This window comes from Budorcas taxicolor, chromosome 5 (assembly GCF_023091745.1).
Source record: "Budorcas taxicolor isolate Tak-1 chromosome 5, Takin1.1, whole genome shotgun sequence".
Classification (NCBI taxonomy): domain Eukaryota; kingdom Metazoa; phylum Chordata; class Mammalia; order Artiodactyla; family Bovidae; genus Budorcas; species Budorcas taxicolor.
In genome coordinates, this window is record NC_068914.1 from 107,902,001 (window position 1) to 108,046,179 (window position 144,179).

At 36.3% G+C, this 144,179-nt stretch overlaps 2 protein-coding genes across 2 annotated transcripts; one reads left to right on the top strand and one right to left on the bottom strand.

Moving 5' to 3' along the window:
• Positions 1–28,365: 28,365 nt before the first annotated feature.
• Positions 28,366–111,399, bottom strand: BLTP3B (bridge-like lipid transfer protein family member 3B). The gene is made up of 22 exons (XM_052640591.1): positions 111,074–111,399; positions 99,217–99,267; positions 76,811–76,973; positions 75,685–75,723; positions 74,267–74,358; positions 70,245–70,434; positions 69,276–69,416; positions 68,023–68,193; positions 63,198–63,378; positions 58,689–58,772; positions 56,882–57,064; positions 56,235–56,353; positions 53,564–53,705; positions 49,837–50,030; positions 46,645–48,146; positions 46,128–46,303; positions 41,509–41,651; positions 40,666–40,816; positions 35,690–35,943; positions 35,266–35,374; positions 30,197–30,390; positions 28,366–28,500 (listed from the first exon to the last, which is right to left on the bottom strand). Exons 1-22 carry the CDS (start codon positions 111,397–111,399, stop codon positions 28,366–28,368), a joined length of 4,740 nt encoding a protein of 1,579 aa, XP_052496551.1.
• Positions 111,400–117,605: 6,206 nt separating this feature from the next.
• On the top strand, positions 117,606–137,133 carry ACTR6 (actin related protein 6). Its single transcript, XM_052640702.1, has 11 exons — positions 117,606–117,703; positions 122,467–122,584; positions 123,414–123,482; positions 124,343–124,466; positions 125,595–125,730; positions 125,823–125,879; positions 127,008–127,106; positions 127,202–127,280; positions 132,575–132,746; positions 134,238–134,376; positions 136,578–137,133. Exons 1-11 carry the CDS (start codon positions 117,636–117,638, stop codon positions 136,705–136,707), a joined length of 1,191 nt encoding a protein of 396 aa, XP_052496662.1. The 5' UTR covers positions 117,606–117,635; the 3' UTR covers positions 136,708–137,133.
• The last annotated feature ends 7,046 nt before the right edge of the window (positions 137,134–144,179 follow it).

Genomic DNA, 144,179 nt, shown 5'->3' on the forward strand with positions numbered 1-144,179 from the left:
TGAGTCCGTCCGGGGGAGGGGGGCGCGGGGGGCGGGGGGACGAGGTGGGGGCGGGGCGCCGGGACGAGATTCTCTTGGTTTTCGTGGGCGGGGACCCTCCCTCCTCCAGTCTCCTTGGGAGAGGTTTAACCGTGTGAGGACTGGAGCTCTCCGGGCCTCTGCGTCTCCTCAGCCCGGCGGCCGCCGGCGCCACGCCTCGGGTCAGTCACGACGCGTGAGGAAAATCCTCCATGACCGGGATGCGAGGCCGGTGATGCTAGGGAGAAGCCGTCCTGCCACCGCTTGTGTCGGTGTTCAGGCTATTGCACCGGCTTTTCGTCCGTCCGTTTACCTGCCTGAGACCTACCCTTGTTTTAGTTTAGTTTCAGTGGCCCTGGCCACTGAATGGTTTGTGACTGTTGCAGTTTTTCTAGGGTCTTTCATCAGCCCTCTGTTTCAGTTGGGCTTTGAGGATCTGCTGACTTGTGGAAATACCAGGAAAAAGGCTCTCATTGAAAATTCCTCCACATTCACACTGGGAAAAAATATAAATAAGCACGGATTAGAGACCCACTTTAATTTGCATATTAATCAGCAATTCATTGTGTATGGTTGGCTTGATTTTGTTAGCTGCACTCCTTGCCCAGGATGAGAGCACGCATTTCTTTGGAAACTTCTGTAACATCCTGTGCTTTGCCTTGCCCTTGGAATAAACATAAATTTTAACTTGTTGATAACCAGTTGGGAGGAAAGAGACATAACTCATAACTCAGTGAACCGGATATTACTACCATATATCCATTTTGGTAATGAGGAAATATTGGCTCAAAGCGTTAATTGATGCTGCACAGTAAGTGGCTGAAAGAATTGGACCACAGAACTGATTCACTGACTCCCAATGCACCTTACTGCCCCCATGAAAAAATTAAATGGACAGACAATAATGATCAAAGACATTTCATGAGCAGTTTCTAGGGGCCAGGTACTATTCTGTTTTTCATCTGTTGTCTTAACCTTGTAACAATCCCATGAGATGGATACTGCTTTTATCTTTAAAGATGAGGTCAAAATCATGGGGCTAGAAAGTGAGCCAAGACTCAAATACAGGACTGCCTGCTACAGGCAGAAATTTTAAGTAAATAATTGGGAAAAACTTAAAAGACATTCAGGGATAAGCAACGAGTGTAGTTTTAAATTTTTTATGAAATTTAGTATTCTGAGATTTTATTTGAATGGCTCAAAGTATTAGATATATTATGGCTAAAGGAAGTCGATTTTGAGCTAGATTTTTGTTTTTTAATCTGTTTTAATAGTAAGATGATATTATATGTGATAATAACATGATCTCTGACATACTAAGACTAGCAGACCAGTTAAAGAAACAAGAGGTAAGGAGCCATTAATTTCATTTTGAAAATGGCATGGAGAAATCCTTATTCCACTTTCCTAATGTTGCCACCTAAGCAAAACACATCCTTCCCAGAATAGACTGTAAGTATTCAGATGGTCAGAGCTGAAAGTAACCCGTAGTTTTGAAAGCAACAACAGTTAATCATGACTGAGTTAGTTATCAAGAAGGTTAACCCCCAATGGGAAAACCATTAGTAATGATTTACTAAAAGTCAGTTCTGCTGTTTCATATACTCTAGTGGTATGATACTCAAAGCCAGTTTTCAACTCCAAACTCTTTGTAGTTACATCATTGTTTCTTGTTGAAGAGGACAAAGGCTTGACTGCATGGGAACTAACATGCAAACAAAAAGTAAAAACATTCTTCCAAAAATCTGAAGGAGCCATGGACTTCCTAGGTAGATTAAGAATCTACCTGGCAATGCAGGGGACACTCCCTGCAGGGTTCAATCCCTGGTCCCAGAAGATTCCACATGCCCTGGGGCAACTAAGCCAGGGCGCTTCAAATACTGAGCCCTCAAACCTAGAGCCCACAGTGAGGAAGAGGAAAAGATAATGTCCCATAGCATCACGTTAGCAACTGAGCTAAGATAGGATAACTCTGTGATTTAGGGAGTAGATTTGGAAAATATCTGCTTTATCTCCACCTTGAGCTCTATAGTTACTCTGTGTAACTGGGACTATGATAGGCTGTGGGACAGAAGTTAGCAGCTCCAGGCTACAAAATACTATGAAGATATTAGACATCTGAATAGAACACCAAGTTCTAAGTTTCTCCATTCTATGTAAATTTGTCTCCTCATGCCTATATGGCACAAATTCTGCCCTTCATTATCTTCCTGAGGAGACCCAGACATCAAGCATGTTAGCAGTCTTTCTAAATTTATGGTTATGAGTATTGAAGGCCATGGAATGTCAATCACCCATCTTCTCCAAGTTCTAACCAACTGAGAGTAGACATAAGGAACCAAATGAGCATCATCTATCAGAAGTTTTTTCCTCTCTAGGGAAATTTGATATGGAAAAATAAGAGCGCCTCCAAGATCATCACGGGCTTCCCTGGTGGCTCAGCAGTAAAGAATCTGCCTGCAATGCAGAAGATGCAGGTGTGATCCCTGGGTCAGGAAGACCCCCTGAAGAAGAAAACGGCTACTCACTCTATAGTATTCTTGACTGAGAAATCCCATGGACAGAGGAGCCTGGTGGGCTACAGTCCATGGGATTGCAAAAGAGCTGGACATGACTTGGTGACTTAACAACAAGACCATCATGTCACATAACATTCCACCACTATCCTGCTGATTCTATCATTAGCTTCCTCCTCTCTCAGAGCCCCCCTGCCTGTGTGCTCCTACCTTTGAAAACCTGTATTCGCTACAGGTGACCCAGTACACAGCCCACTGAAAAAGGTAGTCTTGTCTCGAAACTATTTTTCCTCACAGAAAGAAACCCCTGAAATTCCAAAAATAATTTCTCACTGTCTCTTTTTATTTCCCAGTGAGGAAAAGGGCTAGCATCCCAATAAACCTATTATGCAATCTCTCAGGGGTGTCTAAGAAGACACAAAGAACACAGTATCCATTTTGGAATCTCATCTCTCTCAAGGGCTAATCTCAACCTACCTCATTCTTATACCCCATCCTCTATTTCTATCTCTCTCCTACACATGGGTCACAGACTTTTTTGGTAAAGGAGCAGAGACTAAATATCTTCAGGTTTATGGGCACTATCGCACTACACTCAGCTAACCATTGTAGCATGAAAGTTCATGTGTATGTGCTAAATTGCTTCAGTCATGTCGACTCTTTGCGACCCTATGGAATGTAGCCCGTGAGACTCCTTTGTCCATTGGATTCTCCAGGCAAGAGTACTGGAGTAGGTTGCCAAACCCTTCTCCAGGGGATCTTCCCAACCCAGGGATTGATCATGCATCTCCTATGTCTCCTGCATTGGCAGGCAGATTCTTTACCACTAGTACCACCTGGGAAGCCCTGTAGTCATAGGCAATATTCAAAACAAATGAGTGTGGCTGTGAACCAATAAAACTTTCTTTCTGGATACCGAAATGTGAATTGTGTATACTTTCCATGTGTCATAAAATATTCTTTTGACTCTTTTTCAACCATTTTAAAATGCAGAAACCAGTTTACTGGCCATATAGGCTATGGGTAGGATTTGGTCCATGAGCCATAAGCCTACAGATTTAGGCTTAAAGCAGCAAATCCTCTCTAATTCTCTTCTATCTCAAGGAAGATCCTTTCTTGAAGTGAAGACTTGTCACCAGAGGAGACATTTAAACTGAGGCTTGAGAAATACATGGCAAAGGGAAGCAGGAAGTGAAGAAAGAGTGTTCCATGCAGAAAGCTGTTTGGGAATCAGTAGGTAGAATTACTCTCAGAACTAAATCCCTATGTCACTTCCTGCCATCTTTTTCTTTACCTCTGTTTCTACCTTGTTTTATTCATTCATATCTCCCAATCATTCTTGCATTGTTTATGAAAATTAAGTTTGTTATTGTTGTTGAATGTTCTTAATTTCAAAATTAAAGTATTTACAAACACTTTTTCTAAAAATAAAGTTGCTTTTTCACTTGTATATGGTCTCTGATTCCTTTCTAACTGATGATATTTGCCCACTTCAAAGGACCTTCCCTCTTTCTTTACATGAAAAACACTAAAATAAATAAACCATGGCTTGTTCATTTTTAAATATCTATGTATACATTATGGATCAATGAATAGGGATGGGAGTTAGTTGCATGGAACAACTTAAAAACAAAGCTAAGCTGAATATGAAAAAAATGAATGGTTAATTCTAACTATAATTGTCCAGCATACATATGCTTTTTAATTCTCTTACACTAACAAAGAAACATGTGCAACCAATTCTCTATTTATTTGCCACAATCCAAAGTCCTCCCACCTTCCATATTCATGGACCAGCTTCTTTCTATTACCCAGCTGAGGTCCAAGCCTGCCAACTAGGGGACCAAGCTGGGCTGGATTTGCAGCCAAGAACAGAAGGGGAGTAATTATGAAATTTTCCTGGACTTAGTAGCTAACATTATCTGACTAAATGTGTCGTCTTCTACATTGGTACCTAAATGCTTTCCAAAGCACTTTTTCCACAAATTACAGTTTTATAATTTAAATACACACAAACATACAATAGAACTATGGTCAGAAGACCTGGGTTTTGATCGTAGTGTGACCTCTTCTGAGATTAGAAGCCTTCTAGAGCCATCAGTCCACAGAGAATAATAATACATATCTTTACAAGTATGTCAGTTTGTTACCCTGCTACAACAAAGTACCACAGACTGGGTGGCTTAAACACAAGAAATTCATTTCCTCACAATTCTGGAGACTAGGGTCTGAGATCAAGTTGAAGGCAGTGTTGGCTTCCTTTGAGGGGTCCTTCTTTGGCTTATAATAGCAGTCTTCTTCCTATGCTTCACATAGTCCTCTATGTGCGTATGTCCTAATATCTTCTTGTAAAGGCGAAAGTCATGTTTGGTTATGGCCATTCTAATAATCTCACTTCAACTTTACTTCTTTAAAGACCCCCATCTCCACATACAGCCACATTCTGATGTACTGGGCCTTAGGACCTCAATATATGAATTTGGAGAGAATACAATACAGTCAATAAGACAGTTGATGAATGTTTTGAGAATCAGATTGAATGAGATCAAAAAAGTGAAGGTATTTGGCTCTTAGTAGATATTTTATAAGTGCCAATTAAATCTAAACAAGTAATTTTTAAAGTATCCATTTTATATCATTATTTACTACAATTTTATAGTATCTATATCTAATGTAAAATTTTCCAGAAACATCTGATGTTGATAATAGATTTTAAATAAGAAATCTATACTTCTTATAGGGATGCACAACTGCAATCCTATAATAAAGTAATTCAAACTCTTGAGTTAATTCCTTTGCTGCCTTTGAGGTTCAGCAGTAACCATGGAGAAATTACTTCCCTTCAGTATCCATGTGATCATACTGCTCATAAAAATCATAAAAATTTTCTCTTTGGGGGAGTTCTGAGTATTTTAAAGAAAGTGAAAGTGAAGCCGCTCAGTGGAGTCTGACTCTTTGCGACCCCATGTACTGTAGCCTATCAGGCTCCTCCCTCCATGGGATTGTCCAGGCATGAGTACTGGAGTGGGTTGCCATTTCCTTCTCCAGGGGATCTTCCCGACCCAGGGATCAAACCCCGGTCTCCCACATTCCAGACAGATGCTTTCCCCTCTGAGCTAATTGGAGTTAATTTTCTTCAAGGCCCTGTATCTAAAGAGTCAAAATTTTAAGTTTGATAGTTTGACTCATATCCAAGATGTGTGTAAATGTGTATATATGTGTTTCCTATGCATGTAGGAAAACTGTAAAAATAGAAAAATCCTGCATAATACTAATAAATACTTTAATATCAATAAATACCATATCAATAAATGCATTATTACTGTAATTCATACATAAAAAATAGATGAAACTCTTAATACTTTTGAAGGGACTAGTCTGGGCAGGGGCTTCCCAGTGACTCAGCAGTAAAGAATCCGCCTGCAATGCAGGAGACCAGGTAGGAAATGGCAACCCACTCCGGCATTCTTGCCTGGGAAATCCCATGGACAGAGGAACCTGGCAGGCTACAGTCCAAAGGGTCACAAAGAGTTGAACATGACTTAGGGACTAAACAACAACAGTCTAGGCAGGAAAGAGAAAAGAGAAGGACCTCTCCAATACTTTCATCACTGAATTACTTTTCTTAAAAACTATCAGCTCCAGTTTTATGATGATTTTTAGTAGCTATGAAGTGTTCATTTAATAAACATATCACATATACTAATAGAAAAATACAGATATCACTTGAATCAAGTAAGTTTGCTCTATGATTCTTAGTGAAGGAGAACAAAGAAATCAATTACAGAACCTGCAACCTGAAACAAGCATTTCACTTGTATGTTGGAATATGTTGTTTCAGGTGAAGGAAACTACGTGCAAAGTAGATGGCTGGAGCCCAACTTGATAAGAAAAACATTGTAAACACCTAGAGTCTAGAAAAAAGAGAAAAAATACAGAGGCAGCATGGAGAAAATTTCAGAGAGTCCAGGGAATTTGGGAAAGATAGGAAATACTGAGCAATTCAAACTGCTAGAGTAGGTAGGGATTCAGTGAACTACTTCTCTTAAAGTGAAATAAAGATCAGCACATTAAAAACACCCCCCACATAAAACTTTTAAAACTCATTTTTTGTATACTGTCTTCTCTCGATATACATCACTTATACTTGTAAGAATGTGACAAGATTAAAAAACAGAAAATCCACTCCCATTCCCTTTCCATTTGGTCTTCACCTTCAGCAACCCATGCCCCATCAGAAAAAAAAAAAAAAAAAAATCAAGTATTTCATTTGTCGGGCTTCCCAGGTCGCACGGTGGTAAAGAATCGACTTGCCAATGCAGGAGATGCAAGAGATCTAGGTTCAGTCCCTAGGTATGGAAGATCCCCTGGAGTAGGAAATGCAACCCATTCATTCTTGCCTGGAAACTTTCATGGACAGAGGAGCCTGGTGGGCTACAGTCCATAGGGTCACAAAGAGTCAGAAATGACTAAGCAACTAAGCACACACATTTCATTTGTCAAAGGAGGTACCTGGTAAATAACCTTAAAATCCTGGGCCCTTAAGAGAAGGATGAGGCATTTCAATTCTGGAATTGAGGCTAATAGGGTTCCTCATCTCACTTCCTATCCTGGGATAGAAAATTGAGACCATTCACACTCATAGCTTAACTACTGGCACTGAGAACTGAGGTCACCTGTGTCAAAATGAAAAATTTACTCCAGGCAATTCTTTTCTAGGAAGACAATTCTATGAAATAGTAAATAATTTCACCATTTCCTTCAGGAACTTCTTAAAATGAGGTATAATACTTCATCTTCTCATTTTCCCATATTCTTCCTAATTTTTTAAGCTTGCTTTATATTTTGAACTAAGAGGCAAATGATTATTTTCAAGATAATTGTCATAAAATAAATGGCATTTTGAAGATAAGATTTAACTTCAAGTCATTTTATGTTATATTTAGCTAAGAGGAAAATTTTCTCTCCCCATCCCGCAATATTTTTTTTAATATACAGCCCTGGAATTTTTTATTTTAAATGTTAAGTGACTGTTATACATCTACTTAAATTACTTTTAATACAATTCACAAGCTATTATTCCTGAAAACCATATCTGAAATGCATTGACAGTTGGCAATGTGTTCATTTCTTTGTTAACAGAAATGCCATTATTTTGGACTGCTCCTAAAGTCATATAATTAGAAATTTTGGTCCAGAACAAGAAATAAATAAAAAGTGTATTCATCTAATAGTAGATGATAATAGGTAGAGGTGACAAAGATGATGATAAGTAATAAACAACTAGATATAGACATTCATTTTACATTTTTATTCCATGTGTAAATTATTCTATTAATTTTAGCAAATAATACACTATGTTTTTCAGTGACTTAACAAACACGTCTCTTAAAAATGTCTATAACTTTAATGTATAGACATTATGATCTCAAAATGAGCTGTACAAAATATATTTTTATTATTTATACATTCCTGAATGTGTTATATGTGATTAAGAGAAAACTTCAAATAAATGAATTTTACTGTAAAGTTTACTATTAAATTCATAATCCCACAATTCATAGTCTGTTACTCAAATCATGATAAATATCAAATTATTTATAGTATAAGATTTTAAAATATTAAAACTAGACTGCACAAAGATAATTATGTTTTGTAGAAAATGGATTGGTAGGCATTTTATTTTTTTTAGGCATTTTAAATTGATGCTTATCAGCAACAAATTTTTTGCTGAATAACAATTATTTTTGTTAAAAAAACTCCCTTGAGGCTTAATGTATATACTTTTAAGATCATTTTGAAGCATATTTATATAACATAAAATTCACCCATTTTAAGTGTAAAGTAGTATGGTTTTAGTAAGTATATAGAGCTGTGCAACTACTACAGGAGTAAGCTTTGGAACACTTTACTCACCCTCCCAAAATCCCTCATTCCCCTTTGTGATCAAGCTGTTCCTCACCCCCCAGCCTCAAGGCAAGCACTGGTCTGTCTTCTGCTGTTGTATTTTGCTTTTTCCAGGACTTCACATTCATATTTCCTATGTCTTTTGTGTCATTTAGTTTTTTACTTGTCATTATATTTGTAAGATATTTCTACATTGTTCTGTGTGTCAATCGTTTATTTTGCTTTATTTGCAGTTGTATTCTGTTGAATGCATATGCCACATTTGTTCACACATGGACCAGCTGATAGGTATTTGAGTGTTCCTATTGTTTGGTTACTATGAATAATGCTGCTATGAACATTTGTGTACAAATCTTTGTGTGGACATATATTTTCATGTTACTAAGGTAAAACCGTAGGAGTAGAATCACTGCGTCATGTAGTAGGTGCATGTTTCAATTGTTAAGACACGGAGAAAACTGTTTCCAGTAGCTGAACCACTTTTCACTTTCACTAGCAGTGTATGAGAGTTTTGGTTGTACCATATCTTCACCAACACTTGACGTTTCAGTCTTTTTGAGAAATTCTACTGTGAGTACAGTAGTATCTTACTGTGGTTTAAATTTGCATGTCCTTAATGACCAATCAAGTTGGACATCTTTTTGTGAAGTACCTGTACAGATCTTTTCCATTTCTTAAAATTGATCATTGAGTTGTAAAAGTTCTAAATTAGATCTGGACACAAGTCCCTTGTCAGATATATGCTTTACACATATTTTTTCCCCAAGCTGTAGCTTGCCTTTTCATTTTCTTAATGATAGCAATAAGCAAAAAATTTTAATTTTTTAAAGTCTATTTATCAGTTTTTAAATTTATGGTTCATGCTTTTTGTGTGTTATCTCAAGGTCACAAAGTTTTTCTCCTACACTTTGTTCTACTCGATGTATGTGGTTTTGCTGTTACATTTAGGCCGGTGATCTATTTTGAATTAATATTGGTATATGGAGTGAAGAGAGATTAAAGTTCATTTGTTTTCCATGTGGGTATATAGTTATTCCAGAAACATTTCTTGAAACGCCTATTCTCTTCCAATTGACATTCTTTGATACCTTTACTGAAAATCAACTGACCACATAAGTGTAGGCCCATATCTGGATGCTCAGTTCTGTTCCATTGATCTATATGTCTATCCTTAATCCTGCGAAACAGGATAATGTTTAGAGAAAACTAATCATGTTCAATACCTTTCATTGAAACATACAATTTCTCTAAATTTAAATATAATAATAGGCAAACAAGGATGATTAATCTTTCTTTACAATGTATCCTTTACTGCTGTCTGAAACAAAAGTGATAATTATTAGATCATTTTGGATATTTTTACTGGATGTGGAAAAAATAAAAGGAAAAACCTATTGTCTGCAGTAGTAAACTCTTATTAACTACTGTGAAGGGTAAATTCATTAAGAAGAATAATTTCCAAATTTAAGAGGGTTAAATAAATATGATTATGAGAAAACTAAAGCATAGTAAGAATACACATAGTTCTATTAAACTGGTTAAAGTCTTTAACCACAGATGAATTACAACCATGGGTATAAAACATAATATTAGGTGATGTAATGACAGAATCATTGTCAGTAATTTTGAGAAATGGAAACCACAAGACATGATAGAAGACTGAAGATCCACAGATGTTTTCATTTTCAAAACATAAAAAAATAGATTCTAGAAACTGAAGGCTAATAAGCATAATATCTAAAGCTGATAAAATTAAAGAAGAGATAAAGATATATTTAATCAACAATTTTTTCAAATGATCATTGGGAGATAAAATAATTTTTCACCAAACTAAATCCCTTAAATTACACACCTGAAAATGACTATCACAGATCCTGAATTACTGTGACTAGTAAATGTCTTTTCTTTTTTTTTAAGTAAAGCAATCTCTTTCATGGGAAAGGAGGGTTTACTGTTTTCTGATAATCACAGGAAAATACATTTATCCAGCTCTAAGATTTCAGGAAGATGCCTTCACATGCATCTTGCTATATACCTTTTAAGTATATACCTTACAGATGTTGGAACTAAAGACTAAGAGTTTTGTAAAATATAGATTGTATGACCAGTAAATAATGCAATGGACTCTCAACTTGAGTCAGGTTCTGACTTTGATGTATATACTCTTCCCATATGTTACAATTTCTTTGGTTAATCCAAAGACAAAGTAAAGCAAACTCAAACCTTTCTCTGAGAAATCATACAATGGAAAGAAAGAAAATAAATGAGGTGAACAAACAATGGTATCCAAACAAAATTATTTTTAAAATATTGTGTACAATTCTAGATTTAAAAAACAGAAAAACTTGGGACTTCCCTGGTGGTCCAGTGGCTAATACTCTGCGCTCCCAATGCAGGGGGCTGGGTTTCAAGCCCTGATCAAGGAACTAGATTCCACATGCCTCAACTAAGAGAGTTCACAAGCCTCAACTAAGACATGGTTCAGCCAAATAAATAAATAAATAAACATATAAAAATAAATATTAAAAAAGTAGAAAAACTTGCTGAATGGTACTGTTCTCAAATTATCAAAATTGATGCCTCCTTCTCTGTGCATGGTAAGCCTAGAGACATCAAGCATGCATGTTCATGCTCAGTTGCTCAGTCGTATCTGACTCTTTGTGACTCCATGGGCTGTAGCCCACCAAACTCTTCTGTTCATGGAATTTTCCAGGCAAGAATACTGCAGCAGATTCCATTTCCTCTTCCATGGGATCTTGTCAGCCCAGGGACTGAACTCACATCTCCTGCATCTCCTGCACTGGCAGGCGAATTCTTTACCACTGAGCCACCTGGGAAAGGGACACCAAGTATAGACTAAGAAATACCCAGAAGTGGAATATATGAATTTTGAAGTTCAGGGAAGAGTTAAGGCTAGTAATATGAACCTGGACCAGTCAGTCATTTGTGATATTTAAATCCATGAGACTGAAGAGATCACTAGGAAGTGAGTACAGACAGAGAAGACCAACAAGTGGGTCTTGGGACATTTGGGAACATAAGGGAGATTCATTAAGCAAGACTGATTGGAGGCAGCCAGGGAAGTGAAGAGAAACACACAGAAGGACTGGGTCCTGAAAACTAAATGAAGTGTTTCAACAGGTGGAAATGGTCCACTGTGTTAAATGCTTCTGAGAGAGCCGATCAGATAAGACCGAGACTTGAAGCAAAGTGGAGATGGGACAAGAACAGTTTCAGAGGAAAGAGAGGGACAGAACCTAACTGGAGCTGGTTCAGGATAAAATGAGAAGGGACAAAACAGAGACAGACAGTACTTTTAAGAGTCTTTCTATAGTGAGCAGCAGAAAAAAAAAAAATCAGAAGTTGAAGGGCAATATATGATCAATGGGCAAATTGTTTGTTTTTTTAGGTTGAGAAATTTTACAACATGTTTCTAAGTTGGTAAAAAAAAAAATAATCCTATAGAAAAAGAAAAATTGATGATGTAAAAGAGAGGGGAAAACATTTTAGCAGAAAAAGCCTGGAGTGGTTTAGAAATAATAGTATTTGGTGCACAAATGGAGGATTTGGTGTGAGTTGGCAGTCCATCCATTTCACTCAAGCAAGGCGGTGTATACAGGTACAGATGTTGTTTGACCAATAGATTTAAGGAGGGTTTCAGGAAGCAGACATTGAGAAAAGTGAGGAACCTAAAATGATTATTGGGGAGTGACTTCTATGAAAGGAAAAGACATGGGTTGGGGGGAGCCATCAGACCACTATGTAAATAAATTTTTAAAACAACTACTAAGCTATCATTTTTTTAAAGACATATTCTCAGACATAAAAATACTTAGAAAAAATATACTACACATACAACTGTCCAGAAATTTTTTCTTGAAAATATGACAAATGATTGAGCAAATAATCAAAACAACTCTCAGAGGGGAAATCGTGTTATGAAATGGCTTGTAATCAAGTAAAACAAAATTAAGTCTAATTACTTGTCTTTAATAAATAGCTCTGCAACTTATATTAAAAACAAAAGGCTTAGATAACATTTAAGCTGGATCTGAAAACAATATTTAGACAGATGAAGAACTGGGAGAAGAGCATTACAGACAGAAGGAACAACATGGGAGCATTTCCTTAAGCCTGGAATGGAGATAAGCACAAATTAGATGTGACAGGAATCAGATCGTGCTGTCTTGCAAGCCATGTTAAAGATTTGGAGATTTCAGTATACTGAACATTGGTCATATATTTTAAGTAGAGGACTGACATATCTGCACTCTATTTTAAGCACATCATTCTGGTTGCTCTTTAAAAAGGCAGGTGGGAGGCTGCGCAAGGATGAAAACTGAGTGGCTACTGAAGGTAAGAAATCATGCTGCTTGGACCGGGAAGGAATGTAGAGAAGTAAGAAGTGGTAAGCAATTGATAAATTGGAACTCTGTATAGAGAGGCTCAATAGGACAAGCTGATGGACTGCATGTACATGAGGAAAAGCTGAGGGAGACTGTAGAAACAAAGATGCAGAATTTTGACTGGGAGGGTGCTAGGGCTGTTTACTAAAATGAGAAACAAAAGATTATCATGGTGGATGTTAGCATGGGGAAGAGAAACGGGGACCAAGAGCTCTACTTTGAACATTTTAAGTATGAGATGCTTTGGAAACATCCAAACGAAGATGTTAAGAAGTTCAGGATAGTGGTCTGAGTAGAAGATACATTTTTGGAAGTCTTGGCATATAGAAGATACTTACAACTACAGTAAATGAATATTACCTACAAAATGAAAAATGAAATCCTAGCATATAAAGGTTAGATAGAAAAGAAGAAAATAAAGGATATGTAAAAGAAACAAACCATGACTTCAGAGGAAATCCAAGGGAGTGTTAGAATCATAAGAGTCAAGAGCAAGAAGGAAGTATTCAGTTGTGTAAAAACTACAAAAAGTCTCATAAATATGAAGACATGCACATTTTTGTCAGATGTTGCAACATAAAGGCTAATGATAACAAAAACAGTTTCAGTTGACTTGCGTTGGCAGGGGTGAAACTTCAGGTTGTGGTGGAATTGAGAAAAAAGAGAATGTGAGGAAGTGGAGACAGCTTGTTTCAAGTAACTCTTCTGAGAAATGTGGCCCTGCAGAAAACTGGAACAATATCTTGGAGAAAGACTGGAGAGAGACAAAAGCTCCAGAGAAGTTTGTTGTGTTTTGATTTTCACTTTAAGGATGGGAGGTACAAGTATACATTTGAATACTGATACATAATCTGATAGGAAGTAGTTGAAGATATGAGGAAGATAGGGTTTAACTGAAGGAGTGAAATGTCTTCAGAAGGCTTTAAACCCACCAGTAGACTGAGAGAATGTAATCTTGTTTTCACCAGTCAATAGTTTTTGAGTGCTATATGCAAAGCTCACTACTAGGCACCAGTGCTGTAAAAGTGAAGAAGTGAAGTGAAGTGAAATGAAGTGAAGTCGCTCAGTCGTGTCCGACTCTTTGCGACCCCATAGACTGTAGCCTACCAGGCTCCTCTGTCCATGGGATTCTCCAGGCAATAGTACTGGAGTGGATTGCCATGTCCTTCTCCGGGGATCTTCCCAACCCAGGGATCGAACCCAGGTCTCCCGCATTGTAGACAAACGCTTAACCATCTGAGCCACCAGGGAAGTAAAAGTGAAGAAGATAGCCAATAAGCCTGCCCTCAAAGACTGTAATTTTTAATGTGGAAGAAAAAAAACATGTAAACAAGTAAATGAATATATAAGATTATTTTGAATATTAATAATTGCTATAAAGCAGTCAAGAGAGTCCAAGTACTAGAGCCAGACCATGCTCTGCATGCCTCCGTGTGTTAGCCAAAAACCAAAATCAAATAGGAGCTTCCAAATCTTGTGACCCAGGCAAAACTCCACTTCTCTTTCCTTTAAAACTCATAGCCTCACAAGCCATTCATCACAAGCCATGGTCTCCGTACACATCCCTCACTATCCAGCCATTAATCCCTATACTGATTTGTACATCACATTTCCTGAGTCAATCTTCCATCCCTCTCCAGTGCACAAAATCTTTCCACCCTGAGTCCTTCTGGAACACAAGTCATCAACCAAATCATATTTCCTTAATGTCTTCTTTAAAATATTCCTTCTACTAAATTTATTTACTGAACCCTGTCTCTTCGCTACAGCCCCTGCTTCAAGCAGTGGTAGTTTTCCCTCCCTGTCTTCATATCACAGATCCTGACGGTGCAGTGGGTATTTAGTGCTTTATTAATGCTTCCAGAACATTTTCCTTCCCTCTCCCCTCATCTTTGAATCTTGTACTGTCAGACTACTGCACCCATTACCACTCTTGTTGAAGTTACCTTCCAACCCCACAGTTTACTCCTCCCTTGATCCTTGAACATTTTAGCTTCTGGACCACTTCACTCTAAGATTCCTCCTATTCTTACTCTTGGGGATTTTCAGATTCTCACTGACAATCCATCCAATACCTTGGCCTCTCAGTTCTTTAGTCTCCTCTCCTCCAATGACATTGTCTTTTACTCTGTTACTCACCCTAAAATCATTCTAGATTTTTCATTACCATTAATTAATCTCTATATAATCTCAATTTCCCTGGTGGCTCAGACAGTAAAGCGTCTGCCTGCAATGTGGGAGACCCAGGTTCAATCCCTGGGTCAGGAAGATCCCCTGGAGAAAGAAATGGCCACCCACTCCAGCACTCATGCCTGGAAAATTCCATGGACAGAGGAGCCTTGTAGGCTACAGTCCATGGGGTTGCAAAGAGTTGGACACGACTGAGCGACTTCACTTCTATCTCAATTTCAAACATTCCATCTTCTAATCTCTACCTTATTTCTAGAATCTCAATTCCAGACACCCTTCAATACCATTGGGATCTACAACCCATTGATCCTACCACTATCTCATTGTCTCTTACCCTTTCGCTCATCTCCTTATTTCTTTCTCTCTCTCTCCTTGGTATTATGGGTTGAACTGTGACCCCTCTAAAAATATGCTGAAGTCCTAGTACGTGTACCTAGTAGTCCCCAGCAGCTGTGAATGTGATCTTATTTTAATATAGGGGCTTTGCAGATGTAATCAATTGAGGTCATTAGGATAGTCCTTAATCCAATATGACTAGTGTCCTTAACAGAAAGAGGAAAATTTGAACACCAACACTCAGAGGGAAGACAACCACGGGAAGACAGAGGTGAGATCTGAACTATACAAGCACAAGCCAAGGAACACCCGGAGCTATCGGAAGCGGGAAGAGGAACACGGCCCTGCCAACACCTTGACTGCACATTTCTCACCTCCAGAACTCTGAGACAACACACTTCTGTTATTTTAAAGTACTAACTTTACAGTACTCTGTTACAGAAGTCCTGTTAAACTAATACACCAGGTTAAACTATATATGGTCAGATAATGACATTATGATAAAAGGTATTAAATGGCCAAATGATAAAATCATTCCCATGCATACACTCTGAATTAATTCCCTTGTCTCTCACTTTATTGTACTTGACTAAACAATAAACACTGATAAAATTCCATTTTCATCTTTCTTCATGACTACACTTGCACAGTAAAGCCTGGTTTAAGAAAAATACACAACCATATTGATTGATCTTACTTAAAATACATGGTTATTGAATGCAATTGGACTCGAATGGTGCTTGGCAATTATACTGTATTTCTCTACTCCACTCATTCCTCCTTTCTCCTATGAAACTATTTCATCTCTCTCTTAAAAATCTCCAAAAACTCCTCCCTAATCCTTACTCAGAGTAAATGTCCTATTTCGATAAACTTTCTAAAAAAATTTCCACAAGCTTCCAGGATATCATCTTATCTACATGTCCTCATGTTATCTACAGGTCCTCATGTTCTTTGCCTTCCATCTGTGTTCTTAGCCCTTCCCTTTAGACAATACATTATCCCCTTCTCTACTCAAAGAAATTGCTCTAAAAATGTCCTTTCCTTCCTCTACCATAAAACTTTCCTTCCCTACCAGATCATTTCTACTAGCTATTATTTCTCCCTTCTTAAAAACAACAACAACAACAAATCAAATCAACTTTTCCTCCCACTTCACTTTCAGCCATAGCCCTCTCTTCTTTTCTCCATAAAATAACATCTACTTCAGTTTACCATGACAGTTGTAGTTTACATTTTATTATTAAATACTGGTTTAATTATTAATAGTGCCCTTTTCAAATGCATTCCAGTTTGGATTGTAAATTACATAGCTAGCTTACCTCTTGGTGTAAAACTCCCTAAAACTGTTGTCTGTCTTCATTCTCTCCAATGTTTCACCTTTTATTTTCTCTTGTGCCCCACGACAACCAGATCTTGCCCCCACAATCATCTTTTTGACCTCTGAGCAGCATTTAACAGTCAGCCATTCCCTCCTTCATAAACAATGTCTTCATTAGGCTAAATTTTAGGGCACCACTGTCTGATTTTCCTTCCATCACCACTTCATGGTCTCCTGTCCTGGTTTTTCACCACCTTTCTGGCCTCTGAACACTGGATTGGCAAAGAGCTCATTCTTTAAACTTCTGCTTTTTATCTATATTCATTCTCTCCTTACTATTCTCCCAAGCTATTTAGGGATGGAACTAAAATCCATCATACCTCCCCAACAACACACACTCAGAGTAAAGAGATGCTAAAATAACAATAGATGGTTCTTAATTTTGTCTAAGGAAGAGACTTATCTTCAAGGATTTTGCTTTGCTGAAGATGGGTGTGTACATCACAGCTGAGTGTTTCAGATGCGAAGGCTGAACATTCTACTAGGCATTTAAATAAGATGCTCACATTAGAAACCATGGATCAACCCTAGACTCTTAGCTTTCATATACCATGTCCAATCCAACAGCAAATTCCCTACAGCTGCACCTCCAAAATGTATCTAGGCTCCAACCACTTCTCACCACTTCTGTTCCTTTAACACCTTTGATCCTATACCTTTCAGTTGCTAATGTCACACAAAATTAACATCATTATACATTGTGTCCAAAAACAAAAACTAATAATTTTTAATGCATTGTCCTCAAAGTATACAGAAAATAAAATCTGGAGTTACAAACCAAAGTTACAATAATACTAGCCATTGAACTAATATATTTTTTTAATGTATTAGTCTCTTAAATCTTGTATAAAAGAGTGGAGTCACACACCATTGTTACAATAATACTAGATGTTATAATTGTCTATATATTTACTTTTACTGAAACTTTTATTCCTTCATATGACTTCAAGTTACTGTCTAATTTCCTTTCATTTCAAACTTTGTATGCCTGATTTTTAATGATGACAGTCACTACCGGTAAGAGTGCTCCTGAGGACACTAACTTTGTTCAAGCCTTTTGGAAAGTAGTTTCTATCTTGGAAAATTCATGGTCTTCGATGCAGTTATTCCACTTTTGGAAATCTATCCTAAGAAAATAATCCCAAAATATAGGCAATCTTTTCGAACAAAAATGTTTGTTAGAGTTACTTACATTAGTGAAACACTGGGCAAGACCCAGATGATTAATAATAGAGCAACTGTTACATAAACTTAGTATATATACTCAATAAGTCTTATATAATAATAAAATTATATCTATAAAGCATTCAAAGTGCTATGGGGAAATGGTTCATAGTATATTAAGAAGAAAAACTATTCCATGATTCAGTTCAGTTCAGTCGCTCAGTTGTGTCCAACTCTTTGCAACCCCATGAACTGCAGCACGCCAGGCCTCCCTGTCCATCACCAACTCCCGGAGTTCACTCAAACTCATGTCCATTGAGCCGATGATGCCATCTAGCCATCTCATCCTCTGTCATCCCTTCTCCTCCTACCCCCAATCCCTCCCAGCATCAGGGTCTTTTCCAATGAGTTAACTCTTCGCATGAGGTGGCCAAAGTACTGGAGTTTCAGCTTTAGCATCATTCCTTCCAAAGAACACCTAGGACTGATCTCCTTTAGAATGGACTGGTTGGCTCTCCTTGCAGTCCAAGGGACTCTCAAGAGTCTTCTCCAACACCACAGTTCAAAAGCATCAATTTTTCGGTGCTCAGCATTCTTCACAGTCCACAAACGTAAATGCCAGGCAATTTGTGTAATTATAAAATAAAATGAGATGTAACATTGATGAAAACATACTTAGTATACTCATATTATTAAGATACTTTAAAAGTGGACAATCCTAGCAATTATGCTAAAAAAAAAAAATACAATGAGGTTGTGATAGGTAGAATAATGCCCCCCCGCAATTCACCTCCCTAGAACTTTTTGTTGTTTTATGTTATTTGTTTTATTGCAAATTTAATTTAGACTTTCAAACATGGAGATTATTCTGGATTATCCAAGTAGCTCAGATCTAATCATAGGAGTCCTTAAAAGCTATGAATGTTCTCCAGGGATGGGGGAGCCTGGTGGGAGCACAGAGTCGGACACGACTGAAGAGACTTAGCAGCAACAGCAGAAACAGAAGAGATGAGACAGAATGGGAAGGTCAGAGAGATGTGAAGTGTGAAAAGGACTCAACCTACTGTTGCTCACTTCGAAGATGGCAGAAGGAAGTCTCAAGCTAAAGGATATGGGTGGACTTTGGATGCCAAGAACAATTCCAAGTTGGGAATGACAACCAGCAAAGAAATGGAACCTCAGCCAAACCCGCAAGGAACTGATGTTGGCCAACTGAATGACTTCAAAGCAGATTCACCCCAGAGCCTCCAGAAAGGAATGCAACCGGACTAACACCTTGATTCAGATTCTCGTGACTCTCAGAAGTGTTCCCAACTGAACCATACTGTACCTACTGAACTGTGAAATAGTAACTTGTAGTTTCTTATGGCAACAGTAGGAAACTAATGCAGACGGTGAAACATAGGAGGTCAGCTTAATAACAAATGACATAAGCACACTATAAAGAGGAAAGGAATACATACCTTTCACTTTTTTTTTTTTTTTTTTTTTGCTGTGCTACACAGTATACGGGATCTTAAGTTCCTGGACCAGGGATCCAACCTGTGCCCCCTGCAGTGAAACGCAGTCTTAACCCCTGAACCACCAGAGAAGTCCCACCTTTCACATATTTTTGATCATGGAGACAACATGCATACTATAAAAGGAAGCTTAATAGTATTCCTGGATGGACTGAGAGAGTATTGTGCTTAATAAAATACAATAAACAAATACTTTGTTATTGCTAATATGTGGAATCTAAAAAATAAAACAAATGAACGTATTTTCTATAACAAACAGAAACAGACTCACAGATACAGAGCACAAACTAGTGGTTATCAGTTGGGAGAGGGAACGGGGTATGGAAAAGACAGGATATATTACAGGATACATTGTACAGCACAGCCATTATTCTGTAGTAACTTTAAATGGAGTAAAATCTATAAAAATATTTAATCATTATACTGTATCCTTAAAATAGTATTAAGAGGCTATCACCAAAAAGGGTTAGAAGGAGAAAAAACAAGGTTGTCATGGGTGTCAAACCACTCTAATACAATGATTTGATAATGAAAAGATCAAACGGTCTGGTCATTCAAGGCAGTTTGGGAACTTGGGTGCAATTAAGAAAGGTAACTAAGCAGTGGATTGTTAAATACAAATGTTGAACCAACCTGTGAGCTTGGGTATCTGGAAGTAAATGTGCTGACTCTGATCAAGTCATATGGTTAATGAAATCATTTAATTATACTTGATCTTAGCCAAAAGGCCAAGAAGAGGTATTAAAACCATTTAATTATAGATCCACATTGTGTCACTCTTTTCTCAGGTCAGCACCTCTAGATGAAGACTGACTGCGAAGACATGAAACTCATTTTCCTGGTGCTGTGTGCAAGGTCCTTGGGACGAGAATAATACAGGTAGTCTAGGTTTAGATAGGAACTGGCAGGCTATGGCCAACTGCCTATTTTTGTGAAGTTTTACTGGAACATCGCCATATCCATTCCTTTTCATATTGTCTGCAGCTGTTTTCACTCTGCGATGGCAGAACTGAGTAGCTGTAACAGATACCACATTGTCCACAAGATACCATTTGGCCCTTTACAGAAAAAAAAAGAAAAAACCCACCTGCTGACTCCTGGACTAATGAATACAAGGCTTAAATGAAATGAGGTAAATGGAAAAATGTACACTGAGGTTTAAAAAAATAAATTACAAATATAAAGGACAGGAGAGACCTGACTCAGCAATAACACATATGAATGAAAAAGTCTTAATGGTTACCAACCAGTACATATTTTGTATGGACGGGAAAAAGTCCTTAAAAACCAAGTAGACATACTCTTGTGCTGTGCTAAGTCACTTCAGTCATGTCCAACTCTTTGTGACCTTATAGACTATAGCCCGCCAGGCTCCTCTGTCCATGGGATTCTCCAGGCAGGAATACTGGAGTGGGATGCCGTGCCCTCCTCCAGGGAATCTTCCCAACCCAGTGATTGAACCCATGTCTTCTCTGCCTCCTGCATTGCAGGTGGATTCTTTACCCACTGAGCCACTTGGGAAGCCCCAAATGTACCCTTAGATTACCCTAAAAGAATCAGTATCTAGACCAGTAGTTGCAATTCTTCTGGCATTAACCATGCTCCAATACATACTCTTCTCTCCAACCTGTTCTCTGCCTAGAACCTTATCATTCTGGTTAATGAACACATCTTTCAGACTTTAGCTTAGATATCATCTCCTCTGCAAAGCCTTTGATTCCCCAACTGTAGGTTACATGTACTTACCTATCGTGGCATTTAACTCATCATATTAAAATTGAAATTTACTTGTCTAGTTCCCTGTGTGGGAGATTTAATCCATGTGGGCAAGGACAGGTAGCTGGTATCCTAATACCAGACTCAATGCCTGCCATGTAATAGTTTTAAACATGTTTTGGGTTAATGAATCCCATTATAGTTCTCATCAGTCAGACCACATGGTATTAAGTATTCAGTTGAGCAAACTGCTGGTTCCCCACTCAAATCTATCACTTCCCTGCAGGCAGAGCCCTAATTTTAACCAGTGGTGGTTTTGGCAGGAATGTGATATACTTCAGTAAGAGACATGACGGCACATCTGATGAGGAATTTCTGAAAAGGAATTTTACTTTTAAAAATAAAGAAAGTCACCAGTGTACATTTTTATATTATTTGTGCTTCAACTTCTAAAATGTTCACACAAATGGCCTCTGGGCATATTAAAGAACTGCACAAAAAGTGGATCAAAACAAAAATCAAAGTGGAAGCTGACTCAGCAAAATATATTAACAAGACACTGAATTCTGAAGGCAAAAAGTGGGGTAGAGGACTTAATAAGCATGTAAGAATTGTGAAGTATTAACTGGACCCCCACTAAAATTATAGGAAAGGCTTACACATATGATTACAGTTACTCTTAAACATCTGTGCTAATGCAGCAATTATCTACCACTTTTAAAAGATATACTTGGCATTGGCATGTTTTTATACTGAGAATATGGCAATGCCTAAATGGCACCCCACTCCAGTATTCTTGCCTGGAAAATCCCATGGACGGAGGAGCCTGGTAGGCTGCAGTCCATGGGGTCGTCAAAAGTCAGACATGACTGAGCGACTTCACTTTCACTTTTCACGTTCATGCACTGGAGAAGGAAATGGCAACCCACTCCAGTGTTCTTGCCTGGAGAATCCCAGGGACGGGGGAGCCTGGTGGGCTGCCATCTTTGGGGTCGCACAGAGTCGGACACGACTGAAGCGACTTAGCAGTAGTAGCAGCAAAGTTCTGTAAAGTTACAGAAAAAGGAAACTAAAAAGTTGCTTAGCTTGCTCATTCTGTTTCCCTCTTCAGAACCTTTTGCCTTGCCTTCATAGTTCTAATGCATCATACAGAAAACCTCTTGTTCAACAGCAAGGAACAGAGAAAGTGAAAATAAACCAGAGTGAAGAAAGCACCAAATGATTATCACAATGTTACATACACTATTAAAAGCAAATGTATTTAAGACAAATGGTAAGATGCCACAATATTATTGCTATGCCAATAAAATTTCTCCAATAGCAACAAGCTATTGGAAAAGTCCTGACTCACTTTTCTGTAGAAATTGGAATCTTAAGATCCCCACAGATATACGTTTGTGGGCAAATCATTTACAGAACTGAACTTCTGTACGTATGTGCCAATCTTTGCACACTGACTTGAAGACTGTCCGTTTCCATTTTGTTCTTTAGACTTCAGTTCTTATGACACACCAAGTGAATTTCTTCTCATAGATCTCGCTCTTAGTGACTGGAATTCTGTTCAACATTATTTCCTTACACTGGATTTGCTCCCTATGGTTACTTTTAAAAACTTCTGCCCTGATAATACTATGTATATTTTAATTGGAGTTATTTTAAGTATTGTGAAAAGAAATTTGATCAGATCCCTAATGCATATACTTCACCTATATCCTTCAGGGGTAATTTTGATCTCTACTTATTCTTTAGTCATATGCGTTCTTATTTTTACAATTCTTAAGGTATCTTGAGTTTTTCGTTACATCAATAAAACAGTTCTCCTAAGTGGCTGAAAGAAGGTTGATCACTTCACTGTATAATCCTAACCTCCAAAATGCTCAAGTATATTCCTTCACCTAAACCATCAAATATGTCTTCACATAAAAGTGAAGAATTAAAGTCAAGAATGAGAAATCTTATTTACCATTCAATAAAATGAAAATAAAAGCTAATGTATAAGTTACTTAGTATCATCTTTTTATTTAAATGGTTTCAAAATCTTTTAAAACCTATTACTCCTCTTGCTGATTCAATGATACTTTTTCTTCTATGACCAAAAAACTATCATACAAATGGAAAAAAAAGACATTTAGTTGATTTCATATCAATATTTCTTAACATTATTCTCCTAAAAGAGTTTCAAATTCTCAGACCGACCAAAACTACACACGAGTGTTGGCAACACTTACGCCGAATTTTAATACTGTAACATTAACATGAATTTCCCTCCACTGTACAATGATCCATTGGATAATACCTAATGGTTTCTAAAATCACCACACATACATTTTTGCTTCATATTACCTTAATTTTTGTACTTCTCAAAAAGGCAGCAAAATTTTTTTAAATGTCAAGTATCATAATTTAATGAAATTGGTGTTTTGAAAACACTACTGCTTTAGTATTTCTATATATCCTGTATGATTCCAACTTTTCATATTTTATCCTAAAAGGAAATTGAAATATAGCTCAAAATTTACTCTCTTCAGCATCCCTGGGTGCAAGGTCAAATGAGACTGTTCATACCTTAAGAAATAAGGCACAACTAATCTTAGGTAACAATTTCTAAAAACTGAAAACTATTTCAGCCACTACTCTCTTGGCCTTACTTCCATTCTGTTTAGTGAACAGGACTGGCAGATCTCAACAGCCACAACACCATATGCTACAATCAAAGCCAGATGACATTCTGGCACTAGCAGTTGTAATGAAGTGGTGCTAATTTTCAGTTCTGTGATGATTTGCAATAAATTAAATAGAATTTCAGATTCTCAAAACTCAGAAGAGTGTAACAGAGCAAATTTCTCCATTCTCCATCTTTTTTCTTGACGCTTACTCCTTGGAAGAAAAGTTATGACCAAGCTAGATAGCATATTCAAAAGCAGAGACATTACTTTGCCGACTAAGGTCCGTCTAGTCAAGGCTATGGTTTTTCCTGTGGTCATGTATGGATGTGAGAGTTGGACTATGAAGAAGGCTGAGCGCCGAAGAATTGATGCTTTTGAACTGTAGTGTTGAAGAAGACTCTTGAGGGTCCCTTGGACTGCAAGGAGATCCAACTAGTCCATTCTGAAGGAGATCAACTCTGGGATTTCTTTGGAAGGAATGATGCTAAAGCTGAAGCTCCAGTACTTTGGCCACCTCATGCAAAGAGTTGACTCATTGAAAAAGACTCTGATGCTGGGAGGGATTGGGGGCAGGAGGAGAAGGGGACGACAGAGGATGAGATGGCTGGATGGCATCACTGACTCAACGGCCGTAAGTCTGAGTGAACTCCGGGAGTTGGTGATGGACAGGGAGGCCTGGCGTGCTGCGATTCATGGGGTCGCGAAGAGTCGGACACAACTGAGCGACTGAACTGAACTGAACTGATGGACACAAGCAGTCTGCCACTTTTAATAACTACCACCTCCTACTCTTATGCCTAATGTTTCATCTCCCTTCAATTCCAACTGAGAGGAAAAACTCAATACCTGAAAAACATCCTTGATATCTCATCCATTATTTTATTATTTCAACAAATTTATTGGGAACCTACTACGTGCCAGGCACTGTATGAGGCACAAAGAATACAAAGTTGAACAATGACACAAAAACATAATTCCTGTCCTCATGGAGTTTACAATCTAGAGGCTCTACATTAATCAAACAAATATATATAAAATTACAAAGGTGTTCAACATTAAATAGAGGTCATGTGATAACGTAATTTTTTTCTTACTCTGAAAAAAATTAGGGAATGCTTCCCTGAGGAAGTGATGAATGAGCTGAGATCTGAAAGACAAATAGGAGTTAACTAAATGATGAAGGTATTTCAAGCAAAAGAATAGCATGAACAAGGGTTCCTTTGGTGGAAGAAGCACTTTAATTCTCACTAGTTTCAGATATTTAAAGTGCAATAAGAGTCAAATACAAAGTAAATTAAACAAGGAGCACAATGAAACTAAGAAGTAGTAAAACTAACTTCTCCTAAATGCTTTTAAGGTGATGTGCCAGTCACTGCTTTAATGTTTTGAGGTATTAACTCTTTCAATGTTCAGAATTATAAATAGCAGCCCTAATAATTGATATCATAGGTAACATAAAATATTTTTGTTTCCATCTAGGGTTAGGTGAGTTACCTTGATTAAAACTGCACTTAAAAAAAAAAAGAGTGAAATCTGCCTACAGTATAAAAATGAATCAGAAAGGTCAGAGTAGCTTAGGAAGACCAACTAGGAGGCTACAGAAGTAACTGCAGGCAAAAAGTGCTAATGTTAGTGTAGACCAGAAAAGTGGTAAATGAAGAGAAGTAGACAAATTTACTAGGTAAAATGAAAGGATGTGGTAATGAACTGATTGGGGAGGGGGTGGTTAGAGAGAGGAAGTTCTAGGTTACTAACTTGGGAACCACTGACCACTGTGATGGTGGAATGTTAGATTGGATACATTAATAAAAACTTAAAGAGGAATATTTAAGCCTTGTATTGACAAGTACTGAATAAAAATAACTACAATAAAAACCCAAAAGAAGTTTCTGATTACTTTTGTCACATATATTTGCCTGCAATCATATAAAGCTATTCTTACATGGCTTAAATAATAATGTTCCATTACACCTAGTGTCACATGGTGATCTTTGAACTCTACATTGAGAAAAGATAAAAATACAATACCAAGAATATGTTTTTCACATACATGAACTTTAAAAGAAAAACACTAATATAATTTTCTTCCCCTGATTACTAACATCTCTGCTAGGGATTTAGCAAAGACAAGGCAATTTTAATTTTAATTTGTGGTCATTTAAAAACTCTGATAAGTTTATTACAGGTTGATTCTTATATTTCTCATACAGCAAAAAAGATTGAGACTAACTTAAAATTCTCCCCTTATTTTTCTAGTAGTTTGTTTCTATATACACACATCTTTTAAAAGCATTATATTCATCTTAAAAGAAAAAGATAAAAGACCAATAAATGATTCCTTTCCCTACCTCTGGAAAAATATATGAAATAAGGAATAAGGTTAAATAAAAACATATAATTGGGATTCCAGTGAAAAGAGCAGGTTATTAATTGTGATTTCAGTCAAGTCATTTGTTCTTTCTGAGCCATAAGGTCTTTATTAAACTTTTAAAATGTAAATAACACCTACCTCACAGGCTTGTTGTGGGAATTATACAATGTTTTTGGAAATGATTTATGAATTTTAAATCTCTATAAAAATAGTAATCACTATAAATTTTTAAAAATCTAACAAAGCATATAGAATATTCAGCTTCATATTAATTATTATCTCTACTGTTTATATGACTTTCTTGAGATGGCCAAATAAATTGAAAATAAGAAAAACATTCAGGATCTATAACAGTAAGTAATTATAATATATCATAAATTTAAAGTTCATATGGAACAAATATGTCAAATCTGAAAAACTCTGCAAGTTCTAGAGAAGTTCATGTACCATCAATCCTGCTTTTCTATAATAGAGACTGCTTTTGTCGAATATATACCTATAGATCAAAAGTACTCTACTAAGGATATAAGCTATACATTCAAAATATTTAATTAGACCTTTGCTTTTAATCTAAAACTATACAACAGTCTTAGATTAAAACGGTTTAACATGATTTCTAAAATACTCTGAGGTAAAATAATAACAATTTAACTTGTTCTTTGCTATATCCTTAGCTCCCAAAACACGGCCTGTATTTTTAAATAATGTTAATGAAAATGCACATTAAAGACAAAAAAAAGAAGGCCAGTACCATTTTCAATAAAATCTAAAATCACTCTAACACTTAATGTAAAATGAAACATATTTCCTTCCAAGTATTTAGATATAGGAATGGCTATATAAGTCATGCCAAACAAGCAAAGCACCATAAAGTATCCTAATGTGGTTGAAAATTTGAAATTTTTCAAGTAACTTAAAGAGCAGTCCAGCTGTTTCAGTTCTACCTTGAATATATTTATGTTTAAGAATGTGAATTTTAAAATAGACCCCACTTAGTTTAATTCTACCAGAAATATATTTTAAATTGTTAAAAGCCTCTGTTTCTTAAATACTCATAAACTTTTATTTCATAATGCATGATTGAGACTCTCTCTCATGTTGGTTTCAACCTTAACAATCCCTAGAAAATAGAATTCAAAATTTACCAGTTATTCTTATTTCAATATATAAGTCACATAGAACTTTAATCAAAACTAGCATTATAAATTCAACATGTGCAAACAACCACCTGTTAAGATACTGTAGGAATGGTATGAAATCATTTTATGTATGTGAAAAGAAAATTCTCTGAAAACATTCCCCTCCTTAAATAGAGGAAAGGCAAAGATAAAGAAATAATATAAATAGTATTAATTAAAATTCTTATAGTTACAAACGCTGCCAAATTTAGCAGGATAGTTAAATTACTCTTTGATGTCTAACAATACATGTTTAAAGGAATGTACAAGTAATGCTTTTTAAATCAGTTGGCCATATACTCTAATGCTTTGCTTTTTTACAGTTTGTGCTTTTTATTTTAACATTTGTACCATCTTCTTTCTTGAAAACTATAGCTTCAACTTATACAGCATACCCATCACTTAAAATGATTCTTTTTCACATTTTCAAGTTACCTCCTACGTTCTGTAGGGTGATGATTTTCCAGAGTTTTCAAACCCAGCAATTAGATAATTTATTAATTTGATTGGGCTTTTTTTTAAGTAATAGTTATAGATTTAAGTACATAATTTTAGTAACACTTAAAATGTAAGCCTCCTTTTATTTTACGTTAGCCATAAAAGCATCTGAATCTCTGTAAATAGCAAATTATTAACAAAGTGATAAATAAATTCAGCAATCTGTGAGAACACAATAGATTTTCATTTTTCTTTTTAAAAAATGTCTATAATGTAATATCAAAATTAGGAAATGACATCTCCTATTCAGGAGGCATAGAATTCACCTTACAGTATGCACTGACTTCCCCTATATCACACCAGTTTAAAAGAGGGTTAAACCCTAAAACTCAAAACAACCAAAAGATTGTAATGCCCGTACCCAGTATTTTCTAAACTGGTTTTGGAATAGTCACCACTTCATTACATTCTGTTTCATTTTATTGTCTTTTCATGAAAAGGAAAGTTTCCCATTAATTGGTAACATCACATTATAAATATAACCTCCACAATCCAAAGCTATAACTTGAATTTCTGGCTGCCACTCCTGATATTCAACTGATGGAGAAGAGCATCTTTTTCTAAGTGAGCCTCTGCAAGAGCCGTTTTAGCTTTAGCCAATTCTTGTTTAAGTGATTCATTCTCTTCCATGAGCTGAAATGATAAATTTGGAAAATAAGAAAATGTAACCATTTTCAGGAAATATAGACTATTTATACAGTATCTAAAGGTATGACCCACAAGTCAGCAACATTACCCAATGCTGGTGAGGGTGCACTTAAGCTGAAAATTGCTCTGAGAAGTTATTTGGAAACACATACCAAGCACTTACAAATGTCTGTTAAGTTCTGACCCAGCAATTTAAAACACGAATTAACTCCTAAGTTCCAAATCTAATAGTGATTTTGTTTAATTTCAATTTGCCTTAAGACGCTGCTGACCTCCTTCTTGCTAAGCCTCTCTCCTCTTTCATCTTTCATGTCACAGATATTTCTTGTTTACCCCACTCTACCTATGGACTTTTCATCTTTCCCTCTGATGTTTAAGAACTCTTAAGTTTTCTGCATTCTATTAAAGTCCATAATTGGTGGTCTTCTCTTATCACGTGAGTCACTCTCTTAGATGTTCTCTTCTACTCCTGTGGCTCCAACAATTATATAGTCTGATATAGGGCAAGCCTCTCTTGAGCTCCAGACCCACATTCTGAAGATCTCACTGGACATTTTCATCTAAATGTCAACAGGTCTTCTCTCATTAAGACTCAGTTCAATCCTCTTGGAACCATTCTCTAATCTCTAATGAAGAAAATGTGATAAAACCTTCTCCACAGGAAAAAGTATTTACACAGATACTTTAAAATATATGCATTCAACTTCAAAGAGTTCTCAGATTTCTTTTAGGTGCAGCTTAAGAATGCCTGTGTCACAGACCAAATTGGGTATTTTACCATACTTTCCTAAACTCTAGTACGTATAACACATGTACGCTGTGGCTACTGTTTACATACTTCTACTTTCCCATTCAATTCTGAGTTTCTCAATAGATAGGGAGTGGTATTCTCTTCCAATTCTATATCCTTAGCTTAGAGCTGACATCTAACAAATTCTGCTAAATAGATGAATAAACTCATTCTGTAGTTTCATCAAAGAGAATTAAAATCCTGCTGGATAGAATTCTATAATAGCAAAAAAAAAAAAAGCAACTCAAATATTGACAAATGTTAAGAGTAACCTTTAGAAATGATAATATATCCATACCCATATTAATGTGCCATTAACAATAAATATGAAGCATTGACTATACTTCAATAAATATAAAATAAAATAGATGAAGCATATGCAGCAATATGGAAAACATTTGTTAAACAACGTTAAGCAAAAAGTGCAGATTCTCTACCGCCTGAGTCACCAGGGAAGCCCCACAGCATATACACTAGGATAGCAATTGTTTAGAAAAATTATGGAAAGAGACTGAGAGGAAAAATTAAAAAAATACTTATAGCACTATGGGAGGTTACAATATGTCAGAGATGTTTTAAAACATTTTTCCAAAGTTCTGAAATATTATGATACTTTTGTAACTTAAAAATAAGACATCAAAATGAATATATCCTCCAATTAGCCTTCACAGATACCAGAAATGGCACTCTCCCACATTTCCTCCTTCATCTTCTTTTAGACTACAACTCCTGTGAAGGCTGGGAATGGCCATATTTTGCTCAACACTGTATCAACTAACTGCCTAGTACATAACAAGCACTCAACAAACGTGATTTAAATAAGTAATAAATAATGCCTAATAACTATGTTAATTGCTGAACTGAATGAGTATGAACTAGGTTTCCCATTACCTGTTCCCTAGTAAAGTCAAAAGAGCACTCAGGAAGGTTGGCTGACTGCGAAGGCCAAGGAACTTCTGGGCTCGTCTGAGTGGCTTGAGTGACACTGTGTTGTTTCTTCAGATCACACTTTCCACTGGTATGCAGCACTGAATCACTTTTGACATTTTCTTCCAAATCATTTCTAGTGTTAAGCATCTGAGAATCTAATCAGACAAATAAAATATTCAGATAAAATTTCTAAATACTTGATAAATCTTAAGTTCTCTTGTGAAAACCTATTTAAAATGAGTATGTCATAGTATGAAGACATTATTATGAAACAAAAAACAATAAAGTCAAAGAAAAAGCTCATTCATTGGAAAGATTAACAAACTCAAAATCAAAAGCTCATCTGCTGAAAAGAAGAATAAAATTGAAAAAACCTTAGATATATAGACCAAAAAATAAAAGATAAAAAGAAAAAAATTACTAGAATCAGAAATGAAAGAAGGGACATTACTATTGTCCCTTTAACAGAAATAAAAATAACTATATAGGAATACTGTGAAGAATTGTATACCAATAAATTAGATAACTTAGATGAGGTAGAAAAACTTCTACAAAGACACAAACTACCGAAACAGACTCAATAAGAAACAGACTAAATCAGTAACCAAAAACAAAACAAAAATATATTCAGAGAAAAGCCCAGGCCCAGATATGGCTTCAACAGTGAATTCTACCAAACATTAAAAGAATTAATACCAAATCTTTACAAACTCTTCCAAAAAATAGAAGAGGAGGAGCATTTTTTAACTTACTCTATAAAACCCTGATTGCAAAACCAAAGAAATCATAAAAAAGTAAACTAAAATCAATATACTTAATATAAATGAATACAAAAACCCTCAATAAACATTAGCAAACTGAACTCAACAATATAATAAAAATAATTATAGGCCATGGCCAAATGAGATTTACCCCAGGAGTGCAAGATTGATTTAACATTCAAAAAATAAATTAACATCACATCAACAAAACAGAATAAAACAAAAGCCACATGGTCATCTCAACAAATGCAGAAAAAAGATATTTGACAAAACCTAGTACTTTCTCATGATAAAAACAGCAAACCAGGAATAGAAGTTCCTCAATCTATTAAAGGAAATTTTCAAAAATTCCACAGCTAATATCACACTTAATGGTAAAAGACTGGATGTCCCCCCTAATATTGGGAATAAGACAAGGACGTTTTCTCTCAATACTTTTACTCAACACTGTCCCAGAGGTCCCAGGCAAGGTAATTAGGCAAGAAAAGGAAATAAAAGGCATCCAGATTAGCAAGGAAGAAGTAAAACTATCTCCACTCACAGATGACATGACCTTGTACATAGGGAAAAAAAATACAGAATCCACTAAAAACTCGTAGAGCTAATGAACAAGCTTAGCAAGTCTGCAGGATATATGATTAATATACAAAAATTAATTGTTTTTCTAAGCACTTGCAATGAATAACTCAAAATTAAATTAAGAAAACAGTTCCATTTAAAATGTTATCCAAAAGACAGGAAATAATTTTACAAATCAACATTTTTTCTAACTTTTTGAATCACAGAGAGTCAGAGCATATAGGTTGCAAGTGAACAGAAGCCCAAGTCAAACTTGTTTTTAAACAAGGAAATGTATTTGTTTCCATAACAGTAGAGTCAAAGTGATGGTGCTTCAGGTATGGACAGATATTGGAATTCGTATGATGTCCTCAGGAGTGTCATTCTGGGAACCTGACTCTATCTACTTTTCAGGTCCACTTCTCTCTTCTTCTGTGTTAGTCCAGTCATATGATGGCAAAGGTAACCTCTGGTGACCAAACAAGTAAGTTTTACAGCCTGTGACCCCTTTGCTCTCAGTGTCATTTTCAATTCACACACACAAGACTCAGAATGCTTGGTTCACAGTCCATTCATGTTATCATTCAGTGTCCCAAGGGCTGAAATCTTTTGACTGGTCCACCTGGGTCCCTTTCCCACTTTAGTGATAGGGTCATATGATTGTCAGGTTTAACCAAAACCACACTTAACTGTCGTGACAGAGAGGTAGTTTATCAAACCAAATTATATTAAGAAGACAGAAGAGTAATATCTGTTCAACATAATTTTTCCCCTTAAAAATATTCCCAGAAGGTGTCAGCTAGGTCAAAGAACAAAAATACTTTTTAAAGCTTTTGTTCATATTGTCAAATTACCCTTCATAATGATTTTAATAATTTTACCCCAATTTTTTATGTATCAAAATAGTTTTATGTACATGGGTAAATGTCACTGAATTGAGTTTTGGTCTGTTCTTGAATTCATATTACAGAAGTCTCAAATCAGAAACTACTTTTTACAATATTGTCCTGTACTGATTATGTTTTTAGTAATATTAGTTAGAAAAAATACACAAGAACTGTTGTACTGGGTCAGACTAGCATACCATTCAGCTTGGTAGGGACTGTAAGGGAAATCCTAAAGCACTACACCATGGAAAAGTCAAATCCTCTACTCTTTCAAACTCAAGAAACTAGTAACACCCCTAAAATCTGACTTGATTATGAATTTATCATATACTTTTGTCTTTCAAACTTAGAAGAGCAAAACCCTTCTTTTAAATGAAATCTGATATAGAATGCTAATATAAAGTAAAAACAAAAAAAAAAAAACAGCTGTTACATAGGCTGTAGTGAGGAAAACAGGGTCCAAAGCCCATTCTATTTAGCCTATATATCTCACCACTCACGGGATCCTAAGAATAATGAAAAACCACTGACCAAAACAACTCTTGAAATCCATTTTATTTCAAACATTGGGAAATGAAACGAGGAGAGAAAACGGGAGCAGAAAGAAAGAAGAGAAGAGGAAGAAATATGGAAAGAGGAAAAGAAATGAGATGGAGAAAAAGGGAGGAGAGATTTAGAGAGTGGAGAAGAAAGAATGAGCATGGGAAAAAAAGGAGAGAGAGGCAGATGTAACTGGAGACAAAAAGGGAGAGTTAACTGTGAATCTGTTTCTGTTCTGCACATCCACTCACTTGTAGTACCATTTAGATTCCACATGTAAGTTAAATCAGATAGTATTTCTTTTTCTCTGACTTACTTCACTAAGCTTAATATTCTCCAAGTCCATCCATGTTGCTGCAGATAGCAAAATTCATTCATGGGTATCTGAAATTACCTGTTTGCTAAATTCAGATTTATATTTACATATATATGTGTGTGTATATAGATACTGGGTTGGCTAAAAAGTTCATTTGGGTTTTTCCATAACATCTTATACGCACAGAGAGAGAGAGAGGCATGTTAAAGTTTCTCTATGACAGTAGTATCTCAATATGCTATGATTCCATTTCTCTTTATTTCAAACAGCTTTCTTTTATACATTTTCAGTTATGCTGTTACATGGATACATACATTTCTTATGACTAAGCTACATTTTAGGAGATCTTTTATCAATATAAAATTTCTCTCTGAGGCCAATGACTTTAACAGGCACCTCACAAAAGAAAATAAACAGATGGCAAATCAGCATATGAAAAGATGCTGTACATAATATGTCATCAGGGAAATGCAAATTAAAACAACAGCATACCATGACACACCTATTTAGAATGGCCAAAATACAGAACATTGACAACACCAAATGTAAACACAGACACAGAGCAACAAGAATTCTCATTTACTGCTGGTGAGAAGGTAAAACGGTACAGTCACTTTCTTCCAAAACTAAACATACTCTTGACCATAAGACCCAGCAATCACACTCCTTTGCATTTATCCATAAGGCGCTGAAAACTTATGTCCACACAATTCTTTACAGCAATTTTATTCTGATTGCCAAAATAAGGAAGCAACCAACATGTCCTACAGCAGGTGAAATAAATTGTGTCACATCAGACAACGGAATATTATTCAGCAGGAAGAGGAAACGAGCTAGTAAGCCTCAAAAAGGCATGAAGAAACCTTAAATCATACTACTTAGTAAAAGAAGCCAATCTGAGAAGGTGACATACTGTATGACTCAGATCTGACTCTGGGTATCTCTTGAAGGTAGAGCGGATAAGATTTTAGGTGACCTATTATTTTTCACTTCAAAGATGAGGTTTTTAATTTTTACCGATTTCTAAGTAGTTATTCTCCATAAAAGCTTGGTCCTGTTTGAGTTCAAAATCCTATCATCTCTCTGAGGATATTAATTATATTTCTTTAAAAGTCTCAGCTTTTCTTCAGTACTCTGAAATACTAGAACACTCTGTTCTGCTTTCTTACAAGGTAAGACTTGAAGTTTGGAGATGTTAAAGTATCTGGGAGCGACAGCCATACAGCAAGCCTATCTTCTCACACTGAAGCTATCTTCGCCTGAGCTTTTATCAGTAATGAAGCTGCCATTTTGATCTGTTTCAGTCTGACTTCTGTTTGCTGTAGCTGTTCCCCAAATTGAGAGGAAAACTCTTCAATCAAGAGTTCCCCACAAACTGATTCCACCTCAGCAATAGTTCTCTCATGGTTTCTGGCTACAGAGTTTTCTAGTTTGCCTCTTATCAGTCCCTCACATTTCACCCTCAATTGATAAAGTGAAACTTAGAATACCTAAGTCTACCAACTCAAGCTCTTTCCACACTACCTTATAAGACATAGTCCTTACATTAGAGACCTTAAAACCTATTAGAATGGAGATACAAAAGTTAAGCAGAACTAAATGCACAGTAATATACTATAAAGTAACTAATGTATGGCAAATAAGTACTCAAGAACTTTAAGAAGTCACATTAGGTTATGTGGAAGGGTTCACTGAAAAATAGAAGCATGAATGAACCCTGGAAAGATTTCATTCAAAACACATTTGTAGAATAGATACTAAATCAATTGTAGATGAGTTATTTCTGAGGTAGAGTTTCATACATGGATGATATTTTATCACAAGGTACTAAGTGTCCCTCAATCATCTACTACTACATATGTACATAAATATAAAATAGTATATAAAAGTATAAGTCAACAAAAATAATCAGCATGTAAATAATTTCAAATTTCAGTAGGTGTTCACTTAAACTGCTTTCATATATACCTCTGATATGAAAAGAGCCATCATCATTTCTCTCTACCACAAGATGATCAATATGAACAGTCACAGGAGCTGGTTGAAGGGATATCGTACTACTACGAGGACTGTCATCCTACGGGAAAGAAAATAGTATTGGCATGTTGCTATTGAAGTAAAAGATAAAATCAATCATTTTCAATTAGTCATTTTCTTAAACACTACTTCTGCCAAAAATATTTTTAATGAGCTAGAAATATATCTTTAATATGCTTTAGTTGATACAGTGAGAAAACTGCCCATTTTATTTTGATATTTTCTAATTTCTAAGAAGAATCTCTACACTGTCACCACAAGGACCAACAAGTTCATATTGTTAGGCATGAATCAAAGTCCAGTAGGCTAAATGAACATTTATAAAATGAAAATATAAAAATATTTGTTAACATACTTTTAAATTTATTTTTGTGTTAGAAACTTGTATTTTCATTGGCATCACTGTTGCAACTGTTTCATCTTCCAAAAAATGTTGAATATTCATAAGAGAAGACACAAGAAACTCAGTGCTGAAGTTTTCTATATGGCATTGCAGAAATCCATTCTTTTCTGCAAGCAAAGAGTGTATTACAGCACCAGGCCCACTTTCAAATCTCAGAGTAATCTCAGGAGAGGACTTAGAATGAATTACAGCTTTATGATCCGAACCTATGAAAAAAGAACAAATAAAAATTGTAACTTTGTATTACAACTCAAAAATGTCACTCTCAATTATTTGTCATTAAGAGGTCACTGTCACTTTGAATAGTATTAAAGCAATAATAGATTACAATTTTAATATGTATTCTTAATTTAAATGATTACAGTTCATATATAACACATGGCTTCCCAGGTCGCTGAGTGCTAAAGACTCCGCCTGTCAATGCAGGAGCCGCGGGAGATGAGAGTGAGATCCCTGGAAGGGATCAGGTAGATCCCCTGGAGGAGAACATGGCAACTCCTACCAACATTCTTGCTGGGATAATTTCATGAACAGAGGAGTCTGGCGGGTTACAGTCCATTTGGGTTGCAAAGACTGGGATAAAACTGAGTAATATATTCAACCCTAATTTCCCTAATTTCCATTTTTACAGACAATCTTCTACTGCAATAATGCTGTCTCTATTTTTTATTTGTTTGTAACATGCAAAAACATGCCACAATATAAATCTGACATTCATAACTCAGGTATTTTGAGTGTGTCTGAGTGTGTACATATCTATACATTTATAACAGAAAATTGCAATGAAGAAATAGTCATGGCATTTAAAGTGACTCAAGCCACTTCTCAAGAAATGACAAAAGCCTGAATATTTGTTTGTTCTTTATTAAAATCGAGCCCTTAAATAACTGGAAAGGAAAACAGAGAAGACCTCATTAAAATGTTACTACTGAATTACAATCTTAAAATTACATTTATACCAAAGGAAATACAGATATGTTTATGTTTATATTTATATTTACTTATGCCTTGGCCTTCTTCTCAAAAAGAATTTGAGGTGGATTACAGAGCTATAAGGACTCAAGTTCAAAAAATGTTGTTTAATTTCAATAAAGAACCCATAGAATAGCTTTAAAAATAAGAGTTCCTAGCGGAATTACTTAAGTGAACCAGCCCTCATGGTAAATAAATATTTTTCTTTATTTTACATTATTTAGCTCCAAAAAGAATAAGAGGCCACACGTATATCGCACGATCAGAATTAAAAAATAAGCAGGGAATGGAAAAGTAAAACAGGTAGCAAGATTATTAACTACATTATTTAAATTTCTGTGCCAAAGGTAGACCAAAAATAGCTTTCTAATAGCAAAGGGAAAATACAATCAGTTTCATAATCCATAGAACCCATGACATAAAAACAAACTGTTCTGGAAAGGTGAAGCTATTTCATTTATTGAGGTTCCAAGTTATCTGTCCCATGGGCCCTTATAAGAAGACCCCACTAATCAAATTCATGATGAAAAGATGTTTATTTTCCCTCAGTATGTATGTGAATACTTTAGTCTTACAGAAGTCAAATGTATACATATCTATGAACGGGAAAAGGGTACAAGAAATTAAAGATATGTATATTTATGCACCAAGGATAGATCTCCTTACACAACACAAAGTGGAGAGTTGTTTTAAAACTTTTATTTCAGATAAAAAATGACATTTAATTAATGCCAGCTCTACTTGCTAAGATTCAAAATAAATAGTATAGATATCAGAAGAGTTCAAAAAGACTCCCAGGGAATTCTCCTGGTAGTCCACTGGGTAACACTTGCCAGAGGCCAGGTTCCATCCCAGATCAGAGAATACAAACCACATGGTGTGGACAAACAGAAAAGAAAACAAAAACTCTCAAAGAATTCTTCAAAAAAATTAAGAACTCATGTATTTTTAATTTTTTAAAATAGAAGGTAAAAGAAATGGCCACAAATTCATAATGGTTAATGTTCTTTCCTGTATCAAGAAAACCAAGAGTTAACTAACTTGTCTATTTAACAGTAAGAACAATTCAAAACAAACAACTTGGTAAATGTGATTTTATTTTGCCTTTTACCTGTCTATAACTACACACGTCTGTCTAAACACACACACACACACACACACATACACACACACACACACACACACACACACACACAGATATACTCACTCCAGGGACCTGAGAGCCATAAATCATTTCTAACAAAAAGAGTATTTAGAGCAGAGATAAAACAAAATCACTCCTCCCTACTACCTCTTATGCCATGAAACTTTAAAAAGGCTTCCCATTAAAGGGATCCAAACTCTACACATTATTATAGAAAAACTAAAACAAAACCAAAAACAACTTTAAAACTTAACTGTTCATGTCAGAGTGACAGTGTATATAAACTGTAAACCAAATTACAATCTTTGTTCATATGGCTTATTAATGTCTTAAATGTTCACTAAACTATTTTTTTCTCCTTTTCCCTTTATTCTCTTCCCCTTTCCTTTCTTTTTTGTTATTTTGTTTATTTTTAAACCAAGACAGCTGTAAATAATAATAATAAGGTATCAGACAGCACTGCCTGTACAACCCATACATACAAGGCATTTCAAAATAATTTCTACAGTTAGAAACAGGTGAAACAAAGCAATAGGACATGGTAATAAGTGGGATATAAAGCAAAAAGCTGTGCAAAAAGTGTTTGGTTGGGTACAGAATAAGGTTTAGCTTTTGAAATTTAACATTCCATCTTTTTTTGCTGTTTTTTCATCTACTATAAAATCTTTCCAGCTATATACATTGAATACTTAGCTTCTTTCATTTTGTATGCTATTGGGATTGACATTTCCTAATATGAAATTCATAAACTGCAAGGCCTACACATAGAAAAAATCAGGAGGTAATTTTCTTCTATGATTCTGGTTTATTGACAAATGGCACATTTACCTGCAATTCCCAGGATGTGAGGTGATAGCATGTTTGTTTGATATGCAGGATTGCAAGTATTTCAACATGTGTTATATCAGATATAGCATTCTGTATATGTAGCAAAGAAAAATATTACAGCTCAGTGACTTTTCAAAAGATTTAAAAAACTGAACACTGTCATTTAAATTTCTCAGTATAATTATTTTAATAAATTCATGTCTTTAAATGACTGAAAACTATGAGTGATAATTCCACATAAAGCTTGAAAAAGGAATGATTTAATGTGGTATACCTCGTTATACACTGCACGTTTTATTGCTTATATCCCTCTGTATCTAAGAGAATGTGTTGATCTTAGAATGAAAATCCACAAGAACAGGATACATGATTTTATCAAATATCAAGTACCACACCAGACTCAGGAAATACTTGCATATAAGCAAGATAATGGAAAATAAAGCAAGATAATTCAAAAGTCAAAAAACTAAGATCATGGCATCTGGTCCCATCATTTCATGGCAAACAGATGGGGAAACAATGGAAACAGTGACAGACTTTATTTTCTTGGTGAGAGAGTCATTTCCTAGGCAAGTTGATAAGAAGTCTAGGGGTCCCCAAGGAGAGAGGGGTCTGGAATTCTCAAGGAGGAAGAAAGGACAAACTTTTTTTTTTTCCCCTCTACATTCCTTAGGATTATGTATCCTGCCTGAGGACAGTCTCTGGATTAAACCTTCTGGCTAATCCTGTTATCTTAAAATGTAAATTATGGGAGTAGGTCTAGTGAGGTCTTTACAACCTCCAGACATTCTTTTGATTCATTGGAGAGTATATAACTCCATTGCTAACACTAGCAAGGGGGTATTCTTTCTGCCCCCTTCTGATGCCTATGTCAGAAGCTTTCTCTATCTCCTTTATACTTTAATAAAACTTTATTACACAAAAGCTCTGAGCAATCAAGCCTCGTCTCTGGCCCCGGATTAAATTCTTCTCCTCTGGAGGCCAAGAATCCTGGCATCTTTTCGAGGTTCAGCAACAACCTTTCATTGGGTTCCAAAATCACTATGGATGGTGACTGCAGCCATGAAATTAAAAGACACTTGCTCCTTGGAAGAAAACCTATGACAAACATAGACAGTGCATTGAAAAGCAGACACATTACTTGGCCAACAAAGGTCCATCTAGTCAAAGCTATGGTTTTTCCAGTAGTCAGGTATGAATGTGAGAGTTGGACCACAAAGAAGGCTGAGCACCGAAGAACTGATGCTTCTGAACTGTGGTGTTGGAGAAGACTCTTGAGAGTCCCTTGGACTGCAAGGAGATCCAACCAGTCAATCCTAAAGGAAATCAATCCTGACTATTCATTGGAAGGACTGATGATGAAGCTGAAACTCCAATATGTTGGCTGCTTGATGTGAAGAGCCGACTCATTAGAAAAGACCCTGTGATGCTGGGAATGACTGAAGGCAGGAGGAGAATGGGACAACAGAGGCTAAGATGGTTGGGTGGCATCACCAACTCAATGGACATGAGTTTGAGCAAGCTCCAGGAGATGGTGAAGGACAGGGAAGCCTGGCTTTCTGTAGTGCACGGGGTCACAAGGAGTCAGATGTAACCAAGTGATATAACAACAAGACAATGGAATACAAAAATTGACACTTATTCTAGTGTGGAACTAACTTTGACCTTTCGGGATTACTTTATCACTCTTGTCATGTAGAAAAAATCTTAGTTTTCTCAAACCTATCATTTCAAAGAATGGAAAGACTCAAAAAATTAAAGATGGAACTTAGCAGAAACAAAAAGAAATTAGAGAGTACCTCTTCAATAGATTGTGTTTCTAATAACTTAAAGTACTTTATGGAAATATGATCATCTAAAAAAACAAATCTTTTGCATTATTATAAATAAACATCATTTTCCTTTATTTACATCAAAGGTAGAACTGCTGATGAGTCATATATATTAAAAAAGAAAACAAGCTTAACTCATATTAAAGTCTTACCTACTGGACGATGACTAAGGTAATGCCGTAGACTGATATTGCCTAACTGATCTGGTATCACTTGGTGCACTTGAAGACAGACTTCCGTATCTTCACCTCGGATGTCAATTTCCCCATTAACACCAGTAATTTTAAATACCACAACTGACATCTAATAAGGATTGCATAAATATTATTAGTATACCAAATAATTCAAAACAAAATTTAGGAGAAAAACAGGAAACTACTATAACCTCTAAAAATACAACTGTGACTTAATAAAATAAAAATATATTTGTGACCAACAGAAAGCAGTTATTATATTACAGTGATAAACTTCCACTTCCTTTCTTTCTGCTCAGTCAAGAGAATTGCTTTAGGTCACAAAGATTAAATATATGATGGCTTTGTTATATATTTTTCATTAGCTTTTCATTAAAAGCTGATCACATTTTCTAAGGCATCCATAAGAATACTTCATTAGGTAAAGAGGGCTTAAAATAAACCAGTAACATATTTCTTTTGTAGACAGCCCCTCATAAGGACTGACTACCATCCTTACTATCAAACTTTTTCACAGAAGATTTAATCAAATTAAAATAAAGGTCAAAACATAAAGAATGGAAAAAGGATAGAACCCTTCCTCTTCAACACAATTTTTAAAAAAAATTTAGAAAAATGAAAATCAGAGAATAACAATTCAGTAAGAGTGAAGGAAAAATTTCAAGAATAGGAAGAGCAAAGTAAATTACCCACAATCTCAGTCAATTATTTTTACATATCAATTCCCATAAATGGGTACATATTGAATATGAGATAAAGTTGATGGCATTTCTCTTCATAGAATGTGTCTGAAAAGATTACCAGGTCATCATGACTTTCTTGAGCACCCTCTGAATTTGTACTGATAGCGTCTGGAGAGGTTTCACCATAATTCTGTAGGTTTGCACTGGCATTTGTCTGATCGGCTGGGCTCTGGTAATTTGTAGTTGAGTTCTTTTTAATACCTGAAATAAGATAAAAATTAACTAATAAATTAAAATCAGTTTATACATGATCCAATAATGTTACATTTATCTAACCAAAACGGACTGTTCCTTCAACTCTTTCTCAAGTATAGTCTTATTTAAGAAGAAAAGAAGCAAAGAAAAATTAAATTGCAGTTAGTCAGCAAAAAGTAAGAAATAACTTTCCACAATAAGGTGTTAGAGATATTAAACCCTAAACTTAGTAAAAAAAGGTCTGCCGTAGCCAACCACAGTCTGTGTTCTTCCTATTGCAGGTGTGGTGCTGGCAGTACCTAGTCAGCCAGCTTTGCCTCCTCTGTTCTATCCAACATTCAGTGATCCCAGTCTGACCATTTCATTTCCCTTTTCCGTATCCTACAGTTCTCCTACATGAAATTAATACTACTATTGTCAATGTGATTATTTTCCATCCTTACCAACCTGCCTTAATTGCTCAATGTGCTCTTTTTCAATATTTCTCAAACTCCCTGTGATAAAAGATAATTTTTTAAAATTTGTGTTCATAACAAATCAACACTTTTTAGAAATACCATAAAAAAGAACTATTGAAATGAAAATGAATCTAGAAAAATGAGAAGAGCCAAAGACACAAAACAAAGCCTCATTTTTTTTTCACTTCAATCATGCCTGGATTCTGACTTTATATTAAAAAAAAAGAAAAGTTAATAATTCTAAAAATGATTTCAAGGATTAATTCACTGAACGACAAAACAATCAAGTTAGTCATTCTCTAAACCCTTTTGCTTACATGATAACATTTTACAAAGCTTTACTTTGTTGTTGTTATAAACATCTTGATCATAAGTCTTCACAACACTTCACTAAATGCATTATAGAATGAGTATCATTTTCATTCACTGAAAGAACATTCTGCTGAATGTAACTTGCAAGCAGCTTGTTAAAAATTTTTTTTTTGAGATGTACTTTATAATTTGACATCTGTGTACACTACAAAGTGTACCATCAAAAGACTAGTTCACCATCCATAATGATAAAACTGATCTCCTTCATCCATTTTGACCATTTCCCCATCCCCTTGCCCTCTGGTAACAACTAACCTGTTTTCGTATCTATAAACTTGTTTTGGCTTTGTTTTCATGTTGGTTTTTAAAAAATATAACCCACAATATGTTTGAAATCATATAATATTTATCTTTCTTTGTAATAATTTTTATTATTATATTTACTACCATATATAATCAGGTTCTAACTCAGTGCCTGACAAAGCAAGTAGGTGTTCAATAAATTACCTATTGAATGGATAAATAAAATGATTTTTAGGTCAGAGAAATGCATATTAATAAAACTGTAGTATGAATAAATTCCCACATTTCTCAGGGAGTTCCTAACACTGCCAGAGGTTAAGAAAATTTCACTAATAAAATAATATTTAGGATAAAGTAAAAAGAAAGAAAAAAAGACTATTTTAGAAAGACTGAGGAAATTTGTCATAGTGAAGAGGATGACAGACTGATATATACTGTATAGTAAATATTACAGTACAACTTCAGTGTAGTAAGCACATGGGAAAACAGCAGAAATGTAAGCTGGGGCCAGGTCACACAGAACATTGTCAGTAACATTAAGTTTCTTTTTAAATTAACAGCCTTATAGCAGTTAAAACTTATCAGGACTAAAATGGAAATTGACATGATAATATACATATTTTAAAAGAATATTCTGCCTATGAAATGAAAAAAAACTGGGGAGACTAGTTTGAAATTTGTGGCGGGCTGGCAGTACAGCTATGGGTTTGTTCATTTATAAATATGTATATATATTCAAAAATACAAATTCACAATATATGTGTGTATGTAAATGTGTGTGTGTGTGTATATATATGTTAGTATTCATATGTGGAAACATACATGAAAGTGAAATGAAAGTGTCAGTCACTCAGTCATGTCCGACTTTTTGTGACGCCATGGACTGTTGCTTGCCAGGTTCCTCCGTCCACAGAATTTTCTAGGCAAGAGTACTGGAGTAGTTAGCCATTCCCTTCTCCAGGGATCTTCCCAACCCAAGGATCAAACCTGGGTCTCCTACCCTCAGGCAGATTCATTATCATCTGAGCCATCAGGAAGCCATGTACACATACAAACATGTATATAAAAACACAAAGAAAAATGTCTGGAATTATATATACCAAAAGTCAGTGGTGGCTATTTCCAGAATGGGGAACGGTATCAAGGGCAGAGTAACGGTGGTATTACAGTGATACCTTAAATTTTTACTCTAGGTATTTCCATGACATCTAATGTTTTCTTAAATGAGAAAGAACTCACATATTTCTTGTAAAATTAAAACAAAACACAGAAAAAGTAAGTCTTTTCCTAATGAAAATAATTTTAATGGAAAGAAAATTATTACAGTTAAAGAGAACTATGAATACACAGTCATACATCATTTAAGCGTTACACATAAAATCAAATGCCTTAGTATTTTTCAAGATCCTAAGAACAGTCTACAGCTAGAATCTATTCTAAGACAGTTATTAGAAATGAAGATAAAAATTTATGAACAATGATACTAATTATAGCATCTTATAGCTGTGAAAAAAAATAAAAACAATCTAAATATCCAGTATCAGGGAAACAATTAAAAAGTCAGGGTCCATTCTTATGAAAATTTAATAATTTAATACTGGTAAAAAAAAGGGCTGAAAACCATATATATGGTGTGATACTATATATACATGTATGGAAATATATATATATACATTTACAAGATAAATTACAATTGGTATCTCTAGATTTGTGGGACTTTTGGGTTACTCTCCAAATTGTAGTTTATATTTTCCAAATTTTCCACATTGAGTGGTAGTCACTTTTATTATTTAATTTTCAGAAATAAGAAAATCACTGATACTTTCTGAGAATAAATGGAGATGTTTTCTATAGGAACACTGTAGAAGCATCATTTGATCACAAAATAGAAATCTTCTATTAAAGTACAATCTTAAGCCATAAAGGGGGCAAGGGAACTAGGAAATAGAGCTATCTGAATCGAGAATATATTTCTATGACCCCTATCAGTACCTCATCTATATTTAACTGGTAAAGTATGCCGGGAAGATTACTGTGAATGGGCTACAAAAGGGCTTTTTGTTTACATATAGTAATCATTTCCCAAGTCTGGGTTGCTGGCATAGCATACTGGTTGGTTGAAAGCTTAGGTTCCTGAGTCAGACCAATTGAGATTCAAATCTGCTTCTATTACTTATCTGGACATTAATTTCTCCAAGCTTCAGTTTCTAAAGCTATGAGCTTTTCTAACCTAAGCTGTTTTAAACTATATCAATAGGCTTTTACTCTTCATATGCAAAGTAATTCATATTTGCCTCTCTTAAACTTTACGGTCTGTACAGGCAACTATTTTCTGGCTATGGTCCACGGTTTTATTCCTGTTCACAAAGTCCCCAATGTCTTAGTGATGGGGATGTGTCTAATACTAAGTCATTCCTAATGGTCTGTACTGGGGCATTCATTGCTTCTGAATAAAATAGGGGAATCATGTAGTTCCATCATACACTATCATGTATGAAGGAGAATTCTGGTTATGGGACTCAAAAATCCATTCTGGAAAAATTACAGTCATAGAACCACAGTCACAGAACCACATAGATCCATTTGGGAAAAATTACAATCATAGAACACATAGACTGGAAAAATTACAGTCATAGTTCAGAATCCATCATGCAAATTAAGCCCATCTAAGGCTACAGTTTTTCCAGTGGTCATGTATGGATGTGAGAGTTGGACTGGGAAGAAGGCTGAGCACCAAAGAAAGAACTGATGCTTTTGAACTGTGGTGTTGGAGAAGACTCTTGAGAGTCCCTTGGACTGCAAGGAGATCCAACCAGTCCATTCTGAAGGAGATCAGCCCTGGGATTTCTTTGGAAGGAATGATGCTAAAGCTGAAACTCCAGTACTTTGGCCACCTCATGCGAAGAGTTGACTCATTGGAAAAGACTTTGATGCTGGGAGGGATTGGGGGCAGGAGGAGAAGGGGACGACAGAGGATGAGATGGCTGGATGGCATCACTGACTCGATGGATGTGAGTCTGAGTGAACTCTGGGAGTTGGTGATGGACAGGGAGGCCTGGCGTGCTACAATTCATGGGGTCGCAAAGAGTCAGACACGACTGACCGACTGAAATGAACTGAATCAAATTCCAGATACAGGGGTCCCTGTGATAGAGGCTAGTAGCATTAATGATCTAAATGACTATGTATAAATAACTGCTACACGTCGTCCATAAAAAGGAAGGAGTATCTGGTCAAAAGATGCACTAGAACAACTATTAGGAAGTTAGGTACAATGTTCTTTGTACTGTGTGTGTATGTGTGTATAGATTTTTTAGGCTATGACTGATTACTGAGTATAACTAAAAACACCTTAAATGCCACTTCTAAGATTTGTGTGTATATAAATTCTTAAATTGAATTGCTTTACCTTTTTCCAAAAATATATGACTATCACTTCCATCACTTTCTAATAACTGTTCTTCCAATATCATGCTGTCAAGTGAAATGGTATCCAGTGAGGTTTGTGACGGGCTTCTTCTCATGTTCTTATAAGAAATAGAGAGTGGAGCCAAGTTGGGTAGGCAACGTTCCTTAGGTTTTCCACTGTTAAAAACCAAAAGTATCAGAAAATCATCACATAAATGGAATGAAAGAATATGTCAAAAATATATATATATATATATAATATACACAAAGTTTTAAAATTATATTATCTAAGGATAAGCTCAAAGTATTTTCAAATTCTGAAAAACTTATTTTTCCATGTGCTAATTTTAACAATGCCTCATTTTTCATGGTTTTCTGTCCAAAGCCAAAAGATACTCATAAGCTCATGCACATGCTTGTGTGTTGTGTGCATGTGCACGCGCACACATGCACACAAACACACACAAACATACACAATTAAACAAACTCCCAATCCAAATCCAAGAGTAAGTCATTACCTGAAGGATGATTGTGATTTAAGCGTTCTGATGATGGGTGCTTCTTCTTTACTGATTTCCACATTCTCAGAGAGTGAAGCTGTTTCTGGAAGCAAATCTTCAGCCTTAAAGATCGACTCTATGGTTTCACTTCTTTTACTAGTTAAACTATTTGAAAGTATGTTCTGATTACCACCATCATCAAATGACAGTATACTTGAATCTTCTCCGTAGTTTAAGACACTATTTGAATCTGTGTAAGATGAATCCTTTCTGCCACTTGTTTCTGATCCAATTTCTCCTGAGCCACTTTGGCAAACAAGTCCACTACTTTCATCTTCGCTTATTTTCCCTAAATTTTTATCTGATAAATAATCTGGGAAAGAAATATCTTTTTGCAGATTTGTATCACTAGCTGATTTAAAAAGCAAAGAATCCTTCATAGGGACATGGCTATGGTCAACACTCATAGATCTGTTGTCTGACATATGATTAAGAGTTACACTTCTAATTTGATTTATTCCACTACTAACTTGTTTTCTTTTTGAAGACAAAAATTCTCCATTTTCTGCAGGCAGATAATCCGGAACCATTGGGCTCACACTTTCAGAGACGGGAGACTTAAGAGTATTTGCTTGATCCACAGGATGTAGCAAAAGAGCCACTTCTGCACTTTTAAGTAAAATTCCGATGCAAACAGACATCTGACTAGCTGGACTGCCAGTCACAGCTTCTACATCTTTCCTTAAATTCTCTGAAAGCAAAATAAGTGACTCGTGGAGGAAAAGCAAGAGCAAATACTGGTAGTGATTGATTTGCATACTGACATGTTTACGAACGTGAACCAGGACATGAATATCTGCATCTGATGATGGTGAAAAAAATCTTAAAAATGTATCTGAAGAAGGTTTCTGATCACCACTGGTCAAGGGATCAGATTCTGTACTGTAATACTCCTTCAAGAGCTTTTTTCGCTTCCATCGGCCAGTCAGATCACTAGACTCACTTTGTGATGTATTTAGAGAGATTTGATTACAAGTCTGCAGCAATTTTTGTGACACTGCATACCTTTTTGGTTGACAAATCCAGATGGAAAGAGGGAAAGAATCTACAAAATTTATTGGTCTTCCTTTTCCACTTTTCATCCCTTCATAATCTATCCAAAATTGAGAAAAGTACACAGCCCAAACATCCGTGGCAGCAGAGGTTTTAAGAGTGTGTTTACTCAACTTGGGGGTAACATTGCCTTTATAAACTTCATGTAGTTTAGTATCCTGTTCATGAGCATGTCTCTGGAAGATTGGATGCAGAAGATTAAAATTGTCACCAGATTTGGGGAAACTGGTATATGTTTTACTGAAAAAATCACAATCTTTGAAGTCTTGAAATAAAGCTTCTAAATCAGAATGTCGACAGTTTGGACAGTGTCTTGTATTTGTAGCAATCATTTCAGAACTCTGAATAGAAATTGCACGTGGTTGATCTTGATGACATTCAGATTTCATTTCAGAAGGAATAACAAACTAGAAGAGAAAAAAAAAAAAAAACTAATCTAGCCTGACTTACAAATCCACACAGCTTGAAGATAAAATAATATGACAGCACAGAAATCCTTTTTGACATTTCTCCCCAAAACACTATTTTTTTATCCTGACATAAAATATTCTCTCCCCCCAAATATGATTAAACCAAATGAAAAGGCTTAAATGATTAACAACTAAGAAAAGAACCAAACGGGAAAAAAAACACAATGAAAGATATACATAACACACATATTTGTAGACTATCACAAAATAAAAGGGACAAAACTGAATTAAATCAAGTAAATCAATTATTAAATGCTTACTATGCCCTGAGTGTGTATATATTTATGCCCTGAGTATATAAGTGCCAAGTTTGGAAAGAGAATTTTTTGTCATAATATTTTAAATTCAAGTGATCTGGAAGATGACTAGATAAGTAAATGGAATGACTGGATAATTGTCATTTGAGCCATTTATTTGGGAGAAAACTATTAAGAAAATAACATAGGAGTATAGGTCAAACTATTTAGTAAAATTATTTTCTACAGATAATAAAGCCCAGTCTTCAAAATACTTAAACAAAGAGTTCAAACTATACTACTATTTTTTTTAGCTTCCTTCCTTTAAAGTTCAAATATCCATGGAACTCTGATTATCAACTACTTGGTGGCAATAAAAAGGAACTTTCTATTATCTTTAGATATTAATAACAGAATAAATGCAACAAATAAAGCCCAGAAACAATTTTAAAATTCACTGTATTATTTACCCTTATTAAAAAATTTTTATCAGCTCTGGTAAGAAGCGGGGTGAAAAAATGACATTTAGGATTTCCCTGGTGGTATAGTACTTTTTCCTGGAAAATCCCATGGACAGAGGAGCCTGGTAGGCTGCAGTCCATGGGGTCGCTAAGGGTCAGACACAACGGAGCGACTTCACTTTCACTTTTCACTTTCATGCATTGGAGAAGGAAATGGCAACCGACTCCAATGTTCTTGCCTGGAGAATCCCAGGGATGGGGGAGCCTGGTGGGCTGCCGTCTCTGGGGTCGCACAGAGTCGGACACGACTGAAGCGACTTAGCAGCAGCAGGTGGTATAGTAGCTAAGAATCCACCTGTCAATGCAGGGTACACAGGTTCAATCCCTGGTCCAGGAAGATTCTACATGCTGCCAGGCAACTAAGCCCACGTGCCACAAGCACTGAAGCCCACATTCTAGAGCCTGTGAGCCACAACTACTGAGCCCGCACACTGCAACTACTGAAGCCCGTGTGCCTACAAACTACCCTCTGGAACAAGAGAAGGCACCACTCCGAGAAGCCTGCACACCTCAACTAAGAGTAGACCCTACTCACTGCAGCTAGAGAAAGCCTGAGCACAGCAACGAAGACCCAGTGTAGCCAAAAATAAAACAGATTATGAAGAAAAAATAACTTATTTCTACTGCTTACCTCCAAATGGATGAGCAGTGGAAAAAATAAGAAAAGAAGAAAAGTAGAGAAAGAAGGAATGGGGAAGAGAAAGGAAGCAGTCCCTTAAAGCTTCTATAACTGAAAACAGATTAAAATTAAGATTGCAGTGAAGTTGATTTATATTTGAGTACCCATCTTAAATCCTGGAAATTACAATGTTGTTAACTTTTCTTCTGTAAAAATGGTTTTATTCTCACAGCCACTTGTTTATATGGTACCTTTAGCATTAAGCCATCGACTCGAATATCAACATGCTCATCAGATTTTGAATTGTCATTCAACTTGTACACAGCCATAAATTGATTAAGACTTTGTTTTAAATCCAACACAAACTGATTTAACCATAAAATACTTCTTTCATCCACAGTAAACTGTAGTGCATTCAGCTGGCTATAAAGGTTGGGAGATGGAACTGTAGAGAAAAAAAATTTAGAAAGATTTTTAATAAACCGATAGTTCTAAATCTTCCCTGAGAACAGAAAATACATGTTTAAGCTTTATTCTTTCCACATTAACATTAAAATGTTTTACAATGTTATTTACAAAATTTAAGTGATACTATATGTGGAAGGGGATGGTAGCAAACATGTCTGGAGAGACAGGAAACATCTTCAATGCTTCACTAATAGAAAACTATACAGTTTGATCTAAATCTGACTGCATAAATAAGAGGTATTGTTTGGATTTCTTTTCCTAATGTTACAGTCACCAAGAAGCAAACTTCAAAAATTTTACCTTCTTGCTCAAAGTATCAAAGGATCACATCAAAGTTGTGATCCTCAGTCACATATTTCTACAAGGATTTACAATCTGACTTAATCTGAATTCTCTAAAATGAAAGGACCAAGCCTAATGACTAATTTCTTATGAAAGTGCTAAGTGAGACACAAGTTTTATTCTCCACTTAATCCTAAGCCTAGAACAGTATCTGGTGCCAAGTAAAAAATCAAGTATGTCTTGAATAATCAAACAAATACACTCATAGATCCTCCAAAACATTGGACTCCTATGGGTTGAACAAATGTTTTAGTGCTAATTTATGTTAAATGAATATTCATAATTAGAGTGTATCACTCCCTGAAATCTGTATCTATTGCTGCATAAAAGCCATTATCATTTTCAGAGTATTTTGGTGAAGATCTTCTATTCCAAAATTTCAGACCTATTCACTTTTACCAAAGCAAACAGTATGAATATCTAGAACTTTTAAACTATGCTAATTTAAGGAAAATAAGCACAAGGTGTGAGATACCAGTAGAGAAATGACATTGTAACAATGTCTTGAAGAGGATTTTTTTTCTTTCATTCATTTACTTTCTTTCAGCAGATTCAAAGAAGCCAACTACATTAACTGTATTGTATTAGGCACAAAGAATATATAAAAGGTCACAAATCTTTCCTTTAAAAGTTCATGGATGATTACAAGAGACATATATGAAAGGAGAAAAATTAAAGTACAACAGAGACATCTTATCAGGGATGTGGAGGTGCTTATCTTCAAGGATAGTAAGGAGGTGGGCTGCTGAGGCAATCACGTTGAGGGAAAAAAGCAGAGGGAATCTCAAATATAGATTAGTGATAATGGCAGCCATAGAGAGAACTAGAGAGTAAACGTAGTCGAGACGAACAGAAGAACTCTGACCGCAGATCTGGGACAGGAAGAAACTTAGTACACTAGGCAGTTTCTAACAGGGGTCTACTTATGAAATAGGTTATTACATAGCTATTAAAGATATTTAAAATAAACTTGTAGAAAACTAGGATCATTAAGGGGAAAGGTCAGAATGTAAATCAAATATGTTAAACAAATGCATACATTCAAAACAGGACTAACAACACTATACTCACTGTTATGGTCTGAAATGCATCCCCTCAAAATAGGCACCCTGAAGTTCTAACTCCAAATACCTCAGAAATAACTGTATTTGGAGACAGGCCTTTTAAAAACTTAATTATGGTCGAAATGAGTTCATAGGGGTGGGCCCTAGTCGAATATGACAGGTGTGATAAGACGAGATTAGAAAACGGACACACACACAGGAAAGATGTGAGGAGACAACCATCTAGAAGGCAAGAACAGAGGTCTCTGAGGAAACAACCATGCCAACACTTCGACCTAGAATTCCAGCCTCTAGAACTATGAGGAAATGCATTTCTGTCATTTAAACCACTAAATCTGTAGTATTTTACTATGGCAGTGTTAGCAAACTGATACACTTTTATTAGCAGAAGTTCTCTCTAAATTGTAAGCTCACCGGCATATTTCTTTTTTTCGGGGGGGGGGTGTTCTTTATATATAATATATAATGAATGCACATTATATTTATAATTATAAAGAAAAGATTATATATTTTTGAAGTTGGAGCACTTAACAGAAAGATGAAATGTGAGAACTGCAAATGAATCCCTCCCTGTACATAGGGATTCAATGTTATGTTCTTTATTTCTATATATGTGAAATTTTCCATAATAAAAAGTTAAAAGTAGTTAAACATAACCAACCAGTTTCACTCCTAAATATTAGGGGGCTAAGATTCAAATTGCTGTGAAGGTATTTTATATTTTTATCAGAAGAAAATGTATAGATTATAGAATATTTTAATTCCCCTGGTGCACATTAACAAAACTGATAAAAATAAATGTAGATTAGAAGTCAGAAATCTTGGAAACTATAGGCTTTACTCTGAAGAAAAATTACTAGTTCAATGAATGAGACATTATTTAAGGAAAACAATGGGGGCTGTTGGAAACAAAGGGATTATCCAATTACAGATAAATGATTGCAAACAAATAGAGGGCAGTGAAATACAATTTGGGGGTGAGGATGGGACGGGGTGGGAAGAATTTTGATTTAGAAAAACTATACTTGAGTTTCAGCTGTGCCACTTTATTCTTTATGAGGTGCTGAGCAAATGCCTTAACCTATCTTAATTTTCACAGTTTCTGTCAAGAAGGTAGAAGAGAAAACACATTTGAAACATACAAAAAGACCATTGAAAAGCATGAAGATGGTGAGGATTAGATCCTAAACAATTGGTACAAATGAGGATTGAAATAAAATAGCTTGATATTTTGTTTTTCAAAGTAATTTCCAGGATATCTTCTTTTTTTACAAAAAAGGCATGAGCATCAGAAATTCCCTTTGAAACTAAAAACCTATATTAAGTGAATAATAAACAAATGGGCTAAGTAGGCCAGAGAATTTGGAGTTCTACTTAAAATTAACCCACTTAAAATTAAAAATAACATAACCCATTTCATTTAAACACCTTTTTTCAACTATGATTTTCAACTGAAATAATGAAAAAGGTACCACATAAACAACGGCAAATTTTTGTTTGAAGAATCAGATGAATTGAGACAATAGCAAAGAACATAAATGTACAGTCATAAAGTAGCTTACAAATAAAAATTCATGTAATTCAATGTTTCTAACTAAAGACAAGTGCTAAAAGTTGTCCAAGGTATACATCTAGGTATCAAAACCCATCCTCCCAAATTCTCTACAGTTAAATGGGTAACTTCATCATTCATTTTTCAATGAAATATAGTTTTATATAAATGAAATATAAATGCGTTTTACTGAAGAAAAAACATTGATCTTATTCTACAAATAATCTAACTTTCATTCATTCCTTCATTGAACAACAGCTGCTAAGAACAAAAATGAGTCAAACCACAGGAATAAAATTAAGCATGAATACTACACAGTTCTTGATATGAAGGATACTACAAGCTAGTAAGGAAAAAGAACACAGAAACAAATAATAAGTATGTAAAAATGCTATACTAGAGTTATGCACAAAACGCAATGATTATAAGGGTAAAGAACAATAGACTTCTGTTTTTCTTTTTTCACATTTATAAAACTCAAAAACTTAGAATGAAAAAAAAAAATCTTCATGAGTAATCAACAAATAAAAACAAAATAGGAAATGCTCTTACTTGGAAAATCCTTCCCATCTGGATAGTAATACTCTGTGAACTCTATATAGACAGCTGACATTTCTTGTGGAAGATACAGGGATTTTTTATTGCAAGAAATCATACTTTTAGGGGAAGATCGACATTGCTCTGCTGTAGAGACCTAAAAAAGAAATTAAGTTTATTGAAGTAACACTAAACAAAGCCCTTTCCACCAAAGATTTATGCAACACAAACATCACTTCAAACTCTTAAAACTATTTCCAATAATTAACTGCCACTGTAATCTTTATTATATATTTAATTTCACATTAAACTCTTTTAAAATAATACAAAACAACTTATAAAACCATAACCTCTTTGGATTCTCATCAATTACAAACTCAATTCTGTTCAAATTTCTTCGCAAATTTACTACTCAGAGGCTTACAACAACAAAATATTTCTGTAAGACAGTATAAATATATAAATGGCAGAGTCAGGACAAGATTCAAGTTTTAAAGACTAGACTACTTCCCAACTATGTACTTCATAATAATTCTCTACTATAATTCATTATTATGAAAAATAATATAACTATATAAAGACCTTTAGTTTAGAATAATAAAAAAATTATGGAGATGGACAGTGGTGATAATCACACAATAATGGGAATATACTTAATGTCAATGAACTGTACACTTAAAAATGGCTAAAATGATAAATGTTATGTATATTTTACCACAATAAAAATTTAAAAATAACAGTACAACTATGAATGCTCCTGTCAAACAGTCTGAGCTTTCCTCCAAAAAAACTATTAGTTTTAAGATTCACGTTACACATCTTTCGCTCTCCACAAAACAGCTAATTATAATTACATCAAAAGCATGTATACAAATCTCTCCAAAGTTCAACAGATAGCATCTTATCAATTTCATTTATTTATGCTTGCTTAGCAGACAGACCCAGGGATGTACCCCAAAGTTATTTTTTTTTGTTCATTCAACAAACATGTATATTTCTCACATAAAGTAGATACTCTTCACTGGTTTGTCTCCTTTTTATAAATTGCTAATCAAACCTTCTGAGTATCTGTACAGTCTTCTTAAATTTAAGTCAGTCCCTTATACTATCTAATAAGTTTTTCTATGTACTCATGGAAAAAAATTCTTTTCAACTCTAGAGTGTCAAGTTATTTTAGTAGATAATAGTTTTTTCCTTTTTCTTTTAACAGTTAAAAACTTTTCCAAATTAGGATGAACATACTATCTTATCTTCTTCCAGTTACTTTTGCTCTGTTTTGGTTCTCTGTATATGTGGGATTTCTTTATTGTACTTCATCCTTAATTATACTGGATTATGGGTGATCCTCCTTCCCCATTTCCATATGAACTTATTCAAATATAATGCATTACATATAGAATACTAAGAAAGAAACAATTGCACAATAAGAATATAACTCTTACATCAACGCATCTCCAAACTGGCATCATTGATATCTGAGGACAGATAATTCTTTGCTGTGGGGGCTGTAGAATGTTCAGCAGCATCACTATCTCTACCCACTAGACATCAGCAGCAACCCCCTCCAGATGTGACAACCACCCCCCAGCTGTGACAACTGTCCTTAAACATCATCAAGTATCCCCTGCAGGGCAAAACTGGCCCCAGTCAAAAATTACTAAGTAAAATGAAAACTTTTCAGATAAAACCAAGTTTCAAAGACATAGACTTATCAAAATATACCAGAATAATTCACAAATAATAATTTATACTTGAAATTCTTTATTTAAAAAAAAAAGGGTTATGCCCCTATTGTATTGGTCTTAATGATTGGGATGTCAGACCATGTTGTATAATTATAGCCTGAATAATACTGTTAGTATAAATGGGACAGAGTTCTTAGCTAAAAAGTATTATTCACAGGATAACCAATACTTAGTTTGATTAAGCAAAAACTGTATTTTAGTTTCCTCCATGAAGACCTTTGTGTAATATGGAATATGGCCTCCAAAGAGAGGTCTGTCTGGTCTTTGTTCCTGCTCTTAGGAGCTAATTCTAAACTCTTGGAATTTCCTATTCATGGAAGACCTCTGAGACCACAACTGATAGTACATGCTTTACAAAATGACTCAGAATGGGACTGACCACACTTGATAGTCTTAGTGGTATTTAGAGGGTGAAGGCTTGTGTCATCTGGAATCAAGTCCACCCATAGAGACTGAATTCAACTACATGGGCAATATTTCATGCATATTATTAAATGTTCATCCTGGGAGGCAAGGATGTTCTAAACTTGGAGCCCTCTCAAACTTCACTCTAGGCTCTCTTCCTGTTGTCTAATTTATATCCCTCCCCTGTAATAAATGAGACACTGAGCATAACTGATTTGAGTGTGTTCTGTGAGTTTTTCTAGTGAATTCTCAAAGCCGTGGGCCATTCAGGGAAATCCGAAAACCTATGGTTGGAGTCAGAAGTCTTGTGCAGACTTAGCAGTATGGCAAACTGAGCACTTAACCTCACATTCTGCCTAATTCTGGGTAGCCATGCAAACAAAAATCAATGAACTGGTATTTCTACTCTAATTTAGTCATTTCACAAAGCTGGTCAAGATATTTATAAATAAAATGGTGGCACAATTTATAAGAGCTGCTTGCAGGAGATACTAAAGGTGTTTATCAGAAGATTTAATTTAAAAAATAAAACATACCTGGTATATATTGAAATCAGCAAGTCTAACTACAACAGAACTAGACATTAACTTCACTTTGGATTGTTGAGATAACGCTGAAGGCTTTTTAGAAGCCCCTTTCAGAGCTGAATCTTTCTCTGTGGGAAACAAAAATTCCTTTCAATTTAGAGTAAAATTATTTTCAACAGTCACTCTTCTATTGTTAATCAGCTACTAGAAATAGAGATGAACCCTAATTTCTCAAACAAGATAACATATGTGGAAACACTTTATATATAAACTGATACAAGAATGTAAGTTGTTATGATGATTACTTTCTTATTTGTGATGACTGTTCTTTAAATGGGAATCATATTTATATCACACTTAAGAAACTCTCATACAATAACTTTTAGTAGAACTCCTGTTAAAAAGAGAAATCTACCTGTCATTTAGGAGTCTGTAATATTCTACAGGGGTATTACTTCTATTAGTTATATTAATTTATAAAGTGCTTTTATTTATAACCCTATGATCTGAATGAGGTACAGGTGTTCTAGACATTAATTAAACACAATACTTATTTACAGAAAATACCATATGGTGAACATACACACACATTCACACATATACACACACACAATTAATATTAGGGGAATGACATAATGTTGTTATAGGTAAAATACCTGTTTGTGTGTGCTGGGGAGAGGCATGTGTTGGGGATTTAGGAGGTGAACCTACATTATGATCCTTTACAGCCTGTTTAAGCATTTCAACGTTGCACTCAAATTCATGTAACAACTCGTTGGCCCATCCATTTTTTGTTTTGGTTGCATCACTAAAATACATCCAATGATTACAACTATCTCCTGTAAAATGAATAACAAGTATTTCACTGAAAAATACACTTTTCACATATTCCACTATAGCAAAGCTTCTGATGCTCAAGCTGAAACTCCACTCCCTAGAAAAGACCCTGATGCTTGGGAAGATTGAAGTTGGGAGGAGAAGGGGATGACAGAGGATGAGATGGTGGGATGGCATCACCGACTCGATGGACATGAGTCTGAGCAAGCCCTGGGAGTTGGTGATAGACAGGGAGCCTGGTGTGCTGCAGTCCATGGGTTCACAGAGAGTCTGAGCAACTGAACTGAACTGAACTGAACTGAAAGTTTCTAGTAATATATTTATTTTCTCAAGGGATTCTTTAATCTTTCAATAAATTTGAAGTTTTCACTGACTACAGACATTAATCTTCCTATAAAATATGAGTAAAATATTTAGAATTGAGAGAGAGTATTAAAAGAAAATAACCTGGGAGGATTTGTATCTAGAACCCAGGCTTAGCAGACCATCACTCAAAGTTTCAATAAGAAGCAGCACTGGCGGTCAACCTCCATTGAATGCTCACCCACCTGGCATAACCCCATTAGATAGAATCCTGGAAAATACCATTGAGAAAAAAAGATTCTTCATCAAAGACGTGTTGTAAAGTAACTGCTGATATACTGATATATATATATATATATATATCTATCTTTGGAGGAAAAATTTAAAATCAGGATTATTAGGTTTTTCTGAAGCAATTAAGAGAAGTAATATCTATGTAAAAGGGTTAAGAAAATAAAATCTACTTTATGACTATAAGTTTTACCTTGCAAATAGGAAAGATTTCTATGGTAAAAATTATATTCAATATATGTAAGTAACCAATGAATCAGGAGGACAGACAAAGCAAACACAAAGTCCTTCAAACAAAACTCTAAATAGCACAACCTTTAAATTCTATCAGGTACTGACACAGAAATGAACAATATTGGAAAATTGAAATTGTGAAGAGAAAAATTTGATCATATTTTAAAAGTCCTAGAAAATTCTTTATAGCTATCTGTTTTTCCTTATTTGTATGAATTAAAAAATAAAAAGTCACATATCACCAAAATGCAAAAATGGATAAAAGGTCAAATTACTTAATTTGGCCATAAACACACATATTTTAGTTTTCATTATTTGGGGAGGGGGAGTACCTATCAATATTTGATTAAAGAATCTGTTAAATCGTACCTATTGATGAAATCTAGAAAGTACAGAAAAGTTTCAAAAAAGGTACCTGGAATCCTAAACTTAACTAAAATCACTGTTACCCTTTTGCTTTACTTTATTTTTGAATATACATAATTTAAAATGCAAAACATATTAATAACTTTCTTTTGTCACAGCTAACAAAATAGTACAAATGTAGTCTTCTATATTCTAATCTTTCTCAATTTCTAACAATTATACTTGCTAATAATCTACATAAACCTCAACATAAGCTACATGAATGTTTTCTATGGCAATTATATTTTCTTCATAAGATACTGGCCAGGGGAAAAAATATCAAGTGTCTTGATCTGTTTTCTCCTTAAAAAATTAAATAAAAACAAATGCAATAGATTGGCTATATAATTTAAAAGCAAGATTTACATAATTTAAAGAAACTATTATACAAACCTGCTTTGTGATAAGGATAATAATCTATAGTTAGCTGTGTAAAAGACAGTTGCATAGCCCCTCCAGTGATACGTCTGTTTGACTCTGGGGAAAGAAAAAAAATGAAATTGAAAGAGAGATAGAGAAAGAAGGATTAAGCAAATATCAGAAACATTTCACTTACCACATTGGCAGTCCAAGCAGTGACAACTGTCTCTGTTACCAAGGTTAATACAATAAGGATTTTAAGAAATGCATTCAATCAGTAAATATTTATTGAGCCCTTATCATATGCAAGTACTAAGCTAAAAGGTAAGGATACAAGAATAGCAGAACTTTTATATTTACAACCCTAACCAGATGCCAAGCACTGTTTTAAAAATTTTAAGTGTACTTATTTGTTCTTCATGACGAACCTATAAAACAGGTAACATTAATATGTTTACTTAACAAAATTAAATAGGTCAAGGTTGTACAACCAGTAAGTGCAGAGCTGGTTTTGAAACCAGGAAATCTTAACCACTACACTACACCATCTTGCCTCCTATTGAAGAAGCAATTGAATCTACTAGTTTAGGTGAGGAGAAGGCAATGGCACCCCACTCCAGTACTCTTGCCTGGAAAATCCCATGGACAGAGGAGCGTGGTAGGCTGCAGCCCATGGGGTCACGAAGAGTCGGACACGACTGAGCGACTTCACTTTCCCCTTTCACTTTCATGCACTGGAGAAGGAAATGGCAACCCACTCCAGTGTTCTTGCCTGGAGAATCCCAGGGACAGGGGAGCCTGGTGGGCTGCCGTCTATGGGGTCGCACAGAGTCGGACACAACTGAAGTGACATAGCAGCAGCAGCAGTTTAGGTGAATTATCTAAAGTCACATAGCTACATTAAGATTGGAAGTATCTAAAACTGTTTCTATTTTGTTACATCTGTTCATATATTTTGTGTTTTAGATTGCACATATACATGAGTTATAGATAGGGTAAGGGAGAACGGGATAAAGGCAGTCAAAAGGTATAAACTTTCATAGTTATCAGATAAGTAAGTACTAGGAATATAATGTACAACAGGATACATATAATTAACACTGTTGTACGTTATATGTGAAACTTAAGAAAATAAATCCTAGGAATTCTCATCACAAGGAAAAATTTTTTTAATTTCTTTAATTTTGTGTCTATATGAGATGATGGATGGGCACTACATTTACTATGATGGTCATTTCATAACATATGTAAGTCAAATCAATATGTTGTATGGCTTAAACTTATGCAGTGTTACATGACAATTATATCTTGATAAAACTAGAAGGAAAAAAATTAAAAGGTTAAAAAAAAATCCAAAGGTAAACAGTCAGTTTAACTCCAACATAAAAATCAAATATTAAAACAGCCCAGACAGTATTTCCCTAGTGGTGTAGTAGATAAGAATCTGTCTGCCAGTGCAGGGGACGAGGGTTCGATCCCTGGTCCAGGAAGATTTCACATGCTGTGGAGCTATGCTCTAGAGCCCATGAGCCACAACTACCAAACTCACAGGCTCCAACTTCTGAAATCCAAGAGAGGCCACAGCAATGAGAAGTCTGGGTACCACAATGGAGACCCAGCACAGGCTAAAATAAAAATAATAAAAAACCCAGCATGGACTAAACAAATACAAATTACTGTAAAGCTATGTACATACTCCCTATATTAATTTAACTCCAATTTATCTCACCTGGCAGAATTTCTAGTATAGAACTACAATCACATATTTAAAACACCTAGAGTCAAATTGCTTCAGGTTTTTAGTAAAGTAATATGGTATGTATGTGAGGGTGTATGTGTGTGTTTGTACATACACACAACACTGCCAGCAGGTTTTGAGGCAGCACAAAGTAATGCGTGCTAAGTCGCTTCAGTCATGTCCTACTCTTTGTGACCCTATAGACTGTAGCCCGCCAGGCTCCTCTATCTATGGATTCTCCAGGCAAGAATACCGGAGTGGGTTGCCATGTCCTCCTCCAGGGGATCTTCCCAACCTAGGAATTTAATCCGTGCCTCTTAATGTCTCCTGCACTGGCAGGAGGGTTCTTTTACCACTAGCACCACCTCAAAAGTCTACACAGAGTAATGAAAGACAGTAATTCTTCAGCAAAACTCAAGTATTTATACTAAGTGGGTAAAATAAAGATGATAAGTAGCAACATGCTCATTAGATAAACTTGTGCCAGAAAATAAACTCTTTACAAACTTATGAAAAAGAATTTCAGGCCCTTCTGGATTTTAGAATAGCAGAGAACTGATTATAGATCTGTAGTATGAGGAAGCTATTTTGGCAGAGGGGTTTTCTCCTTAAATAACATCTTTTATTCTATAAGGGACCAACCTAGACAGCTTATTAAAAAGCAGAGACATTGCTTTGCCAACAAAGGTCTGTCTAGTCAAAGCTATGGTTTTTCCAGTGGTCATGTATAGATGAGAGAGTTGGACTATAAAGAAAACTGAGTGCTGAAGAATTGATGCTTTTGAACTCTTGAGAGTCCCTTGGACTGCAAGGAGATACAACCAGTCCATCCTAAAGGAAATCAGTCCTGAATATTCATTGGAAGGACTGATGCTGAAGCTGAAACTCCAATACTTTGGCCACCTGATGGGGAGAACTGACTCATTTGAAAAGACCCTGATGCTGGGAAAGACTGAAGGCAGGAAGAGAAGGGCATGACAGAGGATGAGATGGTTGGATGGCATCACCGACTCAATGGACATGAGTTTGAATAGAGCTGGTGATGGACAGGGAGGCCTGGGATGCTGCAGTCCATGGGGTCGCAAAGAGTTGGATACAACTCAGCGACTGAACTGAACTGAACTGAACTGATAAGGGAATATAGAATGAGGAATGTAAAAGAGCTTAGAAAATACTTTTCTCTGTTTCTTGGCTTATCACTTAACCTTGACCCCTCATTTTGATATTTTGGTTTGTTTTAACTATTTTTAATTTGCCTTTCAAATCAGTAAAACAGAAGATGCCACCTATAAGCCGAATGACACAAAGGTAGACAAACAAGACAACAAATCTCTCCAAACTTCAAATCTTCTTTAACCTTTTCTGCTCCACCTTTTTATTTGGCAGCTGATATCTGGTTGCCTGAGAAGGCAGGATAACATCTATGGCTAAGTGTCAGGGGTTGGTCTCAATATTCATTCTCACAGTTTTAAAAATCCAGAGCAACAACTTTCACAGACATAGTTTTTGATTCAGGTCGGAGGCCCACAGGTTAGATACCTCCATTTAAAAGAGTTTCAGCTTGGACTTCCCTGGTGGCAGAGCAGACAAGAATCCACCTGCAATGCAGAGGACACAGGTTCGATCCCTGGTCTGGGGAGACTCCACGCGCTGTGAAGCAACTAAGTCCATGTGCCACAATTACTGAGCGTTCTAAAGCCTACAAGTTGCAACTACTGAAGCCGAGTGCCACAGCTACTGAAGCTTGTGCCCTCTAGGGCCCACGAACTGCAACTACTGAGCCCATGTGCTGCAACTACTGAAGCCCGTGCACCTAGAGTCTGTGCTCCACAAGAGAAGCCACTAAAATGAGAAGCTCATGCACAGTAACGAAGAGTAACCCCCGCCTGCTGCAACTAGAAAAAGCCCACACAAAGTACCGAAGACTCAACACAGCAAAAAATAAAATAAATAAAAATTTAACAAATCATAAATAAAAGATTCTCAGCTTAATTCTCGTGCTCATCAAGGTTTGAGAACCAATGTCTTAGAAGTAGGACATTGAAACCTTCTAACAATTATGGGCCAGGGATGCTCTGAAGGATATACAGAAATCCCTAAAACCTAGACTACAGAAACACAGATTTTCAAAGTGACCAAGGGCAGCTCCCTGTTAACCCATTACCTGTGTCCACTAAATAAGGAAAAATAAGAGAAGCTAAAGCTAAAAGAAAACACTTTCCTAACTGGAATTTGGCTTCCTGACCAAATTTAGGGAAGTTCTGGAGTAAGGAGACAAAAAAATTTAAACAGTCACATAGTTGTGTTTATATGCACAGTTCAGTATGCACAAGGGGGTAGAAAATAGTAGATAAACCATCATGCTGAAAATACACATGTATCACTTCTCAGCCTTTGGGCTAAAATCAAGTGAAAATATATGTGCAAATAATTATGACTTGAGTATGGACTAAAATTTAATTTATGAACAATTTCAAAATTATGAGAAAGCTAATTCAAAGGCAAGTCTAATTTTTCATTATCTTCTAAGGATGTCAGTCTTTAAAAAAAAAAACTAATTTTACCATTAGCATTTATAGCTAACAATTAATTATGTTGAGGCACTAAATAGCAAAGCAAAATAAAATTTTATACCAGTATATAATCCTTAAAATTATACCTTTCATCTATGTATCTCAATAAATGATAAAATTATGACCAGTTATTTTAAGAGTACAGACTACTCATTACATATGAAAAACAATCCAGATGTGCATTAAATTTTAGAGAAAACCAAAATTGTTTCAAATAGCAGTTTTTATTACCTTTTTCTTTAGCATGAATATCATCACATATGTGTAGATCTAGATGAGAAATCACTAAATGATGGGAGGTTTCTTTAACATCAAAGTCACTGAACAGTTTCACAATTGCGTCATTTAGATCAGGAGCATTTGAAGTCTGTGGTGTCTTCGCATGCTGGGTAGATGGGGCTACCGCAGAGCTCTAAAAGATTTAAAGCTGCCTTGTCACTGGAAGTTAAATATCTGTCATTCCCCACTCAAGAAATCTTAAATATTTTTAATAATAAAGTCATAAAAAATAAGCAAATACATTTTATTTTGCATTAGTAACTAAGTTTCCCTAAAATATTTTCTAACTTATATAGGAATAAAACTAAAACCTAAAAACTAGAGAACCATAAACAATCTGAATATGAACCTAATATGTTTTAGTAAATATCTGAATAGCTATATTCACATATTTATAGCCCTTCCTGTTTGAGAAAATATATTTATTAACTATTAAAGGCAGCTTATTTAAATATTATTAGTTCTATATATTAAAAATGAAAAAAATGCAAGCCCTGTGTACATTAGCTACATACACTATTATATGCCCTGAAGAAACAAATAGTTACTTTGTAAGACCACTTGTAATATAATTTAGTACCACAGGTGCTCTTAAGAGGTGTGGTATGTCTTCTGAACTTGAAGAAGCCAGAAAACAGCAGAGGTTTATAACGGTTTGTGAGTTCACATTCCTTTCTCCCCGAAGAGAGAAAACAGAGTATACTGTTGAAGTATAAAGACATTTGTGAACGTTCAAAAGCTTAAAATAATTCTATATATATAACTATACTATGAGATGATCTGTACATCTGTTAACCATAAAACTATACATGAAGCTTTGGTAACAATTAAAAGAAGACCATATTTGTTATTTAAAATATTTTTAAACTTTCTAAGAACAATTTGTTAACAAAAGTATAGTTATTTACAGAAAATTAAAGTACTATATACACAGCTTATATACAATACATACCTTCTTCATAGTAAGAACTATAATCATACTGTAAAAAGAATTTCAAAGTGTACTCAGTAAATGAGAATCTCGATGAAAATGACTGGGGCCACATTATTTAAAGGAAAACAAAGATGAAACAGTTGTGAAGCCTTAAATTCTAGGTATTCAAGTAAGCTTTTTTACTAATTATTAAACTGGTTTTCATCAGAAAAATCACTTTTTCTTATGTTTTCCCCCATCCACCTTTAAAGCTTTACAGACTATTTATGTCTATGATGGTAATATTTTGAAAGAAAACACTCTCCTGTATTGCTTTAATTATATTTCCTGTCTTTCATCAAGATAAATACTGATACAAATAAAAACATAAGCATTAATCTCCCTACAAACTCTTTTCTTCGAACTAAGGTACATTCAGGCTTTTGGATGCTATTTGTAGGGGGGGGGAGTGGGCCACTATAAACTCTTACCTCATGAATAATCTTTAAAAAATTCTTAATGTTCAAGTTCGCAAAGCTCCCAAGTTCTACGCTGAGCAAAGGAACACAACTACTTCACTCTCTAATGCACACTCTTGGCACCTCAAATGACACCTAAAATAGTGATGTGACAACTACCATCGAAGAAAGAGACTCCGCAGCAATGTCAACGCTGTGTAACTACTAAAAATATTAAGGAGCGACCAAAAAAGACTAAGTACTAATGCCATGGAAGAAAACTATAGCCATTTGCTACTACGTCCTTTCTAAACTATGAAATAATGCAGATGCTTAGGCAAAAAGAAATCTGTACGGAAATAACTCAAAATGCTAACACTGGTTTTGTCATGGTAGTAGCATTATAGAATTTTGTCCTTGTTTCTCATTTCCTAACCTGTATCTTTATATAGCTTCCTAATCTATATTCTATTTTATATAACGACATCTATCTACATATTGCATAAATAAGCTATAGTAACAACACTTTGTCTATTGATGGTGTCTAACATCAACACTTTGTCTATTGATCTTTCATTTCAATTATCATCTCTGTTAATGACATCCTAAATTATAATACACAAATCGTCATTGCAAGCTTTAACAGGCTAGTGTTATGGTGGTAATACTGCAAAATATTACCTCCTGTACTTCCTCAATTATTTTTTTCCACTCCAAAATGGAACTCATTATTACCTTTTCTTAGCCTTATGTTCCCTAATCAAACCTGCTTCCTTCTGTACTTATTCTTCTGGTTAATGGAATTACTAATTATTCAAGAAGTTTTCAATTTTTCTCTCTTCTCTATCCTCAACTGATAAAACACTCAAATATCTTTCCCCAATTTGGCTTGTTTTTTCTTCTTTCAAACCATTACTAGAGATCCAAGTCTACCCCTTCCCTAGAGTGGCAGCCTTCCTACTCTTCAGTCTACCCTCTTATAATATCACCATGTCATACTTAACTTTTGTTTCCTATTTAAAAACTTCCATTGACTTCTATATGCCCATGGGAAAAGTAAACATATAATGCCCGTCATGTCTAGTGGCCACTTCTGCTTAAACTCAGGCTACTTCCCTAGGAAAACCCTATTCTATGCTATGATCCAGTACTCAGTTCATCAAACTTTTAAAATTAGATTCCCACACAGAATTATATATGAAGACATCTTATTGGATAAATATTAATTATTTGGTAGAATGAAACAGGATTCACCATCAATTCTGTTTTTATAGCTTAAAGCTCTGGGAAACTTTGTTCACATCAATAGGTAGGCTGGAATGAAATCAACTTTATTTTAGCAAAGCAACGTGATCCTTTGAACTCTTTCAAGTTACATGCCAGGATTCACATACTGATCTACTGTAAAAAAAATTATTTTTAATAGTCTAGCAGCAAACATTTATTAAATCTTCCTTCAAACATGTTGAAAGCAAAGAAGTGGAAATCACCTAATGTGTTAGTTTGTCACTGGTCATTCACATCCTACATGGACAGCAATATTTCAAATTGCCTGTCATTTCCCATAGATTTTTGGGTCAAAACCCTCCTGTCCACCTCACCATGCACCCCTGACAAATCTATCACAGTGAGAACCACGATGAGTAAGAAGAATGCTTTTCATCTGTAAAGTAGGATACTAGGATAGGCATAATTACGGAACTGGAAAACCAGACTGACATCTTAACACAAGAAAGAGTATACATCAAAATGGAAGATGTGAAACAATTTTCTTAAAACGGGAAGCTGTCACATTCACAAGGCATGTGTACGTCACTCCCAAAAATAATGCTCTAGTAACACTAAACCCCTTATCTTTATCAGATAATACCATGCTCTCTATCACCATTCCTACTTATGTAGATTCTATTTCCTCATTTGAAATATCCATTTTCTCACCTGTAAACTCCTACTCATTTTTCAGACTTAACTTCATTATCCTCTTTGCGAAACCTTTCCAAAGTCCATCCACAAGCAGTTGATTAAAACTTCTCTATCCTTCAATAATCTCCTCATCCCTCTTTTTTTTTGGCTGCTCTGAGTCTTCATTGCTGTGTGCAGGCTTCCTCTAGTTGCAGTGAGCAGGGAGCTACTCACTATTGTGGTGTGTGGGCTTCTCATTGCAGTGGCTTCTCCTGTTGCAGAGCACAGGCGCTAGGCATGTAGGCTGCACTAGTTAGGCTCACACGCTCCAGAGCATAGGCTCAGTAGTTGTGGTACACGTGCTCAGCTGCTCCTTTGAATGTGGAATCTTCCCAGTTGTTCTTGTTGTTCAGTTGCTCAGTTGTGTCTGACTCTAAAGACTGAAATCCCACAGGCTCCTCCATCCATGGGATTTACCAGGCAAGAATACTAGAGTGAGCTGCCATTTCCTCCTGGACCAGGGATCAAACCCACATCTACTGCACTGGCAGGCAAATTCTTATCCACTGTACCACCAGGGAAGTCCCTCATCCCCATTTCTAATTCTGCACTCTAGCATTTATGTTGGACTGCAATGATCTGTTTTACATTTGATTCCCCATTACATTCTGAGCTCCTTGAGGGCAGGTTAAGACAATATTTATTTTCACATCAGCAGCATCTAGCCCTGCACCTGATGACAAAGCAGGCAGGCAGTAAACAATGACAATTTGACAGGCACAATAAAGCCTAAATTACCACGTGGCAGCCAGATCACCAACCAAGTACGCATCTAAGATGTAATTACTCTATTTCCAATGACGTAATTCATAGAAGTATGATTTCACAATATCCATTAAGTTTTTATTGGACAGATATAAAAAGTCAATCGTATTCATAAAATTATCAAAAGACACTACACACTGGGATTTCCAATTTCCCTTCTACAAAAATCTTCACGTTAAATTCTCAGTATTTAGTACTAGGAAAGGTTAGAAAACTTTTTCTTTTTAGGAAAAAAAACTACTAATGCTTCTGATTTTAAGAAAGTGATCATTATAGCTTCCTCATTTTTGTCCCAGCCATCAGACAATTCTAATAGCTTTATGTTCACCTTCAGCAATTCCCTAGGGCTTTTATGTCAATCCTTACATTCTCTCCCTTGACTATAATTACCTAGGATTTGTTCTTTTGGACTTTAGTAATTTTTAACTACTGTATTTTTTTAAATTTCCTGAAAATACGTATTTATAACAGCAAAATACTTTTATGTTATCATTAAGTTTAGTGCCAAGCACAGACTTGCAAATAAGATATGTACTATATAGACAGAAATATATTTGATATATAAGAAATTTTAAGTATTATAATCTATTTCACATAGAGAAAACAACTAACCATTCTGGTTTTTAAACCACTTACATGTAAAGTGAAATGTTTTTCCTATTAACATTTAATAGCATACCTGTGTAGGTTCAGGAGCCATACTCTTCCTCTGTTCTGTTGATTTTTCTATTGCTTCACTAAGAGATTTTGCATATTGTACCATAGCCTTCAACTGGGAATCCGTTAAAACCCATAATAAGTCATCCAATATTAGAACTAACTTTGTTGCAATGACATTGCAGTCCTTTAACTGTCAGGGAAAAATTATTCATAAAATTAAGCCAAGTAATAAAACTTAGAATGTACTTATATTTTTTAAAAGTTAAAATTTTTTCAATGATTTAAAGAAACGCTTCCTTTATCACCAAATATTTGTTGAGTTCCTATAATACGGAAGAAATATTTCCTAGTATTGGAGATACAGTGGTAAAAAAAAGACTGACAGGTTCCTTTACCTTAACAGGCACATGTTACATAGGTATAAGCATTTATATAATTTAATTCTGCATGTATAGCTAAAATCATGTAATTATCAATGTTAATGCAACCCAAACTGACCACTGAACAATGCAGGGGTTAATGCATAAAACTTATAGTTGGCCCTCTGTATCCAAGGTTCCTCCATATCCAGGGTTCCTCTGCATCCTCGGGTCCAACCAACCTGGACCATGCAGTACTGCAGTATATGCTATTGAAAAATATCCACATATAAGTGGACCCATACAGCTCAAAACTGTGTGGTTCAAGGGTCAACTGTAATTCTAGTAGAAAAGGAGGCATTAAAATTAATTAACTAAAATGCTATTTTAACCACATTTCACAATGTTTGTATTAAGTGGCATACTCTGAAAAATTCTTTCAATTGAGCCATGTTTTTTAAAAAGTGATTACCTTCCCACATTAAATTTCATCAAAGTCTATGGTGGATTTTCAAATGTTGACATCCTTAAGCAGCTATCTTCCATATTTATCTAAATATCCAGTCATATCTTAATAGCCTTCTAAAACTAGTAGTTTTGGTTACTAATAGTGAAGACTTTACTGTTTACCCACTCCTGAGGAATATTCAATAGGAGACATAAAATTATAAAAAAGCTACTATTCAATAAATATTTTGTACCTGAGAAATCTATTCAATTTATCAAAAATAAAAATACTAATATTAAACCTAATGCTATCACACCTGATTTCTTCAAATATTGCTTGAGGCACTATATTTCCTTTTATTTTGCACTGTTTTAATAGGCCAATATATCACCTATAAATAATTTAAAATTTTTCATCAATTCCAATAGTTAGCACATGAATCAAAAGGCAACCCTGTTAACTTACTCTTCTTTTAAGTGTGACTCTGATTTTTGATTGGTTGGTTATTAATCGAACAGGAGCGAACATAATTTCAAGATGTGAGCTTTGGGTAGCATCTGCCTCTATTCGAATCATCTGCCAATTTATTTCCTTAAAGGTCAAAACCTAAAGGGAAAGCAAGAGATTAGTTTCACAAACACAAAATGGAATAAGAAAAAAATGTAGATTTATAAAAACAAAACAAAAAAGTTGTTACAAAAATGTATCTTGTGGGATTTCTCTGGTGGTCCAATTGTAAGAATCCACCTTTTAATTCAGGGCACATGGGTTCAATTCCTAGTCGGGGAACTCAGATCCCATGTGCCATGAAGCAACACATGTCACAGAGCAACTAAGCCCCTGGGCCAATTAGAGAAGCCTGTGGGCAGCAACGAGTGAAGACCCTGTGTGTCACAACTCGAGAAAAGCACTCATACTGCAGTGAAGACCAAGTGCAGCCAAAAAAGAAAATGCATCTCTTCACAAATTTTCACATGATATTCTAGATCTATTCATTATGCTTTAACTTTTAATTATATACTTTCAAATTCAGTAACACATCTCCATAATTATATTCATCATCTGTAAAGCTGCTGACACTTTTATTTTAAGTAATTTAATTTTAATATAAAACACAAAGAACATCTGAATTATGTAACCAAAAAGAATTTAACAAAACATATTTTAATTTTGTAAATTTAAAATTCAATTCTGAGTAGCTTAGAAGTTAAAATAGGACTCATTAACTCTGTAAGTTGAAAGACTACAGTAAAAACATTAAAAATGTACATTTTATAGTTAAACAAAAATAATACAAAGTATAGTTTATAGGAAAAAGTAAATCTAGTAGTATGTGAATATAAGCAACCATAAAAAGTAATTATTTTAAATGTACCGTAATATTAATCAATGCTAAAACATTTTTAAACAAATAAAGAAAAACTGAATCTTTACCTCTCCTCTCTGTGGATCTTGAATACGAGTAAATCTTAAATCTCCATGTTCCCAGTTTGCATTTACACTATAGATTCTTAGCTGGGAAAGTTCAAAGGAGGCATTAAAGGCTTTTGCTCCAATGCGAATGACAATAGAATTTACAGAAACAGTAATTCCTTCAACTACTTTTTCAGCAAAGCCATATTCACTGGGAAAACACAGCAAAATATAATGCATTAAAGCCAAAAACAAATCATTAAAAGTGAAGAAGTTTTCTGTTAATACTCTCACACAAGTATACAAATTGCCATATTACTCATTATTGTTTAACAAAATGAATTTTTGTTAAAACAGTCTAGTCTGGTTACATGCAAATTACAAAAGAAAATGCTATTTCAAAATGCTAAAGGTTTTTAAAATTGGTCTCTCTAAATTATTATAATCGCCATCCAAATTTGCCTGCTTTAAAAAGCATTAGTGTAGAGAACTGGCATCAATAAAGTAAATAAGACGGCTAAATTCCTGACACAAAGAAGGCTGTAGAGGCCAACTGGAATATAATCTCGTAGTTTAGGGATAAGGCCAGAAAAAGTTCACATTATAGAATTCAATTCAATAAATATTTACGGAGCATCTACTATGTGAACAATGCGAGGACCTAAGAAAACCAAAACAGAGTTGTGGCATTACGGGGCTTGAAAGTTACTTGGGGAGGAAAAAAAAAACATATCCTAGTAACTGAAACATGAGGGAGTTTGTCTTTAGGTGCTTTTTTAAAAGGAATCACTGGTATACTCGGTAGAGGAAGAAACTGTTTATAATTAATGAGAAATATATCCAGAAAAGAAAGATGAACTGTTCTCAAGGAGAGATAAGAAGGAAGGAAAATCTTAAAACAGGGAAAAGCACAAGCAAAGAACAGAGAAACGATAAAGGTCATGTTTCAAGAATAAGTATACATGTATATATATTTAAGTATATAAGTATGGCTGAGTCCCTCTGCTGTCGATCTGAAACTATTATAACATTGTTAATCGGCTGTACTCCAATACAAAATAAAAAGTTTTTAAAAATGATAAGTACAGCAAGACTTAAATACAGACTAGACTATCGATACATTTTTGCAGGGGGGTGGTGAAAGTTTTTGCAAAATTGGCACCTTACTTCAATCATGACCATTATTCCAAAATCTGTATCAGATTTATTGCTGAAACTTAAGACTATAAAATTCAAACGTCCATCAGATAGCTCTACTTGGCTGCTTCTCATATATTTCAAAGCCAACATCCATAAAGCGAGGTCATCACTTTTACCGATCATGCACATTGTTCCTCTATACCTGTTATGCTTCTTGATTTACTATCCTAATGAATAAATAAAATTACTTATCTTTCCTAAAATTCAGATGACTTATCTTTTAAATCAGGATATACTTTGTAGCTTACATTAGGACTGTATGAAATAATGCTTAAGAAGCAAGAAGACCATCCCTGGACTCATGATACTTTAAAAGGTGTTTAAGTATTATTTGTGGTATTATAAATAGTAGTATTCCCAAACATGTTTGGGAATGCATATACACCCGTGCTGGATTCATGTCAATGTATGGCAAAACCTATACAGTACTGTAAAATAAAGTAAAATAAATAAATAAATAAATAGTAGTATTATGGTATTATTAATAGTATTAGAAGTCTATGAGCTTCAGTTTCCTCACTTGTAAAATGAAAATAATAGCTATTTCAAAAGGTTGCTGTGGTCTTTAAGCAATATGTTATTTGGGAAGAGTTATTATGACCCTAAGAACAAATATTGGTCACTTAGAAATATTTCTGGAGTTGGAGGAATATTTTTATAATAATCTGAGAATACCCTTTGGAATATTCAAACCCATCTACTCTAATCTATGCACATTAAAAAGTTTTACAATTCTATTGGAGGATTTACCATCAGAAGGGTAAAGGCTGAATCAGTGACTAAAGTCTACATCTTTCTGATTATATCATCCAGTATAAACTAAATTTCAGTTTACAAAAATCTGAGTTTGGTTAATCTCTACATAGACATCTATCTCCATGTGAAGTGAAAATCAAATCCCTGAACTTACAAAGTTTACTAAACTACCAGTCTATGGGAGCACTGTTGGCTTACAGGTCCTACAAAGAAGGAAGGGCCAGCCTATTCATTGTTAATTTCCCTCTATTTTAATCTCTTAGCTAAAAACAAAATCAAATGGATCTGTTGTTTCCTAAATTGCATGACTATAAAGAATTGAAGATATATATTCATATTCTTGACAACCATTCTAGACCTAATGAATCATTAATTTCAAAAAAGGAGCCTAAAAAACCCTGTAGATTTTTATAAGCACCCTAAATGACTTACAATTTGGCAAGTGCGGAAAACATAGAAATAGATTAACACACAAAGCCAAAATTATAAAGCTTGTTGGTACTATAAAAACATGAATCAGGAAATATAATGTCAACTGCTTAGCATACAATACCTAATTTGTGCCACACCTAATTAAATCATTTGTTTATAACAACTTTCCTGATCTACTTTTTCCCTTTTAATAGTCTTATAAACATCTCAGTTTTTCTCCAATATTTCTGACTAGCCGATTTTAAGATCAACTGCTCCTACCTGGGCTTCCCTGGTGGCTCAGCTGGTAAGCAATTCACCTGCAATGTGGGAGACCTGGGTCCGATCCCTGGGTTGGGAAGATCCCCTGGAGAAAGGAATGGCTACCCACTCCAGTATTCGGGCCTGGAGTTTTCCATGGACTGTATAGTCCATGGGGTTGCAAAGAGTCAGACACAACTGAGCGACTTTCACTTTCACCTTTTTCTCCAATATTTCTGACTAGCCAATTTTAAGATCAACTGCTCCAACCTACCTTACCTAACCTGAAATCATAATCTAAACTTTAAATCTCAAATTACTGGAAAATACATAGACTACAAAAATGTTAATGTGAAAGCTCTTTTCCCCATCACTATTACCTATAGTCCAAATATAAACTGTATATCTGATAAATCTGGCTTTCAGTCAGCTCTCAGCAGTGGATGGATCACCATTCGATTCCCATGTGAAAAGTCACTGATCAGACTGTAGGTATTCTCACAAAATGCATTAATATAAAGATGGTTCAACCTTGGTAAAAGAGAAGGAAAATGTGAGAGAGAGCATGTGTGTGTACCTGTATGTGCACATTCAGTCTCAAGAAGAGTTTATCACTGGTTCTACACAGCCCCTAGAATACTGTAAATGTCCAGGGCTGCCATGTTGTACAACTTGAGGCACTAATCACATTAAAATCTATCTAAACTTTTTACATGAATATCTGTATCACCCAAAAATAGTGCAGAAAATCTGTTTTGAAGAAATTATGTATAAAACAAGATTCAAATTTACTGAATGCAAAGATAAATAGGCAAATTTTTAAGTATCTATTTTTTAAGAACCATTCTAACTTCTCAAGATGGCTTTGTGAAATGCTCTCCTTTACTTTGTGAAATGTTCTCCTTTACAGGCTTCTACTTTATTAGCATCTGGTTTTTATTTATCAAAATTCAATCTGTATAAAGTGTGAGTATTCTATATTTAATGAATTTTAGAGTAACCCAAAAGGTCTATACTTTTTTAAGGCATGAACTTAACTCTTAAGAGTCATAAAAGAAAGGTCCACTGATGCACAGAACAAATGTTATGCAGAGAAAGTGCTCAGAGACCAAATAAGAGACTATCTGATTTATAGAATGCCTAAGCTCTTCTTCCATTTTCTGCTGCTGTTCTGCCTTTGACTGATCATTATTATTTAATATCAAGGAAAGCAAGATGAATGAAAGAGGCTAAAAATCAATTCCACTACTTTTGCAAAATGTTCACTAAAACTATAAAATGTTTGATGGGAGAAGTGACTGAAATAGAGACTGAGGCTAGGAAATTTTATTTTATGTCCTATTACTGCAGATAACAGAGCTGACTATAGAAAAAAAATTCCCTTTGCCAATCATACATATTAATGGATAGCTTACCTTTGTCCTGAAGCAGTTGCAATTGGTGATGGGCCATTTGGGTTTCGTGGTTCTTCACATGTACTCATTTCCATTATTACTTTATCCAAGGACTAATAAAAACACATTTAAAATATAAACATTAGATATTTTATTTTATGTATAAGGATATTATTTAAGACTACTTTCTCACTCATTTCTTTAGAAGCAAAGAAAATAAAGCAGAGTCATTTTAAATGTCTCTCTAAAGGTCTAAAAAGAGAAAATGCTCAGTCCTTTCTCAAGGCACTTATCTGCTGGAAAAGCTTATTATAGGAGTACAGGAGAAAAAAACTGTAAGTAGTAGCCATATCAGAGAAGGCGATGGCACCCCACTCCGGTACTCTTGCCTGGAAAATCCCACGGATGGAGGAGCCTGGTGGGCTGCAGTCCATGGGGTTGCAAAGAGTCGGACACAACTGAGTGACTTCTCTTTCACTTTTCACTTTCATGCATTAGAGAAGAAAATGGCAACCCACTCCAGTGTTCCTGCCTGGAGAATCCCAGGGACGGGGGAGCCTGGTGGGCTGCCGTCTATGGGGTTGCACAGAGTCAGACACGACTGAAGCGACTTAGCAGCAGCAGCAGCAGTAGCCATATACTGCTGAGACCATCAGGTTTCACAGAAGCATAATTGCTAACCTCAGAATGTCATTACTAATTGATAAATTACTTACTTGTAAACAGGACTAAACAATCTCTAAAAGCTTCTCCCAATCTAAAACCTGAGATTTAAAACATGTAACTATAAAAATATGAAATATACAAAAATACGAAAAAATAAACACTCTCATAATGAAAAAATTCCTCAGGCTAAGTTTTTCTTGAAGAAAGATCACATATCCTTAGTAGTCATCACTAACACATCTCCAGTCATCTCTTCATTCTCTATTTAATGTTGAACTTGTCTGAAACTGCCTTATGTTGTTTACTTGTTCACTGTCAGTCTCCTTATAAAAATATATGTTCCCTCAGGGCAGAGGGGAAGCATTCAGTAAGTTTTGGCGGAATGAATGAATCAGTAAATGACCAAACAATCAACTTTCCTTAAACAGTAAAGTACATTAAAGAACATATTATATATTAGATCAGTAAAAGCAGAAACATAGAAAATCTGGATCAAACTTTATTGAAAGAAGCAGCCCACAGTATGTCAATAAAGAGTTAAAAGATACAATAAAATATACTAACTTAAAATATAATATTCTAGACCTGAAGAACTTTAAAGACCCTCTCATTTTAAAGTTTAAATTTCCCATTTAAAGACTGAGAAAACTAAATGCTATCAAAATAGAATGAATGCTAACAAAGCCATAAGGTACGTTTCTAAGGAACAAAATATTAACAGAGTAATTATACACAAATATAAATGCTTATTTCTGAGGCAATTCAGAACTTACCAAACAGATGGGATGTGTTTTCAATTTTGTCCATGGTATCTATAAAAGAAAATTTTTCTTTAAAATGAATCATCAAAAAAGTAATTTAAAACAGTAATCAACACAAGATGTTTCCTTAACATAGTGATAGACATACCAAATTATATCAGATGACTTAAACTGAACAATTCATTTATATTCTTGAAATCAGCTACACCTATTTTATTTTTAAAAAGATTATTATCCTTATTTTCTTGGTCATCTTTTTAAATAAAAATTTCAGGTTCTACTAACATTATCTAAAAAATAATATGGTTTTTTCTTCAGTTCTGAAAGTACATTTTGATTTTATACTTTAAGAACTCTCGGCAAAGCTTAATCAGTGTTTTGCTCATTTAATAATCTTTTAAATTCTAGAATTCCAGCCAATTTCCTTGTAGATACTCAAGACAAACATAAAAGTGAGACCATTAATGTTAAATGGAAGTAATATCAAATAAATAATGCTCAAATAAATTCTATAGTAAGGATAATATTTTTTGAAAACATTTGGGTTTATGGAAGATAGAACAAAAATTAAAGGTGACCATCAAAGGATATAGAAAACTTTCCACAATCTTTTCTGTATCGCCCAATTTTAATTTTAATTTTAGCATGCAGTATTTTTACTGAGTAGGCTCTCAAACTAAGCCTAATCTTTAAAACAAAGAAGTGATATGATATGATTAGAGTCAAAGGTAATAAAAACGCTTAAGTTTTAATAAGCAGGAATAATATTTTTAAAAAAAACTTTAAAATTATCAAAATAAGAAACAAATGGGGAAAAGAGACAAATTTTCAAATAAAAGTATAATGTCCAGAATAAGATAACTTATCAGTCCTTATGCCTTCATTTGAAGTAGACTCTACTTACTACAAATTTAAGCTGTCCCATTTGACAACAAATTCTATGAAGAAAACTTAAAATATGTACCAAATTTTAAAAATTATTTTAATAAACTATCAATATTGCTTAAATATGAATATTAAATTTTCAATAAAATTAATAAATAATTAATACAGAAAAGAAAATATTTATTTTAAATGATAGGGATGAAATAAATAAAATGAAAACAGAAAATGCCTTGTACAGATATCAAAGTCTCACCCTAATCGATGCTTTATTACAAAAAACTTTGTTGATAGCAAGCCATGTTGGCAAATCCAACATGTTCTGGAGCACCTCTTCATCCAATTCCAAATTCTTTAGTTCACCTTCTCCTTTAAGGGTACTAAGATTTATCTTGTCAGGAGATAAATTTTTGGTAAATCTGAAAGAGAATATATATTGACATTTATTTTAGTGTTAGTTACTGTACTGCTGAGTCATTCTTGCATATATACAGAGCATTAAGAATGTAATAGTGGACTTCGCTGGTGTCCAGTGATTAAGAATCCGTCTGCCAATGAAGGGGGTGTGGGTTCAATCACTGATCCAGGAAGATTCCACATGATGCAGGGCAACTAAGCCCGTGCGCCACGACTGCTGGGCCCTCGCTCTAGAGCCTGTGTGGCTCAACTACTAAAGCCTGCACACCCAAGCTTGTGCTCTGCAACAGCTCTGCAACAGAAGAAGCCGGCACATTGCAATGAAGAGTAGATCCTGCTCACTGCAACTAAAGAGAGCCTGTGAACAATAACAAAGACCCAGCGCAGACAAAAATAAGTAAATAGTAAGAAAAAGGAATGTAATAGCAGCATGGGCTTCCCTGGTGGTTCAGCTGTAAAGAATTTGCCTGCGGTGCTGGAGACCTGGGTTCAATCAATGCATTGAGAAGATTCCCAGGAGAAGGAAATGGCAACCCAGTCCAGTATTCTTGCCTGGGAAATCCCATGGACAAAGGAGCCTGGCAGGCTACAGTCCCTGGGGTCACTGAGGTTGCTGGGGTCACAAGGGTAGGACACGACTTAGTGACTAAACCACCATCATACATTTAAATATCTTAGAACCAGATACATTCAAGCTCTAGTTCTTATTATCTTTCAAACTTATGAATAATTAGTATCTACTATTTTTCATGTATTATGCAAGGATTTGAGCCAGCCTCTACTACATTTTACTTTGCTATAGATAATATCACAGAAGTGAATATTCTTATTTTACCAATCAATCCACAAGTGAGGTAAGGAAATGCTGTCGTTGTTCAGTCACTAAGTCAAGTCCAGCTCTTTGCAACCCCAGGGACTGCAGCACACCAGGCTTCCCCGTCCTTCACTATCTCCCAGAGTTTGCTCAAACTCATGTCCATTGCTCAAACTCATGTCCATTGAGTTGGTGATGCCATCCAATCAACTCATGCTCTGTCACCCCCTTCTCCTCTTGCCCTCAGTCTTTCCCAGCATCAGGGTCTTTTCCAATAATTCAGCTCTTCGCATCAGGTGGCCAAATTATCAGAGCTTCAGCTTCAGAATCAGTCTTTTCCATGAATATTCAGGGTTGCTTTCCTTTAGGACTGACTGGTTTAAACTCCTTGCTGTCCAAGGGACTCTCAAGAGTCTTCTCCAGCACCACAGTTCAAAAGCATCAATTCTTCGGCACTCAGCCTTCTAAATTCAACTCTCACATCGATACATGACTACTTGAAAAACCATAGCTTTGACTATATGCACTTTTGTCAGCAAAGTGATGTCTCCGTTTATTAATACACTGTCTAGGTCTGTCATTGCTTTTCTTTCAAGGAGCAAGTATCTTTCAATTTCAAGGCCACAGTCACTATCCACAGTGATTCTGGAACCCAAGAAAATAACTGTCACTGTTTCCTCTTTTTCCCCATCTATTTTCCATGAAGTGATGGAACTGGAAGCCATGGCCTTTGTTTTCTGAATGTTGAGTTTTAAGCCAGCTTTTTCCCTCGTCTCTTTCATCCTTATCAAGAGGCTCTTTAGCTCCTCTGCTTTCCGCCATTAAAGTGGTATCATCTGCATATGTCAGATTATTGATATTTCTCCTGGCAATCTTGAATCTAGCTTATGAGTCATCTAGTCCAGCATTTTGTATGACATACTCTGTGTAAGTTAAATAAGCAGGGTGACAATATACAGCCTTGACCTACTCCTTTCCCAGTTTTGAACCAGTTTATTGTTCCATGTCTAACTATTGCTTCTTGTCCTACATATAGGCTTCTCAGGGACACGTAAGGTCATCTGATATTACCATCTCTTTAAAAATTTTCCACAGTTTTTTGTAATCCACATGGTCAAAGGCTTTAGTGTAGTCAGTAGAGCAGAAATAGAAAACTGACCTTTTCCAGTCTTGTGGCCACTGCTGTGTTTTCCAAATTTGCTGGCATATTGAGTGCAGTACTTTAACAGCATCATCTTTTAGGATTTGAAATAGCTCAGCTGGAATTCCATCACAAAGGAAATGAGATATAACTCTAGAAGTAGAAGCAGCAGCAGATGCCACCACAGCCATTCATCATGCCAAGTAGTTAATGAAAGTGCCAAAAGTCACATTAAAGATTTGACCCTGAATTCTAATTAAAGAATGCAGATTCTCTATAATGATTTAAAAAGGAAAGTTCTTAAACTTAAAAGAACAGACTGAAAATAATAACAGAACAACAGCAAACATTTTCCAAGGGTTTAATGGTACCAGACTCTTCTCTTTGAGTGCATGCATTACTGATTCTCATGATAACCCATTAGTCAATACTACTTTTATTCCCATTTTTTACAAGATTAAATATGAGAAACCAACTTGTTTGCCCAATGTCACAACCAATAAAGATGATATTAGTAATAACAATAAATTACACATGTATTTTAAAGTACTTTCATATATATTAATTCTTAACACAACCCTGAAAGGTTAAAGAACTGTTAACTTTACCCAGCTTTACTTTTTCAAAAGTGAAACTATTGACAAAGTTAACTACTAGCTAACAAAAGTTATTAGCCAGGCTTCTACCTTTTTTTGATATTAAATATTAAAGCAACAAAATGTACTGGGTTATTTACATGCCCCACACACCAATAAGAATCAGTACACACATTCTTCTGCATTGACTCAAACCAGAATTTCTTGAGTCAGATCTTATCTGGATTCATATCTTCTCACAAGATGTCAACACATTGACTTTGTCAATATAAAGTTCATGTTTAACTCAGAGTTGATCAATAATGCCAAGTTGTTTCAAACTTACCACGAATCACGTTTGATTTGAAAATACAAAGTTTCCTGATAGGCTGCCATTTATAAGCACATAGGAATGACCTATCATTGCCTCAAGGCAGAATATTAGCGCTTGAAGGGAGCTAATTCAGTAAGTATTGGGTTGGCCAAATGAAAAAATCTGAATGAACTTTTTGGCCAACTCAATACTTCCCGAGGATTCGCTATTCAGACAGATACACTGGCAAGGCCAGGTTCCTGCCTTTGTGAAGCGCTCAGTTTAGTTGGTGAGGGAGATCAAATAGCATGACCAAGAGTGAATACAGCAGGGGTTCTTAATCCAGAGGTTCTTTGAAATAGGGACTTTTGAGCTGATATCTAAAGGATGAGTAGTAGAAGTTAACTAGGCAAGAAAAAGAAGGGGACAGGAAAGTGTTTTTCAAGTAGAGGGAATAAAATGTACAAAGGTTCTGAGACAGGAGACACTATAAAGTAGAACAGAAAAGAGATCAGCCTCTGGAATGTAGCAAGAAGACCAGAGAAATAGAAGATAACTCTTGAAGGACAAAGAGAGGGCTGATTACACATTCGTCATTCAATAAATTTTAACCAATATCTACAAAGTTAAATATATAATAAGTCAGAGTCTGATAACTATGGAGGAAAAAAAACAAAGCAAAAATAACATAGGAGGATGTTTTCATTTTTAAAAGAGTGGACAGGAAAAGCCTCATTAAAAAGATAACATATGGGTAAAGAGCTGAAGAAAGCCAAGGAGCTAGCTATGCAAATATCTAGAGGAAGAATACTCTAGGCAGAGTTAAAGCTAAGGACAAAAACTTGAGGTAAGAATACACAGGTCTGCGGAATAGCAAAAAGGCCAAGGTGGCTGGAGGAAATGAACAACGGCAAAATGAAAAGGGATAAAGTTAGAGAAATAACAGGGGCCAGATCACGTGGGGCCTTTTAAGCCACTCCAAGGACTCAAGTTTTTTACTATGAATAAAAATGAGAATGACTGGAGACGGTTTTGACTAGAACAGGATAGCAATTTTTTTAAGGATCACTCTATCAAGAAGAGATGAAAGAAGTACATGGACAGAAGAAGTGAGCCCAGACAGGAGACTACTACCACGATACAGGTAACAGAAGATGGTGCCTCGGATCAAGTTGGGAGAGTAGGAAGTGGTAAGAAGGGAACAATTCAAGACATACTCTGAAGGTAAAACAACAGGATTGGATAATACATACTGAAGGCAAGGATGGCTCCAAGGTTTTTGGTCTGAGCAAAGAGGACAGAGTCACCAATTATGGGGTTAAAGACAGAGAGGGAGAATTAAGTTTGGGATAAAGATTCAGAATTTAGGCTTAGAATAGTTTAATTAAGAAACGCTTATCAGATATCCAAGAGAAGATACCAATTAAGTAGCTAGATATTCAAATCTTATTCAGTAGCTACAGATACAAATTTAATAATCACCAATGTTATATATGTGCGTCTACAAGATAGAGACAAAAAAATGAAATGGCTCAAAGACTGTGGTCAAAGACTACTAAGAGGCCAAGAAGCCAACAAAGGTGATTAAGAAGGAAGGGCCAGTGAGGTAGGAGAGAAATCAGTTTTGTTTTTTTTGGTGGGAGAAAATTCAGCAGGCTTGTATGTGGACAATAATGATGCAGAAAAAAGAAAACTACTGATGGGCAGACAACTGATATAATAAAATCCTTGATTAGAAGACAGAGTACACAAGAAGACAAGCTGGCTTTGAAGAGTTTTGATTTTTGAAAGGCAAGTTAATATTCTACATATGTAAAAAACAAAGTAAGAAAGAATGTGAAGAGGAAAACACCTAAAACTGAAAGTAACTTTAAAAAAATGAACCTAATTATATTAAAAAAAAAATACTGTAACCATACTGAAGGGGAAGATGGGAAGAAAGGACAAATGGACAGATGAACAAAAACTAATCTGAGTAACTCATAAATACCAACATCTGACTATGTATCTTTAGTGTTGGGCAGGGAAGAGTTGTTAGTGGAGAAATCAGGCAACATCTTAACTGGCTATGGTACAGGAATGTTCGTCTCAATGATATTTACAAAAGAGAAAAAGCACCTAAATATCCATAATAATCCCTTTAATTGTGATATATTATACCTACATATATATCAAGTAGTGTGTGTGTGTGTGTGTGTGTGTGTGTGTGTGTGTGTGTGTGTACGCGTGCGCAGCTCTGCCCTGTCCAACTCTTTGCAATTCCAGGGACAATACAGCCCACCTGGCTCTTCTGTCTGTGGAATTTTCCAGGCAAAAAAACTGGAATGGGTTGCCATTTCCTACTCCAGGGTTCTTTCCCGACCCAGGAATCAAACCCATGTATCTTGTGTCTCTTTCACTGGCAGGCAGATTCTTTACCACTAGCACCATCTGGGAAGATGGTATCAAGTAATATATGTTGCCAATTATATAAAGAAATAGTTACACTATACAGCCTGATGAAAATTCAAGGTTCAAAATTATATACTGTGATTTCAACTATATAAAAAATGCATTATAAAATCTCAAATCAATAGTACCTATGATTGGTGAGATTTTAGATTTATTTCTTCATCTTTATACTTTTCTGTATGGTTTAGTATTTTATAAGGAGTATATGTAACTTTGAAAAAGACAAAACTTCAACAGAAACCCAAAAAGACAAACCAAGCAAAAGTTGTGATGGAATGATTAAAACATGTTATTCACAAGAAATCCTATTTTCAATTTAGTTCATACCAAAGGGACAACACCTGCAAAAAGCGCAGACCTTAAAGTCAGACAAACAGATGTGAACTCTAGTTAAGCTACCTGCTGTGATATCTCTGCCTCAATCTGCTCATCTGTAAAGTAGAGAAAATAATACCAACCTCAAAAGATTTTAGTGAGGATTAAAGATAATACATAAAGTATTGGGTACAAAACAGACATCGATAACACATAAAGTAACGGATACAAAACAGACATTCAATTAAGAGTCTTCTTTCTCCTGCCCTGCTTTTCACTGAGATTAAATTACAAAGGCACTGAAGTTCTCTGGTGGTCCAGTGGTTAAGAACCTGCCTGCCAATGCAGGGGACACAGGTTTGATTCCTGGTCTGGGAAGATTTCACATGCTATGAGGCGACTAAGCCTGAGCTCTAGAACCCACGCTCTGCAACAAGAGAAGTCACTCCAAGGAGAAACCTGAGCACTGCAACTAGAGAAAGCCCGGGCACAGCAAGGGAGATCATGCACAGCCATAAATTAATTCATTTAAAAAATGTGTTTAAATAAAAAAACTTATGAAGGCACTGATTATAGCTTTTTAACTGGAGCAATAACAAAAGTTCAAGCTTAGGAACGTCCTGATGGTTCAGTGGTTAGGGTTATGCACCTTCAGCACTGAGAACACAAGAATTTGATCCCTAGCCAGGGAACTACTATCCCACAAGCAACAGGGCCAAAAAATAAAGTTCAAGTTTATCCAAATAGTACTTTAAACATGTTAATATTGCTCATCTATTAAAACATTTTGAAGAGAAAGCTGAAGATATAATGCTGTCACATCCACAGCTATGAGAAAGTTGGTTTCTTATACTGGGTAGGCCACGGACACATCAAATTATTTCTCTGCTATTATTCATATGTAAGGCTTTAATTTACATATGTTTCAGTTCTAAACAAATGTTTCCCAATCATTTATTAATATAATTATGTTCCTTCCAAAAACAAAGACAGGAGAATGGTTCCTCAGTCACATTTCTTATATTTCTTAATTGATACAGGAAAAATACACTGTAAGTGTATGCTAGGCAAACAAAGGAACAAAAACCCACAAAATAACATCAAGGCATGGGGGAACTATGCCTCTACCTATGCTTTGTCCAAGTGTTGCTATAAGCTCTTTGGACCAAACTGCCACTCCAGATAATTGTATTTTTCTACTAAACATTATAATTGAGCAGGGTTATAATACCAGAGCCTGATCCTAAAGAGAATCAATTGTTATCTGAAATAAACCTCTTTAGTTCACTAAAGACTCACTTAAAGCTCTAAAAGGTATATAAACATTTTAAACCAAACGTTTTAAAAAATGGTAAAACTCTAAGTCAATGTATTAAATTTCTGAATAATTAATTATTTGGTAGAGATGAGGGAGAGGTGGGAGATTAGAAACACAAAATCTATATAAAATCAAAGTAGATATGTTAAAGACTTAAAGTGAGGGTAAAAAAGAAAACTGATTGACCTGAAAATGTCAAAATCATAACAAATGCAGAGAAGAAAGTCAAACATAATAAAGATAAAATTGGCACAATTCTTACTGATTTTATTTTTTAAATTAGAACACACCAGAATGTCCCATTACTATGTATATTATGCCATGTAAAGAGATTTATTTTAAAATAAGCAGGTGTTATTTTAACATTGGTATTATATGAAATAAAATTTAAAGGTGAATGTATACATTTTACTGGTTAATATTATATTTTTAACAATGTACCAATTTTAAAGCTAACTTAATACCTGCAAGCTAATGTCTATTTCATCCAAAATCTTCTTTAATTATATATATTACATGAAAATAAACTTACTAGTTTTTTCATTATTAACAACAAAATAGCTAAGTAAAGGAATAAAATTTCCAGGCAAATGCAAAGAACAGGTTTGATTTATATTATACATTTTACAATCAATACATAATGAGAGTCTAAATTATGTATAAAGCACTGTGCAAGGTAAATATTTAGGACAAAACAGAGGTATAAATTTTGTATCTAATGTTATTGTAAATTTTAGTCATGATTTATTTGAAATTTCATCAGATCCATTTCATAGCTATACCTAAAAAAAAGATTATAAATTATTTTATTTGCTAAAGCAATCTGAAACAGATTTATGAAATGAACTATCTCTAAGTTAACTGTACTATTTGGGGGTAAATCATAAAATTTTAGTGTTAAAAACCATCTTAGAACATAGTTTATAAAGCCTTTTCTGAACTACTTACCTTCTTCCACAATTATCTCTTCACATTCAGATAACAAATCCTCGGACATTCTTTTAAAACTTCATCAGCTAATACACATTTCTTGAATTATTCACCTTGTCCTGAAAGTTTTTATGGTTCCTATTATAGTATATGTTATTAGAGATTCACATCAATGCCTACTATTTTTCTAAACTTAGGAAGTGGCTATGCTACTTGATAATATTTTCTCAAATAACAGCTATAATTAGAAACAATCATTTTAATTCTGGTAATCCATGCATGGAAAACTAGATTTTACAGGTAATTTAACAACACATGTTGAATTGTATAATTTAAAAGTTTAAAGCAGGCACAATCTGAAGTTCTTGGATAGGCTTCAAGGGGGGTTTTGAACACCACAATGGCCAAGAACCATTGCTTTAAAGCAACAGGATTAATTTTAACCATCCAGAAAATAAACTACCGCAATACCACTGTGTTCGATTTAATTAACTTATTTTTAAATTAATTTATTAATAATAAATACCTCCTAGGGTACCTGCCCCGTTACTAGTGATTCCATCTTCTCAAAGGCTATAAACATAGGGAAAACATACAGATCTAAGACACGTTAACATACGTCCTTGGTTATAGGTGATTTGATCTAGAGAATGACAAGGCATTTAGATTCTTTAATCAGATTTCTTCCTTCAGAAATTTAAAACTAAAACACTACATTAGAACCAAGCTGACAAATAAGAAAGATGATGACTGAGAAACACAAATCCAACGTTTTAAAACTTAAAAGATACCATAAAGATTCTTCCCCCATCATTATTCCATTCTCTCCAATTGGGCCCAGCTAAAATCCTGAAAAAACTAGTAAGTGAAATCACTAACTAGTATCTCAAGACTGTGTGTCCCTACAAAAATTACATTCTCACTGCATATGAAAAGATATTATAAGAACCAAAATCTTTATGTAAGCAAATCTAACAATAGCTTCTGCCTGACTTTATTAAAAATAATATTTCTAGAAGAGTACCTTAAGACCATATGGTAAAGTTGTACAAGACAGCATGCTATTGCAGCATGCTCCCAAAATCTGATAGTCTGCCAAGTCCTTTGGCTAAGATCATTAAGTTGTTAATCTTCACCTAATTACATCCTTTCACAGACCATGGGCTTCATCAGGCAGCCATAAAGATTTCTCCAATTGGTATTTCCATGGTGGTCCAGCAGCTAAGACTCCACACTCCCAATGCAGGGGGGCTGGGTTCAATTCCTGGTTGGAAAACTAGTTCCCACATGATGCAACTAAAGATACTGCCTGCTGCAACGAAGGTCAAAGATCATGTGTGCCACAACTAAGACCAGGCACAGGCAAATAAATAAATATAAATATTTTAAAAAAGATTTCTCTAATCAAAACTAAGAAATAAATGAGGCTTTTCTAAAGAAACCCCTATTCCGTTTCTGCCTTATGTGCACGGCAAGTTGCTTCAATCTTGTCCAACTCTTTGCAGCCCTCTAGACTGTAACCCACACCAGGCTCCTCCATCCATGGGATTCTCCATCAAGAATACTTGAGTGTGTTACCATGCCCTCCTCCAGGGGATCTTCCCAACCCAGGGATCAAACCCATGTTTCTTATGTCTCCTGCACTGGCAGGCAGGTTCCTTACCACCAGTGCCACCTACCTTACCCAATACCCAGTTGTACCTCCTTTAATCAGGCACCCTCCTCTTAAGGCTAGTTGCCTTCTCGCCCCACTTTGTGCCTCATCATCTTCAGGCTCAAAAAGTGAATTAGTTGTTTTCAAAATTTTGGATATGAAGTACAGTACATACACACGAAACAAATTATTTCTTGAAGTAAAGTTTAATATAGTCTGAAATTTTCCATTCTATTTCCTTCTTTTAAAATGGTCATCAACAACACTGACTGTACAAAGCAAACTATGACCCACAGTTTAACAAACAATATGTAAGAAGTATATACATCATGACCAAGTATTCATTCCAGTAATGAAGGCTGGTTTAACATTCAAAATCAATTAATATAATTCACTATATGAAAAATAAAATCACATGATGATCTCAGTAAAGGCATAAAAAGGCATTTGACAAAGTTAACACCATGAATGAACACATAACTCTCAATAAACTAGGAACTGAAGAGAACTTCCCCAAAACTACAAAGAACTTGTACAAAAACTCTAGAGTTACAATCATAGTTTATGATGAGAGACTAAAATGCTTTTTCCCTAAGACAGAGACAAGACAAGGAGGCCCGCTCTCAATACTTTTATTCAACACTGTATTAGAGGTTCTAGCTGACATAGGAAGGCAAAAAAAATAAAAAATAATTTTAAAATAATAAAAATAAAAGTCATTCAGTTTAGAAATAAAATAAAACTATCTTTTTCCAGATGACATTATCATTTATGTAGAAAATCCTATGACTCTTAGGACAAAAACAAACCCAAACTACCAGAACTAATAAATGAGTTTAGCAAGGTTATAAGATATAAGACTAACATAAAAAAATAAAATGAATTGAAGACACAAGAAAGACTCCCAGTGGCCAAAGCTGGAAAAATCTGGGCAACAAAATGCAATTTATTGGATTATAACTCAAAGTATAAAATAAATATATGTGAGTCTACATAGATAAAAATGCGTGACTGAATAAGTAAATAACTGGGGGAAAATTGATAAACCTCCTGCACAGAAAAATTTTAAATTGCTTGTAAGATATTCTAACCTTACGGAAGTGGAGCAGAATTCCTCACTCATTTTGTGTTAGCTGCATATAGTACTTCCTTCCTTCCAAAACATATGGTATGAAAGTGAGGAATAGAGTAATTTTATAGTGGATAACCTGACACACACTGTTATCAATCAGATGATCAGTGCAACATCACCAAGAAGAGATCTAAAAACACATATAGACTGAAGGTCAAGAGAATGAAAGAAGATATTCTAGGCATGGAAATCAAAAGAAAGCCAGAGTAGAAATAATATACCACAAAAAGTATACTTTAATACAAAGACTGCAACAAGAGACAAAGAAGGAATTATATAGTGATCAAAAGATCAATCCAAGTTGAAGATGCAACAACTGGAAATATACATATATGCACCCAACATGGGTTTCCCAGGTGGCGCTAGTGGTAAAGAATCCGGGAGACACGGGTTCAATCCCTGGGTCAGGAAGACACCCTGGAAAAGGGCATGGCAACCCACTCCAGTATTCCTACCTAGAGAATCCCATGGACAGAGGAGCCTGATGGGCTACAGTACATATGGTCACAAAGTGTTGGACACGACTGAAGCGACTTAGCATGCACACCAAACATAGGAAAACCTAAACACGTAAGCAAATATTAACAGACAAAGAGGAAGAAACTGACAGTAACACAGTAACAGAAGGGGATTTTAACACCCTACTTATATCAATGGACAGATGATTCTGACAGAAAAATCAATAAGAAAACACTGATCCTAAATGACATATTAGAATTACAATCACATGAGGCTGATTGATATTTATAGAGCAATCCATCTAAAAACAGCAGAATATAAATTATTTTCAAGTACACATGGAACATTCTTTAGGACAGATCACACAATAGATTATAATACAAGTTTCATTAAATTTCAGAAGACTGAAAACATGAAGCATCATTTTCAATCACACACTATGAGACTAAACATCAACTACAAGGGGAAAAAAAAAGAACAAAAAGCACAAACATGTGGAGGGTAAACAATACGCTCTAAACAACCAGTGAGTCACTGAAGAAGTCAAAGAGGAAATTAAAAAATAACCTACAGACAAATGAAAATGAAAACACAATGACCCAAAATCTACAGACTCAGCAAAAGCAGTAACAAGAGGGAAGTTGACAGCAATACAAGCTTATGTCAGGAAACAAGGGAAATCATAAATCTAAAGAAACTAAAAAAAGAACAAACAAAACCCAAAGTTGGTAGAAGGAAAAAAATCATAAAGATCACAGCAGAAATAAATAGAAAGAAAAAAATAGAAAAGATAAATAAACGAAGAGTTGGTTTTTTGAAAATTTAAACAAAACTGACAAACTTGTAGTCAGACTCCTCAAGAAAAAAAGGGCCCACATCAGTAAAATCAGAAATGAAAAAGAGGTTACAATTGACACCACAGAAATATAAAAGATCATAAGAGATTACTACCAATAAATATGTCAATAAAATGGACAGCCTAGAAGAAATGACAAATTCCTAGATATGTACAATTTTCAAAGACTGAATCAGAAAGAAATAGAAAACATGACCAATTACCAATAGTAAAAGTGAATTAAATAATTTCAAAAACTCCCAACAAACAGAAGTCCAGAACCAGAGGGCTGGCTCTTCCTCCAGCTGGTAGAATTCAGCTATAGGAATTCTACCAGCTAGAGGAAGAGTTAACACGTATCTCTCTCAAATTATTCCCAAAAAACACAGAGGAAGAAATACTTTCAAACTCATTCTACAAGGCCTGCATCACCGTGATATCAAAACCAGACAAACACATCACAACAAAAGAAAATTCCAGGCCAAGATCACTGATGAACATAGATGCAATGCTCCTCTAGAGAATTATTAGCGAACCAAATTAAGCAATACATTAAAAGTATCACACAGCATGACTGAGTGGGATTTGCCCCAGGGATGCAAGAATGACTCAAAAGCCACAAAACAATCAATGTGATAAACCATATTAACTGAAGAATAAAAACATATGATCATCTCAACAGATACAGCTTTTGATAAAATTGAACAATTATTTATGATAAAAACTCTCAACAAAGTGGTATAGAGGGAACATAGCTCAACATAATAAAGGCCATATATGACAAATCCACAGCTACATCATACTTAATGGTAAAAGCAGAAAGCATTTCCTCTAAGATTAGGAACAAGACAAGGATTCCCCCTCTTGTCACTTTTTTATTCAGTATAGTATTGGAAGTCTTAGGCACACAAATCAGACAAGAAAAATAAATGAATAAAAGGAACAAAATTGGAAAGGAAGAAGTAAAACTGTCACCGCTTGCAAATAACACGGTACTATACATAAAAATCCCAAAGAAACCAAGAAAAAAATACTAGAACTCACTGATAAATTCAGTAAATTTGTAGGATACAAAATAATATGCATAAATTATTGTATCCTTATACACTAACAATGAACTGTCAGAATGAGAAACAATCGCATTTACCACTGCATTAAAAAAGAATAAAATACTTAGGAATAAACCTGAGGAGGCAAAAGACATGTCCTCTGAAAACTGTAAGACAATGACAAAAGAAAGTGAAGACACAAATGTAAAGATATAATGTGTTCTTAAATTGGAAGAATTAATATTGTTAAAATGACCATACTACCCAAGGCAATCTATAGATTCAACGCTGCTGCTGCTGCTGCTGCTGCTGCTGTTAAATCACTTCAGTCGTGTCTGACTCTGTGCGACCCCACAGACGGCAGCCCACCAGGCTCCCCCGCCCCTGGGATTCTCCAGGCAAGAACACTGGAGTAGGCTGCCATTTCCTTCTCCAGTGCATGAAAGTGAAAAGTGAAAGTGAAGTCTGAAGTCGCTCAGTTGTGTCTGACCCTCAACGCAATCCCTAACAAATTACCAACAGTATTTTTCACAGGACTAAAAATAATTTTAAAATCTTATGGAAACACAAAGCCCTCAGAGAGCCAAAATAATCTTGAGAAAGAACAAAGTTGGAAGTATCACACTGCCTGATTTCAAAATACTCTGCAAAGCTACAATAATCAAAACAGTATGGTACTGGCACAAACACAGACACATCTATCAATGGAAAAGAACAGAGTTCAGGAATGAGCCAACACTTGTATAGGCAATTAATCTACAACAAAAGAGGCAAGAATATACAATGTGGAAAAGACAGCCTCCTCAATAAATGATGTTGATAAAACTGGACAGCTGCATACAAAAGAATCAAATTGTACTAATTTCTCACACCATGCACAAAAATAAATTTTAAATGGATTAATAAAGATAAATGTAAGAACAGAAATCATAAAACTTCTATAATAACACATAGGCAGTATGCTCTTGGACATTGGTCTTAGTAATATATTTTTGGATATATTTACATATCTCTTCAGGAAAGGGAAACTAAAGCAAAAATAAACAATGAGACTATATCAAACTAAAAAGCTTTTATACAGTGAAGGAAACTATCAACAAATAAAAAGGTCACCTACTGGATGAGAGAAGATATCTGTAAACAATTTATCTAACAAAGGGTTAAAACACAAAATAAAGAATTCAAACATTTAAAAAAGGTCAGAAGACCTGGATATTTTCCCAAAGAAGGCAGACAGATGATCAAAAGGAATCTGAAAAGATGCTCAAAATCAGTAATCATGAGGGAAATGCTAATCAAAACTGCAATGAGATATCACCTCACATCTGTAAGACTGGCTATTATCAGAAAAACCACAAGTAATAAGTATTAACGAGGATGTGTAGAAAAGGGAACCCTCATGGATTGTTGGTGGGGCTGTAAATGCGTACAGCAACAATGGAGAACAGTAAGGAGGCTCCTCCAAAAATTAAAAACAAAGTCGCTCAATTGTGTCTGACTTTTTGCAACCCATGGACTGGAGACGGCCAGGTTCCTCTGTCCATGGAATTCTCTAGGCAAGACTACTGGAATGGGTCGCCATTCCCTCCTCCAGGGCATTACCCAACCCAGAGATAGAATCCAAGTCTCCTCCATTGCTGGCAGTCTCTTTACCATCTGAGCCACCAGGAGCTATCACACAATCCAGCAATTCCACTCCTGGATATTTATCCAAAGGAAACTGAAACACTATTTAGAAAAGATATACGTACCCCTATGTTCACTGCAGCATTATTTACAATAGCCAAGATATGGAAGCAACATGTTTATCAAAGGAATGTTACTCGGCCATAAAACAGATACAGAGAATGAATAAGCGGTTGCCAGAGGGGAGAGGGACAGAAGAAGAAGAAAAATAGGTGAGGGACATTAAGCAGTACAAACTTCCATTCACAAAATGAACGAGTCATGGGTGTGAAATCTACAGTGTGGGAAATACAGTCATAAGTATGTAATATCACTGTATGGGAAAAGATGGTCAACTAGACATCGCGGTGATCGTTAGGAAATATATAGAAATGCCGAATCACTATATTGTGCAACAAGAACTAACACAGTGCTGCAGGTCAATTACACTTCAAAAACAAATAAACTTACAAAAAAGAGATGAGATTTGCGGTTACCAGAGGGCAGAGGGAGGGGTAACTAGATGAAGGCAGTCCAAAGGTACAAAAGGAAAGTTATGACCAACCTAGACAGCATAGTTGGACTGTGAAGAAGGCTGAGCGCTGAAGAATTGATGCTTTTGAACTGTGAAGTTGGAGAAGACTCTTGAGAGTCCCTTGGACTGCAAGGAGATTCAACCAGTCCATCCTAAAGGAGATCAGTCCTGGGTGTTCATTGGAAGGACTGATGCTGAAGCTGAAACTCCAATACTCTGGGCCACCTCATGCGAAGAGTTGACTCATTTGAAAAGACCCTGATGCTGGGAAAGATTGAGTGCAGGAGGAGAAGGGGATGACAGAGGATGAGATGGCTGGATGGAATCACCGACTCAATGGATGTGAGTTTAAGTGAACTCCGGGAGTTGGTGATAGACAGGGAGGCCTGGCGTGCTGCGGTTCATGGGGTCGCAAAGAGTCAGACACGACTGAGTGACTAAACTGACTGAAAGGTACAAACTTCTAGTAATAAGATAAGTAATACTAAGGATGCAATGTAAAACATGATACAAATAATTAACACTGCTGTACATTAATATGAACATTAAGAGAGTAAATCCTAAAAGGTCTCATCACAAACAAAATTGTCTTCAATTCTTTAATTTTGTATACATGTGATACAATTGATGCCCACTAAACTTATTTTGGTCATCATTTCATGATGCATGTACATAAAACAAATTATTATGCTATAGAACTTAAACATACAGTGCTATATGACTTTAGTATAATTAATTATATATCTCAATAAAACTGGAAAAAAAATGATAAAACACACTGATAATATGTACCCTAAATTTGACAATAAAAATGGCTCTCTACTTTTGTTGTGTTTTTGCCAAAAACCCATAACCCATTCTAATTATGAGAAAAAATAGATAAAGCCTGTTGGAAAGACACTGAACAAAATATCTGACAAATATTACTCAACTCTCAAGGTCATGAAACACAAGGAAAGTCTGAGAAACTGTCACAGCCTGGAGGGGCCTAAAAAGATACAATGATTAAATACAATGTAGTATTCACAATGGGTTCCTAGAACAGAAAAAGGATACTAGGCAAAAACTAAGGAAATTTGAATAAAATATTGGCTATAGTTAATAATAATTTATATAAATATTTACTCATTATTGTGGTAAATGTACCATACTAATGTAAGATGTTAACAATACAGGAGATGCGCTAGGGAATGTATGAAAACTCTCTGTACTAGCCTTAGAACTTTTCTACAAATCTAAAAGTATTCTAAAGTAAAAATCTCATTTAAAAAATCATTGAACTGCATATGGGAAGTTTATCTCAATAAAAAGTTACTGCAATAAAAATGTTAATTATGTTTCCATATGCTAGCAACAAACAATCAGAAAATTTTAAAGTATCATTTACATTAATCAGGAAGCAACAGTTAGAACTGGACATGGAACAACAGACTGGTTCCAAATAGGAAAAGGAGTATGTTAAGGCTGTATATTGTCACCCTGCTTATTTAACTTGTGTGCAGAGTACATCATGAAAAACACTGGGCTGGAAAAGCACAAGCTGGAATCAAGATTGCCGGGAGAAATATCAATATCCTCAGATATGCAGATGACACCACCCTTATGGCAGAAAGTGAAGAGGAGCTAAAAAGCCTCTTGATGAAAGTGAAAGAGAAGAGTGAAAAAGTTGGCTTAAAGCTCAACATTCAGAAAACGAAGATCATGGCATCTGGTCCCATCACTTCATGGAAAATATATGGGGAAACAGTGGAAACAGTGTCTGGGAGATGGTGATGGACAGGGAGGCCTGGCGTGCTGTGATTCATGGGGTTGCAAAGAGTCGGACGCGACTGAGCAACTGAATTGAACTGAACGAGTTTGAAATTCTTAGAGATAAACCTGACAAAGGGTTATAAGACCTACATACTGAAAACTAGAAGATACTGCTGAGAGAAATTAAACAAGACATAATTATATAGAGAAATAAAACAAGTAGGTAGATCAGAAGACAGTATTGTTTAGATGTCAGTTCTCTCCAAACAGAATTATGGCTCCCAAGCAAATATCCAGCAGACTTTTTGGTAGGAATGACGAGCTAATTCTAAAATTTACATGAAAATGCAAAAAACCCAGCATGTCAAAATAACTCTGAAAAAGATAAATCAAGCTGGAGGCCTTGTCCCACCAATTTCAAGCTTATTTAAAAGCTACAGTAATCAACACAGTCTGATATTGGAGTAAAGACAAATAATCAGTGGAACAAGCCCAAGTTTATAGTCAGCTGATTTTCAACAAAGGTACAATATCAATTCAGCGAGAAAAAGATGGTATTTTCAATAAATTGTGTTAGAGCAACTGTTCAGCAATATGCAAAGAGAAGGAAAAAAGAACTTTGATACTTAATCACACCACAAATAACAAATTAACTCTAAATGGATTGCAGACTAAAATCTAAGAACAGAAAGTATAAAACTTTTGTAGGAAAATGCTGGAGAAAAAGACTTGGAGCTTGGTGAAGATTTCTATAACACAACAAAAAGTTCACAAACCAAAAAAGAAAAAAATCAACAAATTATACTTCAACAAAATTAAAAATTCTGTGCATCAAAAGATACTATTTCTACAAAACAAGCCACAGACTGGCAGAAAATATTTACAAACATATATCTGAAAAAGGACTTGTATCTACAATATATAAGGAACTCTTACAACTCAAAAGTAAGACATCTCATTAATTAAATAGGTAAAAGATTTAAATAGACTCTCAAACAAAAGAAGTCATAACAGATAGTGTACAAGCACACTGAAGGATGTACATCATCAGTCAATGCTGCTAAGTCGCTTCAGTCGTGCCCGACTCTGTTTGACCCCATAGATGGCAGCCCACCAGGCTCCGCCGTCCCTGGGATTCTCCAGGCAAGAACACTGGAGTGGGTTGCTATTTCCTTCTCCAATGCATGAAAGTGAAAAGTGAAAGTGAGGTCGCTCAGTCGTGTCCAACTCTTTGCGAAACCATGGACTGCAGCCTACCAGGCTCCTCCGTCCATGGGATTTTCCAGGCAAGAGTACTGGAGTGGGTGGCCATTGCCTTCTCCATCAGTCAATAGGAAACTGCAAATTAAAAACCACAATCAGATACCGCTACTTATCCACTAAACTGGGCAAAATTAAAAGACTAAACTGAATGCTAGTGAAGAATGGAGCAAGTGGAACTGTCACACAATTGCTGGTGAGAATATAAAATATAGACTTTGGGACACATTTATTCAAGAGAAATGAAAAGTATATGTCCTCACAAAGATTTAAACATAAATGTTCATAGGAGCTTTATTTGTAACAGCCCAAACTAGAAAGAACCCAAATAACGATTAACAGGTGAACGGATAAACAATTTTATTGTGGAACTGTGGCATACACACAATGGAATATACCCAGCAATACAACATAATGCATAAAACAACATAGGTTAATTGCAAAATAATTATGCTGAGGAGAAAAGGGCAGGAAAGAAGTATACTAAATGATTATATGAAATCCTGGGAAATACAAACTAATGTAAGTGAAATAAAGTAGATCAATAATAATAACAGATAAGGCAGGAAGACAGGATGGAGAAGATTACAAAGGAGTATAAAGAAATGTTTGAGAGCACAAATCAAAATTTCAACAAATTGTACACCTTCAATATGTGCAATTTATTGCACAAAACAATTATATTTCAATAGAGGTGTTTAAATCAGATATTTATATAGGTAATTATATATATCCATATATATATATGGCTTCCCTTGTGGCTCAGATGGTAAAGAATCCGCCTGCAATGCGGAAGACCTTTGATTCCTGGGTTGGGAAGATCCCCTGGAGCAGGGACAGGCGGCCTGGAGAATTCCTTGGACTGTATAGTCCATGGGATCACAAAAAATCAGACACAACTGAGCAACTTTCACTTCACTTCACTTAATATAGATATATATATTAATACATATATTTATATATATATATATAACTGGTTATACTAGATTAGTTGACTTTAATTGTATAATATAAAAACAATCGAGCCAAACAAACTGTAAAGCAAATATGTGTGGGTGTGTATCTCTTAATAAAAAAGAATGGACTAGCTAACTTAATAAAATATAAGGAAATGAGAATTACTAAGGTCTTTGAACCATGGCTTTTTGAAAACCACACCATTGCTATTGTCATCTAGATTTAGAGCCAAGTGAAATAACTTAGTAGAGCCATAGGAAGTATTTATACAAGAAAAGAATATAAAATAATTTTACAATTTTAGTGCTGGAAAAGTTTCTCTAATTCAAAGTCCTCATTCCACAGCAGAGAATGTGAAGCCAAGAGAGTTTAAGTTCATAGTTCAAGGTCACACTAAGGCAAAACCAAGACTACAATCAAATCTGTACAATTTTAACTTAAGAGGTATTTTAGGATCAATTACCATTCCATTCCCCTTCATGGATCACAGCCTTGTCGTGACAAAGGGGCTTGCATAACTCAATGAAGCTATAAGCCATGCTATGCAGGGCCACTCAAGACAGACAGGTCATAGTGGAGAGTTCTGACAAAACATGGCCCACTGGAGAAGTGAACGGCAAATCACTCCAGTATTTTTGCCCCAAGAATCCCATGAACAGTATGAAAAGGTAAAACGATACGATGCGAGAAGATGAGCCCACCAGGCGGAAGGCACCCAATATGCTACTGTGGAAGAGTGGAGAAATAGCTCTAGGAGGAATGCAGAGGCTGGGCCAAAGTGGAAATGATACTAGGTTGTAGATGTGTCTGAAAGTACAGTCAGACGTGGTGAAAGTAAAGCCTGATGCTGTAAACTGAACAATATTGCATAGGAACCTGTTAGGTTCCTAAATCAAGGTAAATTGAACATGGTCAAGCAGGAAAAGGACAGTTTTCCTTCCAATCCCAAAGAACGGCAATGACAAAGAATGTTCAAACTATCACACCACTGCACTCATTTCACATGCTGGCAAGATTACGCTCAAAATCCTTCAAGCTAGGCTTCAGCAGTATGTGAACCAAGAACTTCTAGATGTATTAGCTGGGTTTAGAAAAGGCAGAGGAGGAACCAGAAATCAAATTGCCAACATCCATTGGGTCATAGAGAAAGCAAAGGAATTCCAGAAAAACATCTATTTCTGCTTCATCAACTATGTGAAAGCCTTTGACTGTGTGAAGGATCACAACAAACTGTGGAAAATTCTTAAAGAGATGGGAATATCAGATGAGCTTGTCTCCTGAGAAACCTGTATGCAGGTCAAGAAGCAACAGTTACAAACAGACATGGAACAACAGACTGGTTCCAAATTGGGAAAGGAGTATTCACCCTGCTTATTTAAAATCATATGCAGAGCATATCATATGAAATGCAGGGCTGGATGAATCACAAGCTGGAATCAAGATTGCTAGGAGAAATATCAACAACCTCAGATATGCAGATGATACCACTCTAATGAAAGTGAAGAGAAACTAAAGAGCCTCTTGATGAAGGTGAAAGAGAAAAGCGAAAAAGCTGGCTTAAAACTCAACATTCAAAAAACCAAGATAGCATCCAGTCCCATCACTTCATGGCAAATAGATGGGGAAAAGTGGAAACAGTGGCAAATTTTATTTTTTTGGGCTACAAAATCACTGCAGCCACAAAATTAAGACACTTGCTCCTTGGAAGAAAAGCTATGACAAACCTAGATAGCATATTAAACAGCAGAGATATCACTTGGCAGACCAAGGTCGGTATAGCCAAAGTTATGGCTTTCCCAACATGTATGGATGTGAGAGTTGAACCATCAAGAAGGCTGAGCACTAAAGAATTGATACTTTTGAATTGTGGTGCTGGAGAAGACTCTTGAGAGTCCCTCAGACTGCAGGAGATCAAACCAGTCAATCCTAAAGGAAATTAACCCTGAATATTCATTGGAAGGACTGTTGCTAAAGCTCCAATACTTTGGCCACCTGATGTGAAGAACTGACTCACTGGAAAAGACCCTGATGCTGGGAAAGACTTAGGGCAGGAGGAGGATTGGGGTGACAAAGGATGAGATGGTGGGATGGCATCACCCATTCAGTGGACATGAACTTGGGCAAACTTCAGGGAAGGCTGGCGTGCTGCAGTGCATAGGGTCGCAAAGAGTTGGCCACGACTTGGCAACTGAACAACAAATTTGTTTTAAAAAACTTACAAGGATGGGACAAGGATCAAGATATGCTCATAATAAATTCCTCCCCCCCCTTTTTTTGAGCATTCACAATTTGCAGAGTTTATTTGGCTTGGTTACTTTTGTAATATGCATGTAAAGAAAATCAGCCAATCCTGTCTAACTAGTTTTTCCACAGAAACATTCAAAGAATGGAAAGGCTGCAAACTGGCAGCCTGTGAGCTGTGTTTTGCCCACAGACATGTTTTGTCGGGCCTGCACAGTGTTTCTAACAACCAGAATATGTGGCTAACATTTAAAATGGGTAGATGTTACATTAAACCTGGGTTTCTAAATCTCGTTGAAATGTCAGAAAACCTGACACAATTAGATATACATTCTTCAAGGCAAAAACTGAGCTCTGATTAAGCTCTTGGGTAACTTAGACAAATGAGACAAAATTAATGCTTTCAAAGACCTCATGATTTACTATTAGAAGCAATCACAGAAAGAAATTATTGTAATGTTTTACAGTCATACTATGTGTCAGGCAATGAGTGACAGATATTATAATAAAAATGAGACTAGGTTAAGATGGAGGAGGGAAGAGGTCATCAACTTTGTTAAAGAGCCTACTGCTTTGGAAAGGCTTCATGGAGGAGGCAGCACTGGAGCCACGTCTTTGAGAGTAACTTTTTGCTAGGTGACCAGGGCAGAGGAGGACATTTCAGATAAGCAGCAGCATGTTCAAGGTTATCATATGCAGCCAGCACAGATGAAGCACAAGGCTAACAATAAGGTCGTTTGAAAAGCATAAGGTAGTTTGAAAAGAAATGATATGCTTTGAAAGCATAGCAGCAGCCAGATCGTGAAGAACTCTTGTATCTCATGCCAAGGAATGCAGGTTTCATCCTACATATCGGTATTATTCCCACAGTGCCCCTGAGGAGACTGCTCATGATTCAACCTAGGTGGAACAGAAATAAAAAGGGTAAAGATATGCCAGCTGAACCCCACTCCCAACTGCTCTTTCAACTAGAATGAGCCCTACTACTATTCTACACAGTAAAGTTCTATTTATATTTCTTTGGACAAAAAATTATGTTATAAACCAAAAAAAGAAAAAAAATTTTAAAGCTTGAACATGAGCTATTGAAAAATATTTACCAAGAAATTAAATAAGATTAGTATTTTGTCAAGATCTCTCTGGCAACAGTTCCAAGAATGGAATAAAGAAATATGAGAAGGGCTTCCCTGGTGGTCCAGTGGTTAAGAATCCACCTGGCAATGCAGGGGATACCAGTTCGATTCCTGGTCCCTGAAGATCCCACATGCTTCAGGGCAACTAAGCCCATGCACCAGAACTACTGAGCCTGCAATTTGGAGGCCGCAAACTGCAACTACCGAGCCCATATGCCAAAACTACTGAAGCCTGGGTACCTAGAGCCCATGCTCCACAACAGGAGAAGCTATTGCAATGAGAAGCCTGCAAACTGCAATGAGAGAAAGTGCACAGGCAACAACGAAGACCAAGAGCAGCCAATAATAAATAAATAAATTTATTTTTTTAAAGAAGCATGAGAAATGAGAATATTTAACCTCAACTGATCCAAGAAATTATGATTTAAATCTGGGTAGTGACAGTAGAGATATTCAAATCTTACTGATATCTACTTTGTAGCAAATAACCTGCTATATGCTATATTCAGGATAAAAAGATAAATTCAAGAGTTATTTAAATAAAAAGAGACAATCACTGATTAAAATGAGAAGGTTAAGAAGAAAAAGGAATTAAGCTTTGTAGGTGACCTGAATAAAAGCAAAGACAGATGTGATTTAAGCTTAGACGAAAATCACTATACCTTACCTTCAATAAGCTAAGCACAAACCAGACCAAAAAAGAAACGCTAAGGGGGTGTAATCTAGGCAAAGCAAAATTTACAGCCATGACTATACTTCCGAAGCAAAGGTCCCAGAGGATTTGCTAGAGGTATACACAAAATCAGAACCATCCTTGAATGCCACCAGAAACAACAGAAGTTCTTAACTACCAATATCTTAACAATCTCAAAGGTTTTTCTAACAGTCTACTAAAAGATAAAGCTTGGCATTCTTCATTGGCAATTTGGATAAGATCCAGATAACCGAATGATGATGGAATCAAGAATATTGGAAAGCAAACTGTCGGGAGCCATGTTAGGCATTACTGACAAAATGGAGGCACGGCCCCAACCCCCTCTCCTCATCCTGCAGGCACGGTCCCGGGTTGAAGGAGTTAGGTCTTGTGATTCTGACTTGTTCTTTCCTTTCTTCGGTTGAGTTGGCTGGGAAGAATGTTAAGGTGCTTATTGTTTTTGAGAAAAGCATGAGAAAGCACAAAGCCTTCTGCAGTTGTGCCCAGAAAATAATCTATAAAGTAACCACTGACATTTGTTCAAGGATCTTTACCAAGAATGTTCCAGGATGAGCAAGTAGGCTGCAGCTTGTGGCCATGGGAAGGATTGTTATCTGAGACCTGTTTGTGAGGGGAATGTTTATGGCAAAAGAAGTTTGCTGAGCTTAGGGTTTAGGAATAATTAAGAATAGCTAGAAGCCTTTTTAGGAGATAGTGAGCTTAAGATGCTAGGGGCAAAGAGGATTCAGAAAGATAAGAAGTAAACTGAGGAATGTGGTGTGCAACCCAGACATAAACATGAGTTACAATGTAATCACAAGTTAAGTATAGGACAAATAAGAGGAAGTAGATAATAGATAGTAAAGCTTTCACCAGGAGTAGGGACTCTGAAGCAGGAACTCTGTTTGAAGGGCAACAGTGATTTCTGGAGATAATAAATCTGGGTGAGGGGGAACTAAAAATGTCAAACCTCTGACCTAATGCTTTTGTCAAAGTATAAAAGAAAACCTGAAGCTTGAAATAAACATGCAGCCCTGCACCTTGAGTCAGAGACTACATCATTCCCCGTAGACACTGCTCATCCCTTCAGGCTGATTGCCTGGCTGCTGGAGCTGGACTCTGGCAGCATACAAGAATAGTGGAAAATAATATTTAAGTCATCACACCTACAATTGCCAGCTAATAAATGGTCAGCAGGTTTGTCAATTGTTCCATTACACCAAGGATAAGTATGTAACAAGTGGCTCAATTCTGCTCATGACTAGTCTTCAATTATGAATTTCTTAGTAGACTTTTAGAGATCCAAAGTATTTAAGTGTATAAATTTCCCAAGCATGAGAAGCGTTCAAATGTAAGTTTCTAGGTTTTTCACTGAGTCCTAGACTAAAAAATTTAGCGCTATTTCCATGAATCTGGTTTTATAGCATAACTGTTTTCCCTGATTTTTAAAGGGCAGTGGGAGAAAGAAGAAAAGATTGGGGTGGGAGCCCTTACATTCTTCAAAATGAATTCTGTTTTCACAGCTGTTCATGAGAGTTATTTCAATGTCTTTGATAAAAATTATAACCAACATTAAAAACACAAAACTTTCAAGTTCTTCAGTGAATTGGTCAAAACATTCTCTTTATGAAAAGAGCCTTCATACCTCATTAATTACATTAGACTATAATGCCTAACCCATTAAAGAGTAGATAATGTTAATTACTATTTCCAAGTAGCTGACAATAAGTTAAAAAACTCACTCATGCAACATCAGAAAGACCTGGTTATAACTTTAAATGCATTGCCAAATCTTATCTATTAGAAGACATTCTAAGAGAATTGCATGGGCCTGTAGCTACATAGTTTAAAAAAAAAACATGAAATTGGAGTCTGACTAAAATAAGAAGAATTAGAAAATATTCTCAAAGTATCTTTATGTGGGCACAGGAAGTGCTTGCATTTACAGAGAGAGAAGAAAAAAAAATGGGGGATAGAAGAATTACCTGAGGGCAGGAAATTCAGACAAAAGGTCCCTACTCCTGGTGAAAGCAAGTAGTCAGTTGCCAGGATTTCTTAGACTCCTCTGGGACTCATTTGGGTGATTATGAAATTCACAGCACACCAATCTCCACCACAGCCAGCAGGGATCGCTGCAGGGAATGGGTACACAGGGGACACAGAAGGGAGCAAGTTTAAGGGAAGGAAGAGGAAAGGAATGATATGATAAAAATATTTAGCTGTGAGTCACTTTAAAGAAAATACAGTTGTATTTCACACTGGAGTAACTATAGGCAAATGCTGCTTAAAATCTAAGAAAAATTAATCATTTATGATTTTCTTCATTCTCTCTACCACTGGTAGCACTACTACTCTATTAAATCAATATGTTTTAAATTTTATATTTAAAATAATATTTAACAAAAATGAGACAGCTTTGCTATACAAAAGTTACACAAAGAATGAACTAAATAATTCAATATTAAATGAAACCAATTAGGACAAGTACTCTAAAAGACAAGCAACCTACAAACTGTCAAAATTTTAACTGCCAGAAGGCCCAGTTAAAACTATAATCCTCATTTCATTTCATAAAGAATACTAAAGAGTAAAGTCACCTATGAAAAATAACCCACAAACATCAAGATTGTAATATTGCTAAAAATGTATGCAGCTTCATAAATACATGTATTTATGACCTATGTGTTCTATGACGGCAGATGTATAAATTTACAATAGTATAAATCTATTTCTCCAGTCAGCTAAAAATGTTTCTGAACAACTACCATGTACCACAATACTGTGGCAGATGCTAAAGATACAATAGCGAACCACACAAGCACAGTCACTGCCCTCAGAATTCAGAGCCTATCAGGGTTATGCTGCCCTTAAAGAGATGACAGTCTAGGAACTAATAAACAAGAAGCTTTTGTTCTAAAATAAATAAACAACAGTAGAGGAAAACATCACAATGTTATAATAACAGTGGCAGAAAAGAAGTCACAGATTCCTCTCTTAATGGTACTTTTGGGTAGAAAAAAGAGTATATTATACATACAGCCAAAATTGTCTTAAAGGATAGACTAATATAGAGGTTCAAATTTTTTATACAATATTCTTTTTGGCTGGGAGAAGTCTCAAAATAAGTCAATGAATTATGAGACAGACCAATAACAAGTATAATGCCTAAAAAAAAAAAACTACATCCTGGGTCATATTTGCTCAGCTCTTAATTTTGTTTTAATAATTTGGTCTTGATATGATAACTGCTCGTATTTCACTTATGGAAATGGTGTCATAAAACTTGCAAAGTGAAGTGAAAGTTGCTCAGTCATGTACGACTCTCTGCAACCCCATGGACTATACAGTCCATGGAATTCTCCAGGCCAGAATACTGGAGTGGGTAGCCTTTCCCTTCTCTAGGGGATCTTCCCAACCCAGGGATCGAACCCAGGTCTCCCGCATTGCAGGTGGATTCTTTACCAGCTGAGCCACAAGGGAAGCCCCATAAAGCTTGTAACTTACATTCAATCTGAGCTAATATCAACTTGTAAATACCAATATTTAATAGAAATATTAAATTACTCATCTTAAGTAACATAGTATGCAAACTTTAAAACATAAACTGCTAAGAGATCAACTTACTGAGGAAACATTTAGACTGGAAACTGCAATATTAAGGCAAAGTGTAATACTGCAAAAAAAATTATGCAAGTAAAAAGAAATGAATGGAGAAATTGTCCTTCCCCAACTTTAAAGAACTGCTGAGTCAAAAGACTATGTTTTCCAAATCCCTAAAGTCAAATGATTTCCAAGTAATAAACGAATCTCCTAAGGGATATTGCAACAGGATGATAAAATACCATAAAGGAGTAACACAGAAGTGCTGAAAACTCAAAGAAAAGCAAACTCTTAGGTGCAAACTACAGCCTGAACAGGAAGTATGAAAGTGAAGTGAAAGTGAAGTCGCTCAGTCATGTCCAACTCTTTGCGACCCCGTGGACTGGGCTCCTCCATCCATGGGATTCTCCAGGCAAGAATACTGGAGTGGAGAATAATCAAATTATGAAGGTGCTGGATAAGTGACTTAACTACTCAACTGTTACTGTTAAGTCACTTCAGTCATGTCCGACTCTGTGCAACCCCATAGACGGCAAGCCCACCAGGCTCCCCTGTCCCTGGGATTCTCCAGGCAAGAACACTGGAGTGGGTTGCCATTTCCTTCTCCAGTGCATGAAAGTGAAAATGAAAGTGAAGTTGCTCAGTTGTGTCCAACTCTTAGCAACCCCATGGACTGCAGCCCACCAGGCTCCCCCGTCCCTGTCAACACTACCTGTTAAATCTTAGGAAAGTCTATAACCTCACCGTTTTAATAACTTCCTTCTAGGTGACAGAAACAAATACCTTCTGATTCTAGGATAATAGTATTATAATATCCAATAAACCACGCATTCAATCTCCTTCTCACCTTAAGTTTTCAAATCAATCTCCTGAAAGTAACTTTTCTAAGAATCAATATCTGGTTGTAGTTGTAAATTAACATGAAAGAAACAGGCACCCTGCTCAATTTTAGATGCTTCTATGAAGTGTACTTAATAGAAAAAAAGAAAAATCCACCCCCTAAAACTCAACTCACAATTCACTTTTCTGTAATTACTGGCTAAGTCAAAGGATGACCACACACAAAAAACACTGACATCACTGTTGCCAAACTTTAAGAGGCCCAGTCTAAATTAGCTTACAAATAAAGGGATCTCCATTTATATACTTATTAGACAATCAAATTAACGTATCCAGAGCCAAACTCCAGATCTTTTTCCATAAACCTGCTCCTTCTGCGTATCTTCTCCAACTTAATTAATAGCAACTCCATCTTCCCAGTTGCTTATGTCAAAGTCATCCATGACTGTTCTCCTTTTCAATCCACATCTTATTTATTGGCAAAACCTGTGGCTCTGCCTTCAAAATACGTCTAAAACCTGACTATGTATCTCAGCAACTTCACTGCATCCACCTAGCTCCATGCCAGTATTTTTTCTCATCTGGATAGTTAACACTTTTCACTAGGCTCCTGCTTCTTTCCCTGCCCTCCAATTATTTATTTCCCACTTGGCTGCAGAGTGATCAATGGTTCAAAGCCTTCCAGTGGGTTTCAGTCTCACTCAGGGTAAAAGCCAAAGTCACTACAAGGTCCCACAAGATCTGGCCCTTGATTTATCTTTGATCTTATCTTCCTCTACTCACCTCAGTCCTCATTCCAATTCACCTATATTGGAGGCATTAATGTATTTGCCAAAAAATGACAAGTAAGCTTCCTCTTCTGGATCTTTGCATTTGTTCGCACTCCCAATTTCAGCTCTCTCCTCAAATAACACCTTCTCAATTAAGCCTTCTCCATCACTGGATTTAAAATTGCAAAGTCTATCCCCCCCACCTCCATGCACTTCCTACTCCCTTTCTCTGTTACTTTTTGCAATAGCAATGTACTTCACATTTAATTTAAATGTGAAGGTTTATTAATCTAATTACTCTCAGCCTTCTCTGATTAAAATGTAAGCTCCACTGAGGGCAGGGAGTTTGCCCCAACATTATGGACTAGTACCTGGTACAGGGCTTCCCTGGTGGATCAGAGGATAAAGCGTCTACCTGCAATGCAGGAGACTCAGGTTCGATCCCTGGGTTGGGAAGATCCCCTGGAGAAGGAAATGGCAACCCACTCCAGTATTCTTGCCTGGAGAATCCCATGGACAGAGGAGCCTGGCGGGCTACAGTCCACGGGGTCGCAAAGAGTCGGACACGACTGAATGACTTCACACACACACATGGTACAGAGAAGTACTCATTAAATATACTGTGAGGCACTCTAATCTCCCTTCCTTTTGCCATTCAGTCACAAGATCCTGCAAACACTCAACCTTTCCTAATCTCCTTAATAAATATTCCAAATAGTTAATCTTCTCAGGCCACTCTCCCTTTCTACTTATTTCTTCCGCTTTGTTTAGGGTGTATGTCTTGTTGAGACTGTCAAGAAGTTTCTTTTACCTCAATCCTTGGAGCTGGCCGGTATTCAGGCCTTTCCCAAGGCTGTTTCTCTAACCTTCTCATAAATTCTGTGGAATACTGATATCTTTCTACATTATTTTTCTACTTAATCTAATCAGAGCACCGCTATAGACTCTAGGTTTCCAACCCAGAGAAATGTTCCTGAACCTTAGACTGCAAATCAAACTCATAACCATGTACCTTTCTTTAGTGATCATGTCCCTCTTTAATCAGGAATTCTTTATTAGCAGTCACCTCTTGGGATGAAGTTCAATTTCAATTTCCCTAACACGGCAAATGAGGCCCTCCAAAACCTAATTTTGTTCAGTGCCTATTAAAGACACCAAACGGAGCAACAAGCCTGACTCTAAACAGTTCTTCCCATGACCACATCTTTGCTGTACAACCCTTTGCCATTGCTAATTGACCCATGGATAAACAGAACTGGGTCAAACAGATTCTCTCTCTGAAATCTGAAACTTCAACAGGAAAGATCAGACTGGGAGTTGTGAAAGATGGGACAGCACCCTAAAGTAGTGGTTCTCAACTGAGAGTCGTTGTACCTTCCAGGGGACATCTGGCAACATCTGGAGACCTGCTCTCATTATCAAGACTGCGAGTGCTACTGGCATCTAGTGGGTGGAGACCAGAGGTGCCGCTCAACATCCTACAATGCGCAGAGCAGCCTTTCACAAAGAAGAATCCTCTGGTTCAAATGTCAATAGCGCTGAGGTTCAAGTACTCTTCCAACGAGGCCCTAAGCATTGGCTCTTCCAGATTCTGTGACCCACACTAACAGCATTCTATTACATTTCCTCTTTTAGCCTAAGTGAAACAGAGCATGTTTTTGTTGTTTGCAGACAATATAATCTTTTTTTTTACAGTTTTTTTAATTGGAGTATAATTGCTTTACAATGCTGTGTTAGTTTCCGTTGACCAATGAAGTGAATCAGCTCTGTGTGGGTGCTAACGTGCTTCAGTCATGCCTGACTCTTTGTGACCCCAAGGTCTGCAGCCCTCCTGGCTCAGCTGTCCATGGGATTCTCCAAGCGAGAATACTGGAGTAGGCTGCATGCCCTCCTCCAGGGGATCTTCCCCACCCAGGGATCAAACCCTCATCTCTTACCTCTCCTGCACTGGCAGGTGGGTTTTTTACCACTAGCACTATCTGGGAATCAGTTACACATATACATATATCCCCTCCCTCTTGAAACTTCCTCCCACCCCTCCCCTCTTAGTCATTACCTGAGCACCAAGCGAAGCTCCCTGTGGTATACAGGACGTTCCCACCAGCTATCTATCTAACACACAGCAGGGGACGGGGGAGCCTGGTGGGCTGCCGTCTATGGGGTCGCACAAGGTCGGACACGACTGAAGCGACTTAGCAGCAGCAGCAGTATATTTATGACAGACAATATAATCTTAATTAGCCCAGTATCCTAGTCCAATAATCTGACACACATGTGTATACTTTAAATCAGTTTCTCAACCTCAAAACTATTGACATGTAGGTCAAATAATTCTTTCTGTGAGAGAACGTGCTGTCCACCATAGGATGTTTAGCAGCATTCTTGGCCTCTACCTGCTAGTTACAACCCCAAGACCCAACTCTGCCATGTCATGACAATCAGAAATGTCTCCAGACATTGCCAAATATCCTCTGAGGGGTCAAACACCCATTTTTCATAACCACTGCTTAAAACTATACAAAGATTACATTCAGGTGTAGTGTATGTCTTTGCAACACCCACTTCTACCTCCAGCATAATATGCCTTGAGCCAAAGGGGGAGCGGGGGAGCATTTGTATCTGAATCTTCCCCATCTCTTTTTACGTCCTGGCTTAAATTACCCCATCTTCAAGCTTTTACTCCCTGCCCTTCACCTTTGCTGGAGCACATATGTACACATACCACAGTAACAGGTAACGAGGACTTGAGCTGAAAGGTAAGCTCCTGCTTTTATTTTCTTTCTTACACTTGTTCTAACTTTTCTTTAGAGCTTTCCATTTCCTTGGGGAAAAAATACTCTCCTAGAGAACTCTCCAAAACATATTATGTGACAGTTATAGTATGAAAGATCAGGGTAAAATCCCCTTCAAAGGCTTATCCTGTTTCACTTCTATTAAAATGTAACTACTCTGTAACTAATCTGCATGTGTGTGCACATGAACTCACACACACTCACTCACTCACTTGTCCTCTTCAGTTTCAGATCTGTTTCAAGTATACAAACTTTTTATTAACAATGAAGGAGATGCTTGGAATACAAACTAAACAACTAGATAGGGAATAAGTATATAGATTTACACTTCTCAAATAGTTCATTTGCTTTAAACATTTGTTAATCTCTAAAGAATAATTCTCTTATCAGTTCAGTTCAGTTCAGTTCAGTCGCTCAGTCGTGTCTGACTCTTTGCAACCCCATGGACTGCAGTGTGTACGACACTTTGCAACCCCAAGGACTGCAGCACACCAGGCTTCCTATTCTTCACCAACTCCCAGATCTTGCTCAGACTCACATCCATTGAGTCAGTGATGCCATCCATGTTGTCCCCTTCTCCTCCTGCCGTCAATCTTTCCCAGCATCAGGGTCTTTTCCAAGGAGTCAGTTCTTTGCATCAGGTGCCAAATTACAGCTTCAACTTGAGCATCAGTCCTTCCAATGAATATTCAGGACTGATTTCCTTTAGGATTGACTGGTTTGATCTCCTTGCTGCCCAAGGGACTCTCAAGAGTCTTCTCCAACACCACAGTTCAAAAGCATCAGTTCTTCGGTTCTCAGCTTTCTTAAGCCCTTGTATCTGAATAACACTGGTTTTAATCTTACAATTTCACCACACTTAAACCTCCAAGCTCGGAGTAAGCACACTTTTTCTCCTGTTTGTTCCTACATTATCTTCTTTATCTCTTATATAAAGTGTCATTTTCTTTCCAGGATACCAAAGGCACCATATTTATTCAATTATTCAATTGTCCATTATTTCCTAAAACCACAGGAAAATTGGCCATGCCCAATATCTGTGATAATATTGGTGGCTTAAAAAAAAAAAAAGAAGTGTGAAGCACAGTCAATTCATTGTTGCCATTCATGCATTCATTCAAAAAATAGTCATTGAGTACCTACATTATTCTAGACTCAAAAAAAAAAAAACCTGCCCTCATGGAGTTTACATTCAGTACAGAAGACAAATGAACTGCAAATAAATAAGTACATCTTATTACAGATGAGGATGAGTGCTATAGAGAAAAGAATGGTCAGGTAAGCCCTCCATTAAGAAACTACCATGAGTTCCATTCACTAGTCATAACAAATGCCTATTATCGCAAGATGGTATGTTCTGAATATTTCCAATCAAACTGTGTTCCGGATGGTTAGCTCAGTATAGTGACATCTTTATTACTGAATAATCTATAAAATTAAGTTTGACCTAGATAATTTCAGAAGTTCATCACTACCTAACAGTATATTATCACAACACCCACCTTGTTTCTTCTATTGTCATCCTTTATATCTATAAATAACTGTATTTTTCTTAGGAGATGACAGCAACAGCAGTAAGGTTAATATCTTAACCAAGAAGATGAATTAGATACTCTTCAGTCACTTGACTTAAGGAAGTTTTGAAACATGAATTAACTGAAAACTTAAGTGCTTCAAAAACATCATTAGTTAACAGTGCAGTTATTAGAAATCATACAGATTTAAAAAGTAATCCTCTATATGTATAAATGATTCACTATGCTGTATACCTGAAACTAACACATGGTAAATCTACACTCTATTATAAAAAAAAAAAGTAATTCTCAAGATTCAATTCTGAATGTGTCTGTTTTGTGAAGTAAGCCATTACCTTTACAACTAATTTGTAAAAGTCCTTCTCAATGGGAGTTCTATAAGAGAATTAAACTCTATAATGTGCTAAGGTTCCTAATGACTGGACAAACTTTTCTTCAGTGCATCTAAAATGGAACTAGCTATGTAAATACTGTCATCCTCGGGAGAGTGAGAAAATAGAAATTCAAATCATTTTCTGTAGGTGTAAATTTTCTTGTGAACTGAGTATGAGAAAGGCTGGAGGACATCTGCAAGTCAGATCTTACTTAAATCATACAAAATAATGATAAAGTCTTCTACCAAAATGAAGTAATTCATTATTGGATGATATGGACAATTTCAAAAGAAAACTTCCAATTAGTGATGCTATTAAGAAATATATAATCATCAGTGTTTCTATACTTGGTTACTTTAAAAAAATACCTTTATCTTATTCAATGTTATAAGTGAGGAAAATATTTGCTGAATCACAGAAATAATTTTGTTCTCCAGGATACAACCTGTGGTATACAACGATTTGGACAACCAATCGCTCTCTTTACTACGAAAAGTATATCATCACACCCAAGTGTTTTCCTAAAATCAGTTAAAAGTAATCTTTATCTTACAAATAACAGAGAAAAGGGTCATAATCAAGCATTCTGAATTCGCTGTTAACAACTTGGAAACAAGATCCTACATTTAGCCTGTGTTTTGAGACAAATATGGAAAAGTCAGGGGCAGTAACAAACTGCCAGCTTTACTGAGTCATGATTCTGACTAAAACCGCGTTATGAAATGGAAAGGATGACAAGCCTTGGGTTTGTTACCACAGATGTTGACTCCCTGAATTTATGGATCTTAGATTTAAAAAAATAGTAATAAACTCTGTACGAATGATATGGGGCTAAGAAAAAACTTGCCACAGTTGGTAACTCTGATTATTTACCTAAAACAAATCCTAACTGTGCAAACAGGCACACCCTCTAATGCACAGACTGGGAACGGCGAGGCAGGGTGAATTCAGAACAATAACAAGGTTACCATTTCAGTGAGAAGACAAGGCTCAGCCCTAAGAGTCCACACTGCGCTAGACGCCCTGGGTTAACGGAACCGCTCAGCTCCGAATGGAGGCGAGCAGACACCGAGCACCTGGGCGACGTCAGACCATCTCCAGTCTCCGCGCAGGACCGCCCGAGAGGGTCCTCCCGACGCCCCCCAGAAGCCGCGTCGGGGACGATCCCAGCCATCAGTCTCTCCCTGCGACCCAACACGCTCCTCCGCGAGCCGATCGGGGGAGAAAATCCATCTAGGGGCGCCGTCCAGAGGCGAACCTGTCTGTGGGCGACCCCGACCGGGGACGACCCCATCAGGCGCTGACTCGCGAGGCCAGCCCTGAGTGCAGGGGCCAAGGGAGATCAGGGGGCGCGACCTCTGCCCCTCTGGAGCAGGGAGTCCAAGGGTCGCCTCCTGCTCGGCTGCCAGTCCCCGCCGCCCCAGAAGCCGCGGGTTGCCTCTGGTACCCTAGGGCGGAGGCGGGCTTGTGCCCACGCTCGAGGCTCTAACCTGGAAAGGTGCTTCAGGATCTGTTTCTTGATGAGCCCAGCCATGGTGCCGAGGCGGGAGGCGCCGCGCTCTCTGTTCTTCACTGCCTCCTCTCTTCGAGGCCGTCTCCTCTTTGTCCGGATTCACCCGGCCGGAGGAGAGTCTCCTGAGCACTCACGCCCGGGACAGACCCGAGGCCCCGGCCGAGGCCACAGCCGCCACCGCTGCCGCCAAGGACCCGGAGCATTGCGCTCAGGCAGCCGCGGCCGCCGTCGGCGCCATCTTGGCTGCAGCATCACCTAAGAGACCTGGGGGGAGGGCCCGGGAGCCGCGGGCGCGAGGCGGGGCGGGGCCGGCGCGAGGCGGGGCGGCGCGGGGCGGGGCAGCGCCGGCTCGGGAGGTTTGTTGTCCCGTTTCCCTTGCAGGGTCTCGGGTCCGGGGTACTACCTGTCCCTGACTCTCTTGAGTAGTTTAACTCCCAACCTCAGAACCTTTTGGGTTTTAGACCTCCATCTTCAGGCTCTAGTGTCCTTCACTGAGTGCTTCGTCCATATCTCACTTTTCTGTTTCATTTCCCTGTCAGAATTGACTCCACAAAGTGCGGATTGCTTTGCTTTCTTTACTTACTCAGTTTTCTTCATATTCTTCTTTGCTTAGTCTGCGTTACCCTGGCCAAATGCTATAATTTGATGTTTCCTCTAGAAATTCTAAGGAAAGTGAAAGTTGTTAGGGTGTGTTAATAGAGTCCAGGACCTGGACATTCAGTTCAGTTCAGTTCAGTCGCTCAGTCGTGTCCGACTCTGCGACCCCATGAACCGCAGCACTCCAGGCCTCCCTGTCCATCAACAACTCCCGGAGTTCACTCAGACTCACGTCCATCGAGTCAGTGATCCCATCCAGCCATCTCATCCTCTGTCGTCCCTTTCTCCTCCTGCCCCCAATCCCTCCCAGCATCAAAGTCTTTTCCAATGAGTCAACTCTTCTCATGAGGTGGCCAAAGTACTAGAGTTTCAGCTTTAGCATCGTTCCTTCCAAAGAAATCCCAGGGCTGATCTCCTTCAGAATCGACTGGTTGGATCGCCTTGCAGTCCAAGGGACTCTCAAGAGTCTTCTCCAACACCGCAGTTCAAAAGCATTCTAGTTTTGTCTCTAGTATTTTCTAGTTACATTAACCAGGAGAAAATAATTTCTTACTTTTAGTTATCTATACAATACGTTAATATCAGCCTTATCCAACTCCCTAGGTTGCTGTATCTAGAGAAATAAAGGTGTAAAATTTCACTTAAAATTTTCTATGAAAAGGAAGGAAATACCTGAAATCATGGAAAGCTATTACAGCTCTGCACCTTCACTCGACCCAGCTCCAAACCAACACTTTAGAGAGATGAAAATGACCATCCAGTGACATCTGAAAAGGGAGGGAGGGGAGGGAATTACCCTACCTCTGAGGGATGTATCAGAAAAGTCTGTGGGAAGGTATGGGAATGGCAAGGGGATAGTTTACATATAGTCCAACACCTGACCCTTTTAAAGCAAGGGAAAGCAGATACTTGTGGATTGACTATTTACTCAATTTACTCATTTATGAAAGTGAAGTTGTTCAGTCGTGTCCGACTCTTTGCGACCCCATGGACTGTAACATACCAAGCTCTTCTGTCCATGGGATTTTCCAGGCAAGAGTACTGGAATGGGTTGCCATTTCCTTCTCCAGGGGATCTTCCCCACCCAGCGATCGAACCCAGGTCTCCTGCATTGTAGGCAGACGCTTTACCATCTGAGCCACCAGGGTAGCCATGCTGCTGCTGCTAAGTCGCTTCAGTCGTGTCCAACTCTGTGCGACCCCATAGAAGGCAGCCCACCAGGCTCCCTCGTCCCTGGGATTTTCCAGGGAAGAGTACTGGAGTGGGGTACCATTGCCTTCTCCAGGGAAGCCATAATGCACTACAAATAAGGGACTATTCAAGTAACTAGGTAGCCTGAACAAAAACAAACTTTTCCTGTCATCAAGAAGTTAATTAACAGCCTCAGATGAAAGATAAATTCGTATGCTAAGACCTCGAGCTCTGTAATTAGACTCTTGTTCAAAGGCTGACTTAGCCACTTTGTAGGCAGAGTGTAAACTTGGGCAACTTATTTCAGTCTCAGCCTCAGTACCTCATCTATTGGAGATAAAAGTATCTCACAATTTTGTGAGGATTAAAATATATAGCGTTCAACAAAGTACCTAGCATATAGCAAGCTCTTAATGCTAGTATTATCCTTGGCCTAATTGGAAACAGAAGAAAAGGGTCAAGAGAACACAAAGGATGGAGTGATTCTATCTTGTTTAGTCAGAGATGGGATTTTAGTGGAGATATTATTTCAAGGGTGAGAATGTCAGCTTAATGTTAAATGAACTGGCTCCAAAGTCAGACTTGGATTTGAAACTTCACTCTATAAGCTGAGCCACAAGGGAAGCCCAAGAATACTGGAGTGGGTAGCCTTTCCCTTCTCCAGTGGATCTGCCCAACCCAGGAATCAAACCGGGGTCTCCTGCATTGCTGGCAGATTCTTTACCAACTGAGCTATCAGGAAAGCCCTAACCTTAAATGAATTGGCTCCAAAGTCAGCCTTGTATTTGAAACTTCACTCCGTGGATTTTTAGCTTTGTAATGGTAGGGAAAGTACCGAACCTCTCCAGCACTGTGGTATTATTTACCTTCATGAGGTTGTTGTGAGGATTAACTAAGCTAATACAGGTTAAATACTTAGAGAGCGCCAAACACAACAGAATGTTGGCGATCATTACTAACTCACTAGGTGGAAAAGGATGTTTCAAGCAGCTGGAACACCATCATGAAAAAGGACAGAAGTGTCAAAATTCATGACTTCTAAATGGCAAGTATCTAATGTGCTGGAACAACATGAGAATTCCTTTTCAAAGTAAGAACTATTAAAGAATATTTCACGTTAATAAGTATAGTTACAATATCTTTTTATTTAGAAAACACATGGCAGTAATTTCAACTTGACTATCCTTTAACTGAGAGAATGCCTGTCATAAACCAACCATAAATTCTATGGTTTAAATTTACATTTTTGTTCATTGCTACTTAATGTTCAAAGTATGATTTTCAAAAAATTAAAAACATGACTGTCATACAAATGTATAATGAATGTGCATCAAAAATTTAACTCACATTAATGCAGGAACCAGCAAGATAGGATATAAAGTTAGTTCACTCATTAATGCAACTTAAATATTTGCACATGTTCAGTATGTATATCAGAGTGATATTTTTAACCCTTTTAAAATTACACTCTGCCAAACTATACATGTATTTGAAAAGTAATAGTCACACGCTTGAGATTATGTGTACTAAAACCTGGAGGGGTGAAAAGAGGGATTGCATGGTGTGAAGGTGAATGGACTCAGAGCTTTTACTGAACAGTCTGTGCTGATGTTGGCTTAACGTCATACTCCGCCAGTTCATACCGGCTCATGAACCAGTTGTGCACGTCTCTTTTCAACTCTGTGTTCCAGTGTTTGGTAACTTCAGAAAAGCTTGTAATCAGTCATCGTAACAGTATTTTCATCGCATAAAATGGTAAACACTACAAATCAGGACTTTTTCCCCTGGAGATCCAGTTGTTAAATATTTACCAGCAGACAATGTAGAATGGGTGAAAGGGAGATGAGATTCCAAATGCATGGATATTATTTCATAGGCAGTGTCAAGCCTTGGAAAACTATGGTGATTGAATTTGGGAAATATGATGAGATCTCTGATTTAGAAAAATATTTCTGATAATCATACTGGCAGTATAGAGGACAGAACATATTGAGAAGAGAATGGAAATAGGAACCTTGAGAAGCTTGTAACATTACTATTTCTGGTGAAAGATAAAGCAGTATCAGTAGAGGCAAACAACCAACCAAAAAAAAAAAAAAAAGAACAGTCAAGGAGAAATTCCAGGATTAAGTGAAGGATTGCAGCTGAAGGTAATTGAGGTTTCTAGTTTGAGGCACTAGATATATATTGGGGCATACCACTAATTGAGACAAGTAATAGAGGTGGAACAAGCAGTTTTGGAGATAAAATTGTTTTGAATGTTACCTTTAAGGTTATTTCAGGCTGTCTGGAGAGAAACATTCAGGTTGCAATTAGGGGTGGAAGTTCTTCTTTAGGATTTACTCAAGGATAGCTGAAGCCAAGAACAAAAATAATCTTGATCCGGGATCAGGGAAAAATGAAGGAAAGCAAAAAGAGAAGCTTAAGTGAGAAAGGGCTTAAAACCAGTAGACATAGAATGGAAAGAGCATATCTTAAAAGATGAGAGGTGAATGGAAATGGTGACCACTCTATGAGGTAAGATTGATAAAATATTTTTACATGAGGGAGCCTATCAATTTAATATTGTTAGAAAATTGATTACTAAAATTGGATATAACTAAATTTGAAGTTTCAATGACTTTTTTTTACAAAGAATTATAGACATCTAGAGTGCCTGAGGTGTTGAAGAAGACTCCTGAGAGTCCCTTGGACTGCAAGGAGATCCAACCAGTCCATCCTAAAGGAGATCAATCCTGGGTGTTCATTGGAGGGACTGATGTTGAGGCTGAAACTCCAATACTTTGGCCACCTCATGCAAAGAGCTTACTCACTGGAAAAGACCCTGATGCTGGGAAAGATTGAGGGCAGGAGTAGAAGGGGACAACAGAGGATGAGATGGTTGGATGGCATCACCGACTTGATGGACATGGGTTTGGGTGGACTCTGGGAGTTGGGGGTGGACTCTGGGAGTTGGTGGTGGACAGAGAAGCCTGGCGTGCTGCAGTTCATGGGGTCACAAAGAGTCAGATACGACTGAGCGACTGAAATGAACTGAGAGTGACTGACTTTGAGAAGTTTGCCATGGCAAAGGCAATAGAATGATCATAAAATAAAAGGATGATGATGGCAATGACAATGATAACTACTACCAGGTACTTGACTTTTATCATTTACTCTTCATAAAACAATTCTGCAAGGGGAAATTATTATAGTACTCCATTTTATAGATGAGGAAACTAAGGTGTAGCGAGGTTAACTAACCTGTCCAACACATGTAGTGGAAGAGTCAGGATTTGACCCAGGAGTTTGGAAGAAGAAACAGCACTCTTAACCACTATCTTTGATTTCAATAATAGGACCTACTTCAAAAATTGTAAAGATTAAGAAATACACCCAAAACCCAAAATTTAACCACATACTTTAAATGCTGTGTAAGTAGTAACCCTTATCTTGACTACCCAAGGTTACACAGCCATTTTGTGGCAGGGTCCGGATTCCAATTTAAAATTCATTATCTTAACCATTATGATACTGTGGAGTGAGCCTAAGTAACCACGGGAACACACAGGAGGAATACCTAATTTTAGGAATGGGAACGGAGAGGGAGTGTGTCAGGTGTCGAGAAGCTTTTTTAGATAAGACACAAAGCTCGGTCCAGAAGAGCAAGTGGACAGGGAAGTGTGAGTAAAACAGAGAGGCGGTTGACGGAACAGCGTATTTGTAACAAGGTGACTGGATCCAACACTCGGATAAGCAGTGGTGCATGATGAAGCTGAAGAGTCTTCATACCCAATTCCATGCTACGTATGGTTTTGCAGTGTATTTTTCAAAAGACGTCACTGAATAATACTACTATTCGAACACACAACCTTCCCTCCCAACCCTCCCACAGAGATGGTTCGTTATAGGCGTTATAAGAAACTTCCAAGAGCAACTCAAATCTACAAAAGTAAAGAATAATCACGAATTGAAAGAAAAAAAACGTCAGCATTTTCTCTCTTATTATATCTGGCCAAGAAGTAAAAAGGTTAGGAAAGGAAGGAAGTACGGTATGACTCCTGCGAGCAGATAGGGGGGTAGTGCAACTTCTGGTTTCCGGCGTCCTCGGTTGCTAAGGAAGACCAGAAGCGCCCGTGTGCTCGGCGGATGCAACCATAGAGTGCCGGAAGCAGTAACCATAGAGTGCTGTGAAAAGCGTGAGCAGAGCGGTCGGAGAAGAAGTCTGCGGTGACTTGGTTTCCGCTGAAATGACGACGTTAGTGCTGGATAACGGAGCTTACAACGCCAAAATCGGTTACAGCCATGAAACTGTCTCGTAAGTGTTCGCTGCCCGCGAGGGATAAAGCATATATGCTTAGTAGTTACGCTTCATTTTGTGACCTCTGTAAACTACAAACGCCCCCGCGCAGCTCTCACTCTGAGGGATGCTCGGCTTGGAACTGGTAGCTGGGAAGCTTTGAAGTGGCATTTGGGTTACTAATTTTGGACTTTGTGGCCCCGGAAGTGGGATGTGTGTTTCGTTTCGTAACAGGAAATAGGAAAGTAGGCTTCTAAGGAAGAGGTTCCCAAATGAGAGATCTGTACACAAGGTTCCTGAGACGTCAGGAATCGTGGGCAACGTTTTGCGTGTACATGCATTTTTGCTGGGAAGCGGTTATGGCTTCCGTGAAATCCTGCACGTGTTCAGTGCCCACCACCCCAGCCCCCGCAGGTGTAAAAACCACTGTGTCAGTGACTGAAGACTTTGAAGGCTTTGTATTCAAACCTTTCTAAGTGCTCTCTGATTGACCTGGTTGATTTAGACTCGGTTACACAAAGCCATCACGGTCAACAAAAGAGTCCGAAGCAGTACTTGGATGCAATCTCAAAAAGGACAAAATGATCTCTCTTCGTTTGCAAGGCAAACCATTCAGTTTCACGGTGATCCAAACCTATGCCCCAACCAGTAACACTGAAGAAGCTGAAGTTGAACGGTTCTATGAAGACCTACAAGACCTTTTAGAACTAACACCCAAAAAAGTTGTCCTTTTCATTATAGAGGACAGGAATGGAAAAGTAGAAAGTCAAGAAATACCTGGAGTAACAGGCAAATTTGGCCTTGGAGTACGGAATGAAGCAGGGCAAAGGCTGATAGAGTTTTGCCAAGAGAACACACTGGTCATAGTAAACACCATCTTCCAACAACAAAAGAGAAGACTGTACACATGGACGTCGCCAGAGGGTCAACACCAAAATCAGATTGATTATATTCTTTGCAGCCAAAGACGGAGAAGCTCTATACAGTCAGCAAAAACAAGACCAGGAGCTGATTGTGGCTCAGATCATGAACCCCTTATTGCCAAATTCAGACTTAAATAGAAGAAAACAGGGAAAACCACTAGACCATTCAGGTATGACCTAAATCAAATTCCTTATGATTATACAGTGGAAGTGAGAAATAGATTTAAGATTTGATCGATAAGAGTGCCTGATGAACTATGGACGGAGGTTTGTGACATTGTACAGGAGACAGGGATCAAAACCATCCCCATGGAAAAGAAATGTAAAAAAGCAAAATGGCTGTCTGGGGAGGCCTTACAAATAGCTGTGAAAAGAAGAGAAGTGAAAAACAAAGGAGAAAAGGAAAGATATAAGCATCTGAATGCAGAGTTCCAAAGAATAGCAAGAAGAGATAAGAAAGCCTTCTTTAGCGATCAGTGCAAAGAAATAGAGGAAAACAACAGAATGGGAAAGACTAGAGATCTCTTCAAGAAAATTAGAGATACCAAGGGAACATTTCATGCAAAGATGGGCTCGATAAAGGACAGAAATGGTCTGGACCTAACAGAAGCAGAAGATATTAAAAAGAGGTGGCAAGAATACACAGAAGAACTGTACAAAAAAGATCTTCACGACCCAGATAATCACGATGGTGTGATCACTCACCTGGAGCCAGACATCCTGGAATGTGAAGCCAAGTGGGCCTTAGAAAGCATAACTACAAAGCTAGTGGAGGTGATGGAATTCCAGTTGAGCTATTTCCAATCCTGAAAGATGATGCTGTGAAAGTGCTGCACTCAATATGCCAGCAAATTTGGAAAATTCAGCAGTGGCCACAGGACTGGAAAAGGTCAGTTTTCATTCCAATCCCAAAGAAAGGCAGTGCCAAAGAATGCTCAACTACTGCACAATTGCACTCATCTCACATGCTGGTAAAGTAATGCTCAAAATTCTCCAAGCCAGGCTTCAGCAGTACATGAACCGTGAACTTCCAGAGGTTCAAGCTGGTTTTAGAAAAGGCAGAGGAACCTGAGATCAAATTGCCAACATCTGCTGGATCATGGAAAAAGCAAGAGAGTTCCAGAAAAATATCTATTTCTGCTTTATTGACTATGCCAAAGCCTTTGATTGTGTGGACCACAATAAACTGTGGAAAATTGTAAAAGAGATGGGAATACCAGACCACCTGACTTGCCTCTTGAGAAACCTATATGCAGGTCAGGAAGCAACAGTTAGAACTGGATATGGAATAACAGACTGGTTCCAAATAGGAAAAGGAGTACATCAAGGCTGTATATTGTCATCCTGCTTGTTTAACTTCTGTGCAGAGTACATCATGAGAAACACTGGGCTGGAAGAAGCACAAACTGGAATCAAGATTGCCGGGAGAAATATCAATAACTTCAGATATGCAGATGACACCACCCTTATGGCAGAAAGTGAAGAGGAACTAAAAAGCCTCTTGATGAAAGTAAAAGAGGAGAGTGAAAAAGTTGGCTTAAAGCTCAACATTCAGAAAATGAAGATCATGGCATCTGGTCCCGTCACTTCATGGCAGATAGATGGGGAAACAGTGGAAACAGTGTCAGACTTTATTTTTTTGGGCTCCAAAATCACTGCAGATGGTGACTGCAGTCATGAAATTAAAAGACGCTTACTCCTTGGAAGGAAAATTGTGACCAACCTAGATAGCATATTGAAAAGCAGAGACATTACTTTGCCAACAAAGGTCCGTCTAGTCAAGGCTATGGTTTTTCCTGTGGTCATGTATGGATGTGAGAGTTGGACTGTGAAGAAAGCTGAGTGCTGAAGAATTGATGCTTTTGAACTGTGGTGTTGGAGAAGACTCTTGAGAGTCCCTTGGACTGCAAGGAGATCCAGCCAGTCCATCCTAAAGGAGTTCAGTCCTGGGTGTTTATTGGAAGGACTGATGCTGAAGCTGAAACTCCAGTACTTTGGCCACCTCATGTGAAGAGTTGACTGATTGGAAAAGACCCTGATGCTGGGAAGGATTGGGGGCAGGAGGAGAAGGGGATGACAGAGGATGAGATGGCTGGATGGCATCACCAACTTGATGGACATGAGTTTGAGTGAACTCCGGGAGTTGTTGATGGACAGGGAAGCCTGGCGTGCTGTGATTCATGGGGTCGTAACTAGTACACGACTGAGCAACTGAACTGAAACAAATAATACACTGGCCTTCATAAACTACCTTTGAGTTAAGACTAAGCAAATTTAAAGACTGGCTTTTCCTGTAGTGTATTCACAGGGGACCCAGGGACTTTTTTTACTTCCTGCTTTCCTTTTTTTTTTTTTCTAAGAGAACAGTCAACTGAGTAAAAATATAAATTGTTGCAGTCTTATTTCTGCAGTGTGTATTATTGTGCTTATCTTTTAACAGCAAATCTCTTATCATTTACTTAAGAACTAGTTTTAAAGTCTTGATAAGAGTAGGTGCAGAATACTCAGGCTACCCTAGGGCTCAGACAGTAAAGTATCTGTCTGCAATGAGGGAGACCTCTGTTGGATCCCTGGGTCAGGAAAATCCCCTGGAGAAGGAAATGGCAATTCACTGCAGTACTCTTGCCTGGAAAATCCCATGGGCCGGGCCTCAGTATAGTGACAAAAGGCATAGGGAAAGAAGCAAGCTAAATAATCAAGGATAGTACATTGACTAAAGTAATATTATAGCCATAAGATTGACTACAATGCAGGGTTTAAAAATCATGTCCTGAAAAATTATACACTTTCACTGAATTATCTCAATTAATACAAGGATTTTGATTGACTTTAGTGCAAAGTAATCCTCAGGCCATAGTGGCATATTTGAGGGTGGCAAATTCTGCTCCCCCTCACTTTCTCTCTATCCCTCTCTCTCTCTCTCTCTCTCTCTCTATATATATATATATATATATATATAAATATATAAATATATATATGCGCACACAGACACATACAATACATATATGTGTAGACATGTATGATGGATAATAGCTCTAGTTTGTCTTCCTAACCAGATTGTAAGCTCATGGTGGGCAGCAACTATATTTAAAATTACCTTCTACTTCTGTACCCTATAGTATCTTGCAACTGAAGATCTTTTACTTAATGGAAACTTAATTTTATTGTCAGAATTTTGAACTTGTTTTTTTTTTTTAACTAGAATGGTATTAAGAGTTTTTTTCAGGAACCTTTACTTCAGCCCCTCTTCACCTGTGTGCAGTGGCAGAATCAATACCCACCTGTAATAATATCTTGAGGAGTATATGAGAAAGATAATGGGTCCACTGCAGAACCTGATATATGGTGAAAGTGAAAGTCCCTCAGTTCTGTCTGACTCTTTGCATCCCCATGGACTATACAGTCCATGGAATTCTCCATGCCAGAATACTGGAGTGGGTAGCTGTTCCTTTCTCCAGGGGATCTTCCCAACCCAGGGGTCCAACCCAGGTCTCCTGCATTGCAGGCGGATGCTTTACCAGCTGAGCCACAAGGGAAGCCCAAGAATACTGGAGTGGGTAGCCTATCCCTTCTCCAGCGGATCTTCCCAGTGGAGGAATGGGAACCAGAGTCTCCTGCATTGCAGGCCGATTTTTTTTACCAACTGAGCTATCAGGAAAGCCCTAGTATGTGGTAGAACATTTTTTTTTAAAAAAAAGTCATTTTTAAATATTTTGAAGACAGAATGAGAAACACTGGTTCTGGAAATTTTCATGTTCTTTCTTTTAGAAAGTAAAAGTGGTTGTTAAGTAATTGTATGTTTAAGAACTAAGTATTTAACTAACTAAGGGAATAATTACATTATTTGTTTCTTTGTAGAGTTATTCCAAACTGTCAGTTCCGATCAAAAACAGCACGTCTTAAAACTTTTACTGCTAACCAGATAGATGAAATAAAGGACCCTTCTGGACTCTTTTATATTCTTCCTTTTCAAAAGGTAATCCAACTCTATGACATTTATAGCATTAAGGACCTACATTTAAAGATAATTTGAAATGTGTTGTAAGATTTTGTGTGTTTGAAAATATTTTTAGATCTCTGAGATTTATTTAAAGTTAAATTAAGAGCTTATTCTTGCCTGGAAAATCCCATGGACAGAGGAGCCTGGTAGGCTGCAGTCCATGGGGTCGCTAAGAGTCGGACATGACTGAGCAACTTCACTTTCACTTTTCACTTTCATGCATTGGAGAAGGAAATGGCAACCCACTCCAGTGTTCTTGCCGTCTCCCAGGGACGACGGAGCCTGGTGGGCTGCCATCTATGGGGTCGCACAGAGTCGGACACAAATGAAGCAACATAGGAGCAGCAGCAGCAAGAGCTTATTAAAACCAAAAATTGAATTTAAATTGTCATGTTAAAAAATAGCCATGAATAATTATACCTCTATTGAAAAGAATCAACTATACTTCAATAAATAAAAATAAATGACCATAATTTAGTTACTGATTGTGGGTACTGAATTTTACTTGTTTATGTTAAAGCTAAATGAAATACAAACATTAAAGAAAATAAATATAGAGGGGCATCTCTACATATTGGTGTGTCTTTTGAGCCCTTCTATGTTTTGGTTATTGTTAATTTGTAATGTTTTGCATTTTTAAAAGAAGAAAAACATACCAATGTAATAGTGTTGAGATTCAACTAGTATTAGACTGGTAAAGAGAAAGTAATTAAGAGAGTAATCAGTGATTTATAATGTATTGATCTGATTATTTAAAAATTCTGCAAATATTTTTGATAGTTAATTCACAAAATAAATTTTTTAGGGCTACTTGGTGAATTGGGATGTTCAAAGACAAGTTTGGGATTACCTTTTTGGAAAAGAAATGTATCAGGTAACAAGTTGGAGTATGTGTTCAAATTTCTATTTCCATGTGTCATTCAAGTGAAAAATCCGAAGTTATATTTTAAGATTTATAAAATTTTGAATATTTCTTACAGTATTTAAGTCACTTAATCTACTGTGCTTAGCTTTGATTTTCTAAATAAGTGCAAGTGCATAGAATTTCTATTGTGAAGTAGAATTTGAGGTTGAGAAGAGCTAATCTATATGAAATTTAAGATTAAAATTTTACTTCAGATATCTACTATTCTTAGACCACTTTATCATCTCATTTTTCACAATAAAATTTGTTTGCTCATATGTCTGAATGTGTGAATGATACAATGTTAGAATTTTGTGCTCTTAATATCTTTAGTGTGACTTTAGGTATCCTGAGAGAATGTTCAAATTTTAATGCTTCTTTAAGAGTATGTGGGAGAGAATTGTGTAAACATTAAATATCCCAAAGCTTCTCACCTTTTCCCTTTTATTTTTTACCTTTTAACTTTTAAAAACAAAATACCAGTTCTAGTGCTTGCGGTTGTATCATTCATTACTTTTGCATAATTATCTTTAAACAATTTGATGGTACCATTTTATCAGTGCTATCATTAGGAGAGTTAAATAGTAGTTGAAGACCATGAATGCTGTAACCAGACTTCCGAAGTTCAGTCCTAAGTTTGTCATTAATTAGTTATACGAACCTCGGTAACTCATTCACCTCTTCTATGTCTCAGTTTGCTCACCTTTCAAAAGGGGATAATAGTAAGACATGTCTTCTAGGGTTATTGTGAGAATTAAATAGATGTACGTACATAAAGCAGATGTTTATAACTATAAAGCTACAAAACTGGGAATTTTTTTCCTCTATAGGTTGACTTTTTAGACACTAATATTATTATCACAGAACCATATTTTAACTTCACTTCAATTCAAGAATCAATGAATGAAATCTTATTTGAAGAATACCAGTTTCAAGCAGTATTAAGAGTAAATGGTGAGTTAAAGTTCTGATTGAAATTGAGTTATGTGAATATGAATAAACACTTTAAATCCAAGAATATTGAGTGACATTCTTTTAGATTTGATGAAATTTAAAATTAGATGAAGCCCTCGAGCTTATTAGTCCGACTTCTCTCGCTATATCTTTTTAATATAGTATTTCTCCCTAATGAAGTTAACAACATATTTCTAATCTCCGAAAGTTTATTTTTTCTGAAATAGTTCTTTTCTATCACTGATGTGTTTGCTATTCTTATTGTTTGAAATAATGTTAATAGCTCAGACTGCCAATATGAGGAAAAACAATCTATACATATCATCTAGAAGTTAGTTTTTTAAAGGCTAGAATTAAATGACTGTACAAAGAAAGTATTCACCTGTTTAGCATGTAGCATTTAAGTCTGTATAAACAACAATATACTGTAATGGTTAGGAACATAATCTTTAGAACAGTGTTCTCAACCAAGAGTGATATTGCTCCTGGGGACATTTAACAATGTCTGGAGACGTTTTTCATTATCACAACTGGGATGGTACTTCTTGCATCTAATATATAGAGGACCAAGATTCTGCTAAAACAGTGCACAGTAAAGCCCCCAATGCTGGGGAAGTATCTGACCCGCAATGTCAGTAGTTCTGAAGTTGAGAAAAACTGCTGTAGAGTCATACTGCTTACGTTTGATTCCTGGCTCTGTTATTTTCTAATCATATGACCTTGGGCACATTATTAACATCTCTGCTTCAGTTTCTGCATCTGTAAGAAGGGGATTGTTGTGAGGATTAAAACACACATACTCATGGAGTTTACAAGAGTGCCCAGCATGTAATAAATGCTCAGCAAAATTATTTGCTATTAAAATAATTATTATAAGTTGTGAAGTAAATATTTACCTTCAAAGTTGGTCACAAAATTTTTATCATTTTCCACAAAAATATCATGTTTTAATGTTTAAATATCTGACAGAATTAGGAATGTTATTTTAGATTAACTTTATTTTTACAAAGGAGAATTTCTGTCTTTCTGTTTGCTTTAGTTTGCTGCTTTTCTTTACTTATTGTTTTAAATTAGTTGTACTTTTATTCAGTATGTTTATTTTTTCTTTATCTTTTGTTTTCTTAATAGCTGGGGCTCTCAGTGCACACAGGTATTTCCGAGATAATCCTTCCGAGTTATGCTGTATCATTGTAGATAGTGGATATTCCTTTACACATATAGTTCCTTACTGTAGAAGTAAGAAGAAAAAAGAAGCGATTATTCGGTGAGTTGCATTCAATTTTCATCTTATTTCTTATAATAAAACTGGATGAAATGTGTGGTAAACTGAACTAAGTTTGAATTCTTCCTTTTTAGGATAAATGTGGGAGGAAAACTCCTAACCAATCATCTAAAAGAGATCATATCTTATAGGTAATACTTAGCTTTGATTCTATGGTAAGATGAGATGCTGGGGGTGAAATTTTTAAAGTAATTTAAAATTATTCCTTGCCTTTAGTTCTAATTTCAGGCAACAGTTCTGAATTATTGCTTTAAAGACTGTATTACATAGATACTGGGTTGACCAAAAAGTTCATTTGGGTTTATCTGTAACACCTTATGGAAGAACTTAAATGAACTTTTTGACCAACTCAGTAAATACCAATGATGTTCAAGTTAAAAAGCTTTCTGACATATGAAATGGTAGTGTCCACCAAAAAGACATTTCCAATTTCTCAGGAGTTTAATACATTAATAATATTTTAAAATTGCAGATGTACATATACCTTGTAAAACAGTTTACAATGCATATAAGGAAATAAGGGTCTGAAAAGAAAATAAATCTCCACTTCCCTTTTCCATTTCTCTTGTCAGTTCTCCATACACAGTATAATACTTGAACTTTATTTATCTTTTATGCTTTTTTAATCTCTAAAAGCCTTAATAATGTGCACTGCCATGTATAAAACAATAGCTATAGGAACCTCCTGTATAGTACAGGGAGCTCAGCTCAGTGCTCTGTAATGACCTAGAGGGATAGGATGTTGGGGCGGGTGTGGGAGGGAGTTCCAGGAGGGAGAGTCTATATGTATACATAATAGTTGGTTCACTTTGTTATATAACAGAAACTAACACAACATTGTAAAGCAACTATACCCCCCCCCAAAGAAAAATATATAGATAGATATGTTTCTGGATTAGCCAATGTTAGTTGACTGTCCACTATTAAAAGATTAGGAATTAGTGTACTTAGTCATCTCCCAAGGAGGGCATAGCAACCCACTCCAGTATTCTTGCCTGGAGAATCCGCATGGACAGAGGAGCTCGATGGGCTACCGTCCATGGGATTGCAAAGAGTTAAACATGACTGAGTGATTAAGCACAACTTAAATAAGATACTGGAATGGGTATTCCATAAAGTTAAAAATATTTTACACATTCAAAAATTTAATAGTTTTTAAAGATCAGTTACCTGGAAATTTAATTCCAAAAAAATACTTTCAATAATAAGTTGCAATTAAATTTTTTTCATTTCACATTACCATTTTTATTTCTGTTTAGACAGTTACACGTTATGGATGAAACTCATGTGATTAATCAAGTGAAAGAAGATGTATGCTATGTGTCTCAGGATTTTTATAGAGACATGGATATTGCCAAGTATGTATAATGGTAGCCTAAAAATTGGAAGGTTGATTCTTGGCTAATGTTAAGCATAGTTAAAATACTTCATAAGTCTCTATTTTGTTTTCCAGGTTGAAAGGAGAAGAAAATACGGTAATGGTAGACTATGTTTTGCCTGACTTTAGTACAATTAAAAAGGGCTTTTGTAAGGTAATTTTTAAAAAAATTTTATTTTGTATTAACATGAAGTTAATTTATAATGTATTAGTTTCAGGTGTATAATAAGTGATTCAGTTATACATTATTCTTTTTCAAGTGTTTTCTCACTGTTATTACAGAATATTAAGTTGAGTTCCCTGTGCTATACAGTAGGTTCTTATTGATTATTTATTTTAAATATATTGTGCATGGATGCATATTTAGTTGCTTCAGTTATGTCCATCTCTTTGCGACCCCAGGACTGTAGCCTGCTAGGTTCCTCTGTCCTTGGGATTCTCCAGGCAAGACTACTCGGATGGGTAGCCATTCCCTTTTCCAAGGGATTTTCCCGACCTGGTGATTGAACCTGAGTCTCCTGCATTGCAGGCAAACTCTATACTGTCTAAGCCACCAGGGAAGCCCATAGTAACTCCATGGACTGTAGCCCACCAGGCTTCTCTGTTCATGGAATTTTCTAGGGAAGAATATTGGAGTGGGTAGCCATTCCCTTCTCCAGGGGATCTTCGTGACCCAGGGATTGAACCTGAATCTTACGTTGCAGGCGGATTCTTGACCATCTGAGCCACCTGTATAGAAGTGTATGTTAATCCCAATGTCCTAATTTATCCTTCTCCCCACCTTTCTCTTTTGACAACCATAAGTTTGTGTTCTAAGTCTGTGATATAAGGTAATTTTTAAGTTTGTTTCAAGCGACCACTCAGGTTTGAAAAGCATCTAGCTGGGATTGATGGAATGTCAGAGTTGTTGATGATAGCCTTCTTGCCTGTTGGCCATTTCTGTAGACACCAGAGTATGAATGATTTAATTAATATCTGTATTAAATTTGTTTAGAAAAAGAACTATCCACTGTGATAGCTTATGGGACAAATCTGGAGATAAACAGTAACTTTACCTATATTACGGTTTACCCATTTCTGTTTTCTTAAGAATTAGTGTAAGTCCAGTTAGATTAGTTGCCTGTTGTGAATGTTATTGACACAGCAGACCCAGGGCTGTGGTATCAGATTGTAGTTGAAAAGGGCAAAATCCAGTGCCTTTTGAAAATGTTGAATAGGGTTTATCTTGGATGTCAAAACAATATAATTTCTCCCTATCTTTGATCAGCTCAGTTTTATGTTTGGGTAAATGTGAAGTTTGCCCTTACAGTTACTGGCTTGGTGAGGACTTTTAGCAGTTGAAAGACTTTGGTCAGAAACCTAAGCACACAGAGATATTTTTGCAAGGAGACATTTATGGTAATGTTCATTGCAGTATAGATTGAGTGAAAAATTGGGAAGAGCCTAAATACTCACTAATGGAAGAAGAATAAATTTTTATTTATTCATGTTATAAGTGAAAGTGTGAAGTCACTCAGTCATGTCCGACTCTGCGACCCCATGGACTGTAGCCTACCAGGTTCCAACATCCATGGGGTTTTCCAGGCAAGAATACTGGAGTTGGTTGCCATTTCTTCTCCAGGAGATCTTCCTGACCCAGGGATTGAACCCTAGTCTCCCACATGGTAGGCATTGTAGGCAGACGCTTTACCATCTGAGCCACCAGGGAAGATCCTCATGTTATAAAATAAGCAGTAAAAATATAGTAAGAGGTATGTGATCATCATGGATAAATCTCAGAAATGTATTTCTGTTCAGAAGACTATATACCATTTCAGGATATGTAGAATAATTCTTTATATGTGGGCATTTATAAAAATGAAGTAAAAGTATAAAAACTGTGTGTGTGAATGATAACACCACATTTAAAATGGGAGTGTTATCTGTGAAGGTATGTTAAACTGACTGATGGATACATGGGTTTTATACAGTTATTTATACTTATTTTTATGCCTGAAGTTTAAAAAATAATTTATTTGGCCAGATTTTTAAGGTGAAATACAAATAAGAATTCAGAGGTTACCCCCTTAGAAATAGATCCTTGTGGAAGGACCAAGGCTAACTTTAAGAAGTGAGAATTATGACAGATTATGGAATCTGGTTATCTGGACATGAACTGGGGAGAGGAACTGGCAGCCTGAATCCCACATAGAATATGGAAGATGTATTTTTTCTTTATAAGACAAGGAAAACTGCCCCAAACATATAGATAGCAGGCATCTTTCTCATCAGGCATGTTTGATCATCCTCATACAACTATAGCTGTTTAAAGCAGTCCAATGATATAAACACCTTATAGAGAATTTACAGCACTCTGAACTTATGATGATAAAGTAATCGGTATTTCTACCAGGATGGACCCTGAATGATGGACCCTATGTCTCTAAACCTGACTGAAAATCACCTGGGCCACTTGAAGAACAATTGATATCCATGTTCTTTGTTCCTGTCCCTGGAAATATTTAGGACCTAAGTTTGGAAACTTAATCTATAAAAGAGAAAAAAATCTCTTCCAGGTGATTGGACTATTAGCTAGACTTGGAAATCCTTCTCTTTTGTAAAACGTATTTCTCTATGACAACTTACCGGTTTATTGGACATTATCTGCTGAACCCTGCCAGTTTCCTTCCCAAACCATAAGCCTTGATTTCTCAGCACTGCACCGTGCATAGTGAGGTAGTAGAGGTGTGGTTGTTCCATCAATTGACTATTGTATTGCTTCTCATCAGAGAAAAAAGGCAAAAGCCACATTGTACTGTTTGCAGCTCTTTTATTGACTTTTGACCTTGTGATCAGAATCTTGGTGTGACTGCACTACTGTGGACTCCTTGTTACATGTACAATTTAATATCAATTGAGTGGACATAGTTGGACTGGACTTTTACCAGATGATGGAATGTTACCTCAAATGTCTGTTTAAAAAATAACGGTTTAATTTCTACTTTGCCAATTAATATTAAAATTTATCTTTGACTACATGTTAAATTGTGTACATCGTAATAATTTTTAAGGTTTAGAAATGACTATATTTTGTATATGTTAGGATTACTCCTAAAATGTGTCTTTTTAAATTTAATACTTGATTAACTTGTTTTCATTGTTGCCTGATAATCAAAATCTTTGATGAAAGCTGATAAAATATGTTTGAAATTAGAAAAGCCATACTGCATAAAATGAAAGAGAATTTGTTTCAGAGTCTTTATACTTAGAATATTGTGAAAACTTGGACCTTGATTGTTTATTCAAGAACATTTTTAAATACTCAGGAAAAAGTTACAACCTTGATTTTCTAGTATTGATGACATCAATATGATGAGGTCTGTAATATTGTTACTGATTACAGCTGATAGAAATTCCAGTTTTATTCTTTAACAGAAAGAGATTGCCTACTAAAGTGTAGTGAATGCTTTACTGACCTTAATTGAGAAAATTAAGTTAACAATTACTTAATAGTTACTAGTTGCCACTTTTAAACATTTTTTTCATGCTACCAGAATGAAATTTATGAGGACTGTACAGTCAGTCATGGCCTACATTAACTAAATAGCAACTCCCAGCAGCCCTTTTAAATTTCTTCATCTATGTCTAAAACAAAAATCATTTTGGAATTGTACTCTTAGAAACAGAAACTGCTTGTAGTTCCAGATTACATATTAACAATGACTTCAGAGCTAACATTCAGCAAGGATTTCTACTTCTGGCTCTTTCCCATAGTTAGATATTTGACCCTAGGTCAGTCACTTGATCTTCTGTAAAATTAGGGGTGTGGACTAGAAAACTTTTTTGTTAAATGAAATTCTCCATATCTATCTGTCTCAAGTTATTTTGAGTGTTGACAAGATGAGTTATATCCTGTACACTCAAACCAATATCATTTTTAAATGAATTTGTAAATATATAGGAAATATTTTCCATTCTTCTTGAGAAGGAAGAATACTTTATCTGTAAAGAAATAATATTCTTCTCTTTGCCAGTGCAGCAGTAGTTTAACTGAGTAAAAAATGATGTGTAATTTTCCTTGTTCTTCCTAGAGTATTGTGAATTTATTGTAGTTGTTAGGATATTTTTATTTTAAAATAATGTTTCAAGTGAGAAATTTCCAAATGATAGCAATCAGAATCATTCATATCCAGGTTAGGAGTGGCAATGTAGTGCATGCTTGCTAAGTTGCTTCAATTGTGTCAGACTCTTTGCAACCCCACGGACTATAGCCTGCCAGGCTCCTCTGTCCATGGGATTCTTCAGGCAAGAATACTGGAGTTGGGTTGCCATGCCCTCCTCCAGGGGATTTTCCTGACCCAGGGATCAAACCTGTGTCTCCTATGGAATGTAATAGGAGGAAATACTGTGTGTTTCGGGGTTATTAGCTGAATGATCTTGAGCAATTCACATAACCTTGCCTAGCCCAGTTGGATCATTAATAAAAGGAAAATATGCCTGCCTTACTGGGTTATATAAGAATTCAGAGTGGTAATGTATGAAAAACGCCTAAAGAAAATTCCACATTGTGGCTTGCATGCTATACTGGGTAGCGGATTTGTGATGGTGAACAATATGGACAACAAAGGATAATAGAGGATGATTACTGGAGGGACCTTTTATTTGGGAGTCAGAAAAAGCCTCTCTGAGGAAGCTGAAACCTGAACAGAGAATGGATGACTGATTACATTGAGGAATCTGTTATAGTCTTTATCTACTTTACTGTCTAACAACAAATTAATATTTCTTTTCATACATTTTAAATAATTTTATATTTATATAAGGGTTTGGATATAGTCAGTTACAGGTAAAAACGTATATATGAGTCAAATGAAGTTTATGTCCTTAACCATCTAGAACAGCTGATGATTCTTAGTACAATTGAGAGGAACCATTATTTTAATGATGTAGAATGTTATAAAAGGAAATTATTTTTTTCCTGGGCCCTTCAGGAATTACAGCTCACAGAGTTGAATGGGTTAGCAGAAAATAAGTAACAGAAGAATTTCAGTGATAAAGTCCATTTATTTGCCTAAATCATTTGGTAACTGATTTTTGAACAGAGATTGATTGCATAATAAAAAAAATTTTTAAGTATGTTCTTTGTTCTTTAGAAAGGGATTCACTCTGCTATTATAGATAGATTATGAAATTCCTTCTGCTCTATTATCCTTTTCTTTGTTTGTTTTAAAATGTGTGGAATAAAGCCAGCTCATCTTTGGGGGAATAGCTACATTAAGAGTAAATAATCACTTAATTGTGTGGTTTAGGTAACAGGAGAGAAGACTGCATTTTTCTAACTTTTGAGAATCCTGAAACTTCCAAGAACATGGTTAATATATTGGTATTTCATAGTATTAAGATTACTAAATGTTATTCATTATATAAGCTAGATAATGTAGCATACTTTTCATCTTATTTTTCTTTAAGCCAAGAGAAGAGATGGTGTTAAGTGGAAAATACAAATCTGGGGAACAAATTCTTCGTTTGGCCAATGAGAGATTTGCTGTTCCAGAAATACTCTTCAATCCTTCTGATATAGGCATTCAAGAAATGGGGATTCCAGAAGCTATTGTCTATTCAATTCAGAACTTACCTGAAGGTACATTAATAAATTAATGAGGAATAATGATATCCTTGTTGCTCAGCTGGTAAAGAATCCACCTGCAGTGCGGGAGACCTGGGTTTGATCCCTGAGTTGGGAAGATCCCCTGGAGAACAGAAAGGCTACCCACTCCAGTATTGTGGCCTAGAGAATTCCACAGACTGTATAGTCCACGGGGTTGCAAAGAGTCGGACACAACTGAGTGACTTTCGCACAATGACACTTTTTTAAAATTATAAGCTCTCTGAATCCTAAGAAGTCAACTGTTTCTTTTGAATAATTTGAACAAATGGCTATTTTATTTGCAGAGACTTCCAGATCCAGTAATGTACTTGAATGATTCTTTATTGGTCCCAGATGATAAATTTGATATAAGTAATTATGGTCTATTTAAACTTAAAGTAATTCATCTCTTTAAGAGTATTAAATTGCTATATCCCTTTTAGAAAAGTTTTAAGCCATATTTGCACAGAATAGAAATTTATAATTTAACAATTTAATGGTTTTTAGTTGTTGATGAGATTGGTTTATTCCTTCTGTTATATTTAGATTAATACACTGGAAGTTAGGGTTTTTTGTTTTAGAAGTTAGTTTTATTGAAATTAAAGTATAATGCTTCACAGTGTTGTCTGGGTTCTCTTGAAGCATGATTTAATGAAATGATGTTCTAGAGTTTTGGAGTACTTTTATACCTTGAAAATGTCTCCCTTCTTCTTAAGGAACAATTTAGGCATTGTAGAAAATCTTACACATGCAAGGCCCTTTCCTCTCATTAAAAAAAAAAAGAAGGAAAAGAAAGATAATGCCATGACCTTTATATAGCTTCTCCAGGATATCTTTCCAACCCAGGGATCAAACCCAGGTCCCCCACATTGCAGGCAGATTTTTTTAACATCTGAGCCATAACTAGCCAGTTGTTTTAATACAGTTATTTTACAGTTATTTTCATATTAATATTTCATGTTGATTTCTAATTTTATATAAACAGTATTTTTCACTATCATTTGTGTTACACAGTAAGTATGTGTGTCTCAGTGAGATAACATGGAAACTTGAATTCTCAAGTTAAAAATGGGCCTCCTGTTTATCTTTACACCAGCTAACCATCTCAGCTTACATAAAGACCTCTTCCATTTTATGGAAGAACAGTTGTAATTTTCATATGTCTGGTACTAGAATTTTACTCATTTACATAAAGCTTATGTGTATATGTAATAAATTGCTAGTAGTTCAACCCCTTTACTTTTGCCTTACTTTTAAAGATTTATGAGATCATATTTCTATTTAATGTATTTATTTGTTTAAATGATAATCTCATTACAACATCTTATAATTTATATGGTTGTTAAAAAAAATTAATGGTTTCCCAACTAGTAACTTGAATTCCTAATTGCTTTTACCTAAGCCCACCTCCCTATTTCTCCAGAAAGATAAGTAAACAGATTTTCTAATGTCTCTTTTCTCTATCTTTTTTATCTCTTTTAAAAGAAATGCAGCCACATTTTTTTAAGAACATCGTTTTGACAGGAGGAAATTCCCTTTTCCCAGGATTTAGGGATCGAGTTTACTCAGAAGTTCGATGTCTCACTCCAACAGATTACGATGTTTCTGTTGTGCTGCCTGAAAAGTAAGTCTTGGCATATATAGAAATAAATCCTGGAAGTTAGTTTGTAGATAAAAGAGGTCTATAGGCAGACTTGAGTTTAAAGCCTAGTTGTACCATGTTGGCAGGTTTATTTCACCTTTGGGATGCTCATTTTTCTTTTCTCGAAAATTGAAATGACAAACCTTACATTTAAGTGGATTAAAATGGGGTGAAATATGTAAAGTACTGACCATCATATTTAGTAAATAACAGGTGCTCAGTTAATATAAGATCACTTCCCTGTAGTCAATCAGTCCTCATTCCTAAGAAATTTTTATAGACAAAGCAGTTAGATTATTATCTGATTTCTCTGAGCTGTCATTTTTTGAGAGTTTCTATCAAGAATACAAATAAGAGGATTTAACCAATAAGATAAATTATGTCAACTGATAAGTTGTTTTAAAATATTTAAAATAAACTTTTAAGTAGTCTTTTTTTTTTTAAATTCAAAGCTATTTCACATGTACCCCCTATCCTGTTTTATGAGAAAAAGCAGATAATTAAGGTAGAATTTTAGAGCTGTCAGAAAGGCTTACAAATCTGTCTAGTTCTGTGTACTTACTTTCTAAATAAACAAGGGCTGGTGAGTTAACAAAGGCCTTATGGTAAGTTAATTGCAGTGACCAGACTAAAATATAGTTCTCTTTAGTTGGAGGCAGGAGTTCTCACCAAATTCCAGTAATCCCCCCTCACTGCTCCACTGTAGCAGAGTTGAAAACAAGACCCCACACACCTGATGTGGGCCGCAAGGCACATGGGATCTTAGTTCTCCAACCAGGGATTGAACCCACATCCCCCTGCATCGGAAGCACAGAGAATCTTAATCACTGGACTGCCAGGGAAGTCCCCCAGATATCTGATTTTTAATTTTAGAATTTTATTTTAAAGCTAAAGTGGAGTTTTTTAAAAATCAATAGCAGTTAATAGAAGGCCCTCATCTGGTCACTTAATTTGATAGCCATCAGATAAAAGAATAAATAACCATTAGATGTTAGAATGATTTTTATCAGCATTAATGTTCATATACTCTTTTGAATATGAAGTATATTGAATTTTTATCCTGAATTTTAAAATGCAAGTCATGAACACACATTATGGATATGAAAAGAGGAATAGTTTTTATTCTTTGATCCATCAGATCTTTTTTGCACATCTTTACAGATAGATCTAGATACAGATTTAGGTTTTTTAAGCTTAGGAAGTGCAGTAAATACAATAAGGAAATTTTTCTGTATCATTTTTCAGATTTAAAATTGAACTAGGGGAGAGGAATGGTAGAATTACATGAAGTATAACCAGTATAACCTTGGTTGTTCATAAATTGAAAGTCTGATGTGCTCTGTTTACTTAGTGCCCTTTCCGACCGTGTAACAGGTTTGTCATGCACTGTGCTCTCTTTTTTTTCTTTTCTTCCTCTTTGTATAGTAACCCCTCCCCTGCACTGCACTATGTTTTCTAAATGTCTTATTTATTAGAGGGAACAAAGTATAGGAGCAAAAGCACAGACTGTGAAAACAACTCCAAGTTGAGTCCTAGTTTCAGTCTTAAGCTCTTTGAACCTCATTTTCCAGATATATAAAGTGAGTTTTTAATAGCAGTTCGTCGGTTGTAGGGTGAATTGATGAGATGATGTATCTTTGCCACATAAAAAAGTTAGACTCAGATATATTCCAGTTTTTCTTTTTATGCATTTTTGATCTTTTGTTTGTATTCTTGATTTTTCTTAGAAGATCCGTAAATTCAAAGCACAGGGAAAAAGTAAAGAAGAGCTATTTGTAGTGGTGACTAAGTTTCCCTTCTTTATGAGTTTCTTGACTTCTTTGAAAGTGAAAAGTAAAAGTTAATCACTGTTTGCAACCTGATGGACTATAGCCCTCCAGGCTCCCCTGTTTACAGAATTTTCCAGGCAAGAGTACTGGAGTGGTTTGCTGTTTCCTTCTCCAGGGGATTTTCTTCACCAAGAGATTGGACTGAACCCAATCTCCTGCATTGCAGGCAGACTCTACCATTTGAGCCACCAGGGAAGCCCCTCCTCTGAAGTTTATACTTATTTTCACACTTGAAATGATTTTCTGTTAAATCAAGTTGGGTAAAGATTGCCACATTTTAGTTACTAATTAATGTTTCTGGCATTTCAGTTCTGTAAAATCATCTGAGTTCATTTATTTTACCTTTTTTTTTAGCCCTATTACTTATGCCTGGGAAGGTGGAAAATTGATATCAGAGAATGACGATTTTGAAGATATGGTGGTAACAAGAGAAGATTATGAAGAAAATGGACATAGCATCTGTGAAGAGAAATTTGATATTTAAGAAACATTTCTGAAAGTTCTGACTTTCTATGACAAAGGTTTAATTTTCAGCGTTCTTTTTAAAGGAAGTTAAGGACCTGTGTTAGCTTTCATCCCAAGATAACATCTTGAACTTATCTAAATACTTTGATCCCTGGCTAATTTTCAAAGGTTTCTTAGCTAGGTTAGTAAGTAAACTGTAACTCACCCCATATTTTCATTATTTTAGCTAGACTTATTCTAACAATGCTTATGCTGTTTCTGAGAGTAAGTTACCTTTCATTAAAAGATGAAAAAGTGAGTGTAATTTAAGTTTGATTCTTTATAGCCAAAAACACAAACTTAACCGTCTCACTGGTCAGGTTTCCTTAGAAGGTAGTTTTGTGTGACTCAGAATTGACCAGTGTGTGTTCATCATTTCCCTTCCCCAGTGGAGATACAATTTCTCTCTTTTAGAACTAAGTATTTTATTTTTAAATTGTCATTTTTATTTATATATACTAAAGTTGGAAAAACTAATCTATGTTTGTATCATGTTCTTTTTTACTTGGCATAAGTGTGAAAAGATGACACTGTAAACGAATCTAGTCGAGTGTTTTTGATCACTACGATGTTTCAGAAGTGTATTATTTTGCTCATAAAAACACTATACCATTTTTTGTTTATTTTTCTTATACACCATTTTTCAGAATGAAATTCTTATGTCATTGGGCTCCTGAATCAAATTACTACCAGTCTCTCTACCTTAGCTAAAATCTTGCGCCTACCCCATGGCTTCAGGGATTTTAACAGCCTAGAGTGAAAGAAGGTAGTTTTCCAAAGGAAAATTAAGATAAAGAGACAGATGCTGGGCAGGGTGAAAGAACTGTCCATTACAATTACATTTGGATTATATGGATGGTCCCTGACTCAACAGTGGTTCAACTTAATGATTTTTTGACTCTACAATGGTGCAAAAGCAGTATACATTTAGTAGAGACTGTTCTTCAAATTTTGCAGATTTATTTATTTATTTTTGGCTGTACTGGGTCTCTGTTGCTTTGTGTGGGCTTTCTCTGATTTTGGCGAGCAGGAGCTACTCTTCACTGCAGTGCGTGGACTTCTGATTGCTGTGGCTTGTTGCAGAGCACAGGCTCTAGGCGCACAGGTTACAGAAGGTGACACTTGGGCTCAGTAGTTTTGGCACTCAGCTTTAGTTGCTCTGCACATGTAGGATCTCGCTGGGCCAGGGATTGAAGCTGTGCCCTCTGCATTAGCAGATAGGTTCTTAACCACTAGAGCACCAGGGAAGCCCTGTTCTTGGAATTTTGGATTTTGATCTTTTCCCAACCTAGTGATATGTGGTATGTTACTTTCTTGTGATGCGGGGCAGCATTTGGGCACATGGGTATTCATTATATTAGAATGTTATCTCATAGTTTTCAAGTCTCTGATCCACTAGTTCAAACCTGAGCCGTCATCGCCAGCCATATCTTCATGCAAATTGAACGGCCAGAAATGCTGCTGTCAGTTCTGCTCTGGCATCATTTCCCTTCCCCAGTGCAGGTTAGGCTTGTTCAGTGGCATGCTGTCTCAAGTGGAAGTGCTCTATACAAGACTGGATTCAGGATGGACAAGTTAATCACTAGCGCTCTCACTTAGAGCATTTATTCTTACTATACTGTTCACCTTTCTCTCAACCCACATCTGACCAAAGAGAAAAAATTTAGGCTTAGTTCATGAGTGAATTATGCATGATATGGCTGGCAGTAGCCAGAAGTGGAGTGCTGGCAAAGATTAAAAGTTGAACTATCACACCCATAAATAAAGAGTTGCCTCATACTATCACTGGTCACAGAGTTTAAGTGACAGAGTTGATCTGCAACAGCAGCGTTTTGGTTTTTATGTTCAAAAACCTTCTTAGCACATAAGCAATTACACAAAAAAGAGGTCTGAAGAATGGCTTTCACATTAAAAAGAATGAAATGCCATTTGCAGCAATGTGTATGAACCTAGAGATTGTCATACTGAGTTGAACTAAGTTGGACAGAGAAGGAGAAATACAGTGTGAAATCCTTTATATGTGGAATCAAAAGAAATGATGCAAATGAACTCACAAAGCAAACAGACTCAGAGAAGGAACTTACAGTTGCGGAGTTGGGGGAAGGGATAGTTCAAGAGTTTGGAACAGACATGTACACACAGCTATATATTAAATGGATAACCAACACAGACCTACTGTATATCACATGGATCTCTTCTCAGCATTACGTGGCAGCCTGAATAGGAGGACAGTTTGAGGGAGAATGGATACATGGACATACATGGCTGAGTCCCTTTGCTGTTCTCCTGAAACTATCAAAACATTGTTAATCAGCTATACCCTAATACAAAATAAAAAGTAAAAAAAATTTAGAAAAGAATGGTTTTCAGTCTTGAACATTCTTTTTAATTAATTAATTAAACATTTTTATTTTTGGCTGTACTGGGTATTGCTGCACATGGGCTTTCTCTAGTTGTGGCAAGCGGGGGCTACTCTCTAGTTGCAGTGTGTGAACTTCTCATTGTGGTGGCTTCTCATTTTTCTTTTTCTAATTTATTTTAAATTGGTGGATAACTGCTTTACAAAGCTCTTGCTGCAGAGCACAAGCTGTACGGTGCATGGGCTTCAGTAGTTGTGGTTCACAGGCTTAACTGCCTCACCACACGTGGAATCTTTCCAGACCAGGGATCAAAACCATGTCCCCTACATTGGCAGGCAGATTCTTAACCGCTGGACTGCCAGGGAAGGCCACTGAACGTTGTTTATGTATGTAAATTCTATGAGATAGAATTTTTATCTCAACATTTATTTATCCAAGTTAAATAACATCTATTTCTGCTTTATTGACTATGCCAAAGCCTTTGACTGTGTGGATCACAATAAACTGTGGAAAATTCTGAAAGAGATAGAAATACCAGACCACCTGACCTGCCTCTTGAGAAACCTATATGCAGGTCAGGAAGCAACAATTAGAACTGGACATGGAACAACAGACTGTTTCTGAATAGGAAAAGGAGTACATCAAGGCTGTATATTGTCACCCTGCTTATTTAACTTCTATGCAGAGTACATCATGAGAAACACTGGGCTGGAAGAAGCACAAGCTGGAATCAAGATTGCCGGGAGAAATATCAATAACTTCAGATATGCAGATGACACCACCCATATGGCAGAAAGTGAAGAGGAACTAAAAAGCCTCTTGATGAAAGTGAAAGAGGAGAGTGAAAAAGTTGGCTTACAGCTCAACATTCAGAAAACGAAGATCATGGCCTCTGGTCCCATCACTTCATGGCAGATAGATGGGGAAACAGTGGAAACAGTGTCAAACTTTATTTTTGGGGGCTCCAAAATCACTGCAGCTGGTGATTGCAACCATGAAATTAAAAGACGCTTACTCCTTGGAAGAAAAGTTAGACCAACCTGGATAGCATATTGAAAAGCAGAGACATTACTTTGCCAACAAAGGTCCATCTAGTCAAAGCTATGGTTTTTCCAGTGGTCATGTATGGATGTGAGAGTTGGACTGGGAAGAAGGCTGAGCACTGAAGAATTGATGCTTTTGAACTGTGGTGTTGGAGAAGACTCTTGAGAGTCCCTTGGACTGCAAGGAGATCCAGCCAGTCCATTCTAAAAGAGATGAGTCCTGGGTGTTCATTGGAAGAACTGATGCTAAAGCTGAAACTCCAATGCTTTGGCCACCTCATGCGAAGAGTTGACTCATTGGAAAAGACTCTGATGCTGGGAGGAATTGGGGGTAGGAGGAGAAGGAGACGACAGAGGATGAGATGGCTGGATGACATCACCAACTCAATAGACATGAGTTTGGGTGAACTCCGGGAGTCGGTGATGGACAGGGAGGCCTGGTGTGCTGCAGTTCATGGGGTCGCAAAGAGTCGGACACGACTGAGCGACTGAACTGTACTGAACTAAAATAATATTTATCTGAAGAGGGCCTAAAAATGTGAATAAGAAGTGTTAAGCAGGGTGAATCATGATGCTAATTGTCATGAACATAATTTACTGAATATTCTAATAGGAGATAAGCTTTTCAATGATTGGAAATGGATTTTATTTATACAGGGAAGAAAAACTTTGTCCCTACATTGCTCAAAAAGGTTTAGCCTAAAATTGAATGACAGTACCCTTGGGAATTTGCTTTAAGCCTGATAAACTGTATGGAGCTGACACTAGGTGGAGTAGCTGGGATAGGAATTTCTCTTTAGGAATTAATGCCCCAGAACCTTCAAAACCATTCAGTAAAAATCATTTTACTTTGTAAACAAGTTTAATTGAACAGTAGTATATTCAAAATAGTCTCCGTTAGGGAATGCTATAGGATATGTCATTCAAATTAAACATTTCAAGCACTAGTGATTCTACTATTTCTAAATTGGATTTTATCTCAACCCAGGGTTCTCACTTGCAAACATTTTCCCTTATGAACCCAAATAGGTCAGGTAGTAAATCCAGATCTCTGACCCCAGAGCACAGATCCTTGTTCCCTACCACACTGTCTCTCAGGCCTTTGATATTTCTGGTCTAGTCTTATAAACACAAATTATGCATGTATATTTTTATTCTAGAGATTAAAAACAAAACAAAACCTCTGTTCAAGGTTATAAATAATCTGAGCAGCAGATCCAAGGACACAGTAGTATCTTTAACACATTTCTAAAAGTGTCATCCATTAGTGGTAGCTAGCAATTCTCCACCTGATCAACACGCAGCATTAAAAAGGAGACTTCTAATAAGGAGACGTTCCCCTGCACCGTGACTAATAATGAGGGTTGGGCTGCATGTTTCCACTTTTTTCCTGTCTAGAGTCACCCTCTCAGCTCTTGCACTGGAGGTATACTAATTTCCTCCCCAATTCAAAACAACCATATACATGAGGACAGTTAATATCTTCTAATGTCAGAATTGTTCTACTTTGTCTTTGTTTTAAAGTCACAGGAATTTAGAATTCATCTAGCTAACGCTCTTATTTTAACGTGACACTTTAACATTTAGACCAAGAGTTTATCCACAAAGTAAGAGCAAAATTTGGAAAATATATAAATATAGGTCAGTAAGGGCCTTAAGTGTATTCTCTGAAAACAGAATAAATAATGATTCTCTAACCCAGTGGTTCTTAATGTGCTTCACTTATAATTCCCTTGGAGAATCTGGTGGAAAGCTATGAATCTTCTTCCTAGAGAAATAAGCACATACACGCACAAAGTCGCATACAACCCCAGAAGGTACACTGTACTTCAGCACTCTGAAACCTGTTCATAGACTCTTAGTTGAGAACGTTGACCAAGCATTCAAATTCAACCCAACTGGTGCAGTTTTTACACAAAAAGACAAAACTGATGACATTAGTTATGTATGTTTCAAGTACTTAAGGATACACACCTCTTCCCTGTGATCAAGACATAAATTAAGACCACAGAAGAATGTACTTTTGTGTAAGCTGCAACAGACTGAATCCTCAACCTGTGTCACACTGAGAGAATGATCCCATAAAGTAAACTAATCAATTTTAAAACAGAGGGAGAAAAGAAGAAAACCATAAATACCTTGATGGACTGAAAAAGAATCAGAAGGCAAAATCATGGTTTTAGGTATTCATGAATTTTAAATTTGTGGCTTTTAGTCTTCTGCTTAATAAGCGTTTCCTTCTTAGATGATTCACAGCATTTAAGTTACAGTAGCCTAAAGGGGTAGCTTAAAAGTAGTATGTACTAAGGAAAATACATGCTTTCTTTGGAGAACTCATATATAAAATGTTTTTTTCCTGTGGAAAAAAAATTCTAAGGAAATTAACTGTCAGATCCCTAATAATAGCACCACATTTAATAAGCAGCATAGTAATTAAATGAATAAGCATACAAGAATTTAACTTACATTCCCTTTTAAAGATAAAAAACATCCTTTACATTTTTTTAAAGATGTACTCTCTCAGCAACTTCCAAATACTAAATAGAGTATTGTTAACTATAGTTGCTATGCTATACATTACATCCCAGGACTAGTGTATTTTATGACTGGACATGTATACCTTTTGACTCTTCCTTAACAAAGTTTAAGCATAATTACACTTTAAATGCTTATAGGCTATCCTTTCTACACTACAGTGTGGGTATTGGCAGTTTGAGAAAACTACCAGAGTTCTTTATATTAACAAATTATAGTTTCTTCTCCTAGAAAAGTTAGTGCAAAACTTCTGAATGGTGTTTTTGGAATTCTTTAATTAATTTAGTTTTTTATTTCAAAGAGGTACTAGGGTTACTATTAATCTCAAGAGCCGACTGGTGAAGATATTGGCTTGTTCTTTCCTTTTGTTTTTCAAACTCCTTGTATGTCAAGCATTGGCAAGATGTGAAACCTAAAAAAGAAAAAGTACAGTTGGAAAAGCAAGTTAAGAAAATCATGAAAATGTACCTATTCAAACTGGTGTTATGTTGGACTTTTTTCCTCAAATATGGTAGATGACATTACTTATATTTTCTTTGCTTCAGAGTAATACTGTTTCTTTACATGTGCTCTATACTTTCGCAAAACATACCTTGTCTTATTTTACATACATTATTTGATTTTATTTCCAAGATAAGTCCATGACGTAGGAGAAGCAATGTACTACTATTCTAGTTTCAAGTGGAATACACTGGAATTTAAATGATATGACTCACAAATTGAAGGTGAAGGGGAGGAAAAAGTTTTCCTTGACTTTGTTAGGGTCCCTGGCTAGGTCTGAGAAGTAAACTGATAAATATAAAAACTGGAGAAAAAGCATACAAATGTATTTAATAAGTTTTATGTGACATAGAAGCCTTCATAAGGAAATGACTCAAAGAAACAGACGTTTATACTTTATGCTAGGTTTGATGAAGAATTGGAGAAGGAAATGGCAACCCACTCCTATACTCTTAACCCTGGAAAATCCCATGGCTACAGTTCATGGGGTCCCAAAGAGTCAGACATGAGTGAGCGACTTCACTTTCTTTTCTTTGATGAAGAATACACAGTCCCGGAAGAATGTGACAAGGTAAGGTATGAGGTAATTGTAATAAACTGGGAAAAGTTAGCAAAGCCTGTTTGTTCAGATTCTTCTTGACTTCCCTTTGCCTTGGGAGATAAGGATAGTCCTTTGCTCTTGGTGTAGAGAGGGCATCTTTCATATGAAGGTGTTACAGCCTATTTCAGGGAGAAATGGCAAGAGGGGAGTAGGTCAGAGCAACCCTCCTGCTCCTGCCATTTTCTCAAACTCTTTCAGCTTAAAATATTCAATGTCATGTGCCACGTTTTGGGGTAGTGTGTCCTGAACCATCAGAAGCATGTACAAAACATGAACAAAGAATTTCATGAATGTGAGCAGTCTTTTTTGCATCTCCCTGTCTTGGAGAAGGCGATGGCACCCCACTCCAGTACTCTTGCCTGGAAAATCCCATGGATGGAGGAGCCTGGTAGGCTGCAGTCCATGAGGTTGC

Coding starts and splice junctions, on each gene's coding strand:
- BLTP3B (XM_052640591.1), bottom strand. CDS start 111,399: ATGGGGTCGTCCCCGGTCGGGGTCGCCCACAGACAGGTTCGCCTCTGG. Junction 68,194..69,275: donor GAGTCACACTTAAAAGAAGA/GTAAGTTAACAG, acceptor TTTCCCTGACAG/TTAAAGGACTGCAATGTCAT. Junction 35,944..40,665: donor CCTTAGTCATCGTCCAGTAG/GTAAGACTTTAA, acceptor CTTTTTTCATAG/GTTCGGATCATAAAGCTGTA.
- ACTR6 (XM_052640702.1), top strand. CDS start 117,636: ATGACGACGTTAGTGCTGGATAACGGAGCTTACAACGCCAAAATCGGT. Junction 117,704..122,466: donor TACAGCCATGAAACTGTCTC/GTAAGTGTTCGC, acceptor GTTTCTTTGTAG/AGTTATTCCAAACTGTCAGT. Junction 123,483..124,342: donor TTGGAAAAGAAATGTATCAG/GTAACAAGTTGG, acceptor TTTCCTCTATAG/GTTGACTTTTTAGACACTAA.